At 51.8% G+C, this 144179-nt stretch overlaps 1 protein-coding gene across 1 annotated transcript; it reads left to right on the top strand.

The window, feature by feature from the left end:
* Nucleotides 1–41980: 41980 nt before the first annotated feature.
* RHOG (ras homolog family member G) lies at nucleotides 41981–112052 on the top strand. The gene is made up of 3 exons (XM_083170585.1): nucleotides 41981–42049; nucleotides 78449–78631; nucleotides 110468–112052. The coding sequence occupies exon 3, from the start codon at nucleotides 110493–110495 to the stop codon at nucleotides 111066–111068; it is 576 nt and encodes a 191-aa protein (XP_083026711.1). The 5' UTR covers nucleotides 41981–42049; nucleotides 78449–78631; nucleotides 110468–110492; the 3' UTR covers nucleotides 111069–112052.
* Nucleotides 112053–144179: the final 32127 nt, after the last annotated feature.

The following is a 144179-nucleotide window of genomic DNA, read 5'->3' as shown; positions in this document are numbered from 1 at the left end:
TCCAGGTTTACAGGATAGCACAGATTAAGAGCATGTACCAATCAATGAACCGCCCCGCTATCAGGAACAGAACACTATTGTTCATTCTAGCACCTGCCATCTATGAAAACCCATGCAGTTACTCTTCCCTGCCTGGGGTGTCGCTGTCTGCTGTAGTGCTTCTAGCACAGTGTGGTCTGTATATCAGCAATGATATGCAAACCAGACTTGTGCTAGAAACACCACAGCAGACAGCGACACCCCAGGCAGGGAAGAGGAACTGCAAGGGTTTTCAAAGATGGTGGGTGCTAGAATGAACACTACAAACTTCTGAGCGATACATCGCACAATTGTACTGCAAGATGGTAACACCACAACGCGGGCCCATGCACAACCTGGCACACTTATGTAGGGTACACACCAGATCGATTAGGGCTCAATACCATCAATCTGGATTTACTTCAGACCGATTGGATGTAGTTTGTATGTAGAATGGGCATGTTTAGATCAGATTCCAATCCAATGCGTTTGGCTATTTTACAGATCTTACCTGCTGCAGATAGGATCTGTAAAAGATCCATTCAACTAGATACAGACTCAGATCGGATTGGATCGGATGCTTCAACAGCGACCATCACACAATCTGGCCAACAATCTACTAACAATCATGATCGTTTTGGTGTGTACCAGGCATAAGGGTATGGAAAATATCTATACTTTACTGTCCCCGAACGGTTTTGTTTTTTTAAATAGCTCACACTGACCAATACACTGACTGTATATCGGTCCCTGCCAGCAGTAAACACACAGTATCCGTACCCATTTATCGTCTTGCCACTCGGCCAACGTCCAACCCTGAAAAGCTGGAGAAGTGCACCAACGTATATAGTAATGATGAGTACGACTATTACGGCCAACGGTGGCACTGGTATTCACTAAAAGTACAAATTATAGTTTCTTATGAGTACACTTATTAGGGCACAGAGTTTTGGACCTGTATTCCCCACAGGTGACAAAACCATGGGATGAGTTTGGGTGAAGGACAGTGTAGGGGCGAGGACAAGCATCAGCGTTCGCAGAGTGATTCCCAGGCATAAACACGTTAGACCCAGCAGCAGGTGGGAGCGTCCGACTGTACCCCCATCTACCCATACCTCTGACCGTACTGGTCTCAGCAGCAGCAGGTGGGAGCGTCCGACTGTACCTCCATCTACCCATACCTCTGACAGTACTGGTCTCAGCAGCAGCAATGGGGGGCTTCCGACTATACCCCCATCTACCCATAACTCTGACCATACTGATCTCAGCAGCAGCAGGTGGGAGCGTCCGACTGTACCTCCATCTACCCATAACTCTGACCGTACTGGTCTCAGCAGCAGGTGGGAGCGTCCGACTGTACCCCCATCTACCCATACCTCTGTCCGTACTGGTCTCAGCAGCAGCAGGTGGGAGCGCCCGACTGTACCCCCATCTAATCATACCTCTGTCCGTACTGGTCTCAGCAGCAGCAGGTGGGAGCGTCCGACTGTACTCCCATCTACCCATACCTCTGACAGTACTGGTCTCAGCAGCAGCAGGTGGGAGCGTCCGACTGTACCCCCATCTACCCATACCTCTGTCCGTACTGGTCTCAGCAGCAGCAGGTGGGAGCGCCCGACTGTACCCCCATCTAACCATACCTCTGTCCGTACTGGTCTCAGCAGCAGCAGGTGGGAGAGTCCGACTGTACCCCCATCTACCAATACCTCTGACAGTACTGATCTCAGCAGCAGCAGGTGGGAGCGTACGACTGTACCTCCATCTACCCATACCTCTGACAGTACTGGTCTCAGCAGCAGCAGGTGGGAGCGTCCGACTGTACCTCCATCTACCCATACCTCTGTCCGTACTGGACTCAGCAGCAGCAGGTGGGAGCTTCCGACTGTACCTCCATCTACCCATACCTCTGACCGTACTGGTCTCAGCAGCAGCAGGTGGGAGTGTCCGACTGTACCCCCTTCTACCCATACCTCTGACAGTACTGGTCTCAGCAGCAGCAGGTGGGAGCGTCCGACTGTACCTCCATCTACCCATAACTCTGACCGTACTGGTCTCAGCAGCAGCAGGTGGGAGCGTCCGACTGTACCCCCATCTACCCATACCTCTGACAGTACTGGTCTCAGCAGACGCAGGTGGGAACGTCCGACTGTACCCCCTTCTACCCATACCTCTGACAGTTCTGGTCTCAGCAGCAGCAGGTGGGAGCGTCCGACTGTACCTCCATCTACCCATAACTCTGACCGTACTGGTCTCGGCAGCAGCAGGTGGGAGCGTCCGACTGTACCTCCATCTACCCATAACTCTGACCGTACTGGTCTCAGCAGCAGCAGGTGGGAGCGTCCGACTGTACCCCCATCTACCCATACCTCTGACAGTACTGGTCTCAGCAGCAGCAGGTGGGAGCGTCCGACTGTACCTCCATCTACCCATACCTCTGACAGTACTGGTCTCAGCAGCAGCAGGTGGGAGCGTCCGACTGTACCTCCATCTACCCATACCTCTGTCCGTACTGGACTCAGCAGCAGCAGGTGGGAGCTTCCGACTGTACCTCCATCTACCCATACCTCTGACCGTACTGGTCTCAGCAGCAGCAGGTGGGAGTGTCCGACTGTACCCCCTTCTACCCATACCTCTGACAGTACTGGTCTCAGCAGCAGCAGGTGGGAGCGTCCGACTGTACCTCCATCTACCCATAACTCTGACAGTACTGGTCTCAGCAGCAGCAGGTGGGAGCGTCCGACTGTACCTCCATCTACCCATACCTCTGTCCGTACTGGACTCAGCAGCAGCAGGTGGGAGCTTCCGACTGTACCTCCATCTACCCATACCTCTGACCGTACTGGTCTCAGCAGCAGCAGGTGGGAGTGTCCGACTGTACCCCCTTCTACCCATACCTCTGACCGTACTGGTCTCAGCAGCAGCAGGTGGGAGCGTCCGACTGTACCCCCATCTACCCATACCTCTGACAGTACTGGTCTCAGCAGACGCAGGTGGGAACGTCCGACTGTACCCCCTTCTACCCATACCTCTGACAGTTCTGGTCTCAGCAGCAGCAGGTGGGAGCGTCCGACTGTACCTCCATCTACCCATAACTCTGACCGTACTGGTCTCGGCAGCAGCAGGTGGGAGCGTCCGACTGTACCCCCATCTACCCATACCTCTGACAGTACTGGTCTCAGCAGCAGCAGGTGGGAGCGTCCGACTGTACCTCCATCTACCCATAACTCTGACCGTACTGGTCTCAGCAGCAGCAGGTGGGAGCGTCCGACTGTACCCCCATCTACCCATACCTCTGACAGTACTGGTCTCAGCAGCAGCAGGTGGGAGTGTCCGACTGTACCCCCTTCTACCCATACCTCTGACAGTACTGGTCTCAGCAGCAGCAGGTGGGAGCGTCCGACTGTACCTCCATCTACCCATACCTCGGACCGTACTGGTCTCAGCAGCAGCAGGTGGGAGCGTCCAACTGTACCTCCATCTACCTATAACTCTGTCCGTACTGGTCTCAGCAGCAGCAGGTGGGAGCGTCCGACTGTACCCCCATCTACCCATACCTCTGACAGTACTGGTCTCAGCAGCAGGTGGGAGCGTCCGACTGTACCCCCATCTACCCATACCTCTGACAGTACTGGTCTCAGCAGCAGCAGGTGGGAGCGTCCGACTGTACCCCCATCTACCCATAACTCTGACCGTACTGGTCTCAGCAGCAGCAGGTGGGAGCGTCCGACTGTACCTCCATCTACCCATAACTCTGACAGTACTGGTCTCAGCAGCAGGTGGGAGCATCCGACTGTACCTCCATCTACCCATACCTCTGACCATACTGGTCTCAGCAGCAGCAGGTGGGAACGTCCGACTGTACCTCCATCTACCCATACCTCTGTCCGTACTGGTCTCAGCAGCAGGTGGGAGCGTCCGACTGTACCTCCATCTACCCATACCTCTGACAGTACTGGTCTCAGCAGACGCAGGTGGGAGCGTCCAACTGTACCTCCATCTACCCATAACTCTGACCGTACTGGTCTCAGCAGCAGCAGGAGGGAGCGTCCGACTGTACATCCATCTACCCATACTGATCTCAGCAGCAGCAGGTGGTAGCGTCCGACTGTACCTCCATCTACCCATACCTCTGACCGTACTGGTCTCAGCAGCAGCAGGTGGGAGCGTCCGACTGTACCTCCATCTACCCATAACTCTGACCGTACTGGTCTCAGCAGCAGCAGGTGGGAGCGTCCGACTGTACCTCCATCTACCCATACCTCTGACAGTACTGGTCTCAGCAGCAGATGGGAGCATCCGACTGTACCTCCATCTACCCATAACTCTGACCGTACTGGTCTCAGCAGCAGGTAGGAGCGTCCGACTGTACCTCCATCTACCCATAACTCTGACCGTACTGGTCTCAGCAGCAGCAGGTGGGAGCGTCCGACTGTACCTCCATCTACCCATAACTCTGACTGTACTGGTCTCAGCAGCAGGTGGGAGCGTCCGACTGTACCCCCATCTACCCATACCTCTGACAGTACTGGTCTCAGCAGACGCAGGTGGGAGCGTCCGACTGTACCTCCATCTACCCATACCTCTGTCCGTACTGGTCTCAGCAGCAGCAGGTGGGAGCGTCCGACTGTACCTCCATCTACCCATAACTCTGACCGTACTGGTCTCAGCAGCAGCAGGAGGGAGCGTCCGACTGTACCTCCATCTACCCATAACTCTGTCCGTACTGGACTCAGCAGCAGCAGGTGGGAGCGTCCGACTGTACCTCCATCTACCCATACCTCTGACAGTACTGGTCTCAGCAGCAGCAGGTGGGAGCGTCCGACTGTACCTCCATCTTCCCATACCTCTGACAGTACTGGTCTCAGCAGCAGCAGGTGGGAGTGTCCGACTGTACCTCCATCTACCCATACCTCTGACAGTACTGGTCTCAGCAGCAGCAGGTGGGAGTGTCCGACTGTACCTCCATCTACCCATAACTCTGACAGTACTGATCTCAGCAGCAGCAGGTGGGAGCGTCCGACTGTACCTCCATCTACCCATAGCTCTGACAGTACTGGTCTCAGCAGCAGCAGGTGGGAGCATCCGACTGTACCCCCATCTACCCATAACTCTGACCGTACTGGTCTCAGCAGCAGCAGGAGGGAGCGTCCGACTGTACCTCCATCTACCCATAACTCTGTCCGTACTGGACTCAGCAGCAGCAGGTGGGAGCGTCCGACTGTACCTCCATCTACCCATACCTCTGACCGTACTGGTCTCAGCAGCAGCAGGTGGGAGTGTCCGACTGTACCTCCATCTACCCATAACTCTGACAGTACTGATCTCAGCAGCAGCAGGTGGGAGCGTCCGACTGTACCTCCATCTACCCATAGCTCTGACAGTACTGGTCTCAGCAGCAGCAGGTGGGAGCATCCGACTGTACCTCCATCTACCTATAACTCTGACCGTACTGGTCTCAGCAGCAGCAGGTGGGAGCGTCCGACTGTACCTCCGTCTACCCATACCTCTGACCGTACTGATCTCAGCAGCAGCAGGTGGGAGCGTCCGACTGTTCCCCCATCTACCCATACCTCTGACAGGACTGGTCTCAGCAGCAGCAGGTGGGAGCGTCCGACTGTACCTCCATCTACCCATAACTCTGACCGTACTGGTCTCAGCAGCAGCAGGTGGGAGCGTCCCGACTGTACCTCCATCTACCCATAACTCTGACAGTACTGGTCTCAGCAGCAGCAGGTGGGAGCGTCCGACTGTGCAGCCATCTACTCATAACTCTGACCGTACTGGTCTCAGCAGCAGCAGGTGGGAGCGTCCAACTGTACCTCCATCTACCCATACCTCTGACCGTACTGGTCTCAGCAGCAGCAGGTGGGAGTGTCCGACTGTACCTCCATCTACCCATACCTCTGACCGTACTGGTCTCAGCAGCAAGCAGAGGTTTAACATACCAGGAGTAAGGGATTTCCTGCTCCAGGACAGAGGGGAGCGAGTTCCACACACTAACACAAATACTCTGCATGTCCTGCTGAGGGTCCAGGCTCTCAGAAGAGGCATAATAATACCCCTTTCACATCGCACTTTTAAAACGGTATATTGCCGTTTTGTTTCCATTTTTCAAACGTTTAAGGCTGCAATGTGAAAGTGCCAAAGTTGATTTACCGGTTAAAGATAACCGGTATTTCAACACGGTTAAAAAGCAGAGTCCTACACGTTTTAAAGCCGTTTTTTTGGCAGTTTGAACAGCTCTATTTCAATGGCTTGAAACGTGTCCCTTGGGGGTTGAATGTTTGAATGGTATTACATGATTTTTAAAACGGTTTTCACCTGCAATGTGAAAGGTCTCAAGGCTCTGACCCGTTTTAAAGTCCCATTTAAGAATACCGTGTCATTACCCATTTCTGCAATGTGAAAGCAGTATTAGGTACAGTATTTGTGAGGACACCCACATACTACACAATGTAATCCCCCCAAACGTCATACAGCATAGCCCAGCTTTAGGGCAGCGACACTTGGGCACCTCTTACCCGGTGTGCCACATTATACAGCATGAGAAGCACACCACCATCATCTTGTTGTGTGTGTTCCTGAGCACGGGCACATTACACACACAGCCGGCAATATGGGAGATAACAGACACACTAATAGCTGAGAGCACAGATATCCACCCTTCCTGTATTGCACTGAGGGAGCAGGGAGCATTTCCTTCCAGAATCATCTGATGAAGCGATAAGGGGGGGGGGGGGGGGGGGGGGGGTGTAACCACCTGAGGCAACGACACTGCTGGACTGCACTACAGTGGGGCTACAGTATTAATCAGCAGCAGCCTACCCGGATGTGACCACACCTGGGGTCAGCTCAGAGAGGTGTGGCTGGGTCCTGCGAGAAATTCTAAATCTGCATTGGTATTTCACAGGAAATTCTTGTGTGTGTGTGTACGTGTGTGTGTGTGCACACGTGTGTAATGGGGAGATAGACAGTCAAAAGGTCGATATGAGTTTTTAAAGTTTTTTTCCCCCGAATGTCGACATGGCCACCACCTAAGTGTATCGTGTCCCCCCGCCTAGCTCGCTGCACTCGGCACACTGTTATATTCTCCCACCACGCTGTAGTGCAGGGCTGGAGGCCAGGAGGTAACTGGGACATGTGCCTATAGCCCCTGGAGGACTCTGTGTAGGAGGAATACACCCATTGGGTCTATAGCAGGAAGCCCTGTGGCACAGTGACCAACCTGTGAGTACACATCCCTGCTCTGTGATTGTACTCTGCAGTGCTGGAGGTCAGGAGGTAACTGGGACATGTGCCTATAGCCCCTGGAGGACTCTGTGTAGGAGGAATACGACCATTGGGTCTATAGCCCTGTGGCACAGTGACCAACCTGTGAGTACACATCCCTGCTCTGCGATTGTACTCGGCAGTGCTGGAGGCCAGGAGGTAACTGGGACATGTGCCTATAGCCTTCACCTATCACCTACATCACAGAACATTGCTGGCCGCTGTCCTGTCCCAGCAGAGGGCTCCAGGCCTTGTGCCCCTGCACAGCTCCATTACAGCAGCAGATCATGTACACGTCTGTAGTGGGAGGAGTCTGGGTATGTAGCACGAGACGCCTGTACGTTACCAAGTTACACTGACATGTTCTAAGTGTTTATCGCAGCATTTTATACTCAGAAGAGACCTCATGGCTGCCAGGGAGAGGAACCAACGCTGCAAGCCACTGTATGGTGATGGAATGGGATCATTCGTCAGACTGCATTTAGGTCTACAAGCATAAGGTCGACTTGCATTTAGGTCGACCTGACTGAAGGTCGACAGGGTCATTAGGTCGACAGTGAAAAAGTAGACATGGTTTTTTTTTTACTTTTTTCAAGCGTCGACAGAGTCAACATAGCACCGCGTCCCCTCGGATGGCTCGCTGTGCTCGCCATGCTTCGGGCACGGTGCCTCGCTGTGCTCAGCACACTATTTTTTTCTCCCACCACGCCCTAGTGGATGGTGGGGCTTGAAATACCGCCTATCGGCACATGTCGACTCATAAAATAGTCAAATGACCCCATGTCAACCTTCCCCATGTCGACCTAAGGTGCAGGTCGACCTAGTGGTGTAGACCTAAATGCTGTAGACAATATGACCGTATCCCACTGTGATAGTCACTTCCCACAATTATTACTGTTATACAAACTAGGACAGGAACCCTGCACAGGCTCAGAGACTCTCACATACCGCTGGCGCTCCGACGGGGGGGGATCCCGACACTCAGTATCCTGACGCTGGCGCTCCGACGGGGGGGGGATCCCGACACTCAGTATCCTGACGCTGGCGCTCCGACGGGGGGGGGATCCCGACACTCAGTATCCTGACGCTTGTGCTCCGACGGGGGGGGATCCCGACACTCAGTATCCTGACGCTTGTGCTCCGACAGGGGGGGATCCCGACACTCAGTATCCTGACGCTTGTGCTCCGACAGGGGGGGATCCCGACACTCAGTATCCTGACGCTTGTGCTCCGACAGGGGGGGATCCCGACACTCAGTATCCTGACGCTTGTGCTCCGACAGGGGGGGATCCCGACACTCAGTATCCTGACGCTTGTGCTCCGACAGGGGGGGATCCCGACACTCAGTATCCTGACGCTTGTGCTCCGACAGGGGGGGATCCCGACACTCAGTATCCTGACGCTTGTGCTCCGACAGGGGGGGATCCCGACACTCAGTATCCTGACACTTGTGCTCCGACAGGGGGGGATCCCGACACTCAGTATCCTGACGCTGGCGCTCCGACAGGGGGGGGGGGGGGATCCCGACACTCAGTATCCTGACGCTCCGACAGGGGGGGGATCCCGACACTCAGTATCCTGACGCTCCGACAGGGGGGGATCCCGACACTCAGTATCCTGACGCTTGTGCTCCGACAGGGGGGATCCCGACACTCAGTATCCTGACGCTTGTGCTCCGACAGGGGGGATCCCGACACTCAGTATCCTGACGCTCCGACAGGGGGGGATCCCGACACTCAGTATCCTGACGCTCCGACAGGGGGGGGATCCCGACACTCAGTATCCTGACGCTTGTGCTCCGACAGGGGGGATCCCGACACTCAGTATCCTGACGCTCCGACAGGGGGGGATCCCGACACTCAGTATCCTGACGCTTGTGCTCCGACAGGGGGGATCCCGACACTCAGTATCCTGACGCTCCGACAGGGGGGGGGGATCCCGACACTCAGTATCCTGACGCTTGTGCTCCGACAGGGGGGATCCCGACACTCAGTATCCTGACGCTTGTGCTCCGACAGGGGGGGATCCCGACACTCAGTATCCTGACGCTTGTGCTCCGACAGGGGGGATCCCGACACTCAGTATCCTGACGCTCCGACAGGGGGGGATACCGACACTCAGTATCCTGACGCTTGTGCTCCGACAGGGGGGAATCCGACACTCAGTATCCTGACGCTTGTGCTCCGACAGGGGGGGATCCCGACACTCAGTATCCTGACGCTTGTGCTCCGACAGGGGGGGATCCCGACACTCAGTATCCTGACGCTTGTGCTCCGACAGGGGGGCTCCCGACACTCAGTATCCTGACGCTGGCGCTCCGACAGGGGGGGATCCCGACACTCAGTATCCTGACGCTGGCGCTCCGACAGGGGGGGATCCCGACACTCAGTATCCTGACGCTGGCGCTCCGACAGGGGGGGGATCCCGACACTCAGTATCCTGACGCTTGAACTCCGACTGCCGGTGCTCCGATAGGGGGGGATCCCGACTGACAGGGGCTATTCTCCCTTGTGGGGGTCCACAACCCCCATAGGAGGGACAATAGAACCTGTAGTGAGCGAAGCAAGTCATCGAGCCCGCAGCGTGGTGTGCGACGCGAGCCAGCAAGGGTCTTCTTTGCGCTCGCCCCCTGTCGGAGCACCGGCAGTCGGGATACTGACCGTCGAGACCCTCCCTGTCGGAGCCCCATACCACATTGTATATCGCTACTCTCTGCAAAGTAAAAGTGTCCCAACATCAGGAGAATGTATCACAGCGCAGTCATAGTACATTGCAGACCACACAAACCAGGCTGCGTGCTCAGCACTTCTACACCATGAGCAGGAAACCACTCCGAGACAGACGGACGGGCGACTCTCCAACCTTAACACTGAACATGCCTCAGCCAGAGAAGGACGAGGAGTATCGGACACAGCATCTGTATACATACTGTGCTGCAGCGTCAGAGCTGGATCCACACGGGTGACATGCCCAGATGCCAACAAGGCCGAGAGGATGCGCAAAACACACCAACATCTCCATGGTGCAATGGCCATGACCCTCCACGTAGGACTGGACGTTCCATTTTTTGAGTTTTGCATAAAAAAAAAAAAAAGAAATGAAGAGGGAAAGAACGGTACAGACAGTAATGTAACCCGCACCCTTACATACAGTGCAGACAGGAAGCGTATGACAAATCCCTGGTGTGTCACCATAACCGCCGGCCATGCTGTGCCCAGGCAGCCCACACACAGGTGTCCCAGTGGCCTCTGTTCTTCTGTACTCCCACCGCCCACAGTGCAATGAGAAACGTACACAATAACCCTGCTCTGATGCTGCCTTACCAGTCTTACTGACACCTGGGTGTAAGGAACCCAGGAACTAACTACTGACGACGTTTGCGAAATCCATTGCATGAATGATTTGTGACCCTGTGCCAGCAGCGTCAGCGGAGAGCCGGCAACGATGACGCAAGCAGCTGCACGAGAGCTGGTTAACAAAACCACAATCATAAAATGCTAATCCGCCCGGGTATTACAGTACCGGAACATGCGTTACTCCGGAAGAGGCCCTGCTCGCACAGCTGCGGGCAGCAAGCTGGTAAGGAGGCGCCCCAGCTTTCATGACTGTAAATAAGGAATTAGCAAGATGCCAGGCTCGGGTGGTTGCTGTGGGCGGCAGGAGAGCCTTCACCTGTGCCAGACATTAGATCACAATGGGTTATTATTGTGAATGACAATCTCTCACCCCGACAGTATGTAATAGTGTAGCGTCTGCGCGTTATATACACCGCCGATTCGGAGGAGGCTGTCATACGCTCTCTCTATATACACAGGTGTACAGCAATGCATGCCATCTGGGGGCTGCACGTTATATACACCGCCGTGTCAGAGGAGGCCGTCATACGCTCTCTCTATATACACAGGTGTACAGCAATGCATGCCATCTGGGGGCTGCACGTTATATACACCGCCGTGTCGGAGGAGGCCGTCATACGCTCTCTCTATATACACAGGTGTACAGCAATGCATGCCATCTGGGGGCTGCACGTTATATACACCGCCGTGTCGGAGGAGGCCGTCATACGCTCTCTCTATATACACAGGTGTACAGCAATGCATGCCATCTGGGGGCTGCACGTTATATACACCGCCGTGTCGGAGGAGGCCGTCATACGCTCTCTCTATATACACAGGTGTACAGCAATGCATGCCATCTGGGGGCTGCACGTTATATACACCGCCGTGTCGGAGGAGGCCGTCATACGCTCTCTCTATATACACAGGTGTACAGCAATGCATGCCATCTGGGGGCTGCACGTTATATACACCGCCGTGTCGGAGGAGGCCGTCATACGCTCTCTCTATATACACAGGTGTACAGCAATGCATGCCATCTGGGGGCTGCACGTTATATACACCGCCGTGTCGGAGGAGGCCGTCATACGCTCTCTCTATATACACAGGTGTACAGCAATGCATGCCATCTGGGGGCTGCACGTTATATACACCGCCGTGTCAGAGGAGGCCGTCATACGCTCTCTCTATATACACAGGTGTACAGCAATGCATGCCATCTGGGGGCTGCACGTTATATACACCGCCGTGTCGGAGGAGGCCGTCATACGCTCTCTCTATATACACAGGTGTACAGCAATGCATGCCATCTGGGGGCTGCACGTTATATACACCGCCGTGTCGGAGGAGGCCGTCATACGCTCTCTCTATATACACAGGTGTACAGCAATGCATGCCATCTGGGGGCTGCACGTTATATACACCGCCGATTCGGAGGAGGCCGTCATACGCTCTCTCTATATACACAGGTGTACAGCAATGCATGCCATCTGGGGGCTGCACGTTATATACACCGCCATGTCGGAGGAGGCCGTCATACGCTCTCTCTATATACACAGGTGTACAGCAATGCATGCCATCTGGGGGCTGCACGTTATATACACCGCCGTGTCGGAGGAGGCCGTCATACGCTCTCTCTATATACACAGGTGTACAGCAATGCATGCCATCTGGGGGCTGCACGTTATATACACCGCCGTGTCGGAGGAGGCCGTCATACGCTCTCTCTATATACACAGGTGTACAGCAATGCATGCCATCTGGGGGCTGCACGTTATATACACCGCCGTGTCGGAGGAGGCCGTCATACGCTCTCTCTATATACACAGGTGTACAGCAATGCATGCCATCTGGGGGCTGCACGTTATATACACCGCCGTGTCGGAGGAGGCCGTCATACGCTCTCTCTATATACACAGGTGTACAGCAATGCATGCCATCTGGGGGCTGCACGTTATATACACCGCCGTGTCGGAGGAGGCCGTCATACGCTCTCTCTATATACACAGGTGTACAGCAATGCATGCCATCTGGGGGCTGCACGTTATATACACCGCCGTGTCGGAGGAGGCCGTCATACGCTCTCTCTATATACACAGGTGTACAGCAATGCATGCCATCTGGGGGCTGCACGTTATATACACCGCCGTGTCGGAGGAGGCCGTCATACGCTCTCTCTATATACACAGGTGTACAGCAATGCATGCCATCTGGGGGCTGCACGTTATATACACCGCCGTGTCGGAGGAGGCCGTCATACGCTCTCTCTATATACACAGGTGTACAGCAATGCATGCCATCTGGGGGCTGCACGTTATATACACCGCCGTGTCGGAGGAGGCCGTCATACGCTCTCTCTATATACACAGGTGTACAGCAATGCATGCCATCTGGGGGCTGCACGTTATATACACCGCCGTGTCGGAGGAGGCCGTCATACGCTCTCTCTATATACACAGGTGTACAGCAATGCATGCCATCTGGGGGCTGCACGTTATATACACCGCCGATTCGGAGGAGGCCGTCATACGCTCTCTCTATATACACAGGTGTACAGCAATGCATGCCATCTGGGGGCTGCACGTTATATACACCGCCGTGTCGGAGGAGGCCGTCATACGCTCTCTCTATATACACAGGTGTACAGCAATGCATGCCATCTGGGGGCTGCACGTTATATACACCGCCGTGTCGGAGGAGGCCGTCATACGCTCTCTCTATATACACAGGTATACAGCAATGCATGCCATCTGGGGGCTGCACGTTATATACACCGCCGTGTCAGAGGAGGCCGTCATACGCTCTCTCTATATACACAGGTGTACAGCAATGCATGCCATCTGGGGGCTGCACGTTATATACACCGCCGTGTCAGAGGAGGCCGTCATACGCTCTCTCTATATACACAGGTGTACAGCAATGCATGCCATCTGGGGGCTGCACGTTATATACACCGCCGTGTCGGAGGAGGCCGTCATACGCTCTCTCTATATACACAGGTGTACAGCAATGCATGCCATCTGGGGGCTGCACGTTATATACACCGCCGTGTCGGAGGAGGCCGTCATACGCTCTCTCTATATACACAGGTATACAGCAATGCATGCCATCTGGGGGCTGCACGTTATATACACCGCCGTGTCGGAGGAGGCCGTCATACGCTCTCTCTATATACACAGGTATACAGCAATGCATGCCATCTGGGGGCTGCACGTTATATACACTGCCGTGTCGGAGGAGGCCGTCATACGCTCTCTCTATATACACAGGTATACAGCAATGCATGCCATCTGGGGGCTGCACGTTATATACACCGCCGTGTCAGAGGAGGCCGTCATACGCTCTCTCTATATACACAGGTGTACTGCAATGCATGCCATCTGGGGGTGAACTTCCACCTAGGTATACCCAACCCCTTTATAAGTGCCCCCTGCTGTATAACAGCGCTTCTCAGGTTCACCAGCAGGCCAGGTTTTCAGGATAGGTCACAGCGTGCTTACATCACTAGGGCCCTACATAGTGTGAGATAAAGTGATAACGGCTCAGGCCGCGTAGGCCAATAAGGCGCTCGGACAGCTGCGTACACACCGGAGCGATTGCTCGCCACCAGGGATTGCCCATACACACTGGCAGAATGTTAATGAAGGCTGGTACGTCGTGGTTGGTCTATTAGCATAAACAAGGTTGCCAGTGATAACCGTGGCTAGCGGAACCGCGCGACCAGCAATACGCACTATAAGCGATACATCGCTAAGAAAGAACATTGTGCCGACGTCGCTACAGTGCTCACTGCTCGGCTCCTGTGTGTCATACATGACAAATGCTCTATAAAACAGTGAAAACCGCATCACAGTCTGTCCAGTGGTTCTTGAGATTAACCCAGACACCTACCAGGGCCTTCACCCTGCACTATGTATAGGAGATAAGCAGGGAGCAGCAGCATTTAATCCTTCCTGAGGCCCCAGTCAGGTAGAGGTCCGGCATAAGGAGTCAGGCACTAGTGAAGGAGGGGGCGGCCCAGGAGCACAGTACGATGGATGATTACACACACAGCACTTGCTCCAGGCCCTATCACTACAAGCAGGCCCCTGTCAGGTAGAGGTCTGGGGTAAGGAGTCAGGCACTAGGGAAGGAGGGGGCGGCCCAGGAGCACAGTACGATGGATGATTACACACAGCACGTGCTCCAGGCCCTATCACTACAAGCAGGCCCCCTGTCAGGTAGAGGTCCGGCATAAGGAGTCAGGCACTAGTGAAGGAGGGGGCGGCCCAGGAGCACAGTACGATGGATGATTACACACACAGCACTTGCTCCAGGCCCTATCACTACAAGCAGGCCCCTGTCAGGTAGAGGTCCGGGGTAAGGAGTCAGGCACTAGTGAGGGAGGGGGCGGCCCAGGAGCACAGTACGATGGATGATCACACACACAGCACGTGCTCCAGGCCCTATCACTACAAGCAGGTCCCTGTCAGGTAGAGGTCCGGCATAAGGAGTCAGGCACTAGTGAAGGAGGGGGCGGCCCAGGAGCACAGTACGATGGATGACTACACACACAGCACGTGCTCCAGGCCCTATCACTACAAGCAGGCCCCTGTCAGGTAGAGGTCCGGCATAAGGAGTCAGGCACTAGTGAGGGAGGGGGCGGCCCAGCAGCACAGTACGATGGATGATTACACACACAGCACGTGCTCCAGGCCCTATCACTACAAGCAGGCCCCTGTCAGGTAGAGGTCCGGCATAAGGAGTCAGGCACTAGTGAGGGAGGGGGCGGCCCAGGAGCACAGTACGATGGATGATTACACACACAGCACTTGCTCCAGGCCCTATCACTACAAGCAGGCCCCTGTCAGGTAGAGGTCCGGCATAAGGAGTCAGGCACTAGTGAGGGAGGGGGCGGCCCAGGAGCACAGTACGATGGATGATTACACACACAGCACTTGCTCCAGGCCCTATCACTACAAGCAGGCCCCTGTCAGGTAGAGGTCCGGCATAAGGAGTCAGGCACTAGTGAAGGAGGGGGCGGCCCAGGAGCACAGTACGATGGATGATTACACACACAGCACGTGCTCCAGGCCCTATCACTACAAGCAGGCCCCTGTCAGCTAGAGGTCCGGCATAAGGAGTCAGGCACTAGGGAAGGAGGGGGCGGCCCAGCAGCACAGTACGATGGATGATTACACACACAGCACGTGCTCCAGGCCCTATCACTACAAGCAGGCCCCCTGTCAGGTAGAGGTCCGGCATAAGGAGTCAGGCACTAGTGAGGGAGGGGGCGGCCCAGGAGCACAGTACGATGGATGATTACACACACAGCACTTGCTCCAGGCCCTATCACTACAAGCAGGCCCCTGTCAGGTAGAGGTCCGGCATAAGGAGTCAGGCACTAGTGAGGGAGGGGGCGGCCCAGCAGCACAGTACGATGGATGATTACACACACAGCACGTGCTCCAGGCCCTATCACTACAAGCAGGCCCCTGTCAGGTAGAGGTCCGGCATAAGGAGTCAGGCACTAGTGAGGGAGGGGGCGGCCCAGGAGCACAGTACGATGGATGATTACACACACAGCACTTGCTCCAGGCCCTATCACTACAAGCAGGCCCCTGTCAGGTAGAGGTCCGGCATAAGGAGTCAGGCACTAGTGAGGGAGGGGGCGGCCCAGCAGCACAGTACGATGGATGATTACACACACAGCACGTGCTCCAGGCCCTATCACTACAAGCAGGCCCCTGTCAGGTAGAGGTCCGGCATAAGGAGTCAGGCACTAGTGAGGGAGGGGGCGGCCCAGCAGCACAGTACGATGGATGATTACACACAGAGCACTTGCTCCAGGCCCTATCACTACAAGCAGGCCCCTGTCAGGTAGAGGTCCGGCATAAGGAGTCAGGCACTAGTGAGGGAGGGGGCGGCCCAGCAGCACAGTACGATGGATGATTACACACACAGCACGTGCTCCAGGCCCTATCACTACAAGCAGGCCCCCTGTCAGGTAGAGGTCCGGCATAAGGAGTCAGGCACTAGTGAAGGAGGGGGCGGCCCAGGAGCACAGTACATGGATGATTACACACACAGCACGTGCTCCAGGCCCTATCACTACAAGCAGGCCCCTGTCAGGTAGAGGTCCGGGGTAAGGAGTCAGGCACTAGTGAAGGAGGGGGCGGCCCAGCAGCACAGTACGATGGATGATTACACACAGAGCACTTGCTCCAGGCCCTATCACTACAAGCAGGCCCCTGTCAGCTAGAGGTCCGGCATAAGGAGTCAGGCACTAGTGAAGGAGGGGGCGGCCCAGGAGCACAGTACGATGGATGATTACACACACAGCACGTGCTCCAGGCCCTATCACTACAAGCAGGCCCCTGTCAGGTAGAGGTCCGGGGTAAGGAGTCAGGCACTAGGGAAGGAGGGGGCGGCCCAGGAGCACAGTACGATGGATGATTACACACACAGCACTTACTCCAGGCCCTATCACTACAAGCAGGCCCCTGTCAGGTAGAGGTCCGGGGTAAGGAGTCAGGCACTAGTGAAGGAGGGGGCGGCCCAGCAGCACAGTACGATGGATGATTACACACACAGCACGTGCTCCAGGCCCTATCACTACAAGCAGGCCCCTGTCAGGTAGAGGTCCGGCATAAGGAGTCAGGCACTAGGGAGGGAGGGGGCGGCCCAGGAGCACAGTACGATGGATGATTACACACAGCACATGCTCCAGGCCCTATCACTACAAGCAGGCCCCTGTCAGGTAGAGGTCCGGCATAAGGAGTCAGGCACTAGTGAGGGAGGGGGCGGCCCAGCAGCACAGTACATGGATGATTACACACAGCACTTACTCCAGGCCCTATCACTACAAGCAGGCCCCTGTCAGGTAGAGGTCCGTCATAAGGAGTCAGGCACTAGGGAAGGAGAGGGCGGCCCAGGAGCACAGTACGATGGATGATTACACACACAGCACGTGCTCCAGGCCCTATCACTACAAGCAGGCCCCTGTCAGGTAGAGGTCTGGGGTAAGGAGTCAGGCACTAGGGAAGGAGGGGGCGGCCCAGGAGCACAGTACGATGGATGATTACACACAGCACGTGCTCCAGGCCCTATCACTACAAGCAGGCCCCCTGTCAGGTAGAGGTCCGGCATAAGGAGTCAGGCACTAGTGAAGGAGGGGGCGGCCCAGGAGCACAGTACGATGGATGATTACACACACAGCACTTGCTCCAGGCCCTATCACTACAAGCAGGCCCCTGTCAGGTAGAGGTCCGGGGTAAGGAGTCAGGCACTAGGGAAGGAGGGGGCGGCCCAGGAGCACAGTACGACGGATGATTACACACACAGCACTTGCTCCAGGCCCTATCACTACAAGCAGGCCCCTGTCAGGTAGAGGTCCGGGGTAAGGAGTCAGCACTAGTGAAGGAGGGGGCGGCCCAGGAGCACAGTACGATGGATGATTACACACACAGCACTTACTCCAGGCCCTATCACTACAAGCAGGCCCCTGTCAGGTAGAGGTCTGGGGTAAGGAGTCAGCACTAGTGAAGGAGGGGGCGGCCCAGGAGCACAGTACATGGATGATTACACACACAGCACTTGCTCCAGGCCCTATCACTACAAGCAGGTCCCTGTCAGGTAGAGGTCCGGGGTAAGGAGTCAGGCACTAGGGAAGGAGGGGGCGGCCCAGGAGCACAGTACGATGGATGATTACACACACAGCACTTACTCCAGGCCCTATCACTACAAGCAGGCCCCTGTCAGGTAGAGGTCCGGGGTAAGGAGTCAGCACTAGTGAAGGAGGGGGCGGCCCAGGAGCACAGTACGATGGATGATTACACACACAGCACTTACTCCAGGCCCTATCACTACAAGCAGGCCCCTGTCAGGTAGAGGTCCGGCATAAGGAGTCAGGCACTAGTGAAGGAGGGGGCGGCCCAGGAGCACAGTACGATGGATGATTACACACACAGCACTTGCTCCAGGCCCTATCACTACAAGCAGGCCCCTGTCAGGTAGAGGTCCGGGGTAAGGAGTCAGGCACTAGGGAAGGAGGGGGCGGCCCAGGAGCACAGTACGATGGATGATTACACACACAGCACTTACTCCAGGCCCTATCACTACAAGCAGGCCCCTGTCAGGTAGAGGTCCGGGGTAAGGAGTCAGCAGTAGTGAAGGAGGGGGCGGCCCAGGAGCACAGTACGATGGATGATTACACACACAGCACTTACTCCAGGCCCTATCACTACAAGCAGGCCCCTGTCAGGTAGAGGCCCGGCATAAGGAGTCAGGCACTAGTGAAGGAGGGGGCGGCCCAGGAGCACAGTACGATGGATGATTACACACACAGCACTTGCTCCAGGCCCTATCACTACAAACAGGCCCCTGTCAGGTAGAGGTCCGGCATAAGGAGTCAGGCGGCCCAGGAGCACAGTACGATGGATGATTACACACACAGCACGTGCTCCAGGCCCTATCACTACAAGCAGGCCCCTGTCAGGTAGAGGTCCGGCATAAGGAGTCAGGCACTAGTGAAGGAGGGGGCGGCCCAGGAGCACAGTACGATGGATGATTACACACACAGCACTTGCTCCAGGCCCTATCACTACAAGCAGGCCCCTGTCAGGTAGAGGTCCGGCATAAGGAGTCAGGCACTAGTGAGGGAGGGGGCGGCCCAGGAGCACAGTACGATGGATGATAACACACACAGCACTTGCTCCAGGCCCTATCACTACAAGCAGGCCCCTGTCAGGTAGAGGTCCGGCATAAGGAGTCAGGCACTAGTGAGGGAGGGGGCGGCCCAGGAGCACAGTACGATGGATGATAACACACACAGCACTTGCTCCAGGCCCTATCACTACAAGCAGGCCCCTGTCAGGTAGAGGTCCGGCATAAGGAGTCAGGCACTAGGGAAGGAGGGGGCGGCCCAGGAGCACAGTACGATGGATGATTACACACAGCACTTGCTCCAGGCCTTATCACTACAAGCAGGCCCCTGTCAGGTAGAGGTCCGGGGTAAGGAGTCAGGCACTAGTGAAGGAGGGGGCGGCCCAGCAGCACAGTACGATGGATGATCACACACAGCACTTACTCCAGGCCCTATCACTACAAGCAGGCCCCTGTCAGGTAGAGGTCCGGCATAAGGAGTCAGGCACTAGGGAAGGAGGGGGCGGCCCAGCAGCACAGTACGATGGATGATCACACACAGCACTTACTCCAGGCCCTATCACTACAAGCAGGCCCCTGTCAGGTAGAGGTCCGGCATAAGGAGTCAGGCACTAGGGAAGGAGGGGGCGGCCCAGCAGCACAGTACGATGGATGATCACACACACAGCACGTGCTCCAGGCCCTATCACTACAAGCAGGCCCCTGTCAGGTAGATGTCCGGGGTAAGGAGTCAGGCACTAGTGAGGGAGGGGGCGGCCCAGCAGCACAGTACGATGGATGATTACACACACAGCACGTGCTCCAGGCCCTATCACTACAAGCAGGCCCCTGTCAGGTAGAGGTCCGGGGTAAGGAGTCAGGCACTAGTGAGGGAGGGGGCGGCCCAGGAGCACAGTACGATGGATGATCACACACACAGCACGTGCTCCAGGCCCTATCACTACAAGCAGGCCCCTGTCAGGTAGATGTCCGGGGTAAGGAGTCAGGCACTAGTGAGGGAGGGGGCGGCCCAGCAGCACAGTACGATGGATGATTACACACACAGCACGTACTCCAGGCCCTATCACTACAAGCAGGCCCCTGTCAGGTAGAGGTCCGGGGTAAGGAGTCAGGCACTAGTGAGGGAGGGGGCGGCCCAGGAGCACAGTACGATGGATGATCACACACACAGCACGTGCTCCAGGCCCTATCACTACAAGCAGGTCCCTGTCAGGTAGAGGTCCGGCATAAGGAGTCAGGCACTAGTGAAGGAGGGGGCGGCCCAGGAGCACAGTACGATGGATGACTACACACACAGCACGTGCTCCAGGCCCTATCACTACAAGCAGGCCCCTGTCAGGTAGAGGTCCGGCATAAGGAGTCAGGCACTAGGGAAGGAGGGGGCGGCCCAGCAGCACAGTACGATGGATGATTACACACACAGCACTTGCTCCAGGCCCTATCACTACAAGCAGGCCCCTGTCAGGTAGAGGTCCGGCATAAGGAGTCAGGCACTAGTGAAGGAGGGGGCGGCCCAGGAGCACAGTGCGATGGATGATTACACACACAGCACTTGCTCCAGGCCCTATCACTACAAGCAGGCCCCTGTCAGGTAGAGGCCCGGCATAAGGAGTCAGGCACTAGGGAAGGAGGGGGCGGCCCAGCAGCACAGTACGATGGATGATCACACACAGCACTTACTCCAGGCCCTATCACTACAAGCAGGCCCCTGTCAGGTAGAGGTCCGGGGTAAGGAGTCAGGCACTAGTGAAGGAGGGGGCGGCCCAGGAGCACAGTACGATGGATGATTACACACAGCACTTGCTCCAGGCCCTATCACTACAAGCAGGCACTAGTCACGCATGTCATTCTCCCCTGAGCACAAGGCAGTAACACAGGAAATGCTGATAAACCTTTGGGGAGAGCCACAGAGAGACTATTTGCCAAATTCAGGAGCCCATACAGACTGACTCCTAGGGACTATTTGCAGCCGGCGCTACATGCAGAACACAATGGCATAACATGAGCGACTTATAATTGCAGCACATAACCTGTGCTGTTCCCGGAGTGCCTGCATTACCCTCATGGCCCCTGCTGGATGGGATAGGGCTCATTAGCAGCCCCCAGAAACACTCTGTGCTGTCACTGTCCCGCTCACGTCCCCCGGGGCTGTTCTCAGGCTGTGAGCCCAGGACAGCACCACACAAAGTTCCCTCTCTATACACAAGTTGTGCGATCTGGCAGATGCAGGACCCATGGGGAAAGAGCTGGACAAGTTGTGTAATGACATCCTGATCCGGCCCATGGTGTACTTGTGAGCAGCGGAGGTACAGGATATTGCAGCACATCGCAGTGAGATTAGGGGAAGCGTACATTGCAGCACACAGCTGGAGGAAGTGCCGCCTGTGCCCCCCCGATATGTGTAATATACACCGTCTGCCATCGCCAACACAACAGAGAAATGCAGGAGAATATATGCCAGATGTAGGGACCACGTCAGAGTCTGGACAAGGGTCGGTCCCCGCACAGGACATACCTCTACCACATACAGCGCAGGCCTACTGGCACCTTGGGCTCTATGTACTAAGGCACAAATTCTGAATCATGTGCAATGATTTACGCCCTGGGAAAAAATATATCTAGTCTTTATTCCCACACTACAATGTATCTCTGAGCTAGGGCACGCCCCTCCCACAGTAACTCTCTGCACCGGTTACATCTGCCCCCCTGCAGCACAGCATTGTTACCCAGGTGCGCAGATACTGGCCGCTTCTGCATGTAGCCCACACATGCTGGGCAGCTTTATTCCCACACTATAATGTAGCTCTAAACTAGGACACTCCCCTCCCACACCTAACTCTCTGCACATGTTACATCTGCCCCCTGCAGTGCAGCATGGTGTTACCCAGGTGTGCAGTTACTGGCTACTTCTGCATGTAGCCCACACATGCTGGGCAGCTTTATATAGTCATACTGCAATGTAGCTCTAAGCTAGGACACACCCCTCCCACACCTAACTCTCTGCACATGTTACATCTGCCCCCTGCAGCACAGCATGGTGTTACCCAGGCTGCTTCTGCATGTAATCCACAATGAAGCTCTGGGCTGGGGCACACCCCTCTCACTCTGCACGTTACACCTGAGGTAGGATATAGTCACTATCACTCCTGTTATACGTGATATCTAATATAACCTGCAGTAACGTTAGTAATCCCCCCATAGCCCTACTCGGAAGCAGTTATATGTGTACACATAAGTATATGGTATATATACATACAGGTGTGTCCTCATACATCTTTCCTCAATATGCCGTGCAGCCGGCGTGAGTCAGCTGACTTGTCCCATGCAAGTGTTAGCATAACGCAGATTTGTTATGGGCCGAATTTGCATCTTATTAAAATTATTATATGAGAATAAATCACACAAACAGATGGATACATTACCGTGTTCTCTAGGAAGACACAAACGTAGCCGTTCTGGATGCAGCAACAGCCGCAGTAACACAGTGTATATAGGCAGACCCATGTCATTTTAATCAGCAAATGCTGCTTGTGTGTCCTATTCATATTGTTTTGTGAATAAAGGTCCCCATACATTACGGCGACTTCTTCCCTCTGAGAAGTAGCACACAATGCCCCCTGGAGCCGCCCTGGACCTTCCTGGGCACAGGATTGCATGCCATCCCTGATTGCTTCTGCAGAGGGTACGACTCACAGGCTCCGGAGCAATGCACATGGAACCTCACATTGCTTTGGAGCTGCTGTCACTCACATGTAATCTGGCCTCTTCCTGGAATTGATCGCTGCCTTCAGACCCACTGGGCTCGATTCCATTTCAAACAATGTGAATAGCACCGGGAGCCAATCAGAGCGCTGCTACAGCTGACTGGTGGATTTAGGGAATGAAGTTACCCACGTCAGGGGCTCTGCGGCTCCGAATAACACAATGTAACTTACAGATAACTCAGATGATGCGCTAGGAATTCGTTAAATAAAAATATTTATTTCAGGATTGTGCTGAGAGGTGGCGCTAGAAATGTTCCATAGGCGCATACACTGTAATGTCCGACAGCCTGCACAGAAAGGGTTAACGCGCTTGCTCAATATGAATTCTTATGTTACACATGACAGCGCATCAGCTGGATTACCTGTAGGTTACACTGGGTCTCATTCGGAGCAGTAGATGCGCTCCGGAGATCTGACGTCAGGTGGGTGACTTATATAGCTGACCCTGTATATGTCTGTATGTGGGCGCGGATACCTGGGGCACACGCATGGGCGCGGGTACCTGGGGCACACGCATGGGCGCGGGTACCTGGGGCACACGCATGGGCGCGGGTACCTGGGGCACACGCATGGGCGCGGATACCTGGGGCACACGCATGGGCGCGGATACCAGGGGCACACGCATGGGCGCGGATACCAGGGGCACACGCATGGGCGCGGATACCAGGGGCACACGCATGGGCGCGGATACCTGGATACGGACACTTACTGCAAATAACTGCACCTATGTGCAGACACCTGGATACGGACACCTGGTGCATACATTTGTGGTGCGCACATACCTGCTGTATATGATGTGTGTTTGTGTATAGATACCTGGATACGGGTACCCGATGAACACTATATACAGGCACCTGGTATATATATGTGTGTGTATATATATACACGTGTACACACACACACGGGCACCTGGTATATAAAAGGTGTGTATACATACGGGCACTATAGATATATATATTCCGGTGTGTGGGCACTCGGGGGTCTCACCTGCCAGCACCGGCGGCTCCTCCGGCGGCGGGGCCCCTGTAGGCTTGTCTGCGTGTCCATGCTGGAGGAAGGAGGCGCACACGATCCACACCACCACCCGGGTGCACAGATCCATAGTGAGCGGGGACAGGACGGGGTCGCTCAGGAGCTAGCACTCAGGTCCATGGCAGCGGGTACAGTAACCCTGGGGTGGCCCATGCCAGGGACAGGGCGCTATGGAGGGCAGAGGCCCGGCAGGGACATGACACCGCACAGTCACCCGGCTCCCTGACTCCGCTTCTCCGGATCAGCCTCTGACGTTCCAGACCCCGGCTCTGACTGATCGAGCCTCTGACTCTGCTGCTGCGCTCCACGCCACGCCCCCGGCACACACGTAGTGACGTCACCGCGCTGCGGGCGCAGGAGGGGGCGGGGCGAGGACTGTGATTGACGGCGGCGTCCCAGGGCGGGAGAGAGAACTGCGCATGCTCTGCTACAGTATACGTGTGGGTATGTATATGTATATGTGTGTGGGTATGTATATGTATATGTGTGTGGGTATGTATATGCATATGTGCATATATATATATATATATATATATATATGAAACAGCAAATAAACCTGTGTAATACTACTCTGATACATACTTGCCTACTTTTTGAAACTGCTTTCAGGGAGATTCCATTCCCTCCCAACTTGTGCTTGGTTGAAATTGTGACCTGCCGCGCCGGAGGCGCGGCCGACCCAGAACGTAGGGGTGGGGCCACAAAAAGTGGGTGTGGTCTCCTGTAAAGTGGGAGTGGCCCAGTGTAGCAACACCCATTTTCATCATTTTGGGGGCATGCCTCCTCCCTGCACTGAAGAGATGCCATGCACACAGTGAATACCGGTAATCTCTGCCCCCCCTTAGGTACAGCGGGACAGTCTGCAATTAGCGAGACTGTCCAATTGTAATTGGGAGGTACGAGATTCTAGAGAGTTTGTATGGCCCGCAGATGAGGGACCGTGTCTTTCACAAAGGGGTCGGGGGCCAGCTTACACTAGCCAAAAAACAAGGGTCACCTGTACAAACACACACACACACACACACACACAAAAAGGGGATAAATGGAGTTGCTGAGGAAACACTAACCTGCAGCCCGGGCACTCCTGCTCCTCCCGTGGCCTCTCTTGTGGGCTCCCAGTTGTCAGCCTCCGCACCAGCTCCAGTCTCTTACCGTCCTGGATGTCTCCAAGGTGCAGCTCTCCATGCAGGGGTCAGGGCAAGAGGGGAGGATCCGTTGCTGCTGCTGCCACTCCCACTGGAGAGAGAAAGCTGTGATGTAAGGTCTCCCCGGTGGCTGGCCGCCAGCAGGCTTTGCTGGCCTGGGTGGCTCTCATGCTAACTACTGCCAGGGGTGCATGGCAGGCCTATTAGGCATGATCATGCCCCCATGGCGGACAGACTCGCACTGTGTGGTCTGGATTTTTAGATGGGAATTGAGCATTCAGGGGTATTGGGAGGGCTTTGCGGGGAATCAGGGGGACTGTCGCCTAAAATGGGAGCATCCTGCAAAATCCGGGAGTGTCGGCAACCTACTATCAGTCTACACAAACTAAGGGGTCACTGCCAGCCTAAACAAGCATGCACACAGGGGTCACTACCAGCCTAAACAAGCACGCACACAGGGGTCACTACCAGCCTAAACAAGTACGCACACAGGGGTCACTGCCAGCCTAAACAAGCACGCACACAGGGGTCACTGCCAGCCTACACAAACACGCACACAAGGGTCACTGCCAGCCTACACAAACACGCACACAGGGGTCACTACCAGCCTAAACAAGCATGCACACAGGGGTCACTGCCAGCCTAAACAAGCACGCACACAGGGGTCACTGCCAGCCTACACAAACACGCACACAAGGGTCACTGCCAGCCTACACAAACACGCACACAGGGGTCACTACCAGCCTAAACAAACACGCACACAGGGGTCACTACCAGCCTAAACAAACACACACACACACACACAGGGGTCACTACCAGCCTACACAAACACGCACACAGGGGTCACTACCAGCCTACACAAACACGCACACAAGGGTCACTGCCAGCCTACACAAACACGCACACAGGGGTCACTGCCAGCCTACACAAACACGCACACAGGGGTCACTGCCAGCCTACACAAACACGCACACAGGGGTCACTACCAGCCTAAACAAACACACACACACAGGGGTCACAACCAGCCTACACAAACATGCACACAGGGGTCACTACCAGTCTACACAAACACAGGGGTCACTACAAGTCTACACAAACACAGGGGTCACTACCAGTCCCTGCATATACACACACACAGGGGTCACTACCAGTCCCTGCATATACACACACAGGGGTCACTACCGTTCCCACAAACACACACACAGGGGTCACTAGAGTAGCGGCCCACAAACACACACAGGTCACTACCGGCCCACACACACACACAGGGGTCACTACCGTCCCACACACACACACAGGGGTCACTACCGTCACACACACACACACACACACACAAACAGGGATCCTACCTACACATATGAACAAATGCTCAGTGCCAGCCTAAAATTCACAGGGATCACTGCCAGTAAACACACACACACACACACACACACACACACACACACACACACAGATGGAACAGTGTTAGGCTATACACACACAGTGCCAGTGTATTCACACACAATGACATGGGTCAGTACCTACACACACACACACTGCCAGCTGTAATAGATACACCCATAGGTCACCTACATACACACATTACAGTCAGTGCCAAGCTAAGTAAACACAAACAGATCACATTACATACAGTAAGTAGCTGCCTACACACAGTTCCATCCAGTATGGAGCTTCTGTGGCAGAACAACATGCACTAACCTGGGTGTATCAATTACAGCTGGCAGCACTCCTGCTCCTCCCCAGCCTCTCCTCCGAGCTCCCAGCTGGCCTGGTCAGCCAGTCTCCACACAGCTGCTTTCTGTGCTGGTCCCCGTCTCTCCCCCTCCTCTGTGTCCGAAGCGTGCAGCTCCTAGTTGAGGCGGTGAGGGGGAAGAGGCCAGAGGGGCGGGCTTCACTGCTGCTGTAGTCTCTGCTTGCAATGCTGATGACTGCTAGGGCTCTCTCATATGCGGCTCTCACACTGATGTTGCAACTTGCACGCGTAGAAGTTCCAAGCCCCGCCCACATCGCGCCGGACTAGCGCATGCGCAGTCCGTTTTTTTAAGCTCGGCATTGAAATTCCGGGGGATTGGGGGGGCTTTGCGGGGGACCGGGAGAATGGTGGCTAAAGCGGGAGCCTCCCGCAAAATGCGGGAGAGTCGGCAAGTATGCTCTGATAACATGGTATCTCAGGCATAATACAGTTTGCCCACAATAGGGCCCGCCCCCATCCCTCGATGAAACGCGTCGGAATTGTCTGTAATCTCCTCCTATCAGATGCGCTTCCTCCTGATTCTTTTACATTTTTATCTACGATTTTTATAAAAAAGTTTCTCCTGTGATTATTTTTATTTATTTATCGACTTACTACATATGTTTTTCTGCTGTAAACCGGGTCTGCCTCCCGGCTAGGGTTACCACCCGTCCTGGATTACTCCGGAAAGCCCGGTAATTAAGCCCGGAGACCTGACGGGTGGCATTCCCGGATTAGAGAATGTCCTGGAACACCTCCAACACCCACCTGTGTGGTGCTCTTATTGCTGCTTCAGTCATTCTTTTATTTTGTCCACCTAATTTGACACCATGGTTCCATAGATGTGTCAGCACGCACCGTGACTAGTATTGTGCCAAACAGATCGGTATAGTGCCACAGACTGATGGGTGAAGGAGGGATGAAGGCTGCCACCATAGGGAGCCGGGTACAGGAGGACAGATCTGCTGAAACGGGCATCTCTGTGTGTGGCATATGTATAATGGGCATCACGGTGTGTGGCATATGTATAATGGGCATCTCTGTGTGTGGCATATGTATAATGGGCATCTCTATGTGTGGCATATGTATAATGGGCATCACGGTGTGTGGCATATGTATAATGGGCATCAAGGTGTGTGGCATATGTATAATGGGCATCATGGTGTGTGGCATATGTATAATGGGCATCACGTTGTGTGGCATATGTATAATGGACATCATGGTGTGTGGCATATGTATAATGGGCATCATGGTGTGTGGCATATGTATAATGGGCATCAAGGTGTGTGGCATATGTATAATGGGCATCATGGTGTGTGGCATATGTATAATGGGCATCACGTTGTGTGGCATATGTATAATGGGCATCACGGTGTGTGGCATATGTATAATGGACATCATGGTGTGTGGCATATGTATAATGGGCATCATGGTGTGTGGCATATGTATAATGGGCATCACGTTGTGTGGCATATGTATAATGGGCATCACGGTGTGTGGCATATGTATAATGGGCATCACCAGAGCCAGATTAAGGTCTAAATGGGCCTGGAGCTGAAAATGATCAAGGGCCTATTATGCGCAATAATAGGGGTTGCGGCCAGCACCTAATAATGTGGGTGGCGTGACCAGTGTTCTGGTTGGGTGGTCTGCTCATGGGTGTGTCTCTATTTGTGTAAATACTTTCAACTAATTATATATGCCTGGAAAATGCAGGGGGCTGGCATAAGAAAAATGCAGGGAGATATATTGGCGGGTGCCCTCCAAAGGTGCACCCGCATGACACCGATGTCCTAAGATACTTGCGGGGTCAGGCGGCACTCCAGTCATAAAAAAAATGCTGAAAGCCGAAACTTGGTAGACAACGTTTCAGCCCCTTTTATGTGGTCAACTAAGCTTACCACACCATATACCCCTTATACAAATCATGCAGTAACCCCATTATACTGTACTTGCCTCTTACACATTATGCCACATGGAATGAGCCAAAATTGACACCGATTGAGCCAAAATTCACACTATGGCACATGGATTAAGGCAAAATTCACATTTTGCCACATGGATTGAGCCAAAATACACACTATACCAGGCAAGTCCAAACAGTGGCCCTCCAGCTTCTGTGAAACTACATGCCCCAGCATGCCTTGACATAGTTTTAGCATTCCCTAATAGCAAAACTGTGGCAATGCATGATGGGACTTGTAGTTTCACAACAGCTGGAGGGCCATAGTTTGGGCATGTCTGCAGTATACCAAACAGATTGAGCAATAATGCACAATATACTTCATAAATAGGCGCGCATTAAAATTTTACACCATAATGCCCATTACATAATAAGCCACACACCATAATCTCCATTACGTATTATGCCAAACACCATAATGCCTATTACAAATTATGTTACATAAGTGTTGCTTACCTACATGTTCATTGCCAGGGGTTCCATGTTCAATGCCAGAGGTTCCATGCTCATTGCCAGGGGTTCCATGCTCATTGCCATGTGGGATTACATGCTCATTACCAAGGGGGAATACATGCTCGTGGTAACTGGTGGACAGCCGCCGCCGGGCAGAAATGACAGCGATTGACAGCCGGGCAGAGAGCAGGGGGCTGCCCGGCTGTATTCAGAGCACTGCATGTCCCAGCTATTTGAAATAATACCCCTTTCACACCAGAAAATGCAGGGACTTTCCCTGGAATATGGTTCCAGGATCATGCAGGGACATTCCCAGACTGGCCCCTTTTACACCAGCCTAGTCCCTGCATTTTCTGGTGTGAGGGGGAGAGAAAACCACCCCCGCCCCCCTTTAAACAACCAGCTATATCTTCGGAACCAACTGACCCATTTACATGTAGGCTTCAAATGATTTTGGTCCTGTGAAACTGGGCTGTTTGGTTCCAGAGAAATCTGTCCTCAAACAACATGAACAGCCATGAAATTACATTTCAGAAATGAAAAAAAAAAAAAAAAAGTTTTACCTGCAATATCTCTAGAACCAATGAACCCATATGGACCAGGTATCAGATTGAAAGCCCAGCGATTTGGGTTCGACTGAGATCAACCTCAAGCTTCTGTGATGCCGGAGGGGGAACTGGCAGCCGTTGGAACCGGGTGGAGGTCGGAATTAGTGGGTCCCATGTTATCCTATGGGGAAAACGTTCCAGGTTTGCCTGGCGGTATCTCCGGTTCCCGGGGGGCTAGCGACGCAGGACTGGGCTCTTTGGAAAGCCCTTGCCCTCAGCTACTTGGAGAGTGGGCCTGGAGCTATAGCTCCATCAGGCCCATTGTTAATCTGGCCCTGGACATCACGGTGTGTGGCATATGTATAATGGGCCAATTCTCGGCGTGCAGGTTGCAAAACTGCGGTATAAAGCAGTCTTTTCCTGCAATGCTGTGCCCCTTGCAGTTGAGGCTACACTCTTGCGTGCCTAAGGCGTGCACATATTCTCCACTTTGCTGTTGGGGATTGTTATGTTACTGCCACTGTTGGGAGGAATTATATGTTTTTCTTTCTTTTCTTTTTTTTATGTAATGCCCGCCCCTTTTGTAGCTCCTCCCATATCACCGCCCACTTTTCTGCCCCGCCCACAGTTCCTGAACCTATTTCCCTACAAAAATAGCACTGCTTATAGCCATCTGTAGTTTTGTGATAGGCAGACTCGGTGGCGCGCGCCCCCCCCCCCCCCCCCCCCCCCCCCCCCCCCCAAGATCCCCGGCACCCTAGGCAGCTGCTTAAAGCTGCCTAATGGTAGAGTGGGCCCTGGAGCAAGCACTTACTGACTCTCCACGGCCTGGTACTGTGCTTCAGTGTCCTGCAGTACTGGAATGCGTACTGTCTCCATAGACACGAGTCCCGCTCCCCGCTTGTATCCATGTACTCCAGTCTCCGCCTGGCTGTCTCCATATAGATGCTCCGCCGCCCCCCCCCCCCCCCCTCCCTTGTGTCCATGGGGAATGCAGTCTCCACCTGGCACGGCCATATTGGTATAGAACAGAGCGGGGACTGGCCCCACCCTTTAGCTACTATCATCACTTATCAAACCCGGGGCCCCATGTTCTGAGCATGTTCCAAGTTCTTGGCCCCCAACATGCAACCCCACCTCCCTGGCAGAGCACATACCTCCCAACTTCTGCAGTTGGGAGGTCGGGACTCTCGCACGGCAAAGCCGCGCGCGCTCCCGAAAAGGGGGCGCGGCCTCGCAGAAAGGAGGCGTGGCCACGCGGGATGACGCGTCCTCCAGCCGCGCCCCCGTTTTCCACCGCTCGTCGGCGTTGAATAGATGCTGTGCGCATGCACACAGCATCTATTCTTGGCAGGCTGGGGGGGCTCCCAACTGGTCACTCCGAGAAGGTAGGTAAGAATGTCAATTGGACCATATACATACCTCTGCTCCCTCGGTGTCCTGCCATCCATACCTCTGCTCTCTCTGTGTCCCGCCATCCATACCTCTGCTCCCTCGGTGTCCCGCCATCCATACCTCTGCTCCCTCGGTGTCCCGCCATCCATACCTCTGCTCCCTCGGTGTCCCGCCATCCATACCTCTGCTCCCTCGGTGTCCCGCCATCCATACCTCTGCTCCCTCGGTGTCCCGCCATCCATACCTCTGCTCCCTCGGTGTCCCGCCATCCACACCTCTGCTCCCTCGGTGTACCGCCATCCACACCTCTGCTCCCTCGGTGTACCGCCATCCACACCTCTGCTCCCTCGGTGTACCGCCATCCACACCTCTGCTCCCTCGGTGTCCCGCCATCCATACCTCTGCTCCCTCGGTGTCCCGCCATCCATACCTCTGCTCCCTCGGTGTCCCGCCATCCATACCTCTGCTCCCTCGGTGTCCCGCCATCCATACCTCTGCTCCCTCTGTGTACCGCCATACATACCTCTGCTCCCTCGGTGTCCCGCCATCCATACCTCTGCTCCCTCGGTGTCCCGCCATCCATACCTCTGCTCCCTCGGTGTCCCGCCATCCATACCTCTGCTCCCTCGGTGTCCCGCCATCCATACCTCTGCTCCCTCGGTGTACCGCCATCCATACCTCTGCTCCCTCGGTGTCCCGCCATCCATACCTCTGCTCCCTCGGTGTCCCGCCATCCATACCTCTGCTCCCTCGGTGTACCGCCATACATACCTCTGCTCCCTCGGTGTCCCGCCATCCATACCTCTGCTCCCTCGGTGTCCCGCCATCCATACCTCTGCTCCCTCTGTGTACCGCCATACATACCTCTGCTCCCTCGGTGTCCCGCCATCCATACCTCTGCTCCCTCGGTGTCCCGCCATCCATACCTCTGCTCCCTCTGTGTACCGCCATACATACCTCTGCTCCCTCGGTGTCCCGCCATACATACCTCTGCTCCCTCGGTGTCCCACCATCCATACCTCTGCTCCCTCGGTGTCCCGCCATCCATACCTCTGCTCCCTCGGTGTCCCGCCATCCATACCTCTGCTCCCTCGGTGTCCCGCCATACATACCTCTGCTCCCTCGGTGTCCCACCATCCATACCTCTGCTCCCTCGGTGTCCCGCCATACATACCTCTGCTCCCTCGGTGTCCCGCCATCCATACCTCTGCTCCCTCGGTGTCCCGCCATCCATACCTCTGCTCCCTCGGTGTCCCACCATCCATACCTCTGCTCCCTCGGTGTCCCGCCATACATACCTTTAACGTTTTTTAAAGTCCCTGCCCACCTGGCACAAGGATAAAGCCATGCCGAGTGCAGCCACAGTCATGATTGGCAGCTCTTGCATGTCAGCAGCAGGACGAGGCAGACGAGGCAGGATAAGCTCTGTCTGCATCAGCGGCAGTCGTGGTGGTGATGGGGGGGTGTCGAGGCGCAGTGACCTGCGGGAGGCAAGATGAACGCTGGCGGCTGTTCCCCTGGCGGGAGCACATTGTGCCTGTAAACCCCAGGCAACCGGCATGTAACCCCCTCACTGGGCAATGAGCGTATCAACTCCCCCCCCCCCCCACGAGCAATGAACTTGTTAACACCCCCCCCCACTGGGCAACAAGCATGTAATCCCTCCCTGGGCAATGAGCAAGTAACCCCAGGCAACCGGCTGGTAAACCAGCCTGCCCCAGGCAACTAGCATGTATCCCCCACCCCCCTGGGCAATGAGCATGTCAAACCCCCCAGGCACTGAACATGTAATTACATGCTCACTTGGCAATGAGCATGTAATCCCTCCCTGGGCAACGAGCATGTAGCCTCCTGGCAACGAGCATGTAATCCATCCTGGGCAACAAGAATGAAACCACTATGGTAATGGGCATGTAACTCCTGGCAACGGGTCATGTAGTTCCACACCTGCTGGTATTGGTGAAATGCCTAGCAATTCATGTCACAGGTTCAAATTGGTCAGGCCCCAAACATATTTGTAATTCTGCACGAACGCCTCCATATTTCAGGCATTTTTTTTTTTTTTAGACAAATTTTTGTATTTTTTTAAATTCTTTTGTACAACAAATAATTGGTGAACATGACCCATGTGTGGCCCCAGGGGGGGAAAGGAATCCAGGGCCCTTATTCTGATTGACGCGGACTTTACCGCGTACTTTCGGATCGCGTCTTTACGGCGTCTGCGCATGCGTGGAGAACGCTACGCGCATGTGCCACGCCTTGACTCGGTACCAGTTCGGCCAAATCCCGTCCAAAACTGTTCACCGCTATCAGTCGGGAAATAGGGGCGTATTATGGGCGTCATGCGGAATGACACATGGGCGTAGTTTCAAAGTGGGCAAAACGGGGCGGAAACATGGGCGGACACGGGGGAGTACACTTATGTTGGGGGGCGTACATTCGGAAACCACTCCGAATGCACGCGATCAAAAAGGCCAGAAATGTGCGGTGTCCACAAGTGTACTATTGCTTTGCGGACACCACTCGTTCATGCGGTAGGCGAACGTACGCCTAATGACTACAACCATTAACACCTGAACCCAATAGAATCTACTCCTTTACTCATTACTCACTAATAGGACGCTTGTCAGTGCTTTAATTGAAACCATTGCTGCTTCAAGGAAACCTTACTAATCCCCCACATATGCTGTACTTGTCACACACTTTAAAACTGCTAACAATGGACATGACTGAATATTAATACTAGCAATACACATGTGTATTTGACATGTACTCATGAAACCACACATTTTGGGTAAAGTAAACACATTTATTTATATTCATGTCACAGTCAATGCCACTGTGATGCAATGACCATAAAATAATACATACAAACAATAAACAAGATGGCAGGAATGCAGCAAAATAAATAATAATACAAAACAAATATAATTGCACACAGATGGACTCCAGCACCTCCTATGTGCCACTGCACATGCAGCCAGTGGGAAATGAGGAGGCTGCTGGCCCTTCTACAGCAGGGCAAGCTGCACCTGACCATTCAACAGCAGGGCACCCTACACCTGGCCCTTCTGCAGCAGGCCAACCTGCAGCTGGCTCATATGCACCATCAGCAGAATCATTTGGAACACAACCGGGGACTTCACAAGATAGTACCATGGCCATCACTTCAAGTACAGCTGACAGTAATGGCAGGCAAAAGAGGGCAACAGGGGAACCACAAAGGACATATGAAGCAAGGGCTCATCTGGTTACCCTCAGCACGTGATTGGACACAAGAAGCTGACACACACAGCACAATGGAAGATTTGGGAACACATAACGGTGGAGATTAATGCAGCCACAAGTTCATTTCCGACCACGTTTGGCCTTGGTAGGCTCCTTGGCCTGTGCAGCAGCTCTTCGGGGACGGCCAGATGCTGGGGCAGGTGGAGCAGATGATGTGGAGGGGTTGGCTGGTCTACCCCTCCTGCCAGCAGGGAGTGTTGCGGGTGGTAATGCACCAGAAACGGATGACATTAGGACCCTGTTGCTGGTAACCAGCTCCACCATAAGCTCATTATGGTGGAGGAGGAGATCATTTTGGCGGGTGGCTTGCTCGGCCAGCACCTGAGCACTTGCAGCCATGGCCTGATGTGACTCAGCCATGGCCTGCATGCTCGCAGCCATGGACTGCTGGGTGCTGACCAAGCTCGCCAGGATCTCCTCGGTCCTACGCACCCGTTCTGATGCCAAGTCTCCCTGCTGGTTGATGTCCCCAAGCATCTGGGCCAAGGCGGCCAAATCGGCTTGGGCCGATGCCTGCTGCTGCACAGGCCTACCTCTGGGGCCAGGTGGCACGGACTCCTCCACCTCCTGAGCAGAGTTGTCACCAAGCGGTGGGGTGTCTGTGGGAAAAGATATACACAATTAGGAGACATTCTACGATAATTACTTGCACAAGTTTATGGCATGACCAATATTTACCTTCCAGAAAAGACGCAAACACTTCAGCTGGGGCCTCGCTATCCATCGTGCTCACCCCCCTGATCTCCTCAACTGATATACAGCTCTCGGCCATCACCTCCAGGGGGGTGAGCTCTAGCCCTGATGGCATGGGCCCGGCCCCAGATGTCTGGCTGTGTTCCCACCGCTTGGTCATCTTCCTCTTCAGGTTGGTTTTGAAGTCCTGCCACCTGCAATGTAAGTTGACATATTAATACATGTCACTCCCAATGTTAGCTGTTGCAGCCATTGCTCTGTGCTACATATTACAACATGTGATTAATGTCCCATATATAATATTACATGCAACTATGATATCAACCGTTACAATACACATTCACAATCACCCTACTCTAACTCTCAACGAAATAACATGGCAATAATGTATGTGTATCGTAACAACCTCACGGGCCATTTGCAAAATGCATCTAAGCATCAATTCAATCATTACTTGGCTATTACTGGCCACATGTATCACAAAACAACTTGCCTCTTCTTCACATGGTCCGTCTCACGAACTTGTGGCGCTACTTCATTAATCTCTGCCGTTATCTGTTCCCAAATCTTCCATCTGCGTGTGTGTGTCAGCTTTTTGGATGGACACTCTATCCAATCACGTGCTCGGGGAACCAGGATGGCCAGCTCCTGTGCTTCATATGCCTTATTTTTTTTGGATGGTTCCGCTGTAGCACTGGCTCGCCCCTTGCCACGTCCCTGGCCACGCCCCCTGGCACCAGTCGCTGCACTTGAAGTGCTGGCCATGGTACTACCTTGTGAAGTCCCCTGTTGTGTTCCAACCAATTCTGCTGATGGTGCATATGAGCCAGCTGCAGGTTGGCCTGCTGCAGAAGGGCCAGGTGTAGGTTGCCCTGCTGTAGAATGGTCAGGTGCAGGTTGCCCTGCTGTAGAAGGTCCAGCAGCCTCCTCATTACCCACTGGCCGCATGTGCAGTGGCACATAGGTGGTGCTGGAGTCCATCTTGTCAAATAGTTGCTGCAGATCTGGGTCCACCTCTGGTTGTGATCCAGACATGTTAGCAACAACATGGTCACCTTCTAATACACCTTTATATACTGTTTGTGTAGCCTGTTTGGCGGACATCAGCGGCAGCTGCGTTCCGTGCGTGAGCGTACGTCGCTGTTTTTTCGCGCCGCATACGGTGGCTGAAATTCCATTGTGTAAAACCTGGCGAAAGTTCTACATGAAATACTGGGCACCAATGCTAACATTGCATAGAATCTTCTGATACACCTGTGACTATTGCACAATACACATGCTATTTGCTAGCATGACATGACATTTGATTCATGACTACTGTGGTATTGTGGCGTTTGTTTGCAAGCTAAAAGTAGCCCAATCCCTTAGATAATCCAGGCCACAAGTCATGCAATACTCATCTCTACTGTTATAGACCACACATGTGAGAGCCCTATAAATAGTGACTTGCTGCTAGAATCATTTGTCTCCAGATCTGGACTTGTCAGGGTCTAAGGTAAGCTCTTCCATGCTCCTTGTAGATATGATATCCATTAACAATGTAAGTGTATGAATGTATGCACAATTGCCTCACTGACTACAGATTGTTGGGCCAGCAAAGTGCGTGTATCATTATTGCAACATGTCACATGTTCACTATTTCACTCACAGGTCTTAAACCTGTGTGGGTTCATCTATTGCAGGACAACATGTCCCAGCAATAGATGAAATGTCTCATAGTACATGATGTCGGCAAAAAATGCTGACACCTTTATCTGTGTGTTTTTGACGGTGTGTATTGAGTTCATATTATTGTGTCATCATTAGAGAGTCAAATGGATCTGCGGGATTTCACGGGGCGGCCATCTATTGTACGTATTGAAGGCTACAAATCTATTTGTAGTGGGATATGGCCATTATGTGCATAGGTGCATCAGTATTTATGTTCATTTCTTTATAGGTTGCTGAAGCAATGATGCGCTACATGGAGAGGAGGCTAAGGGCACTTGCGGCTCTCCCCACTCGTCGCCCAAGGAGGCCAGGACGTGCTAGAATCTATCGCACACGGGTGACTCTGTTTGCTATGCCCGATGATGAGGTACTTACTAGGTACCGGTTACCGCCACATGTCATTCTGGATCTGCTCACCTTAATTCAGAGCGATCTGGAACCTCTACACGGGATCACGACAGCAATTCCGCCTCACACACAGCTGCTGGCGGTGTTGCATTTCTGCGCCTCAGGATCATTCCAACAAGTAGTGGCAGTACTTGCTGGAATATCTCAGCCGGCCTTCTGCCGAATCCTGAGGCGTGTGACGTCGGCCATGTTCAGGCGCAAGGGGCACTTCATGGCCATGACATTTGCCACCGAGACCCTGCGCAGAAGCCAGCAGGCCTTCCATCAAATTGCTGGCTTCCCTAATGTGATAGGGGCTGTGGATGGCACCCATGTACCATTTGTGCCTCCATCTCGAAGTGAGAAGATATATAGGAACCGCAAATTGTTCCACTCACTGAACGTGATGGTGGTATGTGGCCCATCCATGGAGATTCTCGCCTTCAACTCGAAGTTTCCCGGAAGTGCCCATGACTCTCATGTCATCCGACAAACCGGGATATGGCAAAGACTACAAGAGCTGGAAGGCCGTGATGCGTGGGTTCTGGGTGACTCCGGTTACCCATGTACGCCCTGGCTACTTACGCCGTACAGCTACCCAGCACCGGGCCCACAGGAGGCATTCAATCGGGCGCATGTTGCCACCAGGCAAGTGGTGGAGCGCTCAATTGGCCTTTTAAAAGGTCGATTTAGAGTGCTCCACCGCACTGGTGGTGACTTACAATATGCGCCTGAAATGGTGTCGAGGATCGTGGGCCTGTGTATATTTTTCCACAACATTGCTGTGCGGCGTGAGATACCCTTTGATGAGTGGGAGGTACCATCTGAGCCGCAAGATCCGCCCATGCGCCCATCCCGCGCCCCTGAATGCCGGAGGGGATACCAGCTGCGGGACTCTGTGGCGCAAAGATACTTCAGGTACATGTTATCGAGTTGACAGAACACACCAATTATTGTAAAAATCACCCCTTCAAATAAGTACAGTGTGTTAGTTGTCAGTGTTACAACACGAAAATTAGCCAGCCTGCCCTCCTAATGGCAAAGAAATAGTAGATATTTATCATATGTGCTTAGTTTTGGGGGAAGTTAAATATAGGTGCTAATTATTATACCTTGTTCAAGGGATCTTATGTGTTTGTTATATCTTCATTATTGTAGTTGATACTATCCCTGATGACTGGTGAGTACATTGATTTATTCTGTAATGTGTTGGGGATTTTTTCATGTGTTGATGTCTGATTTGTTTGCAGATATATATATATATATATATATATATATATATATATATATATCTCTATATATATGATATTTTAATTTATTCACATGTTTCAACATTTCAAGGAGCAGGCAGCCAGGCAGGCAGGCAGGCAGGCAGGGCTGGTGTATAATGCTGGTCTCAGGATACCTGCAAGTGTGTGTATGTGTCTTTTACACATAAATGTACGCATACACATAGATGCATAGAGTAAGTAATGCTAACTACAGCTATGCGTTGCTAAGCTATAGCACGCGTTGCTTGGCGGAGCGAGGCGTCATTGGATTTGCTAAGTGCATACACACTGTGTTTTATATATATCAGATTTGTTCATTGCCATACATCAACACTACTGTTTTGAAGGCATGCGAATTTGTCACCATTTGTGTTGGCGCAGAGACGCTGTTCATGTAAAGATGAACAATAAAGTTATTAACACAAATAACTGTGATCAACCAATGCCACCACCTGATTGGTTGATAGATGCCATTGTCAACATGGCGGAGACACGAAGGGCAGAACCCTTCACACATGCGGAGCTGAGGGTTCTTGTCTCCGTCATGGAGACAAGGCTGGGCCGTGCGGGGCCCTTCATCACAAACCGCCATAAGCGGAGGGCGTATGCTGCGGCAGGGCGCCGTATTTACGCCCGCACTCGGGTGCGGAGGTCCCTCGGGCAGCTGGAGAGGCGGTGGTCGGACCTCCGCAGGCGCCAGCCCCAGCTGCTCCAGCAAATCAGGGGCGAAATTGCTGAGTGTGAGTATTTTAGCTATGAAATTTCGCACTTACAACATAGCATCTAGAAACAATAAAATGTGTCTCATGATAAGTGGGTGTCCATGGGTTTAAAAGTCCATAGACTGTTATGTGTGCTTCTTCCTGGTTAACATGCAGTCATGTGGCTTTTATATGTAATGACATAGCATTGAGGATTCTGATGCATACAATGTGCCAGATCTAATATGTGGTACACATTGATAAATGCCTGGGTTGTAATGTGTGAACAAATTACTAACAATCACATAATAATTTAAATGTCACAATTTGGAATCCATTAACAGTAAGGAGCTACTTTCCTGCATCGTTTGCCATCATTATCACCCTTCCATGTATGTCTTGTTATGGATTAATACATGTGCCCCAATGACCCGACATTGACCATGATGTTTTTTTCTACCACACAGCACGAGCCCGAGCCCGACAGGCCCGTGAAGACGCGGAGGCAGACCTGGGCCAGGAGGAGGCCCAAGACCCGGAGGAGGAGGTGGCGGCAAGGGTGGAGGAGGAGGAAGTGGAGGAGGAGCAAATGGTGGAGGAGGTGGTGGAGGAGGAGGAGGAGGTGCGTGAGGAGGTGGTGGAGGAGGATGTGGAAGCGGAGTTGGTGGCGGAGGAGGAGGTGTTGGTGGCGGAGGAGGAGGTGGTGGAGGAGGAGGAGGAGGAGGAGGTGGAGGAGGAGGTGGAGGAGGAGGTGGAGGAGGAGGTTCTTGTGGCAGAGGAGCTGGCGGAGGAGGGGGCTGAGGAGGCCACGGTTGCCCCGGAGAATTCGGATGACGAGGGGGAGGAGGCGTGCCAGGCCCCGGAGTACCAGCAGATCGGTATGTTAACATAATGCATCATTCATGAAGTAGTTGTACTGGTATTTCTTATGTAGCACTGGTGATAATAAATTTTGGGCCCATCCTATTCATATAGACCCCAAAGTGGGTAGCTACAGATACAGGTACGGGTTAGATGGGGTGTCCAAGGCATCCCTTTCATCCAGGACACCTCTCAATTACACAGGTTTGTGGGATGGGTTGGAGGTCCATTTTGACTGCCACATAACCGTTGTAGTTAAACAGGATCCAGGAGTAAAGGGATGAGTGGATCATTTGTGGATTAAAATCACCTGCTGCAAGCGTAGATTATGACCCATCAAATAGTGGAATCTATATGGTTGCTGAATGTTATTTATAAACTCTAGGATGTATGCTATAAATGGAGTAGGGGCCGGCCTACCTTGGAATGGAGTCACAAGTTGCCAGTGTCCCAGGAGCCTCCTCTACCTAAACACCCCCTGTAGTTCAGATTGTTTTTTTGACCTCACAGAATTGTAGGTTGGTTTAGACAGAATTAAGATTTTGAGGATGTGTACTGTGCATTCCTGACATTTGCATAACTCCCATGCCACGAACCATCACTGAACTTAGACTGAGCAGATTGTGACAAGTTCTTATTGACGGAGGCCATGACATGCTTGTCATTGGTTAGTCATGGGTGGGTTGTGACTGAGAAGAAACACTATGACTGTTATGTCTTCTGCAGAGTAAAGGGTAGAGGCCAAAAAAGACAGTATGTAGTAAATAAGTTTGCATGTATGTATATATGTATGTGTCATATCTATTTATCTATGTGTGTCTATATCTCTCTACATAGATAGATATATATATATATATATATATATATACACACATGTCACCTAGCATTTGTGCCATTTATGTCGCAGTATGTGAAATGTATGCATGAATAACATGACTAATTTTTGCCCCTTTGACATGCCCACAGATGACACCACACCAGCAGATGAGGGGGTGCGTGGGGCCGTCCTGCGAGCGGAGCACCACTTGCGGCTCCTTCTAGCAGACCTGCAGGACATCCGCGATCTGCTGCTTTAATTTATTATTTTATAATTTTTTTTTTCTATGTTAATGCTGTTTTTTAATAAATTCTTTATGCAAGTTCACAGTTGTTGGTTTTATTTGCACTTGAAACAGTATATGTGTAGATTGTTTATAATCTTTTACACAGGGTGTAATACAAACCATTGCACTTACATTGCTGTAAGGGTTAATGTGTGCAATGCATGTGTTAGGCATGCTTGTAAGGATATATTGGCATCTAATTGATTCCAATTCCAAATAAGCTGTTTTTTATGAGGATAGGTAATTGAATAAGTGGGTCATGTGATGTATTGCAGAAGATACTTCATAGTGGGTTGTTTGGCGTAAATACTCCGCTTACGGGCGGTAGCACCGCTTGGCTCCCGGTCGGATGCGGTATTTCCGAGCATACTCTGTAATACTCTGTAATACCGTGCAGAATCGGAGTGTTTCTCCCGCACACGCATGGTTTGTATGTCGTCCGTAAACACGCCCTGTTCTTAAAGAGTGAGTCCGTCCGAATACGGAGGACACGTGGGCGTTTCTACGGACGATGGCCGCATGCGGCAAAACACCGTGGCGTGCGGACCGCTCCGTAAGAATGCGGGAATATCCGCACCGATCTGAATAAGGGCCCATGTTATGCTGCATGCTGGTAAGAAACGCTGTCCCTGCAATATTTGTAACGGCTGTCCACCATTTTGTTTGCAGATCCACGTACCCGAAGTGCTCACGCGCCCCACACAGGGCGAGGCATATGTCCGGATTCAGAGGCTGCAGGTAAGCAAAACCATTACACATACAGTACACACACCCATGTAACAATAGCCTATACTACAATGTACTCCAGCGCCCTACTGTAAACCGAATATAGGTACAATGTCACCTACAGTGTTCCAATAACTGTATGCAGCATGTTTAACTGTGAATACAGCTCATTGCACCAATGTAATATCAGGTAATGGCGGCCAAAATAGCCCGTTACAGTGCTGCCAGATATGCCGCCATGCCATGGACTCACTGATACCCACTACAGAGCAACGGATTTTATATAATGTGAAAAAGCCATCAGACAAATGTAACATCATAGCATTAAAGTACAGTACCCATTGTTATGTGGCATAACCCACAAGACACCTGTAATGCAATATGACGCATGGTGGAATTCTTACCCATTTGTAGTTTTCCACAGGATCATCACAACTAGTGGTGCAACCATCAGACACAACACAAATGATGGAAGAAGACACCATGGGGTGAGATTCTATGCTATGCGCTAATGCGCATGTTTTATTTGCGCACCACATCGCCGCAAATCGCCAATTTTAAAATCGCATTTTTCAGTCAAAATGCGCATATTTAATGTGATGCGCATTGGAGGCTGAAAAGTGCGAAGTGGTGCGCTGTATTTAGTCCTGAAAATGTGCGATTTTCATGTCTGAAAATCGCACATCTGCAGGACAGCGCAAAGTTGTAAAAACAAAAACGAGCGCGGGGTCCCCCGCCCGAGTGTAACCAGCCCCGGGCTCACTGAGCCGGTGCTGGTGACATAAAATCAGGGTCCCCGACAAATAGGGGTCCCCTTGATTTTATGAAACCAGCACCAGACTCAAGGTCCGGCGCTGGTTCCCAAAATACGGGGGACAAAGTGACTAGGGGTCCCCCGTATTTTAAGAACCAGCACCGGACACAACCAGCCAGCAGGGTAATGCCACAGCCGGGGGAAACTTATTATATAAGCTCCCGCGGCCAAAGCATTAACCCCCTGGCTGGTCAGCATGGGCAGGGGTCCTGGGGAAGTGGGGACCCCCCCAATGAAGGGGTCCCCCCCCTCCAGGACTTACCAGCCCATGCTGATAGTCCGGGGCTGTCCCCGATGCCCCTGGCCGGTGGGCATCGGGCTGATGATTTGTGTAAAAAAAAGAATTAAAACTATTGTTTTACACTGGCGAACTATGAGTCCCAGCAAGCCTACCCCGCATGCTGGGACTTGGGGAACCACAAGTCCCAGCATGCGGGGCATTAAAGGGCCTGCTGGCACTTGTAGTTCTGCAGTGAAAAAAATAGTGCACAAAATCACACTGACACCCTGTAAAATAAAACTTTAATACATTCAAAACACACACACACTGATACTTACCTACCTTGAGCCCCTCGGTCGTTCCCTGGGTCCGTCCTCCGAGGCTCCAGGGCAGAAGAGTCCGGTTCCGGGGCCTTGGTCCCTGGGGTTCCGGGGCTCCTGGCCTGCAGAATCCGGGGTCCGGGATCCGAGGTAGTTCAGAGGGGTACCTAAGGAAGCAAATCCAACTTACCTGGTCCCCGGCGGCGACCTCGGACTCCTCACCGGTGACTGCGCTTCTCCCATCTGCTACCCGGCTTGCAGGACTTTGACCGGCGCTGGTAAGTCCTGGAGGGGGGGGACCCCTTCATTGGGGGGGTCCCCACTTCCCCAGGACCCCTGCCCATGCTGACCAGCCAGGGGGTTAATGCTTTGGCCGCGGGAGCTTATATAATAAGTTTCCCCCGGCTGTGGCATTACCCTGCTGGCTGGTTGTGTCCGGTGCTGGTTCTTAAAATACGGGGGACCCCTAGTCACTTTGTCCCCCGTATTTTGGGAACCAGCGCCGGACCTTGAGTCTGGTGCTGGTTTCATAAAATCAAGGGGACCCCTATTTGTCGGGGACCCTGATTTTATGTCACCAGCACCGGCTCAGTGAGCCCGGGGCTGGTTATACTCGGGCGGGGGACCCCGCGCTCGTTTTTTTTGTTTTTTAACCCTTTCTTTTATTTTTGACAGCAGAACCCTGCACAGAACATTGCGATCTGTGCAGGGTTCTGGCTAATTCGCCTAACAGACCTAGGTCTGAAATTAGTGCGATAATTAGTCACCTAAAAAATGCGATGTGCAAATGCGCATAGCATTAAATATGCGACTTGTATACTTTTGTATTGGAAAACATCTGGATGCGATAAAAATGCGAATTAATCTCGCATTTTTATTCAGCATACCTTAACGCACATAATATGCGATTTCAGTCCCTGAGCGCATTCCATTAAATAAACGATTTAATGGGAAAATGCGATATCGCCATTTTGTGGTCTAATTACCGCAAAAAAACGATAATCGCATCCCATAGAATGTCACCCCATATCATTCATGCATTCACACCTAAGGAAGAAAACACATCGACAACTGTCACTCAAAGGCCGTAAATGTGGTGACACCCCAGCAAACCACACCCACCCAAGCACCCCACACACCATCTACAGCAGATGACACAGCACGCTCAGTACATACATTTACACACAAACAAATACAGTTCATGGAGATACAAAGCCATCTAATGGGCAATATGCAAGGAGACCTGAGAAATATCTATCAGCAACTAAAGAAAATGGGCAACGGTGTCCGTGTAAGTGTGGGCACACAAGTAAGAATGGCTGCCACCCTGGACCAACGTCTGGGCGAGATCAGCCAAGCCCTATGGGTCCAAAACAGTAATGTAGCCATCCTAAATGAGAGAGTACATGGTCAAACACAAGCTACATCAGCACAGACTGGTGCATTGGTCGCCCTGCAGACACAATTACCAAGAGATCAATGTATTAGGTGCAGCTACTTACACAATTAGCAGTGTGTCAAGTACACCACTGTGTGGCTCCCCAACTTCACCCCCACGTAGGAGTGTGCGAACCAGGGGGTCAGGGGCAAAGGGGGGCTGTGCGCGTGCTCAGGTTCCCAAAAAATGATTTTTGTTGTACACTTTTTGATTGCATAATGTGTTCATGACAATGTATGGAGCATTGCTGACATTAGTAAGGACGTTCCTTTACCTGTGTCTGTGGTTTTATCCATCGTAATGATTTGGGGGCGCATTTATCATTAATGGCGTGGGCATCGCATTGCGGTTCCTTGTAATACCGCAGGGATTTATCATTATGGGGGCGCAGCTCTGACCCGGAAGCCGGGGGGTCTGCGCATGCGCGGTTATGCGCTGACCCCCGCCGACCCCTGTGACTGCACTGCCCGCTCGGCTACAATGGGCTTTCACCAGGGCTGCGATGCCGGGCTGCCCGATGTTGATACATCGGGCAGCTTCGCATCCCCCATAGAAACCTATGGGGGATGCGGCCGGTGGCGGTGCAGGGGGGATCGCAGCAGGGATCGGAGATTCCTGCTGCGGTCCCCCTTTGATACATTTGGGGGATACTAAATATTTGCGGCTAACCCCCGAAAACTGGTGTTTTGGGGGATTTAGCCGCAAATATGGTTTGATAAATGGGCCCCTCGGTGTTAAACTACAATGGTGTAATCCACAATGGTAATGTGCAGTGTTTTAGGTCATTTTGTAATTGCCATGTACTATTGTGAGAAGTCACCAGCAGGGGGCACCTCAGGTGAAGCCGCTTCTTTCATTGGGTCTCACTACTCCCCTAAATATGTATGATAATGTATGGCAGATGGTTTATGTATGATAATGTATGGCAGATGGTTTATGTACGATAATGTATGGCAGATGGTTTATGTATGATAATGTATGGCAGATGGTTTATGTACGATAATGTATGGCAGATGGTTTATGTATGATTTATGTAGGATAATGTATGGCAGATGGTTTATGTATGATAATGTATGGCAGATGGTTTATGTATGATAATGTATGGCAGATGGTTTATGTATGATTTATGTAGGATAATGTATGGCAGATGGTTTATGTATGATAATGTATGGCAGATGGTTTATGTATGATAATGTATGGCAGATGGTTTATGTATGATAATGTATGGCAGATGGTTTATGTATGATTTATGTAGGATAATGTATGGCAGATGGTTTATGTATGATAATGTATGGCAGATGGTTTATGTATGATAATGTATGGCAGATGGTTTATGTATGATAATGTATGGCAGATGGTTTATGTATGATAATGTATGGCAGATGGTTTATGTATGATAATGTATGGCAGATGGTTTATGTATGATTTATGTAGGATAATGTATGGCAGATGGTTTATGTATGATAATGTATGGCAGATGGTTTATGTATGATAATGTATGGCAGATGGTTTATGTATGATAATGTATGGCAGATGGTTTATGTATGATAATGTATGGCAGATGGTTTATGTATGATAATGTATGGCAGATGGTTTATGTATGATAATGTATGGCAGATGGTTTATGTATGATAATGTATGGCAGATGGTTTATGGTATGTAACACACTTACACAAAAGGTACATGGTAGCACCATATGTCCCATTGTTGACTGAATGCTTGTGTCGACCTTTCAATCTTAGCCATGTTGACTTATTTCATGTGCCGACCTTCATCAGCTGCTCTTAGGCCCTGCCAGTCGGCTGCAGCACAGGTTGCTGGTAGAATTGTGGGGCCATAGGGCAGCTGCCCAGTGCACCCATGCATACGGGTGGCCCTGCCTGATGTGATGGTCACATCTAACGCTACAAAGGGCACATCAACCGTAGTACCCCTGTGTAACACTGACTGTGTACACAAGACACACCGCACCCACAACACAACACACACACACCAAGATAAACACACAGTACAAACAGTCATTTATCTTCTGTTTGGTCAATCAGACTTGTGAAACGCTACTGTATTACCACAGTGTGACTGGCGGGAGACTGGGCGTATGTACCCTCTGTGCCCAGTCTGTATAATAACTAGTCACTGGGGCGTATGTACCACCTGTGCCCGGTCTGTATAATAACTAGTCACTGGGGCGTATGTACCCTCTGTGCCCAGTCTGTATAATAACTAGTCACTGGGGCGTATGTACCCTCTGTGCCCGGTCTGTATAATAACTATATAAGTATTATACAGATATCTTACAATTGGGACAGAACAGATCACAGAGGTAACCCTGCGCCCTTGTTACTGCCCTAGTGGCATCCGCTATGTTGTGCTATGCCAGTAAAAGTCCTTTTCTGATTGTGTAAGGGCCACTGCTTCCTCTTTGTGTGTCTTATTGTGTAAGGGCCACTGCTCCCGCTTTGTGTGCCTGATTGTGTAAGGGCTCCGGCTCTCGCGTTGTGTGTCTGATTGTGTAAGGGCCACTGCTTCCTCTTTGTGTGTCTTATTCTGTAAGGGCCACTGCTCCCGCTTTGTGTGCCTGATTGTGTGAGGGCCGCGGCTCCCGCGTTGTGTGTCTGATTGTGTAAGGGCCGCGGCTCCCGCGTTGTGTGTCTGATTGTGTAAGGGCTGCGGCTCCTGCATTGTGTGTCTGATTGTGTAAGGGCTGCGGCTCCCGCGTTGTGTGTCTGATTGTGTAAGGGCCGCGGCTCCCACGTTGTGTGTCTGATTGTATAAGGGCCGCGGCTCCTGCGTTGTGTGCCTGATTGTGTAAGGGCTGCGGCTCCCGCGTTGTGTGACTGATTGTATAAGGGATGCGGCTCCCGCGTTGTGTGTCTGATTGTGTAAGGGCTGCGGCTCCCGCATTGTGTGTCTGATTGTGTAAGGGCCGCGGCTCCCGCATTGTGTGTCTGATTGTGTAAGGGCTGCGGCTCCCGCATTGTGTGTCTGATTGTGTAAGGGCTGCGGCTCCCGCGTTGTGTGACTGATTGTATAAGGGCCGCGGCTCCTGCGTTGTGTGCCTGATTGTGTAAGGGCTGCGGCTCCCGCGTTGTGTGACTGATTGTATAAGGGCCACGGCTCCCGCGTTGTGTGTCTGATTGTGTAAGGGCCGCGGCTCCCGCATTGTGTGTCTGATTGTGTAAGGGCCGCGGCTCCCGCATTGTGTGTCTGATTGTGTAAGGGCCGCGGCTCCCGCGTTGTGTGTCTGATTGTGTAAGGGCTGCGGCTCCCGCGTTGTGTGACTGATTGTATAAGGGCCGCGGCTCCCGCGTTGTGTGTCTGATTGTGTAAGGGCCGCGGCTCCCGCATTGTGTGTCTGATTGTGTAAGGGCCGCGGCTCCCGCATTGTGTGTCTGATTGTGTAAGGGCTGCGGCTCCCGCATTGTGTGTCTGATTGTGTAAGGGCCGCGGCTCCCACTTTGTGTGTCCGATTGTGTATCATCACAGTCCTGCTTGGGGATTCAGTATGAAATCCCGGTGGTCGGGATCCCGGCGTTCAAAATGCCGACACCGGAATCCCGACCGCCGAAATCCCGACAAGGGGGGACGTGGATCGCCCCCCCTTGCGGGCTCGCTGCGCTCGCCACGCAGCGGGCCTGGTGCCTCGCTACGCTCGGCATGCTAATTTATTCTCCCTCCAGGGGTGTCGTGGACACCCACGGAGGGATAAACTGTCGGGATTTCGGCGGTCGGGATTCCGGCGTCGGGATTCTGAACGCCGGGATCCCGACCGCCGGGATTTAAACTGCATCCCCTGCTTGGAACCTTTTTCCATGAAAACTTGCAACAGTCCCATGCGAGGTGTCAGAGTGCAGCCTTCAATGTGAGAGACCCGCTATGTGACACTGCTCAGACAGTATACCTCTGTGTGTCTGATTGTGTAAGGGCCGCGAGGTGTCAGAGTGCAGCCTCCAATGTGAGAGACCCGCTATGTGACACTCCCCAGACAGTATACCTCTGTGTGTCTGGATAAACCCCTAAGCAGGGACGCCATTAGGGGGGTGCTGTGGGTACAGGTGTCCTGGGCCCGGCCTCTCTGAGAGAGAAGGGAAGGGCCCAAGCAAATCATTTAGACTGTGGTGGGTATCAGAGAGGGTCTCCAGCTGACAGTGACTTCCCTCTGCAGAGACAGCTGGATGCTGGAGGACTCGACAACAGTCACGATCCCGTCAATCAAAATGCCAATGCCAAAATCCCATCAGATCAAACGTCCAACAGTCACGATATCCACCACCAGGGGCTATTCTCACCTGAGAATAGAACCTGAAGAGTCTTTTTTGCGCTCCCCCTCCCGGTGGCCAGGATTCCGATGTCGGTATACTGACCGTCTATAAGCAATATACCAAGCTGAGGCAGCCGTGTGTCACAGCTAGATTAGGAGGCTGTCACAGGCTGAGGAAGCGCAGCGCAGGAAGTAGATAAGATGCAGCGCTATACATGAGACCCAGCCGCATACCGTGTATACAGTGATAATGTTCCGTATCCCAATATAACGCTGCAAAACCTCTGCTATGTTAGCAGCTATTTCATTCTAGGAAGCATCATACAGTATTACATAATACCGATTACTTCTGTAGCACCCCATATCATGCACTGCACAGAAGGCTAGGTACTTGTGTAGTTTGGCGGCGCCCATCGCATCGCATACCATAAGGCATGCGATGGTATGCGATGCGACGTGATATCGCGCGATGTTGTACAATGTCATACAATTTTAAAATTGTATGACATTGTATATGGCATACAATGCCATACAATGCGAGGCGATGCGATTAAACATTGTATAAGCACCCTAATGCAGTGATTTTCAACCACTGTGCCGTGGCACACTAGTGTGCCTTGATCTGTTCTCAAGTGTGCCCCCAGATCTAGAGATGCCCAAACCAGTTTACAGCCCCCACCAGTTCAACTGTTATTTACTGGTCTCTTCTTTTCATGTAAATGGATAATGTATTTTATTTTTGTTCCCTGTGCGGACTAGTGTGATTGTTTTTTATATGGGGGCCAATAGGTTGTTTTTTTTTTCCTGTGGGGGCCAATGTGTTTTGCCCTGTGGGGATCTCATGGTGTGCCTTGGCAATTTAAAAATTTAATTTAGTGTGCCGCAAGGGAAAAAGGTTGAAAATCACTGCCCTAATGGGTGCTTACAATGTTAAATGCACCCCCCCGCCACCCCCCCACTATAAACGTGACCCCTAAGCGTGGCGAGCGCAGCGAGCCCGCGAGGGGCGGCGGTACGCGTCCTCCGACCTTTTCATACCCCCACTATCCACGTCGGCGTGGAGTTGAGAATAGAAAGTGTGGCGAGCGCAGCGAGCCACCAAGCCCGAAGCGTGGCGAGCCCCGCGAGGGGACGCGGATACCTGTGAAGGCCGCGAGGGGACTCCGATACCTGTGAAGGTATCCGCGTCCGCTCGCCACGCTTCGGGCTCAACTCCACGCCGACGTGGATAGTGGGGGTATGAAAAGGTCGGAGGACCAGTGATCGCGAAAACCCAAAAAAATAGTGGGTCCCAGGGACCCCTCACGTACAGAAATTGGGGTCCTACCAGACCTTTTCTGGGTCCCAATGAAATAAAGCCTCCTCTACCCTTCCTCCCAACATGGAACATACAGAGACCTCCTCCTCTCCCCCACATGGCATATACCCTGAGCCGAGGGCCGTCCCAAGCCTTTTTTTGGGGGCATAAACATAGCTTTGAGTGCCTCTCACTGTCACTTTTATGGGTCGGGGGAATCAATAAATTGACCCACTTGCATAAAGTATGATACACATATACTAGAAAATACCCAAACACAAAATAGGGACAGTTCGTGCCAAAGGCGCGCATCAAAAATTTAGCGCATGTCTTAGTGGGGAAGGGGCGTAGCCACATACAGTATTAGTACCAATTCACATTATGCGAAACAATAGTGCCACTTGGACACACTGCGCCAGGATTACACACACCATAATGTCTATTACACCTTATGCCACATACCGTAATGCCCAATATATATTATACCACACATATATATATGCCACATACGCCAGCTGCCTCCTCTCGCTGTCCGCTTCCTCTCCCCCCCCCCCCCCCCCCCAAATAAGTGTTTACAAAAGATACAGTATTCAAACACTATTCACTGCTGAATGGGTGTAACTATGGAGCAGGGTATTTGCATATAGGACAATTTGAATAAAATCATGTAATTTAGTGTTCATTCTAGCACGCGCTATCTTTGAAAACCCAGGCAGTTCCTCTTCCCTGCCTGGGGTGTCGCTGTCTGCTGTAGTGCTTCTAGCACAGTGTGGTCTGTATATCAGAATGAACAATAATTGAATTTGCAGGTAATGCTAAATTGAGTGTATGACATAACCCATCTGATTCCAGATTAATCTCTTGAACTAGGTATAGCACTGGGGCAAGTTCAAGCTAAAATGTATAACTGTTATTTGCAGAGGTTATTTTAACATGCAGATTCATGAGCAGTGCAGCCATATGCCCCCTCCAGCAGTCAGCGTGTTAATGTCCCCCCCCCCCCACCCCCCCCCCCCCACCCCACCCCATCTCTGCACACAGCCACTGCTGTGTCTTACCGGTCCGGCGGTAAAGTATTTGGGTGCAGCGGGAGGACGTGCGGCGAGAAGTGCTCACAACATCCTACTCCTCTGCGCAATCTTCAGTCCACCCCCGGCGCCTGGCTGATGTGACGCGGCCAGCACGTTCTCACCTCTGCGGCCGCATCACAACAGGGGGGGGAAATACATATCCCTCCGCCTCTCCGGCATTTTTAGCTTTCCCCCTCCGCATGCTGATCTGGCCACAGCGCGTCCCGGGGGATGCAGCCATAAGCAGAAACTGAGTCCCTGGTGATCAAAAAGGGGTAAAATACTCGCTATAGCGAGTATTTGCGAACCCTGAGGACGCGTACCGCCGCCGCTCGCCACGCTTCGGGTTCACGTTTATAGTGGGTGGGTAGCGGGGGGGTGCATTTAACATTGTAAGCACCCATTAGGGTGCTTAAAAGCACCCTTTAGGGTGCTTATACAATCTTTCATCGCATAGGGGGCAAAAATCGCGTCGCATCGCATGCCATCGGGTGCATGGCATGCGATGCGATTAAAACATTGTGCGATGGAGATCGGGGGCGCCGCCAAAATACACAAGTACCAAAGGCTATATAAACAACCCCCCCCCCCCCCCCCCCGTGCAGGCGCCATGTAGAAATGGAGAAAATGCAAGTCTCTGAAGGCGCCAGCAGAGAAGCCCTGCACATCAACATCGGTCCCCTGTGCGAACACGTGGGGGACTGATCAGATTAGAATTAGGCCCAGAGATTATTCCAGCAATCCTGCAGTTAGGCTGCATTGGTCTGGCCCTAATCACCTCTCTATCACCCTACTATCTGCCACTCTCCGCTCACCATGTGCTCATCTCTATCACCCTGCCGTCCTCCCTCCGCCTGGGAGCACTAATGTGGCTACAGAGACATTGGGAACAGCAGGATTTGGAATGTTGCTGGGTGAGGCGTAGTTAATGAAAGCATTATGGGCTGGTGTCAAACACAGAGCAATTTATCACCTTTGAATAGTTAAACATTGGCCTCACTGGTAGCCTGTGTTAACTAGCCGTAATATATCTTAGTAGTAGGGTCAGCTGTACTGGGCAGCAGGTGCTGAAATACACAAGGTGGGAATCCTATTCTCTGCAGGTTACACACAGCACAACCAGGCTCTTTACCCTCTATTGGCCGATCCAATTACTGTCCGTTTTTATTGTGCAGTAAATGAACCATTCTCAAGCATTGGGGCAGATGTATTAAGCCTTAACAAAAGATAAATGCAGGTGTGATAAGGAGAGATAAACAGCCAGCCAATCAGCTCCTTACTGACTGTTTTCAAACACAGCCTGTAACATGGCAGTTAGGAGGTGATTGGCTGGACGTTTATCTCTTAATGGGGCAGATGTATTAAGCCTGGTGAAGAGATAAACTGGAGATAAAGTGGAAGGAGATAACGCACCAGCCAATCAGATCCCAACTGTCATATTTCAAACACAGCTGATTGGCTGCTGCGTTATCTCTTCCAAGTTATCTCCACTTTATCTCCAGTTTATCTCTTCTCCAGGCTTAATACATCTACCCCATTATCACCCTTGAATTTATCTCTTGTTAAGGCTTTGTATACATCTGCCCCATAGATGTGGGGAAGTTCCCAGAATCGGGTCTCCACACGAAGCACAATCCTCGATAGGTGCCAGCTTACAGAACTAATTGGATAACCCCGGGGGGAAACGGTAAAGCACCACTGCTAATAGGATATCACTTAAAAGGGGAATTTGTGGGACAGTGTGTTTGAATTAAAACTAAAGATAATTAGGTTTAGACCATTGTGAAGTTACATCTGTAAAGGTTGCGAATACTGTACCTGTCTGTTAATGTTGTGAATACTGTACCTGTCTGTTAATGTTGTGCAATGTTTCACTGTTCATTTCCCAGCACTTAGCGATTGGAACACTTTGGGGTAAATGTACTAAGATGGGATTTCTATTTCACATGGGATGTTGCTATTGGCAACCAATCCGCTTCTATCTATTATTTTCTAGAAGGTGCTAAATAATGAATAAGTAGCTTCTGATTTGTTGCCCATAGCAACATCCCATCTGAAATAGAATTCCCATCTAGTGTTCCAATCGCTAAGTGTTAGAACATTAATAGTTAGGAGAAAAAAAAACTGTGAAACATTGCACAACAATAACAAACAGGTACAGTATTCGCAACATTAACAGACAGGTACAGTATTCGCAACATTAACAGACAGGTACAGTATTCGCAACATTAACAGACAGGTACAGTATTCGCAACATTAACAGACAGGTACAGTATTCGCAACATTAACAGACAGGTACAGTATTCGCAACATTAACAGACAGGTACAGTATTCACAACATTCACAAACAGGTACAGTATTCGCAACATTAACAGACAGGTACAGTATTCGCAACATTAACAGACAGGTACAGTATTCGCAACATTAACAGACAGGTACAGTATTCACAACATTAACAAACAGGTACAGTATTCGCAACATTAACAGACAGGTACAGTATTCGCAACATTAACAGACAGGTACAGTATTCGCAACATTAACAAACAGGTACAGTATTCGCAACATTAACAGACAGGTACAGTATGCACAACATTCACAGACAGGTACAGTATTCGCAACATTAACAAACAGGTACAGTATTCGCAACATTAACAGACAGGTACAGTATTCGCAACATTAACAGACAGGTACAGTATTCGCAACATTAACAAACAGGTACAGTATTCGCAACATTAACAGACAGGTACAGTATGCACAACATTCACAGACAGGTACAGTATGCACAACATTCACAGACAGGTGCAGTATTCGCAACATTAACAAACAGGTACAGTATTCGCAACATAAACAAACAGGTACAGTATTCGCAACATTAACAGACAGGTACAGTATTCGCAACATTAACAAACAGGTACAGTATTCACAACATTAACAAACAGGTACAGTATTCGCAACATTAACAAACAGGTACAATATTCGCAACATTAACAAACAGGTACAGTATTCGCAACATTAACAGACAGGTACAGTATTCGCAACATTAACAGACAGGTACAGTATTCGCAACATTAACAAACAGGTGCAGTATTCGCAACATTAACAAACAGGTACAGTATTCACAACATTAACAAACAGGTACAGTATTCACAACATTAACAAACAGGTACAGTATTCGCAACATTAACAAACAGGTACAGTATTCCCAACATTAACAAACAGGTACAGTATTCGCAACATTAACAAACAGGTACAGTATTTACAACATTAACAAACAGGTACAGTATTCGCAACATTAACAAACAGGTACAGTATTTGCAACATTAACAAAACGGTACAGTATTCGCAACATTAACAAACAGGTACAGTATTCGCAACATTAACAAACAGGTACAGTATTCGCAACATTAACAAACAAGTACAGTATTCGCAACATTAACAAACAGGTACAGTATTCGCAACATTAACAGACAGGTACAGTATTCGCAACATTAACAAACAGGTGCAGTATTCGCAACATTAACAAACAGGTACAGTATTCACAACATTAACAAACAGGTACAGTATTCACAACATTAACAAACAGGTACAGTATTCGCAACATTAACAGACAGGTACAGTATTCGCAACATTAACAGACAGGTACAGTATTCGCAACATTAACAAACAGGTGCAGTATTCGCAACATTAACAAACAGGTACAGTATTCACAACATTAACAAACAGGTACAGTATTCACAACATTAACAAACAGGTACAGTATTCGCAACATTAACAAACAGGTACAGTATTCACAACATTAACAAACAGGTACAGTATTCGCAACATTAACAAACAGGTACAGTATTTACAACATTAACAAACAGGTACAGTATTCGCAACATTAACAAACAGGTACAGTATTTGCAACATTAACAAAACGGTACAGTATTCGCAACATTAACAAACAGGTACAGTATTCGCAACATTAACAGACAGGTACAGTATTCGCAACATTAACAGACAGGTACAGTATTCGCAACATTAACAGACAGGTACAGTATTCGCAACATTAACAGACAGGTACAGTATTCGCAACATTAACAAACAGGTACAGTATTCGCAACATTAACAGACAGGTACAGTATGCACAACATTCACAGACAGGTACAGTATTCACAACATTAACAAACAGGTACAGTATTCGCAACATTAACAGACAGGTACAGTATTCGCAACATTAACAGACAGGTACAGTATTCGCAACATTAACAAACAGGTACAGTATTCGCAACATTAACAGACAGGTACAGTATGCACAACATTCACAGACAGGTACAGTATGCACAACATTCACAGACAGGTGCAGTATTCGCAACATTAACAAACAGGTACAGTATTCGCAACATTAACAAACAGGTACAGTATTCGCAACATTAACAGACAGGTACAGTATTCGCAACATTAACAAACAGGTACAGTATTCACAACATTAACAAACAGGTACAGTATTCGCAACATTAACAAACAGGTACAATATTCGCAACATTAACAAACAGGTACAGTATTCGCAACATTAACAGACAGGTACAGTATTCGCAACATTAACAGACAGGTACAGTATTCGCAACATTAACAAACAGGTGCAGTATTCGCAACATTAACAAACAGGTACAGTATTCACAACATTAACAAACAGGTACAGTATTCGCAACATTAACAAACAGGTACAGTATTCACAACATTAACAAACAGGTACAGTATTCACAACATTAACAAACAGGTACAGTATTCGCAACATTAACAAACAGGTACAGTATTCACAACATTAACAAACAGGTACAGTATTCGCAACATTAAAAAACAGGTACAGTATTTACAACATTAACAAACAGGTACAGTATTCGCAACATTAACAAACAGGTACAGTATTTGCAACATTAACAAAACGGTACAGTATTCGCAACATTAACAAACAGGTACAGTATTCGCAACATTAACAAACAGGTACAGTATTCGCAACATTAACAAACAAGTACAGTATTCGCAACATTAACAAACAGGTACAGTATTCGCAACATTAACAGACAGGTACAGTATTCGCAACATTAACAAACAGGTGCAGTATTCGCAACATTAACAAACAGGTACAGTATTCACAACATTAACAAACAGGTACAGTATTCACAACATTAACAAACAGGTACAGTATTCGCAACATTAACAGACAGGTACAGTATTCGCAACATTAACAAACAGGTACAGTATTCACAACATTAACAAACAGGTACAGTATTCACAACATTAATAGACAGGTACAGTATTCACAACATTAACAAACAGGTACAGTATTCGCAACATTAACAGACAGGTACAGTATTCGCAACATTAACAAACAGGTACAGTATTCACAACATTAACAAACAGGTACAGTATTCGCAACATTAACAAACAGGTACAGTATTCACAACATTAACAGACAGGTACAGTATTCACAACATTAACAAACAGGTACAGTATTCGCAACATTAACAAACAGGTGCAGTATTCGCAACATTAACAAACAGGTGCAGTATTCGCAACATTAACAAACAGGTACAGTATTCGCAACATTAACAAACAGGTACAGTATTCGCAACTTCATAGTGGTCTAAACCTAATTATCTTTAGATTTAATTCAGTCACAACGTCCCACAAACTGCTTTCCTTCATGTTACTCCGTGGTATTTCCTCCAAAGCAGTTACATCCGTCACTCACCCGTATTTCATACCTCCCAACATGACCCATTGCATTCGGTACACAATGCTCTGCTGCTGGGCTTCCCTGGTAATGTATGATTGCCATCACCTGTGTGGAACTAGGTAATTGACGAGAAGGGTGTTTCACCACAGGTGCTGGCAATCATACATTACCAGGGAAGACAAGGAACAGAGCATTGTGTACCGAATGCAATGGGTCATTTAGGAGGGTATGGTATTTACACATTAGCACCTCAGTTATCTATTCCATTTTTCCACTAAAGTCCCAGTTCCAACCCTGGTTTTTGTACACAATTCCAAACCAGGTCTGACCATGTTTGTACTGCACTCTGGACCCGGGTTATTTTTGGGGCAGCCCCACTTATATTAATCCCTAGTTTAGCCGGCCTGTACCTCAGTCAGAACACTCCCTGAGACAGCTTTAAAGCATAACAGGCACTATAACACCCATAACCTCTCTCCATACAATACATCACAAACCTCAGACGACAACATTTCTCTCTCTCCTCGGCTTTTATTATTTGGTGATAGATCACCAAATGCAGACGTTAGGCACAGTGCCAGATTAAGCCTTCGGGGGGCACGGGGCACTTTAGACAGGGGGCCCACTTGCCATTACTTGCCGCTAACTGCATGGGAGAATATTACACTGTCAAAACACAGAGTAAAGGCAGTATAAACTTGGTCAATGGGTAACGGCTTACTCTGTAGAACTGTAGGAAACCTCACAGTCCCAGTATTGCCTCTGATTAAAAACCCTCCCATGACTTGGCTGCTGCTGCTGTCCTCCATGGGCCTGAGAAGCATGTAATGAGCTCCACCAATCAGAGCTCAGCATAAACCTCTCAGACTCTGCCCTCTTGTGCAAAGTGTCATGGGACTGATTAGTCAACTCCCAGTAATGTCAGTGTGCCTTGGCACCCCATGCTCAGCACCATTAATCATTGTCACATTGGCAGATAGGTGAAGCTACAGCACTACCCATGCACATTTAGAAAATACATGCCAACCACAGGGGGCCCCTAGCTAGAGGGGGGCCCAGGGATACTGACCCCTTTTGCCCCTGCTTTAATCTGGCCCTGGCTAGGCACATGTCCCACTCACATTTAGCTGATTTTGATTCATATACACCTTTTGCTGTCCTCCATTCATATACACCTTCTGCTGTCCACCATTCATATACACCTTCTACTGTTCCCCATTCATATACACCTTCTACTGTTCCCCATTCATATACATCTTCTGCTGTCCTCCATTCATATACACCTTCTACTGTTCCCCATTCATATACATCTTCTGCTGTCCTCCATTCATATACACCTTCTGCTGTCCTCCATTCATATACACCTTCTGCTGTCCACCATTCATATACACCTTCTACTGTCCTCCATTCATATACACCTTCTGCTGTCCTCTATTCATATATGCCTTCTACTGTCCCCCATTCATATACATCTTCTGCTGTCCTCCATTCATATACATCTTCTGCTGTCCTCCATTCATATACACCTTCTACTGTCCTCCATTCATATACACCTTCTGCTGTCCTCTATTCATATATGCCTTCTACTGTCCCCCCTTCATATACACCTTCTGCTGTCCTCCATTCATATACACCTTATACTGTCCTCCATTCATATACACCTTCTACTGTTCCCCATTCATATACACCTTCTGCTGTCCTCCATTCATATACACCTTCTGCTGTCCTCCATTCATATACACCTTCTGCTGTCCTCCATTCATATACACCTTCTGCTGTCCTCCATTCCTATACACCTTCTACTGTCCCTCCTTCATATACATCTTCTGCTGTCCTCCATTCATATACACATTCTCCTATCCTCCATTCATATACACCTTCTGCTGTCCTCCATTCATATACACCTTCTACTGTCCCCCATTCATATACACCTTCTACTATCCTACATTCATATACACCTTCTACTGTTCCCCATTCATATACACCTTCTGCTGTCCTCCATTCATATACACCTACTGCTGTCCTCTATTCATACACGCCGACTGCTGTCCTCCATTCATATACATCTTCTACTGTTCCCCATTCACATACCTCTTCTGCTGTCCTCCATTCATATACATCTTCTAATGTCCTCCATTCATACAAACCTGCTGCTGTCCTCCATTCATACACACCTTCTACTGTTCCCCATTCATATACACCTTCTACTGTTCCCCATTCATATACACCTTCTGCTGTCCTCCATTAATATACACCCTCTACTGTTCCCCATTCATATACACCTTCTACTATCCTCCATTCATATACACCTTCTACTGTTCCTTATTCATATACACCTTCTGCTGTCCTCCATTCATATACACCTTCTGCTGTCCTCCATTCATATACACCTTCTGCTGTCCTCCATTCATATACATCTTCTGCTGTCCTCCATTCATACACACCTTCTGCTGTCATCCATTCTTATACATCTTCTACTGTTCCCCATTCATATACCTCTTCTGCTGTCCCCCATTCATATACATCTTCTGCTGTCCTCCATTCATACACACCTTCTACTGTTCTCCATTCATACACGCCTACTGCTGTCCTCCATTCCTATACACCTACTGCTGTCCTCCATTCATATACACCTTCTCCTATCCTCCATTCATATACACCTACTGCTGTCCTCCATTCATATACACCTTCTCCTATCCACCATTCATATACACCTACTGCTGTCCTCCATTCATATACACCTTCTGCTGTCCTCCATTCATATACACCTTCTACTGTTCCCCATTCATATACACCTTCTACTGTTCCCTACTCATATACACCTTCTGCTGTCCTCCATTCATATACACCTTCTGCTGTCCTCCATTCATATACACCTTCTACTGTTCCCCATTCATATACACCTTCTGCTGTCCTCCATTCATATACACCTTCTGCTGTCCTCCATTCATATACCTCTTCTGCTGTCCCCCATTCATATACATCTTCTACTGTTCCCCATTCATATACCTCTTCTGCTGTCCCCCATTTATATACATCTTCTACTGTTCCCCATTCATATACCTCTTCTGCTGTCCCCCATTCATATACATCTTCTACTGTTCCCCATTCATATACCTCTTCTGCTGTCCCCCATTCATATACATCTTCTGCTGTCCTCCATTCATACACGCCTACTGCTGTCCTCCATTCCTATACACCTACTGCTGTCCTCCATTCATATACACCTTCTCCTATCCTCCATTCATATACACTTACTGCTGTCCTCCATTCATATACACCTTCTCCTATCCTCCATTCATATACACCTACTGCTGTCCTCCATTCATATACACCTTCTCCTATCCTCCATTCATATACACCTACTGCTGTCCTCCATTCATATACACCTTCTGCTGTCCTCCATTCATATACACCTTCTGCTGTCCTCCATTCATATACATCTTCTGCTGTTCCCCATTCACATACCTCTTCTGCTGTCCTCCATTCATATACACCTTCTGCTGACCTCCATTCATATACACCTTCTACTGTTCCCCATTCATATACACCTTCTACTGTCCTCCATTCATACACACCTTCTGCTGTTCTCCATTCATATACACCTTCTACTGTTCTCTATTCATATACACCTTCTACTGTTCCCCATTCATATACACCTTCTGCTGTCCTCCATTCATATACATCTTCTAATGTCCTCCATTCATATAAACCTTCTCCTATCCTCCATTCATATACACCTTCTGCTGTCCACCATTCATACACACCTTCTGCTGTCCTCCATTCATACACACCTTCTGCTGTTCTCCATTCATATACACCTTCTACTGTTCCCCATTCATATACACCTTCTGCTGTCCTCCATTCATATACACCTTCTGCTGTCCTCCATTCATATACACCTTCTGCTGTCCTCCATTCATATACACCTTCTGCTGTCCTCCATTCATATACACCTTCTACTGTCCCCATTCATATACACCTTCTGCTGTCCTCCATTCATATACACCTACTCCTGTCCTCTATTCATATACACCTTCTACTGTTCCCCATTCATATACACCTTCTGCTGTCCTCCATTCATATACCTCTTCTGCTGTCCCCCATTCATATACACCTTCTGCTGTCCTCCATTCATATACCTCTTCTGCTGTCCCCATTCATATACATCTTCTGCTGTCCTCCATTCATACACGCCTACTGCTGTCCTCCATTCCTATACGCCTACTGCTGTCCTCCATTCCTATACGCCTACTGCTGTCCTCCATTCATATACGCCTTCTCCTATCCTCCATTCATATACACCTACTCCTATCCACCATTCATATACACCTTCTCCTATCCTCCATTCATATACACCTTCTCCTATCCTCCATTCATATACACCTTCTCCTATCCTCCATTCATATACACCTACTGCTGTCCTCCATTCATATACACCTTCTCCTATCCTCCATTCATATACACCTACTGCTGTCCTCCATTCATATACACCTTCTCCTATCCCCATTTATACACACCTTCTCCTATCCTCCATTCATACACACCTTCTGCTGTCCACCATTCATACACACCTTCTCCTATCCTCCATTCATATACACCTTCTACTGTTCCCCATTCATATACACCTTCTGCTGTCCTCCATTCATATACCTCTTCTGCTGTCCCCCATTCATATACATCTTCTGCTGTCCTCCATTCATACACGCCTACTGCTGTCCTCCATTCCTATACGCCTACTGCTGTTCTCCATTCCTATACGCCTACTGCTGTCCTCCATTCATATACGCCTTCTCCTATCCTCCATTCATATACACCTTCTGCTGTCCTCCATTCATATACACCTTTTACTATCCTCCATTCATATACACCTTCTCCTATCCTCCATTCATATACACCTTCTCCTATCCTCCATTCATATACACCTACTGCTGTCCTCCATTCATATACACCTTCTCCTATCCTCCATTCATATACACCTTCTCCTATCCTCCATTCATATACACCTTCTCCTATCCTCCATTCATATACGCCTTCTGCTGTCCTCCATTCATATACACCTACTGCTGTCCTCTATTCATATACACCTTCTCCTATCCTCCATTCATATACACCTACTCCTGTCCTCTATTTATATACATCTTCTCCTATCCTCCATTCATATACACCTACTGCTGTCCGCCATTCATATACACCTTCTCCTATCCTCCATTCATATACACCTACTGCTGTCCTCCATTCATATACACCTTCTCCTATCCCCATTTATATACACCTTCTCCTATCCTCCATTCATACACACCTTCTGCTGTCCTCCATTCATACACACCTTCTCCTATCCTCCATTCATACACACCTTCTGCTGTCCTCCATTCATATACAGCTTCTGCTGTCCTCCATTCATACACACCTTCTGCTGTCCTCCATTCATATACACCTTCTCCTATCCTCCATTCATATACACCTTCTCCTATCCTCCATTCATATACACCTACTGCTGTCCTCCATTCATATACACCTTCTGCTGTCCTCCATTCATACGCACCTTCTGCTGTCCCCAATTCATACTCACCTACAGGTTTAGCCACCCCTGCTCTAAACACTATAGCACTAATAGGACCTTCCACATCACAGTGGGAGCATGTCACAGTAAGGACACAGCCATGCCTCCCAGTCCCATCCAGGTGTGCAATCCATATCTCCCAACAGAAATACATCTGGAATTACAAAAGAGAAGTTTTGGTAAATACCACTAGAGGGCAGCACAGGTTTATGTGATAAAGTTACTGCATGTGGAGACTTCTTATGGCAAGACTCCTTAGCTCTGCCTTATCTATACTACAGAGAGATACACACATCACATTCTCACAGTGACACACTCCTATACCACTAATACACCCAGCACCACATCATTCACACAGTGACACACTACCTCCCTGCCAGATGCATAACTCTGGGACGCTATGGAGTCATCTGCCACCGGGCTCCTGCTCCTAAGGGGGCACCTCCCCTCTCCTGTGAGTTTGAACCAGTTAAATTAAAGCTATTCATATCTCTTCTGTGGCTGATTCCACCTCCTAAGAGGACTATAGACATCACACCATTTCTATAACATGCATATAGTACATACATGCATACATATATTTATATAAGGTAGTGTATGTTATGTGTGTGCGTGGGGGGACGACCAATATTTATCTTGGCTCCGGGCAACTGGAACAAACTTACGTCACTGCTCCCTGCTACACCACTATTACCCCAGCACCACCTCATTCACACAGTGACACACTACCTCTCTGCTACACCGCTAATACCCCCAGCACCACCTCATTCACACAGTGACACACTACCACTCTGCTACACCACTAATACACCCAGCACCACCTCATTCACACAGTGACACACTACCTCCCTGCTACACCACTATTACCCCAGCACCACCTCATTCACACAGTGACACACTACCTCTCTGCTACACCGCTAATACCCCCAGCACCACCTCATTCACACAGTGACACACTACCACTCTGCTACACCACTAATACACCCAGCACCACCTCATTAACACAGTGACACACTACCACTCTGCTACACCGCTAATACCCCCAGCACCACCTCATTAACACAGTGACACACTACCACTCTGCTACACCACTAATACACCCAGCACCACCTCATTAACACAGTGACACACTACCACTCTGCTACAGCACTAATACCCCAGCACCACCTCATTCACACAGTGACACACTACCTCCCTGCTACACCGCTAATACCCCCAGCACCACCTCATTTACACAGTGACACACTACCACTCTGATACACCGCTAATACACCCAGCACCACCTCATTAACACAGTGACACACTACCTCCCTGCTACGCCGCTAATACACCCAGCACCACCTCATTCACACAGTGACACACTACCACTCTGCTACACCACTAATACACCCAGCACCACCTCATTAACACAGTGACACACTACCACTCTGCTACACCGCTAATACCCCCAGCACCACCTCATTAACACAGTGACACACTACCACTCTGCTACACCACTAATACACCCAGCACCACCTCATTAACACAGTGACACACTACCACTCTGCTACAGCACTAATACCCCAGCACCACCTCATTCACACAGTGACACACTACCTCCCTGCTACACCGCTAATACCCCCAGCACCACCTCATTTACACAGTGACACACTACCACTCTGATACACCGCTAATACACCCAGCACCACCTCATTAACACAGTGACACACTACCTCCCTTCTACGCCGCTAATACACCCAGCACCACCTCATTCACACAGTGACACACTACCACTTTGATACACCGCTAATACACCCAGCACCACCTCATTCACACAGTGACACACTTCCTCCCTGCTACACTGCTAATACATCCAGCACCACATCAATCACACAGTGACACACTACCTCCCTGCCAGAGGCATAACTCTGGGACGCTATGGAGTCATCTGCCACCGGGCTCCTGCTCCTAAGGGGGCACCTCCCCTCTCCTGTGAGTTTGAACCAGTTAAATTAAAGCTATTTATATCTCTTCTGTGGCTGATTCCACCTCCTAAGAGGACTATAGACATCACACCATTTCTATAACATGCATATAGTACATACATGCATACATATATTTATATAAGGTAGTGTATGTTATGTGTGTGCGTGGGGGGACGACCAATATTTATCTTGGCTCCGGCAACTGGAACAAACTTACGCCACTGCTCCCTGCTACACCACTATTACCCCAGCACCACCTCATTCACACAGTGACACACTACCTCTCTGCTACACCGCTAATACCCCCAGCACCACCTCATTCACACAGTGACACACTACCACTCTGCTACACCACTAATACACCCAGCACCACCTCATTCACACAGTGACACACTACCTCCCTGCTACACCACTATTACCCCAGCACCACCTCATTCACACAGTGACACACTACCACACTACTACACCGCTAATACACCCAGCACCACCTCATTAACACAGTGACACACTACCACGCTGCTACACTGCTAATACACCCAGCACCACCTCATTAACACAGTGACACACTACCACTCTGCTACACCGCTAATACACCCAGCACCACCTCATTAACACAGTGACACACTACCACCCTGCTACACCGCTAATACACCCAGCACCACCTCATTACCACAGTGACACACTACCTCCCTAATACACCGCTAATACACCCAGCACCACCTCATTCACACAGTGACACACTACCACTCTGCTACACCGCTAATACACCCAGCAACACCTCATTCACACAGTGACACACTACATCTCTGCTACACCACTAATACCCCCAGCAGCACCTCATTCACACAGTGACACACTCGCTCCCTAATACACCGCTAATACACCCAGCTCCACCTCAATCACACAGTGACACACTACCACTCAGCTACACCACTAATACACCCAGCTTCACCACATTCACACAGTGACACACTACCTCCCTGCTACGCCGCTAATACACACAGCACCACCTCATTCACACAGTGACACACTACATCTCTGCTACACCACTAATACCCCCAGCAGCACCTCATTCACACAGTGACACACTACCACCCTACTACACCACTAATACCCCCAGCACCACCTCATTCACACAGTGACACACCGCTACACCGCTAATACACCCAGCACCACCTCATTCACACAGTGACACACTACCACCCTACTACACCACTAATACCCCCAGCACCACCACATTCACACAGTGACACACTACCACCCTACTACACCACTAATACCCACAGCACCACCTCATTCACACAGTGACACACTACCACCCTAATACACCGCTAATACCCTCAGCACTACCTCATTCACACAGTGACACACCGCTACACTGCTAATACACCCAGCACCACCTCATTCACACAGTGACACACTACCACCCTGCTACACCACTAATACCCCCAGCACCACCTCATTCACACAGTGACACACTACCACCCTGCTACACCACTAATACCCCCAGCAGCACCTCATTCACACAGTGACACACTACCACCCTACTACCCCACTAATACCCCCAGCACCACCTCATTCACACAGTGACACACCGCTACACCGCTAATACACCCAGCACCACCTCATTTACACAGTGACACACTACCACTCTGGTACACCACTAATACCCCCAGCACCACCTCATTCACACAGTGACACATTACCACCCTACTACACCACTAATACCCTCAGCACCACCTCATTCACACAGTGACACACCGCTAATACACCCAGCACCACCTTATTCACAGTGACACACCGCTACACCGCTAATACACCCAGCACCACCTCATTCACACAGTGACACACTACCACCCTGCTACACCACTAATATCCCCAGCACCACCACATTCACACAGTGACACACTACCACCCTACTACACCACTAATACCCACAGAACCACCTCATTCACACAGTGACACACTACCACCCTACTACACCACTAATACCCTCAGCACCACCTCATTCACACAGTGACACACCGCTAATACACCCAGCACCACCTCATTCACACAGTGACACACCGCTACACCGCTAATACACTCAGCACCACCTCATTCACACAGTGACGCACTACCACCCTGCTACACCACTAATACCCCCAGCACCACCACATTCACACAGTGACACACTACCACCCTGCTACACCACTAATACCCCCAGCACCACCTCATCCACACAGTGACACACTACCACCCTGCTATACCACTAATACACCCAGCTCCACCACATTCACACAGTGACACACTACCTCCCTACTACACCACTAATACCATCAGCACCACCTCATTCACACAGTGACACACTACCACCCTGCTACACCACTAATACACCCAGCACCACCTCATTCACACAGTGACACACTACCACCCTGCTACACCGCTAATACCCCCAGCACCACCACATTCACACAGTGACACACTACCACCCTACTACACCACTAATACCCACAGCACCACCTCATTCGCACAGTGACACACTACCACCCTAATACACCGCTAATACCCTCAGCACTACCTCATTCACACAGTGACACACCGCTAATACACCCAGCACCACCTCATTCACACAGTGACACACCGCTACACCGCTAATACACCCAGCACCACCTCATTCACATAGTGACACACTACCATTCTGCTACACCACTAATACCCCCAGCACCACCTCATTCACACAGTGACACACTACCACCCTGCTATACCACTAATACACCCAGCTCCACCACATTTACACAGTGACACACTACCTCCCTGCTACACCACTAATACCCCCAGCAGCACCTCATTCACACAGTGACACACTACCACCCTACTACCCCACTAATACCCCCAGCACCACCTCATTCACACAGTGACACACCACTAATACACCCAGCACCACCTCATTCACACAGTGACACACTACCACCCTGCTACACCACTAATACCCCCAGCACCACCACATTCACACAGTGACACACTACCACCCTACTACACCACTAATACCCTCAGCACCACCTCATTCACACAGTGACACACCGCTAATACACCCAGCACCACCTCATTCACACAGTGACACACTACCACTCTGCTACACCACTAATACCCCCAGCACCACCTCATTCACACAGTGACACACCGCTAATACACCCAGCACCACCTCATTCACACAGTGACACACCGCTACACCGCTAATACACTCAGCACCACCTCATTCACACAGTGACGCACTACCACCCTGCTACACCACTAATACCCCCAGCACCACCACATTCACACAGTGACACACTACCACCCTGCTACACCACTAATACCCCCAGCACCACCTCATCCACACAGTGACACACTACCACCCTGCTACACCACTAATACACCCAGCTCCACCACATTCACACAGTGACACACTACCTCCCTACTACACCACTAATACCATCAGCACCACCTCATTCACACAGTGACACACTACCACCCTGCTACACCACTAATACACCCAGCACCACCTCATTCACACAGTGACACACTACCACCCTGCTACACCGCTAATACCCCCAGCACCACCACATTCACACAGTGACACACTACCACCCTACTACACCACTAATACCCACAGCACCACCTCATTCGCACAGTGACACACTACCACCCTAATACACCGCTAATACCCTCAGCACTACCTCATTCACACAGTGACACACCGCTAATACACCCAGCACCACCTCATTCACACAGTGACACACCGCTACACCGCTAATACACCCAGCACCACCTCATTCACATAGTGACACACTACCATTCTGCTACACCACTAATACCCCCAGCACCACCTCATTCACACAGTGACACACTACCACCCTGCTATACCACTAATACACCCAGCTCCACCACATTCACACAGTGACACACTACCTCCCTGCTACACCACTAATACCCCCAGCAGCACCTCATTCACACAGTGACACACTACCACCCTACTACCCCACTAATACCCCCAGCACCACCTCATTCACACAGTGACACACCACTAATACACCCAGCACCACCTCATTCACACAGTGACACACTACCACCCTGCTACACCACTAATACCCCCAGCACCACCACATTCACACAGTGACACACTACCACCCTACTACACCACTAATACCCTCAGCACCACCTCATTCACACAGTGACACACCGCTAATACACCCAGCACCACCTCATTCACACAGTGACACACTACCACTCTGCTACACCACTAATACCCCCAGCACCACCTCATTCACACAGTGACACACTACCACCCTACTACACCACTAATACCCTCATCACCACCTCATTCACACAGTTGCACACTGCTACACCGCTAATACACCCAGCACCACCTCATTCACACAGTGACACACTACCATCCTGCTACGCCACTAATACCCCCAGCACCACCTCATTCACACAGTGACACACTACCACCACGCTACACCTCTAATACACCCAGCACCACCTCATGCACACAGTGACACACTACCTCTCTGCTACACCACTAATACTCCCAGCACCACCTCATTCACACAGTGACACACTACCACCATGTACACCTCTAATACAACCAGCACCACCTCATTAACACAGTGACACACTACCACCACGCTACACCGCTAATACACCCAGCACCACCTCATTCACACAGTTACACACTGATACACTGCTAATGCACAGCATCACCTCATTCACACAGTGAGACACCACTACACCACTAATACACGCAGCGCCACCTTATTCGCTGTATATGCAGCAGAACAGAACTTGTATACTGCATGTGACTGAGTCTGTATACGGAGCAGAATAGAACTTGTATACTGCCTGTGACTGTGTCTGTATACGGAGCAGAATAGAACTTGTATACTGCATGTGACTGTGTCTGTTTACAGAGCACAACAGAACTTGTATACTGCATGTGACTTTCTGTATATGGAGCACAACGGAACTTGTATACTGAGTGTGACTGAGTCTATATACGCAGCAGAACAGAACTTGTATACTGCATGTGACTGTCTGTATATGGAGCACAACAGAACTTGTATACTGCGTGAATGAGTCTGTATATGGAACAGAACTTGTATACTGCATGTGACTGTCTGTATATGGAGCACAATAGAACTTGTATACTGCATGTGACTGTCTGTATATGGAGCACAACAGAACTTGTATACTGCATGTGACTGTCTGTATATGGAGCAGAACAGAATTTGTATACTGCGTGTGACTGTGTCTGTATATGGAGCAGAACAGAACTTGTATACTGCGTGACTGAGGCTGTATATGGTGCAGAACAGAACTTGTATACTGCGTGTGACTGTGTCTGTAAATGGAGCAGACAGAACTTGTATACCGCGTGTGACTGTGTCTGTATACAGAGCAGAACAGAACTTGTATACTGCGTGTGACTGTGTCTGTATACAGAACAGAACTTGTATACTGCGTGTGACTATGTCTGTATACAGAACAGAACTTGTATACTGCGTGTGACTGTGTCTGTAAATGGAGCAGACAGAACTTGTATACTGCGTGTGACTGTGTCTGTATACAGAGCAGAACAGAACTTGTATACTGCGTGTGACTGTGTCTGTATACAGAGCAGAACAGAACTTGTATACTGCGTGTGACTGTGTCTGTATACAGAACAGAACTTGTATACTGAGTGTGACTGTGTCTGTATATGGAGCAGAACAGAACTTATATACTGTGTGTGACTGAGTCTGTATATGGAACAGAACATAACTTGTATACTGCATGTGACTGAATCTGTATAGAGAGCAGAACAGGACTTGTATACTGCCTGTTACTGTGTCTGTATACAGAGCAGAAACGACCTTGTATACTGTGTGGCTGAGTCTGTATATGGTGCAGAACAGACCTTGTATACTGTGTGTGACTGAGTCTGTATACGGAGCAGAACAGAACTTGTATACTGTGTGTGACTGAGTCTGTATATGGAGCAGAACAGAACCTGTATACTGTATGTGACTGTGTCTGTATACAGAGCAGAACAGAACTTGTATACTGTGTGTGACTAAGTCTGTATATGGAGCAGAACAGAACTTGTATACTGAGTGTGACTGTGTCTGTATATGGAGCAGAACAGAACTTGTATACTGTGTGTGACTGAGTCTGTATATGGAACAGAACATAACTTGTATACTGCATGTGACTGTCTGTATATGGAGCACAACAGAACTTGTATACTGCGTGACTGAGGCTGTATATGGAGCGGAACAGAACTTGTATACTGAGTGTGACTGTGTCTGTATATGGAGCAGAACAGAACTTGTATACTGTGTGTGACTGAGTCTGTATATGGAACAGAACATAACTTGTATACTGCATGTGACTGTCTGTATATGGAGCACAACAGAACTTGTATACTGCGTGACTGAGGCTGTATATGGAGCGGAACAGAACTTGTATACTGTGTGTGACTGTGTCTGTATACGGAGCAGAACAGAACTTGTATACTGCGTGTGACTGTGTATGTATATGGAGCAGAACAGAACTTGTATACTCTATGTGACTGTGTCTGTATACAGAGCAGAACAGAACTTGTATACTGAGTGTGACTGTTTCTGTATACGGAACATAACAGAACTTGTATACTGCGTGTGACTGTCTGTATATGGAGCACAACAAAACTTGTATACTGCGTGACTGAGGCTATATATGGAGCAGAACAGAACTTGTATACTGCATGTGACTGTGTCTGTATATGGAGCAGAACAGAACTTGTATACTGAGTGTGACTGTCTGTATACGCAGCAGAACAGAACTTGTATACTGCATGTGACTGCTTCTGTATACGGAGCAGAACAGAACTTGTAAGCTGCGTGTGACTGCTTCTGTATACGGAGCAGAACAGAACTTGTAAGCTGCGTGTGACTGTGTCTGTATACGGAGCAGAACAGAACTTGTATACTGTGTGTGACTGTGTCTGTATGTGGAACAGAACATGTATACTGCTTGTGACTGTGTCTGTATATGGAGCAGAACAGAACTTGTATACTGCGTGTGACTGTGTCTGTATATGGAACAGAACAGAACTTGTATACTGCATGACTGAGGCTGTATATGGAGCAGAACAGAACTTGTATACTGCGTGTGACTGTGTCTATATATGGAGCAGAACAGAACTTGTATACTGATTGTGACTGTGTCTGTATACGGAGCAGAACAGAACTTGTATACTGCATGTGACTGTGTCTGTATACGGAGCAGAACAGAACTTGTATACTGTGTGTGACTGTGTCTGTATACGGAGCAGAACAGAACTTGTATACTGCATGTGACTGTGTCTGTATACGGAGCAGAACAGAACTTGTATACTGCATGTGACTGTGTCTGTATACGGAGCAGAACAGAACTTGTATACTGTGTGTGACTGTGTCTGTATACGGAGCAGAACAGAACTTGTATACTGTGTGTGACTGTGTCTGTATACGGAGCAGAACAGAACTTGTATACTGCGTGTGACTTTGTCTGTATATGGAACAGAACAGAACTTGTATACTGCGTGACTGAGGCTGTATATGGAGCAGAACAGAACTTGTATACTGCGTGTGACTGTGTCTGTATACGGAGCAGAACAGAACTTGTATACTGCATGTGACTGTCTGTATACGGAGCAGAACAGAACTTGTATACTGTGTGTGACTGTGTCTGTATACGGAGCAGAACAGAACTTGTATACTGTGTGTGACTGTGTCTGTATACGGAGCAGAACAGAACTTGTATACTGCGTGTGACTTTGTCTGTATATGGAACAGAACAGAACTTGTATACTGCGTGACTGAGGCTGTATATGGAGCAGAACAGAACTTGTATACTGCGTGTGACTGTGTCTGTATACGGAGCAGAACAGAACTTGTATACTGCATGTGACTGTCTGTATACGGAGCAGAACAGAACTTGTATACTGTGTGTGACTGTGTCTGTATAAGGAGCAGAACAGAACTTGTATACTGCGTGTGACTGTGTCTGTATACGGAGCAGAACAGAACTTGTATACTGTGTGTGACTGAGGCTGTATACGGAGCAGAACAGAACTTGTATACTGTGTGTGACTGTGTCTGTATAAGGAGCAGAACAGAACTTGTATACTGCGTGTGACTGTGTCTGTATACGGAGCAGAACAGAACTTGTATACTGTGTGTGACTGAGGCTGTATACGGAGCAGAACAGAACTTGTATACTGTGTGTGACTGTGTCTGTATAAGGAGCAGAACAGAACTTGTATACTGTGTGTGACTGTGTCTGTATAAGGAGCAGAACAGAACTTGTATACTGCGTGTGACTGTGTCTGTATACGGAGCAGAACAGAACTTGTATACTGTGTGTGACTGAGGCTGTATACGGAGCAGAACAGAACTTGTATACTGCATGTGACTGTGTCTGTATACGGAGCAGAACAGAACTTGTATACTGTGTGTGACTGTGTCTGTATACGGAGCAGAACAGAACTTGTATACTGTGTGTGACTGTGTCTGTATACGGAGCAGAACAGAACTTGTATACTGCGTGTGACTTTGTCTGTATATGGAACAGAACAGAACTTGTATACTGCGTGACTGAGGCTGTATATGGAGCAGAACAGAACTTGTATACTGCGTGTGACTGTGTCTGTATACGGAGCAGAACAGAACTTGTATACTGCATGTGACTGTCTGTATACGGAGCAGAACAGAACTTGTATACTGTGTGTGACTGTGTCTGTATACGGAGCAGAACAGAACTTGTATACTGTGTGTGACTGTGTCTGTATACGGAGCAGAACAGAACTTGTATACTGCGTGTGACTTTGTCTGTATATGGAACAGAACAGAACTTGTATACTGCGTGACTGAGGCTGTATATGGAGCAGAACAGAACTTGTATACTGCGTGTGACTGTGTCTGTATACGGAGCAGAACAGAACTTGTATACTGCATGTGACTGTCTGTATACGGAGCAGAACAGAACTTGTATACTGTGTGTGACTGTGTCTGTATAAGGAGCAGAACAGAACTTGTATACTGCGTGTGACTGTGTCTGTATACGGAGCAGAACAGAACTTGTATACTGTGTGTGACTGAGGCTGTATACGGAGCAGAACAGAACTTGTATACTGTGTGTGACTGTGTCTGTATAAGGAGCAGAACAGAACTTGTATACTGCGTGTGACTGTGTCTGTATATGGAGCAGAACAGAACTTGTATACTGTATGTGACTGCGGGCCTTATTCCTGTTCACTCTTCCTGACAAAATCCTTCCTAGATGGACAAAACCATGGCCCTTATTCTAGTTGAATTGGACAGATGCGTATTTTCGGACAGGAAATGAGTGTTCTTAGCCCCGCCTTCCGTACGGATCGCTCACATCGTCCGAATGCGGTAAGATGCCGAATGAACGGAGTGGATTTTTCATGTGAACACCTCCATCTGCGGGAACTTTAACCATCATTCGATGGTCGCCGACCATCGAATGCTGGACCCAGCGGTCAGACAGCATAGAGTGCTCCAGACCACTCGGGCATTTCTCTGTGCAAAATCAGGGATATGGGCGGGCAGCTGGCATCCGGCTATGTCATATGTCCGCCCCCCACACGTGCGTCACGGCCGGATTACCATACGTACGCCCCAGTTTTCATGGGAATGCCCATGAAACCCGGGGCGTACGCATATGGTAATGAGCCCAAACAGCCCTTCACGCCCCTCTCCACCCCCTGTTCGGATTGCTACAACCGATCATTTTCTGTACAGAATTCACGCAGTATTCGGATGTGCGCGGCGTTCGCACATTCGCAGATACACCTCTGCACATGCGCAAACACCAACCATCGGCCGTCCGTCAGCATTCGGAACCATCCGACTCAACCGGGGGGGGGGGGGGGGGGCAGATGTAAAATGTGCAGAGAGAATTAGATTTGGGTGAGGTGTTTTGTTTCTGTGCAGGGTAAATAGTGGCTGCTTTATTTTACACTGCAATATAGATCTTTGAAGTAAAACCTCACCCAAATCGAATTCTCTCTGCACAAATAACATCTGCCCCACCTGCAGTGCACATGGTTTTATCCGTCTAAGAAGGATTTTGTCAGAAAGCGTGAACTAGAATAAGGCCCTTTGTCTGTATACGGAGCAGAACAGAACTTATATACTGCGTGTGACTGTGTCTGTGGGCCTGATCACTGAAGTTGGAGCATGCACGATTATCGAACTACCATGTGTGCATAGTGTGCATGCGTGAGCTGTGCTTGAGAACACAGCCAACAATGGTAAGCTATCGCTGGCCGTTCACAAGATGATTGACAGGTGCCGGGCAGAATGTCAGTGTTTTGTGGGAGTGCCCCGGAAACTGCAGTCGCTGCCCGGGCGCTGGGAGGGAGGGACGCTGACGTCACGGCTAGACCGGTGGCGGCTGCAAACAGGTGGAAAACCAGTGGTGGGTGGATGTCGCGTGTGCCAGGCGGCGTGGGCAGCGTTTACATGATCGCTGGTCTCCCAACACTCACAGCCCAGTGACTGGGTCTGAATCAGGCGCATACTCTGTGCGCTGCTTTGTCCTGGACACTGCGCCTTTCTTCCTACGTGCAGACAGGGACCGCACCAGAATGTCAGCAGTTCCCTAATCACTGTCATTTAGAAAGAGCTTACACAAGGACGCACAGCGGCAGCCAGCGCTATACCGGGAAAGGGGCTTATCGGCAATTGTCGCAATTCTCCAACAACAAAATGCAGAAGTGAACGAGCGTCCGGTTAGGTAGAGGCAATGCTGAAATCTCCTCCAGAGATCTTACTGACATGTGCAATGTCATTTCTTAGGCCGGTTTCACACACTCCGGCTCCTGCCGGACGGTGAAATCCCGCATGGCCAGGGAGCCGTGCCGCACACATTAGTTGTAAATGGACACTATCGCTCCATGATAAACTACTGTGTGCGGCACGGCTCCCTGGCCATGCGGGATTTCACCGTCCGGCAGGAGCCGGAATGTGTGAAACCGGCCTCACTGACATGTGCAATCTCGTTGTACAGCCCACATACTGTGTGCAACTCCAGGGCCCTGACACACACACACCCCGCGCCTTGGTTGTGTTATAGACCTATTCTGCACCCGAGAGGGCGGAGCAGGCGCGCAGGACGTCACCCCAGACTGCCCCCGCCACCACACCCCTTATGTGGGCAGCTCCCCTTCCCCCCGACCCATTAAAGGAGGACACTTTCCGAGGGAGGACAGAATGGGCACCTTAATAGAACTCCCATCTTAGTAGTCTCCCTATTGATGTAAAGTGACCATGGGGGGTGAAAACACCATGCTGCACTGAAGGTGGGGCAGATGTAACATGTGCAGAGAGAGTTCGTTTTTGGTGAGTTATTTTGTTTCTGTGCAGGGTAAATACCGGCTGCATTATTCTTACACTGCAATATAGTAATCAGTTTGAAAACACCCCTCCCAAATGTAACTCTCTCTGCACCTGTTACATCTGCCCCACCTGCAGTGCAGCATGGTTTTGTCCATTAAAGAAGGAGTTTGCTTTTGCAAACCAACCTGAATTTGGCCCAATGATAGTTGTCTTATGGCTAACACCTGCTCCCAGCATTCCCTGCAGTCAGAACCTTGGCCTTTATTCTGATCTGTGCGGAAATTCCCGCATTCTTACGGAGCGGTCCGCACGCCACGGTGTTTTGCCGCATGCGGCCATCGTCCGTAGAAACGCCCACGTGTCCTCCGCATTCGGACGGACTCACTCTTTAAGAACAGGGCGTGTTTACGGACGACATACAAATCATGCGTGTGCGGGAGAAACACTCCGATTCGGCACGGTATTACAGAGTATTACAGAGTATGCTCGGGAATACCGCATCCGAACGGGAGCCAAGCGGTGCTACCGCACGTAAGCGGAGTATTTACGCCAAACAACCCACTATTATATATCTTCTGTATTGCTAGTATTAATATTCAGTCATGTCCATTGTTAGCAGTTTTTAAGTGTGGGACAAGTACAGCATATGTGGGGGATTACTAAGGTTTCCTTGAAGCAGCAATGGTTTCAATTAAAGCACTGACAAGCGTCCTATTAGTGAGTAATGAGTAAAGGAGTAGATTCTATTGGGTTCAGGTGTTAATGGTTGTAGTCATTAGGCGTACGTTCGCCTACCGCATGAACGAGTGGTGTCCGCAAAGCAATAGTACACTTGTGGACACCGCACATTTCTGCCCTTTTTTCATCGCGTGCATTCGGAGTGGTTTCCGAATGTACGCCCCCCAACATAAGTGTACTCCCCCGTGTCCGCCCATGTTTCCGCCCCGTTTTGCCCACTTTGAAACTACGCCCATGTGTCATTCCGCATGACGCCCATAATACGCCCCTATTTCCCGACTGATAGCGGTGAACAGTTTTGGACGGGATTTGGCCGAACTGGTACCGAGTCAAGGCGTGGCACATGCGCGTAGCGTTCTCCACGCATGCGCAGACGTCATAAAGACGCGATCCGTAAGTACGCGGTAAAGTCCGCATCAATCAGAATAAGGGCCCTTGTGCTTGCCAAAAAGAGGGCATGGCCTTGTGAATATGGGGCGTGGCCTCATTGCATCACTCTGGGAGTGTCCTGCACTCCAGGAGATGTTGGGCTACCCTAGAGACTGTCCCTGCATGGCATCTAATCACCCGATGCTCTGTTATGCAGGGAAATGGTGTGTGCTTCCCGCGTGGGCAGGACAGCGGGTCAGTCCCAGTCCCATCTGCGGGGTCATGTATGTATCCTTGGTCTGGATTGGGCAGGTTCCGTCTGGGTCATGTGACTGCGTATCGCAGAGGCCCCAGGTAATCACCAGCAGCAGGAACATTCTGATTGGCTGTCTGTGTATACCAGCTGTATGGGACCAGTATAGTATGTCGACAGTGACCGTGGTGAAACGTGAATGTCGACATCCATTTGTAAAGTAACTAAGACAACTCTAACCCCTGAGCAGGACATAACCCTCTCCACCATGTTGACATATGCTGTCTAGATGTCGACATCTTTACAGTGCCGACGTCATAACATTTGGGTGTTGACATTAATGTCAGAACAGAGGTGGCACAGCTGCGGTACCGTATGTAGCCCAGCGGTGAAGGGGTTAATCAGAATGGCGTGGCTGTAGTGTGAGCAGAGATGGGGGGGGGGGGGGGCGGTGTCAGGGGTACTGCCGCTAACCCCTGACCTCGGCTGATCTACCCCAGATGTGACCTGACTGCAGAGGTCCCTGCACACGTTACATCCCCGGGCTGGTGTGTGTGTAGATATATATATGTATAAATACATCCGCGGAAAGCGAGTCTTTTGGGAGGTATCTATATATTATGTATGTACAGTATATAGTATATAGTGCTCTGGGGTTAGGGCAGGGACTGGTGTACATATATATCTATCTATATATATATGTGTGTGTGTGTGTGTGTGTGCGTATATGTATGTATATAGAATATACTGGGGGTAGGGCAGGAACTGGTGTATGAATGTATATAGTATATACTGGGGGGAGTGCAGGGGCTGGTGTGTGTATTCTGCGTATGTATGTATGTATGTATATATATATATATGTATGTATGTATATATATATATATATATATATATATATATATATATATATACTGGGGTTAGTGCAGGGACCGGCTGTGTTACTGTAACTAGTTCTGCTTCCTAACTTCCTCCTCTCTCTCACTTCCTTCTGCTCTCAGACTGTTACTCTCCCAGCATTAGACGCCCTGGACTATTACTGCCAACATCTCTCCAGCCTCTCGCAGCACACACACAGCCCGCAGCTGCCCAGAGGACACCCCAGCACACCCCCAGAGGACACCCCAGCACACGCCACACACCCAGCTTCAGGCACCCCAAGGAACCACACAGAGATATGAGCGGTGAGTGATAATGTTGGGAGGACCCTATAGAAGTTTGTGGGGGGGGGGGGGTGCTGAGGGTCTCTGATCCCAGGGAGAATGTTACAGTAGCCTCAGTGTCTGGATGGACTTACAGCAATGGGAATTGGGACAGTGTCTCTGACATGATGCTGAAGATGTGGGTGCAGTAATCCCCCCCTGACCTGGGGACCCAGACAGTAACCCTCACTGTGAGCAGGACAGCTGGGAACCTCGTCAACATTGGAATCTGCAGGTCTGCTAATGTTCTTCCGCTCCGTATACTCTGTGTATACAGATACTCTGGATTCTAGTCCTGATACAGATGTATAAGGCAGGTTCCCAGCAGTGGTTGGATTCTATGTGGAAGTATATACGTAGCCGGTAACAGGGCAGCTGCAGTACAGGTGCAGTCAGTGACTGGTGTAAGGGGCTGGGCTTACAGATATATGGCAGTGCTAAGTGAGAAACCAGCCTGATATTCCAGGGTACAGAGCATGACATGTACGGGTAGGTGAGGGTCTCGCATGTCCCTTCCAATCCAACTATTGTCATCTTGTTGGAGATCTCCCAGCATGCAAATAGTTACTGGGGTGTACTGGTGTGTGCTGTGGAGTGCTGTGGGCACGCACAGGATGAGGACCCAGCCGGCTGTGCATTCTCATGTCCCCGACTGACAACAGAGAGGAAGTCACACAGCCTGGCGGGGTAATTCTGCCCGAGGGGTTACACACCGGTGCTTATACATGGTCGGGGCCAAATTATACCACCAGGCTCTAGCCATCACCAGCGTCTTACCCACCTCTGCCACCATACCCCCACCAACCATTGCCATCTCACACACCCAGCCACCTCTGCCACCATACCCCCACCAACCGTCACCGCCGTCTCACCCACCCCAGCCATCACCGCCGTCTCACCCACCCCAGCCATCACCCCCATCTCACCCCCACCAACCGTCACCGCCGTCTCACCCACCCCAGCCATCACCGCCGTCTCACCCACCCCAGCCATCACCGCCGTCTCACCCACCCCAGCCACCATACCCATCTCACCCACCCCAGCCATCACCGCTGTCTCACCCACCCCAGCCATCACCGCCGTCTCACCCACCCCAGCCATCACCGCCGTCTCACCCACCCCAGCCATCACCCCCATCTCACCCACCCCAGCCATCACCGCCATCTCACCCACCCCAGCCATCACCGCTGTCTCACCCACCCCAGCCATCACCCCCATCTCACCCACCCCAGCCATCACCCCCATCTCACCCACCCCAGCCATCACCACCATCTCACCCACCCCAGCCATCACCGCCATGTCACCCACCCCAGCCATCACCGCCGTCTCACCCACCCCAGCCATCACTGCCATCTCACCCACCCCAGCCATCACCGCCGTCTCACCCACCCCAGCCATCACCCCCATCTCACCCACCCCAGCCATCACCCCCATCTCACCCACCCCAGCCATCACCACCATCTCACCCACCCCAGCCATCACCGCCATCTCACCCACCCCAGCCATCACCGCCGTCTCACCCACCCCAGCCACCATACCCATCTCACCCACCCCAGCCATCACCGCTGTCTCACCCACCCCAGCCATCACCGCCGTCTCACCCACCCCAGCCATCACTGCCATCTCACCCACCCCAGCCATCACCGCCGTCTCACCCACCCCAGCCATCACCCCCATCTCACCCACCCCAGCCATCACCGCCATCTCACCCACCCCAGCCATCACCGCTGTCTCACCCACCCCAGCCATCACCCCCATCTCACCCACCCCAGCCATCACCCCCATCTCACCCACCCCAGCCATCACCACCATCTCACCCACCCCAGCCATCACCGCCATGTCACCCACCCCAGCCATCACCGCCGTCTCACCCACCCCAGCCATCACTGCCATCTCACCCACCCCAGCCATCACCGCCGTCTCACCCACCCCAGCCATCACCCCCATCTCACCCACCCCAGCCATCACCCCCATCTCACCCACCCCAGCCATCACCACCATCTCACCCACCCCAGCCATCACCGCCATCTCACCCACCCCAGCCATCACCGCCGTCTCACCCACCCCAGCCATCACCCCCATCTCACCCACCCCAGCCATCACCGCCATCTCACCCACCCCAGCCATCACCGCCGTCTCACCCACCCCAGCCATCACCCCCATCTCACCCACCCCAGCCATCACCGCCATCTCACCCACCCCAGCCATCACCGCGGTCTCACCCACCCCAGCCATCACCCCCATCTCACCCACCCCAGCCATCACCCCCATCTCACCCACCCCAGCCATCACCACCATCTCACCCACCCCAGCCATCACCACCATCTCACCCACCCCAGCCATCACCCCCATCTCACCCACCCCAGCCATCACCCCCATCTCACCCACCCCAGCCATCACCACCATCTCACCCACCCCAGCCATCACCGCCATCTCACCCACCCCAGCCATCACCGCCGTCTCACCCACCCCAGCCATCACCCCCATCTCACCCACCCCAGCCATCACCGCCATCTCACCCACCCCAGCCATCACCGCCGTCTCACCCACCCCAGCCATCACCCCCATCTCACCCACCCCAGCCATCACCGCCATCTCACCCACCCCAGCCATCACCGCGGTCTCACCCACCCCAGCCATCACCCCCATCTCACCCACCCCAGCCATCACCCCCATCTCACCCACCCCAGCCATCACCACCATCTCACCCACCCCAGCCATCACCGCCATATCACCCACCCCAGCCATCACCGCCGTCTCACCCACCCCAGCCATCACCCCCATCTCACCCACCCCAGCCATCACCACCATCTCACCCACCCCAGCCATCACCGCCGTCTCACCCACCCCAGCCATCACCCCCATCTCACCCACCCCAGCCATCACCGCCGTCTCACCCACCCCAGCCATCACCCCCATCTCACCCACCCCAGCCATCACCACCATCTCACCCACCCCAGCCATCACCGCCATGTCACCCACCCCAGCCATCACCGCCGTCTCACCCACCCCAGCCATCACCGCCGCCTCACCCACCCCAGCCATCACCGCCATCTCACCCACCCCAGCCACCATACCCACCCCAGCCACCATACCCACCCCAGGCATAGCTGCCATCTCACCCACCTCTGCCACCGCCGCTATATAATTATGGATCCGTGCATGGTCATTGCCTGGAGTTACGGGGTGCATATCTGCAGCTGGCAGACCATGGTAACGTACCAGTGGGATATGGGTCATTGGGTCGACCACTAAAGGTCGACACAAGCATTAGGTCAACAGTCAAAAGGTCGACATGGGGATTTCACTTTTTTTTGTCCCGAATGTTAACATTTTCGTCATGGACACCATATTGGTGCATTGTGTCTCCTCGCATGGCCGCCATGCTTCGGGCACGGTGCCTCGCTACGCTCAGACACGATTATGTTCTCCCACCACGTCCTAGTGGATGGCAGGAGATGAAATACCGCCTGTCGGCACATGTCAGCTAAAAAAGAAATGAAAAACCCCATGTCGACCATTTGCCTGTTGACCTAATGCTTGTCTCGACATTCCAACCCTTTCAACCTTAAGCATGTTGAACTATTTGAGGTGTTGATCTAAGCTGTGTCGACCTTTAGTGGCGCACATTCACCATGCCGCCTGCTGCATATACCGCTGGGTGCGTCAGGTGGTCACACGTGGACTGCTCCATAGGCCGTATATTCATGGTGCCGGGAAGCGGGGAATGTGGGCGTGGCGGAGCGCGTACGGAATAGACGTTTTATCGCAGACATTGCCGGGGTCCCAGGAAGCTTCGTCCCTTTACTACTGACCGGAACCTTGGCCAGGGCAGGCGACAGGGGGGGTCAAGGGGGACAAGTGTGACGGGCCCCAGAGAACTAAAGGGCCCCAGAGCTTCCATGCCCCGGCTGGAAGCAGGAGCAGCGAAAGTTTAAATGAGGCTCATGCAGAAGAGCATTGTGCGGATTTGGGATTGGGGGGGGGGGGGCAGAAATATCATTGTACGGGGCCCCAAGATTTCTGTTGCCGGCCCTGACCTTGGCTGAGATGTATCAAAGTTTGGAGAGATATAAAATGACAGAAGCTGATTGGTTGGTTATCCGGTATCTGCGGTGTTTGATACACCTCCCCCTGTGTCTGAGGATATGCCTATGAGCAGTGTGTACAGGAAGGAGGGCAGAGGGTACCGGTCCGGATATAGAAGGGGGAAGTGATAACTGGGGCGGCAGCTTCAGCTTCTTCCCACCACTTCGGGTAAATGAAGGGTTAAAGCATCTTGTGGAAGCAGCTGAGGTTCATTAGCTGGAGGTTCCCTCCCTGCCGTGTAATGGAGCAGCCAGGGTGGTGCAAGCGTCGTGTGAGGGGGGATCACGCACACACAGTGACCTGCCACATGCGGGCATCGTGCCATAAGGGCTGGTGGCACCAGCTCATGGAATCCCAGCATTGTGGCTCTTTCTGCATCACCCTGTAGAGATTGATCTGCAGAGCTGACACTCTAACCAGTGTGCTGATCCATGCTGAGGAGGAATACAATATTTATATAGTCCTCCGCTCCCCCAGGATGTAATATCCTGACGCCTGACGTTACAGTGACGGTAACGGCAATCACAAGTGACCCTTTTACGGAGATGACTCTTCGCCGCCAGTTCTGTCACATATTATTTGATTGCAACATCTGGGTCGGGATTAAACTGATAATAAAAGTGTTTTTATTCCCCGTTAATTCAGGCCAGATGACTGTAATGGAGCAATGTATGTAGGGATCAGGAGCCCGGCCGGCAGTTATGTTAGATCAGCTTTCACACATGTGGATCAGGACGCTGTGAGACGAGGTCTCGGAATGTGATCTGCGCATTCAGCTGTAGAGATCCGGAGGCCTCGTCTTAGGAGTATTAGGTGCTAGGAGTATCAGGGGATAATGCTGGGAGTGTCCAGGGATATCCCTGGAAGTGTCCGGGGAAACGCTGGGAGTATCAGGGGGAAACGCTGGGAGTGTCCGGGGAAAACGCTGGGAGTGTCCGGGGGAAACGCTGGGAGTGTCCGGGGATAACGCTGGGAGTGTCCGGGGGTAACGCTGGTAGTGTCCGGGGGAAACGCTGGGAGTGTCCGGGGGAAACGCTGGGAGTGTCCGGGGGTAACGCTGGGAGTGTCCGGGGGAAAGGCTGGGAGTGTCCGGGGGAAAGGCTGGGAGTGTCCGGGGGAAAGGCTGGGAGTGTCCAGGGGGAAACGCTGGGAGTGTCCGGGGGAAACGCTGGGAGTGTCCGGGGAAACACTGGGAGTGTCCGGGGGTAACCCTGGGAGTGTCCGGGGTTAACGCTGAGACTGAGAGTGTCCGGGGTAAACGCTGAGAGTGTCCGGGGATTACGCTGGGAGTGCCCGGGGGAAATGCTGGGAGTGTCCGGGGAAAACGCTGGGAGTGTCCGGGGTAAACGCTGGGAGTGTCCGGGGATAACGCTGGGAGTGTCCGGGGATAACGCTGGGAGTGTCCGGGGGTAACGCTGGGAGTGTCCGGGGGAAACGCTGGGAGTGTCCGGGGGAACGCTGAAAGTGTCCGGGGGAAACGCTGGGAGTGTCCGGGGGAAACGCTGGGAGTGTCCGGGGGAAACGCTGGGAGTGTCCGGGGGAAACGCTGGGAGTGTCCGGGGAAACGCTGGGAGTGTCCGGGGGTAACCCTGGAAGTGTCCGTGGAAACGCTGGGAGTGTCCGGGGGTAACGCTGGGAGTGTCCGGGGGAAACGCTGGGAGTGTCCGGGGGTAACCCTGGAAGTGACCGGGGTAACGCTGGGAGTGTCCGGGGGTAACGCTGAGAGTGTCCGGGGGAAACGCTGGGAGTGTCCGGGGATAACGCTGGGAGTGTCCGGGGGAAACGCTAGGAGTGTCCGGGGAAAACGCTGGGAGTGTCCGGGGGAAACGCTGGGAGTGTCCGGGGGAAACGCTGGGAGTGTCCGGGGAAACGCTGGGAGTGTCCGGGGGAAACGCTGGGAGTGTCCGGGGGTAACGCTGGGAGTGTCCGGGGGAAACGCTGGGAGTGTCTGGGGATAACGCTGGGAGTGTCCGGGGATAACGCTGGGAGTGTCCGGGGATAACGCTGGGAGTGTCCGGGGGTAACGCTGGGAGTGTCCGGGGGAAAGGCTGGGAGTGTCTGGGGGAAACGCTGGGAGTGTCTGGGGGAAACGCTGGGAGTGTCCGGGGGAAACGCTGGGAGTGTCCGGGGGAAACGCTGGGAGTGTCCGGGGGAAACGCTGGGAGTGTCCGGGGGAAACGCTGGGAGTGTCCGGGGGAAACGCTGGGAGTGTCCGGGGGAAACGCTGGGAGTGTCCGGGGAAACGCTGGGAGTGTCCGACTGGTACCAGCCAATAATCGGCCGCTGTATGATTAATAAGCCCCTATGCCGTGTATGGTTTCCTGGAAACTAACGTAGACCTTTTCATGTGTCGAGCTTTTGCTTGTGTCGAGCTGGCGATGGGGTAGATGTATTAAGCCTGGTGAAGAGAGAGAGTGGAGAGAAAGGGCCTAATTCTGTTTGGCTCAGTAAGCAGTGACATTCGCCGCCCCAGGAGCTGACCATCGTATGAGTTCTGCCTTTAGAAATAACGGTCTGTCCCAAACAACTTTTGTTTCCTTCAGTGTCCGCTACAATGGGGGCAGGCGCTGCTGTCCTTTGACGTCAGGCATTGGGCCACCTGCGTTCCCATGGTCCAGCCCCGTTTCTGCGCCTGTCCTCCCCCGGCCCTCCCTGCCCGCGATCATCGACCTGGCTCATGTGAAAATCCCCCGACCATCGGAACGGCCTGAATTCTTCCCCATCTCATCGTGGTAGAATCACGCCATAAGTGGAATGTGATAACGCACCAGCCAATCAACTCCTAACTGCCATTTCTCAAACATAGCTGATTGGCTGGTGCCTTATCACTTTCTACTGTATCTCCACCTTCACCTGGGTTAGTACATCTGTCCTAATATATGAAGGAATCCAGGCCCGGAGCCTCCTGTATATGGTGAGACTGCAGAGCAGGGATGTTCCGTACCTACCGCCGCACCACGTATGTGCACAGAGGAACGTGGCGCCCATCATGGCGGGATCTGAAGATCCTGGAGCGTTTCCAGCGGGGTTTGTGGTACCGTTGGTGTTGTAGCAGTAATATAACGCTGTTTAAATCCCTTACTCCTGCGAGAAGGTCATTCCTGGGAGAATTACCGGAAACCCAGGTGCTTGTAGTGTGGGATGAAGCTGTCCCCCACGCCTGCACCACGCTGAGGATGATGATGGTGGCGCTGACCCCCACTTGTAGCTAATCTAGAAAACAAGAAGTGCGGCTCTGTTCCTGTTTTACACGTACGGGGCGGCTGGGGGTAACGTGCTCATTAACCCGTGCCTCTCCTTTAGCACATACCGTAGTATAGTGCAGATCTGCTGGGAGATGAGATATAGGTTCATATCGGAGTAGGGAATCTATAGATCGGGAGGGATCGTGTCTGAGGGCCTAATTCAGCCAGGAACCCTTCTGTGATCTGCAGAGCAGTTCCCGATGGTGGGGGGGGTGCATTGTAAAGCTGCCTGTTTGATAGGCCGGGGGGCATTATGACCCCACACCACAGGACGTCAGCCACCCTGTCTTCCTCTAGACGCATCCAAACAAGTCCGTTATCACACACACAGAAGGACATTCAGTGGTCGGCGGCCATCACATGATCTCTCCTGCAGCGGAGGCATGGGGGGGGGGGGGTGCTTTCATTACCGAGGGGAATCGGGGGCGGGCCTCCGGATGGGCAGCAGGCTGCGTCTCTGGTGCTTGGCAAGCAGAGATATTCACAGCGTACCGAGCCGAACTGAATGTGAAATGGTTCTGACAGTGGGAGTGTTACTGACAGGTTACTCCCCAACCGCGCTGAGACCATCATATTAGTGGCAGCAGATTGTTGCGTTATTTCTGGGGTACATTCCCCCCAATAATGGATATTCCATGGTCCCCCCCATATAATGTATTAGACCAGAATGGGGACTTTTACCTCTGTGGAATGTGAGGCAGTCATAGCGGAGAGACCTCAAAGGACAGTTCAAGGCCCACATATACTGTAGTCATGTCATATATTAAAGGTTGGTACCGGTCTCCGGGGTCCATGTCACAACAATCGGTCCACATCTTGGCTTGTGGCACATGAAGCATATAACAATGTCGCCTGTGTACAGCCCTGGACCTCCGGATAACACATTATAATACATACAGGATATTCCAAAACACGGGAAAACCCAAAATCCTTCTGTTCCCAAGCATTTCTGTAGAGAGGGGGAGCTGCACCCAATTCGTACATTATAATTCTAGGCCTAAATCCTGTTTAGCTATTTGGGAGGTGACCCCAATCAATCTTTGTATTTTATTTGATGTTTATGTCTGTTTTTGTGGCGGGATCGGGCACCACAGAAGCATTGTGGTTCAGTGTCGGTACATTCTGTGGTTTCTACACCCTACTATCCCGCTGCTTACTACATACCCCCAGACTCTGCGGCTGTCCCTGCAGGATGTGTTTTGTTGCTGGATAAATGTAATTATAAGTTATGGCCCAGTGTGTGTGACATGAGTGTGTAAGTGTCACCGCAGTGTGTACATTGTATCCCAGCTGTGTCAGGGTGCTGGAGCCTGTATCTGTTCTATGTCCAGGCTGAGGTGTGCGGGGAGCCGCAGGCTGGCGCTGGGGTGATAGTGGGCCGCATGTTTCCTTTATTTGGCGTTCTGTGGGAATGTATGTAGGAAGGAATGTATTATATATACAGAGGACGGACACACAGCGGGGGGTTAGGAGATTCCTGTGCATTGGGCTTAATTCATATTAGTATGCCAATGCCATTGGGGGTTTCTCTGGGGCTGCTGATGTGAGTGAGGCTGCGGTGTAAATCCGTACAAGATCGCAGGATATACGCAATAACGGGGAACAGGCTGCTGCAGTCCTATGGCTGCGTGTGGTAATAGTGGCACTGGCCACTCCCTGTCAATCACTTTCCCATGAAATCTGTGTGAGCGGGATCGCAGCGCGGCCTGATGGTAATTGCTACAGAACATCTGCCTATAGTACATAGTAACCTGCATAGAGAGGGGATAACACCAAGGTCCGCTATATGCCCCGTGTGCGTGGGATCCGCTATATCCCCCGTGTGCGCAAGATCCGCTATTTCCCCATGTGCGTGGGATCCGCTATATCCCCCGTGTGCGTGAGATCCGCTTTATCCCCCGTGTGCGCAGGATCCGCTATATCCCCCGTGTGCGTGGGATCCGCTATATCCCCCATGTGCGCGGGATCCGCTATATCCCCCATGTGCATGAGATCCGCTATATCCCCCGTGTGCATGAGATCCGCTATATCCCCCATGTGCATGAGATCCGCTATATCCCCCGTGTGCGCGGGATCCGCTATATCCCCCGTGTGCGCAAGATCCGCTATTTCCCCATGTGCATGAGATCCGCTATATCCCCCGTGTGCGCGGGATCCGCTATATCCCCCATGTGCGCAAGATCCGCTATTTCCCCATGTGCATGAGATCCGCTATATCCCCCATGTGCGTGGGATCCGCTATATCCCCCATGTGCCTGATATTCCGCTATATCCCCCATGTGCGCGGGATCCGCTATACCCCCCGTGTGCGTGAGATCCGCTATATCCCCATGTGCGTGGGATCCGCTATATCCCCCATGTGCGTGGGATCCGCTATAACCCCATGTGGGTGGGATCCGCTATACCCCCGTGTGCGTGGGATCCGCTATAACCCCCGGGTGCGTGGGATCCGCTATAACCCCCGTGTGCGTGGGATCCGCTATATCCCCCATGTGCGTGGGATCCGCTATATCCCCCATGTGCCTGATATTCCGCTATATCCCCCGTGTGCGTGGGATCCGCTATATCCCCCGTGTGCGTGGGATCCGCTATATCCCCCATGTGCGCGAGATCCGCTATATCCCCCATGTGCGCGAGATCCGCTATATCCCCCATGTGCGTGGGATCCGCTATATCCCCAGTGTGTGCGGGATCCGCTATATCCCCCGTGTGCGTGGGATCTGCAATATCCCCCGTGTGCGTGAGATCCGCTATATCCCCCGTGTGCGTGGGATCCGCTATATCCCCCGTGTGCCTGATATCCTGCTATATCCCCCATGTGTGTGTGGGATCCGCTATATCCCCCATGTGCTTGATATTCCGCTATATCCCCCGTGTGCATGGGATCCGCTATATCCCCATGTGGGTGGTATCTGCTATATCCCCCATGTGCGTGGGATCCGCTATATCCCCCGTGGGCGTGGGATCCGCTATATCCCCCATGTGCATGAGATCCACTATATTCCCCGTGGGCGTGGGATCCGCTATATCCCCCATGTGCATGAGATCCACTATATTCCCCGTGGGCGTGGGATCCGCTATATCCCCCATGAGATGCCCAAAGTGATTGTGCTGATCTCACCTATGGAACTGACACACAGAATATGGGTAAGAGACAACTAATAATGGAACTGTACTTTGCAAACAGTCCTGTCAGTTCCATCACAGAATAGAGGTAGTGCTATAACAACAATAGTCACCATTAGTATCTGTGTACAAAATAAACGGGGAAATCGTTAGAGTCCTTCTAAGTCTTTTGTTTTCCATGTACGTAGTAGGTGTGGGATGCCACGTGTGGGATGCCACGTGTGGGATGCCACGTGTGGGATGCTAAGTGTGGGATGCCACCAGCCAGTGTTAATTTTGTTGAGAAGGTTTATTCTGTGACTAAAATGTAACGATAAGGAAAATAGGATTTTGCAAATATATTGGTCGCAAAAATCTCCTGGTGTGTATCTCTATTATGCACACTTGCAGTTAAGCTAGTCTTTGAGAGATTTTTCTTCGACAATTTGCATATTACCCAAATCTCATAGTGTGTATGATGTTATATTCAAACACTGTTGCTATGTTTGCAATAAGTGATTGAGTTATAAGTATCACTTATTTGGGCAGCTTTATAACTTACATATATCTATGGAGACAATGATATTTTGTAACATCCACCTACACTGTCCCATGATGCTATCATTTTTATATCTGTAATAGGTGGCAGATCTATGTTAAGGTGCCCACACACGCACCGATCCCGGCGGTGCGATGCTATACGATGGGGTGCGCGCTCCCGCGGCACCTCATCGCACAGTACAAAAAGTATGTGCTGCATATACTTTTTGTACTAGCTTTTTCTAGCATAGCATCGCATCGCATGCACATCGTATGCACAAGGCATACGATGCGATGCTATGTGTGCTAGTAAAGCCCACAACGCACGCCGGGATCGGTGCGTGTGTGGGCACCTTAATGCTGTCCACCAGATCAGAAACGAGTGGGCATTGTGGGGAAGGCTGGCAGATTTTATTACAAAGTGATTTGGGGGTTATTCAGGTTGATTCGCAAGGCTGCCTTGCGAATCCACCAAACCCCGCCCGGCGAACGCACCCCCCCCCGCCGCCCCAGCAAAGTGCGGCTTCGCCCGCACAGCAGCGAATGGATGTTTTGCATAAACATCCATTCGCTTTGCTGGGGTGTCCGCCCACATCATTCGATGGTCGGTGACCATCGAATGATGTTTAGCGTGCACGCATATATAAGTGACTTTTGAGTTACTTAGTTTAGCGTGCACGCTGGCGTGATATGGGCGGACAGCTGTCATCCGGTGATGTCAGCTACTCGGCCCACACACCCGCGTCACTGCCTCATTACCATGAGAACGCCCAGCGTTCTCATGGAAACGCCTATGGAACGCTGGGCGTTCCCATATGGTAATGGGGCAGCCCGGCACTCCCCGCCCATCTCCGCCCCCCCCCCCTCGCTGCCATGGGTGCCAAATGGTCACCGTGGGTTCACACACCATGCGCCTGCACATGCGCAGAAACACGCCTGTGCATGCGCAGACGCACAACATCGGTACTGCGTGCGAATGCGTGCAGTACCGATGAAATCTGAATAAGGCCCTTGGTCAGTTACCAAGATTTCTATTAGTTAGGTTATAGTGCGCGTGCTGATAGGTGATTACCAGAGAATCCCGGAGAATCCCGGAGTCACTACCCCGCCGCACTGAAGGTGCTCGCAGGAGTCCTCCTGTCTGTATTATTTGAACAACGATATACCACATACAATAACACAGTTTAATGGAACATTAGAGTCCTAAAAAGGACTAATGAGTAAGGACACAATTCCAGACCATCTAGTACAAGCAGAGCTACCGCACCGCTGGTATAGCCGGCGTACGCTTCGCAGATCTTCCTCAGGGTTGCCGGAATCAGGCACACTAAGTATTCCAGTATACTAGATTGTAAGCTCCTCCGAGTAGGGCCCTCTTCCCTCCTGTTGTCAAAGCCCACTTCTCTTCACATGTCACTCACAGCTCTCCTATACTCCAACACTCAGTGACCATCTTCGTCTGCATACTCATCTCCATCATTGACCTCAAGCCTCTAGTTGTATGTTGATTGGGTCCTCACTACTTACATTTAAGCTGTAATGTGTATTGACTTGTGGTGCTCTTTTATTTGTACTGTATTTTTGTTATTTATTCAATGTTATGCCAAGTTTTGTCACCCTGTATTGTTCCTTTGTACGGCGCTGCGAAACACTTGTGGCGCCTTATAAATAAAATTATAATAATAATAATAATAATGATAGAGAATTAGACAAAAATGTTCTTCAAGATCCACTGTCATCAAATATTAGGAAAGGGACTAAGACTAAAACTCATTTGAAAATCCCTGACAAAATGGAGAGTTGCCAGGAGCGACGCGTTTTGCAGCTGTGGCCTCTGCTTCCTCTGTGGCAGTCTGTTTCCTACTGATTCTTGCCATTGACCTCTGTATAAGAACGTTGCTGCCACTTGTGGCCTGCTCTGGGACCATGTCATTACTTTATAAACAGAGGGTGACAGCTATACGTCAGACATACAACAGTCTATGACAGGCAAAGTCACCGTGGCAAGATATCTGGTTACAGAGTATGACTATGCAAGATAGTTCTACAAAACCAGCACAAATACAATCCCGTAACACAATGTGCGGAATTACCGTATCGTGTCAAATTCTGTGTCACCATCAAAATATCTCCTACGGTATTGGCTTTATCTATATATAATGTAATAGGGTGTGAGAATCAGACAGTGAGAGATTCTGAGAGATTCTTCTAAACCACCAAACAGGGCAAAATCCACCTGGTTTATCAGTATAAATGATTGTCCGAAAATGGGAAAACTCTCCCACCATAATGTTAGAATCTGATTAAACAGAAATGTTATTTTACATATTCTAGTTATAAATCATTGTAAGAGTAGCATTCGGTTATAGGGAAGGTTATAGGAGGACCATCGGCCATTGTCCATCCACAGTTACTCACTGATGGTAGATGGTTTAGCCATCAATGACAGAGATCCAATAATCCCTTCCCTTTTTTTGTCTTTGTCGGTACATGAAGCCTACCAGTGTGAGACATAGCAGCGTACACTAGGTAATGTTGGAATAGCAGGTGCTGTTGGCCTGGTTGGACATAGCAGCGTACACTAGGTAATGTTGGAATAGCAGGTGCTGTATGCCTGATTGGACATAGTAGCATACACTAGGTAATGTTGGAATAGCAGGTGCTGTATGCCTGGTTGGACATAGTAGCATACACTAGGTAATGTTGGAATAGCAGGTGCTGTATGCCTGGTTGGACATAGTAGCATACACTAGGTAATGTTGGAATAGCAGGTGCTGTATGCCTGGTTGGACATAGTAGCATACACTAGGTAATGTTGGAATAGCAGGTGCTGTTGGCCTGATTGGACATAGTAGCATACACTAGGTAATGTTGGAATAGCAGGTGCTGTATGCCTGGTTGGACATAGTAGCATAAACTAGATAATGTTGGAATAGCAGGTGCTGTATGCCTGGTTGGACATAGTAGCATACACTAGGTAATGTTGGAATAGCAGGTGCTGTTGGCCTGATTGGACATAGTAGCATACACTAGGTAATGTTGGAATAGCCGGTGCTGTATGCCTGGTTGGACATAGTAGCATACACTAGGTAATGTTGGAATAGCAGGTGCTGTTGGCCTGGTTGGACATAGTAGCATACACTAGGTAATGTTGGAATAGCAGGTGCTGTTGGCCTGGTTGGACATAGTAGCATACACTAGGTAATGTTGGAATAGCAGGTGCTGTAGGCCTAGTTGGACATAGTAACATACACTAGGTAATGTTGAAATAGCAGGTACTGAAGTTCAGATTGGACATAGTAAGATAGAGTGAGTGGGTAATGTTGGGAAAAGCGGATGGCAGGATAGGGTGGTGGGGTATAGTTGGGGAAAGAAGGTAGGTCTGGTTGGACATAGTAGAGTAGAGTGGTTGGGTGACTGGGAATAGCGGGTGGTAGGATAGGGTGGTTGGGTATAGTTGGGGATAGAAGGTAGGTCTGGTTGGACATAGTAGGATAGGGTGGTTGGGTGATGCTGGGAATAGCGGGTGGTAGGATAGGGTGGTTAGGTATAATTGGGGATAGAAGGTAGGTCTGGTTGGACATAGTAGGATAGAGTGGTTGGGTGATGCTGGGAATAGCGGGTGGTAGGATAGGGTGGTTGGGTATAGAGGGTAGGACTGGTTTGACATAGTAATATAGTGAGTGGATAATGCTGGGAATAGCGGGTGGTAGGATAGGGTGGTTGGGTATAGTTGGGGATAGAGGGTAGGACTTGTTGGACATAGTAGGATAGAGAGGTTGGGTGATGCTGGGAATAGCGGGTGGTAGGATAGGGTGGTTGGGTATAGTGTGGGATAGAAGGTAGGACTGGTTGGACATAGTAGGATATGGTGGTTGAGTAATGCTGGGAATAGCAGGTAGTAGGATAGGGTGGTGGGGTATAGGTGGGATAGAAGGTAGGACTGGTTGGACATAGTAGGATATGGTGGTTGGGTAATGTTGGGAATAGAGGGTGGTAGGATAGGGTGGTTGGGTATAGTGTGGGATAGAAGGTACTGTAGGTCTGGTTGGACATAGTAGGATATAGTGGTTGGGTAATGCTGGGAATAGCAGGTGGTAGCATTGAGTGGTGGGGTATAGTTGGGGATAAAAGGTAGGTCTGGTTGGACATAGTAGGATAGGGTTGATGGGTGATGCTGGGAATAGCGGGTGGTAGGATAGAGTGGTTGGGTATAGGTGGGGATAGAGGGTAGGTCTCGTTGGATATAGTAGGATAGAGTGGTTGGGTAATGTTGGGAATAGCGGGTGGTAGAATAGGGTGGTTAGGTATAGTTGGGGGTAGAAGGTAGGTCTGGTTGAACATAGTAGGATAGAGTGGTTGGGTATAGTGTGGGATAGAAGGTAGGTCTGGTTGGACATAGTAGGATAGGGTGGTTGGGTAATGATGGAAATAGCAGGTGGTAGGATAGAGTGGTTGGGTGATGCTGGTAATAGCGGGTGGTAGGATAGGGTGGTTGGGTATAGTGTGGGATAGAAGGTAGGTCTGGTTGGACATAGTAGGATATGGTGGTTGGGTGATGCTGGTAATAGCGGGTGGTAGGATAGGGTGGTTGGGTATAGGTGGGGATAGAAGGTAGGTCTCTTTGAACATAGTAGGATATGGTGGTTGGGTAATGTTGGGAATAGTGGGTGGTAGGATAGGGTGGTTGGGTATAGTTGGGGGTAGAAGGTAGGTCTGGTTGGACATAGTAGGATATAGTGGTTGGGTAATGCTGGGAATAGCAGGTGGTAGCATTGGGTGGTGGGGTATAGTTGGGGGTAGAAGGTAGGTTTGGTTGGACATAGTAGGATAGGGGGGTTGGGTGATGCTGGGAATAGCGGGTGGTAGGATAGGGTGGTTGAGCATAGAAGGTAGGTCTGGTTGGACATAGTAGGATAGGGTGGTTGGGTAATGATGGAAATAGCAGGTGGTAGGATAGGGTGGTTGAGTATAGTGTGGGATAGTAGGTAGGACTGGTTGGACATAGTAGGATATGGTGGTTGAGTAATGCTGGGAATAGCAGGTAGTAGGATAGGGTGGTGGGGTATAGGTGGGATAGAAGGTAGGACTGGTTGGACATAGTAGGATATGGTGGTTGGATAATGTTGGGAATAGAGGGTGGTAGGATAGGGTGGTTGGGTATAGTGTGGGATAGAAGGTACTGTAGGTCTGGTTGGACATAGTAGGATATAGTGGTTGGGTAATGCTGGGAATAGCAGGTGGTAGCATTGAGTGGTGGGGTATAGTTGGGGATAAAAGGTAGGTCTGGTTGGACATAGTAGGATAGGGTGGTTGGGTGACTGGGAATAGCGGTTGGTAGGATAGGGTGGTTGGGTATAGTTGGGGATAGAAGGTAGGTCTGATTGGACATAGTAGGATAGGGTGGTTGGATGATGCTGGGAATAGCGGGTGGTAGGATAGGGTGGTTGGGTATAGTGTGGGATAGAAGGTAGGACTGGTTCGACATAGTAGGATAGAGTGGTTGGGTGATGCTGGGAATAGCGGGTGGTAGGATAGGGTGGTTGGGTATAGTTGGGGATAGAAGGTAGGTCTGGTTGGACATAGTAGGATAGAGTGGTTGGGTGATGCTGGTAATAGCGGGTGGTAGGATAGGGTGGTTAGGTATAATTGGGGATAGAAGGTAGGTCTGGTTGGACATAGTAGGATAGGGTGGTTGGGTGATGCTGGGAATAGCGGGTGGTAGGATAGGGTGGTTAGGTATAATTGGGGATAGAAGGTAGGTCTGGTTGGACATAGTAGGATAGAGTGGTTGGGTGATGCTGGGAATAGCGGGTGGTAGGATAGGGTGGTTGGGTATAGAGGGTAGGACTGGTTTGACATAGTAATATAGTGAGTGGATAATGCTGGGAATAGCGGGTGGTAGGATAGGGTGGTTGGGTATAGTTGGGGATAGAGGGTAGGACTTGTTGGACATAGTAGGATATGGTGGTTGAGTAATGCTGGGAATAGCAGGTAGTAGGATAGGGTGGTGGGGTATAGGTGGGATAGAAGGTAGGACTGGTTGGACATAGTAGGATATGGTGGTTGGGTAATGTTGGGAATAGAGGGTGGTAGGATAGGGTGGTTGGGTATAGTGTGGGATAGAAGGTACTGTAGGTCTGGTTGGACATAGTAGGATATAGTGGTTGGGTAATGCTGGGAATAGCAGGTGGTAGCATTGAGTGGTGGGGTATAGTTGGGGATAAAAGGTAGGTCTGGTTGGACATAGTAGGATAGGGTTGATGGGTGATGCTGGGAATAGCGGGTGGTAGGATAGAGTGGTTGGGTATAGGTGGGGATAGAGGGTAGGTCTCGTTGGATATAGTAGGATAGAGTGGTTGGGTGATGCTGGTAATAGCGGGTGGTAGGATAGGGTGGTTGGGTATAGGTGGGGATAGAAGGTAGGTCTCTTTGAACATAGTAGGATATGGTGGTTGGGTAATGTTGGGAATAGTGGGTGGTAGGATAGGGTGGTTGGGTATAGTTGGGGGTAGAAGGTAGGTCTGGTTGGACATAGTAGGATATAGTGGTTGGGTAATGCTGGGAATAGCAGGTGGTAGCATTGGGTGGTGGGGTATAGTTGGGGGTAGAAGGTAGGTTTGGTTGGACATAGTAGGATAGGGGGGTTGGGTGATGCTGGGAATAGCGGGTGGTAGGATAGGGTGGTTGAGCATAGAAGGTAGGTCTGGTTGGACATAGTAGGATAGGGTGGTTGGGTAATGATGGAAATAGCAGGTGGTAGGATAGGGTGGTTGGGTATAGTGTGGGATAGAAGGTAGGACTGGTTGGACATAGTAGGATATGGTGGTTGAGTAATGCTGGGAATAGCAGGTAGTAGGATAGGGTGGTGGGGTATAGGTGGGATAGAAGGTAGGACTGGTTGGACATAGTAGGATATGGTGGTTGGGTAATGTTGGGAATAGAGGGTGGTAGGATAGGGTGGTTGGGTATAGTGTGGGATAGAAGGTACTGTAGGTCTGGTTGGACATAGTAGGATATAGTGGTTGGGTAATGCTGGGAATAGCAGGTGGTAGCATTGAGTGGTGGGGTATAGTTGGGGATAAAAGGTAGGTCTGGTTGGACATAGTAGGATAGGGTTGATGGGTGATGCTGGGAATAGCGGGTGGTAGGATAGAGTGGTTGGGTATAGGTGGGGATAGAGGGTAGGTCTCGTTGGATATAGTAGGATAGAGTGGTTGGGTAATGTTGGGAATAGCGGGTGGTAGAATAGGGTGGTTAGGTATAGTTGGGGGTAGAAGGTAGGTCTGGTTGAACATAGTAGGATAGAGTGGTTGGGTATAGTGTGGGATAGAAGGTAGGTCTGGTTGGACATAGTAGGATAGGGTGGTTGGGTAATGATGGAAATAGCAGGTGGTAGGATAGAGTGGTTGGGTGATGCTGGTAATAGCGGGTGGTAGGATAGGGTGGTTGGGTATAGTGTGGGATAGAAGGTAGGTCTGGTTGGACATAGTAGGATATGGTGGTTGGGTGATGCTGGTAATAGCGGGTGGTAGGATAGGGTGGTTGGGTATAGGTGGGGATAGAAGGTAGGTCTCTTTGAACATAGTAGGATATGGTGGTTGGGTAATGTTGGGAATAGTGGGTGGTAGGATAGGGTGGTTGGGTATAGTTGGGGGTAGAAGGTAGGTCTGGTTGGACATAGTAGGATATAGTGGTTGGGTAATGCTGGGAATAGCAGGTGGTAGCATTGGGTGGTGGGGTATAGTTGGGGGTAGAAGGTAGGTTTGGTTGGACATAGTAGGATAGGGGGGTTGGGTGATGCTGGGAATAGCGGGTGGTAGGATAGGGTGGTTGAGCATGGAAGGTAGGTCTGGTTGGACATAGTAGGATAGGGTGGTTGGGTAATGATGGAAATAGCAGGTGGTAGGATAGGGTGGTTGAGTATAGTGTGGGATAGTAGGTAGGACTGGTTGGACATAGTAGGATATGGTGGTTGAGTAATGCTGGGAATAGCAGGTAGTAGGATAGGGTGGTGGGGTATAGGTGGGATAGAAGGTAGGACTGGTTGGACATAGTAGGATATGGTGGTTGGATAATGTTGGGAATAGAGGGTGGTAGGATAGGGTGGTTGGGTATAGTGTGGGATAGAAGGTACTGTAGGTCTGGTTGGACATAGTAGGATATAGTGGTTGGGTAATGCTGGGAATAGCAGGTGGTAGCATTGAGTGGTGGGGTATAGTTGGGGATAAAAGGTAGGTCTGGTTGGACATAGTAGGATAGGGTGGTTGGGTGACTGGGAATAGCGGTTGGTAGGATAGGGTGGTTGGGTATAGTTGGGGATAGAAGGTAGGTCTGATTGGACATAGTAGGATAGGGTGGTTGGATGATGCTGGGAATAGCGGGTGGTAGGATAGGGTGGTTGGGTATAGTGTGGGATAGAAGGTAGGACTGGTTCGACATAGTAGGATAGAGTGGTTGGGTGATGCTGGGAATAGCGGGTGGTAGGATAGGGTGGTTGGGTATAGTTGGGGATAGAAGGTAGGTCTGGTTGGACATAGTAGGATAGAGTGGTTGGGTGATGCTGGTAATAGCGGGTGGTAGGATAGGGTGGTTAGGTATAATTGGGGATAGAAGGTAGGTCTGGTTGGACATAGTAGGATAGGGTGGTTGGGTGATGCTGGGAATAGCGGGTGGTAGGATAGGGTGGTTAGGTATAATTGGGGATAGAAGGTAGGTCTGGTTGGACATAGTAGGATAGAGTGGTTGGGTGATGCTGGGAATAGCGGGTGGTAGGATAGGGTGGTTGGGTATAGAGGGTAGGACTGGTTTGACATAGTAATATAGTGAGTGGATAATGCTGGGAATAGCGGGTGGTAGGATAGGGTGGTTGGGTATAGTTGGGGATAGAGGGTAGGACTTGTTGGACATAGTAGGATAGAGAGGTTGGGTGATGCTGGGAATAGCGGGTGGTAGGATGGGGTGGTTGGGTATAGTGTGGGATAGAAGGTAGGACTGGTTGGACATAGTAGGATATGGTGGTTGAGTAATGCTGGGAATAGCAGGTAGTAGGATAGGGTGGTGGGGTATAGGTGGGATAGAAGGTAGGACTGGTTGGACATAGTAGGATATGGTGGTTGGGTAATGTTGGGAATAGAGGGTGGTAGGATAGGGTGGTTGGGTATAGTGTGGGATAGAAGGTACTGTAGGTCTGGTTGGACATAGTAGGATATAGTGGTTGGGTAATGCTGGGAATAGCAGGTGGTAGCATTGAGTGGTGGGGTATAGTTGGGGATAAAAGGTAGGTCTGGTTGGACATAGTAGGATAGGGTTGATGGGTGATGCTGGGAATAGCAGGTGGTAGGATAGAGTGGTTGGGTATAGGTGGGGATAGAGGGTAGGTCTCGTTGGATATAGTAGGATAGAGTGGTTGGGTGATGCTGGTAATAGCGGGTGGTAGGATAGGGTGGTTGGGTATAGGTGGGGATAGAAGGTAGGTCTCTTTGAACATAGTAGGATATGGTGGTTGGGTAATGTTGGGAATAGTGGGTGGTAGGATAGGGTGGTTGGGTATAGTTGGGGGTAGAAGGTAGGTCTGGTTGGACATAGTAGGATATAGTGGTTGGGTAATGCTGGGAATAGCAGGTGGTAGCATTGGGTGGTGGGGTATAGTTGGGGGTAGAAGGTAGGTTTGGTTGGACATAGTAGGATAGGGGGGTTGGGTGATGCTGGGAATAGCGGGTGGTAGGATAGGGTGGTTGAGCATAGAAGGTAGGTCTGGTTGGACATAGTAGGATAGGGTGGTTAAGTAATGATGGAAATAGCAGGTGGTAGGATAGGGTGGTTGGGTATAGTGTGGGATAGAAGGTAGGACTGGTTGGACATAGTAGGATATGGTGGTTGAGTAATGCTGGGAATAGCAGGTAGTAGGATAGGGTGGTGGGGTATAGGTGGGATAGAAGGTAGGTCTGATTGGACATAGTAGGATAGGGTGGTTGGATGATGCTGGGAATAGCGGGTGATAGGATAGGGTGGTTGGGTATAGTGTGGGATAGAAGGTAGGACTGGTTCGACATAGTAGGATAGAGTGGTTGGGTGATGCTGGGAATAGCGGGTGGTAGGATAGGGTGGTTGGGTATAGTGTGGGATAGAAGGTAGGTCTGGTTGGACATAGTAGGATAGGGTGGTTGGGTGATGCTGGGAATAGCGGGTGGTAGGATAGGGTGGTTGGGTATAGTTGGGGATAGAAGGTAGGTCTGATTGGACATAGTAGGATAGGGTGGTTGGGTGATGCTGGGAATAGCGGGTGGTAGGATAGGGTGGTTAGGTATAATTGGGGATAGAAGGTAGGTCTGGTTGGACATAGTAGGATAGAGTGGTTGGGTGATGCTGGGAATAGCGGGTGGTAGGATAGGGTGGTTGGGTATAGAGGGTAGGACTGGTTTGACATAGTAATATAGTGAGTGGATAATGCTGGGAATAGCGGGTGGTAGGATAGGGTGGTTGGGTATAGTTGGGGATAGAGGGTAGGACTTGTTGGACATAGTAGGATAGAGAGGTTGGGTGATGCTGGGAAAAGCGGGTGGTAGGATAGGGTGGTTGGGTATAGTGTGGGATAGAAGGTAGGTCTGGTTGGACATAGTAGGATATGGTGGTTGAGTAATGCTGGGAATAGCAGGTAGTAGGATAGGGTGGTGGGGTATAGGTGGGATAGAAGGTAGGACTGGTTGGACATAGTAGGATATGGTGGTTGGGTAATGTTGGGAATAGAGGGTGGTAGGATAGGGTGGTTGGGTATAGTATGGGATAGAAGGTACTGTAGGTCTGGTTGGACATAGTAGGATATAGTGGTTGGGTAATGCTGGGAATAGCAGGTGGTAGCATTGAGTGGTGGGGTATAGTTGGGGATAAAAGGTAGGTCTGGTTGGACATAGTAGGATAGGGTTGATGGGTGATGCTGGGAATAGCGGGTGGTAGGATAGAGTGGTTGGGTATAGTTGGGGGTAGAAGGTAGGTCTGGTTGAACATAGTAGGATAGAGTGGTTGGGTATAGTGTGGGATAGAAGGTAGGTCTGGTTGGACATAGTAGGATAGGGTGGTTGGGTAATGATGGAAATAGCAGGTGGTAGGATAGAGTGGTTGGGTGATGCTGGTAATAGCGGGTGGTAGGATAGGGTGGTTGGGTATAGTGTGGGATAGAAGGTAGGTCTGGTTGGACATAGTAGGATATGGTGGTTGGGTGATGCTGGTAATAGCGGGTGGTAGGATAGGGTGGTTGGGTATAGGTGGGGATAGAAGGTAGGTCTCTTTGAACATAGTAGGATATGGTGGTTGGGTAATGTTGGGAATAGTGGGTGGTAGGATAGGGTGGTTGGGTATAGTTGAGGGTAGAAGGTAGGTCTGGTTGGACATAGTAGGATATAGTGGTTGGGTAATGCTGGGAATAGCAGGTGGTAGCATTGGGTGGTGGGGTATAGTTGGGGGTAGAAGGTAGGTTTGGTTGGACATAGTAGGATAGGGGGGTTGGGTGATGCTGGGAATAGCGGGTGGTAGGATAGGGTGGTTGAGCATAGAAGGTAGGTCTGGTTGGACATAGTAGGATAGGGTGGTTGGGTAATGATGGAAATAGCAGGTGGTAGGATAGGGTGGTTGGGTATAGTGTGGGATAGAAGGTAGGACTGGTTGTACATAGTAGGATATGGTGGTTGAGTAATGCTGGGAATAGCAGGTAGTAGGATAGGGTGGTGGGGTATAGGTGGGATAGAAGGTAGGACTGGTTGGACATAGTAGGATATGGTGGTTGGATAATGTTGGGAATAGAGGGTGGTAGGATAGGGTGGTTGGGTATAGTGTGGGATAGAAGGTACTGTAGGTCTGGTTGGACATAGTAGGATATAGTGGTTGGGTAATGCTGGGAATAGCAGGTGGTAGCATTGAGTGGTGGGGTATAGTTGGGGATAAAAGGTAGGTCTGGTTGGACATAGTAGGATAGGGTGGTTGGGTGACTGGGAATAGCGGGTGGTAGGATAGGGTGGTTGGGTATAGTTGAGGATAGAAGGTAGGTCTGATTGGACATAGTAGGATAGGGTGGTTGGATGATGCTGGGAATAGCGGGTGGTAGGATAGGGTGGTTGGGTATAGTGTGGGATAGAAGGTAGGACTGGTTCGACATAGTAGGATAGAGTGGTTGGGTGATGCTGGGAATAGCGGGTGGTAGGATAGGGTGGATGGGTATAGTGTGGGATAGAAGGTAGGTCTGGTTGGACATAGTAGGATATGGTGGTTGGGTGATGCTGGTAATAGCAGGTGGTAGGATAGGGTGGTTGGGTATAGTGTGGGATAGAAGGTAGGTCTGGTTGGACATAGTAGGATAGAGTGGTTGGGTGATGCTGGGAATAGTGGGTGGTAGGATAGGGTGGTTGGGTATAGTTGGGGATAGAAGGTAGGTCTGGTTGGACATAGTAGGATAGAGTGGTTGGGTAATGATGGGACTAGCGGGTGGTAGGATGGGGTGGTTGGGTATAGTGTGGGATAGAGGGTAGGACTGGTTCGACATAGTAGGATAGAGTGGTTGTGTAATGCTGGGAATAGCAGGTGGTAGGATAGGGTGATTGGGTATAGTGTGGGATAGAAGGTAGGTCTGGTTGGACATAGTAGGATAGGGTGGTTGGGTAATGATGGGACTAGCGGGTGGTAGGATGGGGTGGTTGGGTATAGTGTGGGATAGAAGGTAGGTCTGGTTGGACATAGTAGGATAGAGTGGTTGGGTGATGCTGGTAATAGCGGGTGGTAGGATAGGGTGGTTGGGTATAGTTGGGGATAGAGGGTAGGTCTGGTTGGACATAGTAGGATAGAGTGGTTGGGTGATGTTGGGAATAGCGGGTGGTAGGATAGGGTGGTTGGGTATAGTTGGGGATAGAAGGTAGGTCTGGTTGGACATAGTAGGATAGGGTGGTTGGGTAATGATGGGACTAGCGGGTGGTAGGATGGGGTGGTTGGGTATAGTGTGGGATAGAAGGTAGGTCTGGTTGGACATAGTAGGATAGAGAGGTTGGGTAATGCTGGAATAGCGGGTGGTAGGATAGGGTGGTTGGGTATAGTTGGGGATAGAGGGTAGGTCTGGTTGGACATAGTAGGATAGAGTGGTTGGGTGATGTTGGGAATAGCGGGTGGTAGGATAGGGTGGTTGGGTATAGTTGGGGATAGAAGGTAGGTCTGGTTGGACATAGTAGGATAGGGTGGTTGGGTAATGATGGGACTAGCAGGTGGTAGGATAGGGTGGTTGGGTATAGTGTGGGATAGAAGGTAGGTCTGGTTGGACATAGTAGGATAGAGTGGTTGGGTGATGCTGGTAATAGCCGGTGGTAGGATAGGGTGGTTGGGTATAGTTGGGGATAGAAGGTAGGTCTGGTTGGACATAGTAGGATAGGGTGGTTGGGTAATGATGGGACTAGCAGGTGGTAGGATAGGGTGGTTGGGTATAGTGTGGGATAGAAGGTAGGTCTGGTTGGACATAGTAGGATAGGGTGGTTGGGTAATGATGGGACTAACGGGTGGTAGGATGGGGTGGTTGGGTATAGTGTGGGATAGAAGGTAGGTCTTGTTGGACATAGTAGGATAGGGTGATTGGGTAATGTTGGGAATAGTGGGTGGTAGGATAGGGTGATTGGGTATAGTGTGGGATAGAAGGTAGGTCTGGTTGGACATAGTAGGATAGGGTGGTTGGGTGATGCTGGGAATAGCAGGTGGTAGGATAGGGTGATTGGCTATAGTGTGGGATAGAAGGTAGGTCTGGTTGGACATAGTAGGAAAGGGTGGTTGGGTAATGATGGGACTAACGGGTGGTAGGATGGGGTGGTTGGGTATAGTGTGGGATAGAAGGTAGGTCTGGTTGGACATAGTAGGAAAGGGTGGTTGGGTAATGATGGGACTAACGGGTGGTAGGATAGGGTGGTTGGGTATAGTGTGGGATAGAGGGTAGGTCTGGTTGGACATAGTAGGATATGGTGGTTGGGTGATGCTGGGAATAGCGGGTGGTAGGATAGGGTGGTTGGGTATAGTGTGGGATAGAAGGTAGCTCTGGTTGGACATAGTAGGATAGGGTGATTGGGTAATGTTGGGAATAGTGGGTGGTAGGATAGGGTGATTGGGTATAGTGTGGGATAGAAGGTAGGTCTGGTTGGACATAGTAGGATAGGGTGGTTGGGTGATGCTGGGAATAGCAGGTGGTAGGATAGGGTGATTGGCTATAGTGTGGGATAGAAGGTAGGTCTGGTTGGACATAGTAGGATAGGGTGGTTGGGTGATGCTGGGAATAGCGGGTGGTAGGATAGGGTGGTTGGGTATAGTTGGGGATAGAAGGTAGGTCTGGTTGGACATAGTAGGAAAGGGTGGTTGGGTAATGATGGGACTAACGGGTGGTAGGATGGGGTGGTTGGGTATAGTGTGGGATAGAGGGTAGGTCTGGTTGGACATAGTAGGATATGGTGGTTGGGTGATGCTGGGAATAGCGGGTGGTAGGATAGGGTGGTTGGGTATAGTGTGGGATAGAAGGTAGGTCTGGTTGGACATAGTAGGATAGGGTGATTGGGTAATGTTGGGAATAGTGGGTGGTAGGATAGGGTGATTGGGTATAGTGTGGGATAGAAGGTAGGTCTGGTTGGACATAGTAGGATAGGGTGGTTGGGTGATGCTGGGAATAGCAGGTGGTAGGATAGGGTGATTGGCTATAGTGTGGGATAGAAGGTAGGTCTGGTTGGACATAGTAGGATAGGGTGGTTGGGTGATGCTGGGAATAGCGGGTGGTAGGATAGGGTGGTTGGGTATAGTTGGGGATAGAAGGTAGGTCTGGTTGGACATAGTAGGATAGGGTGGTTGGGTAATGATGGGACTAACGGGTGGTAGGATATGGTGGTTGGGTATAGTGTGGGATAGAAGGTAGGTCTGGTTGGACATAGTAGGATATAGTGGTTGGGTGATGCTGGGAATAACGGGTGGTAGGATAGGGTGGTTGGGTATAGTGTGGGATAGAAGGTAGGTCTGGTTGGACATAGTAGGATATAGTGGTTGGGTGATGCTGGGAATAACGGGTGGTAGGATAGGGTGATTGGGTATAGTGTGGGATAGAAGGTAGGTCTGGTTGGACATAGTAGGATAGGGTGGTTGGGTAATGATGGGACTAGCGGGTGGTAGGATGGGGTGGTTGGGTATAGTGTGGGATAGAGGGTAGGTCTGGTTGGACATAGTAGGATAGAGTGGTTGGGTGATGCTGGGAATAGCAGGTGGTAGGATAGGGTGGTGGGGTATAGTTGGGGATAGAAGGTAGGTCTGGTTGGACATAGTAGGATAGGGTGGTTGGGTGATGCTGGGAATAGCGGGTGGTAGGATAGAGTGGTGAGGTATAGGTGAGGATAGAAGGTAGGTCTGGTTGGACATAGTAGGATAGAGTGGATGGGTGATGCTGGGAATAGCGGGTGGTAGGATGGGGTGGTTGGGTATAGTGTGGGATAAAGGGTAGGACTGGTTGGACATAGTAGGATAGAGTGGTTGGATGATGCTGGGAATAGCGGGTGGTAGGATAGGGTGGTTGGGTATAGTTGGGGATAGAAGGTAGGTCTGGTTGGACATATTAGGATAGTGTGGTTGGGCAATGCTGGGAATATCAGGTGGTAGGATAGAGTGGTTGGGTATAGTGTGGGATAGAAGGTAGGTCTCGTTGGACATAGTAGGATATAGTGGTTGGGTGATGCTGGGAATAGCAAGTGGTAGGATAGGGTGGTTGGGTATAGTGTGGGATAGAAGGTAGGTCTGGTTGGACATAGTAGGATAGGGTGGTTGTGTAATGCTGGGAATAGCAGGTGGTAGGATAGGGTGAAGGCAGGTCTGGTCCCTAACCACTCTGCCTGGTTATGGCTCCTGTCTCCTATAGGACTGCGGCAGTGACAAGGTTAATATAAAGCGTACTTGCAGTGAGTGAGGTTAATGAGCGGAAGTTGTACCAGAGGAGACAGGGTGGGGACTGCAGAAAATAGCTTGTGAAATGGGCTTCTGTTACTAACATTGTTTCCCGCCTTGTTCTCTGCCAGCTTCTCTCCATGTGATGCAGGGCCCCTGAGGAGTCCTAAAACCAGGGGCCCCACACAGATATCCACACCTCCGAGTTTCAGCACCCCAATTTCCCTGTGACCCATTCATTGTAGATAGGGGCATTCAATGTCTAGAAGACCCCCACAAACAACCTTCCTATGTCTCGATACATCCAGGGTACGGGATCGTCATGACCCCGCCTCCCGCAGCACATTCAATTGCAGTATTTTGCAGCAGGGGTGGGGCTTCATTCACTGCGCCATTCTCCCCTGCCATTTCCGCAACGCCACTTAAGTACCAGTTACTTGTTACGTTGATAAATCTTCCCCATTGTGCATCACATCCTGGACAGGTTGTATTATCTGTTACTCCTAGGTAAGCTGTCCGTCTGTCTCACCGGAGAGGCATTGGCTCGTATTTACTAAGATGGCTGAACCTTAGCACCGATCAGACGCCTGCTGTTAGTGTGGCCCAGACACAGTTGTTATTGTCACTGTGCTTCCCCCAGACACAGAAGTTGTCATTGTCACTGTGCTCCCCCCAGACACAGAAGTTGTCATTGTCACTGTGCTTCCATTACACCCCAGGCTGCAGCTGCCCTGCACAATGGCTATGTGGGAGGTATTCGGAGCAGGATGAGGCACTTCCTATGGCTTCCATACCAGACTTATTCATATAGGACCCAGCGCTTCCTATATTGTGCAGACACAACTTCCTAACCTTCCTCCCGGACACAAGCCTCCCAGACATCCCTCACCGGGAATCAGGGACACAAGGCCTCCCCAACATGGGGCCGCAGAAATAACCCCACATCTGCGGGGAGAGAGAGATAAGGTAGACAGAAATGAACATGGCAGCTCCTAAGGACTGGAGCTGGTTGGCTGATACCTTATCTCTCTCCAGGTCTCGCATTATCACATCATAGAGCTGATATTGGCGCTGTGAATGGGCGCAGACGGAAGGCCCTGATATAGGACTATCACAGAACAGCGTTACAAGTGTTATTTTATGTCACAGATAAAGAACGTGGTTGGGGCCCAGGGGCCGACAGGCTAAGGGGAAGTAGTATATTACTCGGTACTAGGTGAAAAGAGGAAGGATGAGGTATGAGGTACAGGATTTCACATGGAACTTCCTCTTGTGCTGGAGGGGAAGCTGACATCTCGCTTTCTTCAGCCTCATTACCGTAAAACACTGCTGGAAACTAAAGGTAATGAAGCCGGTGGTACCTGATGTAGAGTCTACCCTCACGTTACGTCGGCACTTTGCTGCCGCCACATCACGGCCCAGTTAACCCACATCAGAAGATGCTGTTGGCACTCCGGCAAAGCCAAGGCAATGTCCCTCCATTTTGTGCGATGGTGCCCATCTCTCCCCCCCAAATGGCACAACCTGTCTGGTACACTGCGACCGGGGCACACAGGCAACCAGAGCACAGTGGCCACAACATCCGGATCCCCACTTACGCGTGGGTCTGAATCTGAGGCGGGATGTTATAACACGAAAATGCAGTAAAAACCCCGTTATTGGGGTACCGCATGTGGGGGGGTATCACAGCTTTTACAGGGGTTCTGTTCTCAACCCGTACCGCCCCACTCCTGTATGCAGGTGGTTACAGAGGGTGGCAGGAAAAAAATGCAGGCGTGTGACGATGATGTCTCAGCCGTTATCTGCGATCTTGTGCTCAGAAAAGATGGCGCCGGCGCCTCAGTACCCGCGGCCATTCTCTGTAACTTATGGATGCTCAGATGGTCATTTATCAAAGCATCTATGGCCCCCGCTGCGTGTACATGGATCCTGAGATGTAAGAGGCCGGCGGTGGGCACCTCAGTACATTTCCAGGCGTGTCATGGGCGTATTTGCGCACATTAGCTGCATACAGGAGACCATCCGCGAATGCAGTAGCGCGCTTGCACAGTTAGAACGGATAATGAAAAGTGATTCCATTTATGAACACAGAGTATTCCTTCTAGAGGTGGTACTGTGCTGGGGGGGGGGTCCAATAGTCACACATAGACATGTAAGCAGTGCTGCAAGCCGGCATGGTATGGCGTACCATTAACTTTAAGACACTTATTCACGATACGCCTTACTATGAAGTGTTCCCTACTCTGAATTTTTTTAATTAATGCCACCACGCCCCCCACCTGCTGACTGGCTCCCGCACACCTGTAACAGCAGGCCGTATAAGCCATGCTGACTGGAGCATATAACCCCATGGCAACGAACAAGAAACCCCCGGACAGCGAGCCGCTGGGGCGGTAAGTCCTACTAGAGGCATTATGTTTAAGCAACACTAGTAGGGGCATTAAACTCCTTCTTTAATGGACAAAACCATGCTGAACTGCAGGTGGGGCAGATGTAACATGTGCAGAGAGAGTTACATTAGGGGTGAGTTATTTTGTTTCTGTGCAGGGTGAATACTGACTGCTTTATTCTTACACTGCAATTTAGATTTCTGTTTGAACACACCCCACCCAGATCTAACTTTGGTACTTCTTTACTTTCACGGCGCCAGCATGGCGCCGTGCTACTTCCGGGTTGGCGCCGTTGGGAGAAGATGCAGAAAGCTGCATATATTGCCATGAAACACCTGGCAACAAGTTATTATCAGCCTTACTGTGGGTCAACGTGTGTGGGACACAAAATGGTGTCAGCGGCTTAAGGTGTAATGGGAACTACGATGTGTGGTATAATATACAATGGGCATTATGGTGTGTGGGACATACTGTAAAATGGTGTCAGTGGCATAACTGTGTAATGAGTATTACGGTGTGTGGCATAATGTGTCATGGGTATTACGGTGTGTGGCATAATGTGTAATGTGTATTACGGTGTGGCATAATGTGTCATGAGTATTACGGTGTGTGGCATAATGTGTCATGGGTATTACGGTGTGTGGCATAATGTGTCATGAGTAAAACAGTGTGTGGCATACTGTGTAATGAGTATTATGGTGTGTGGCATAATGTGTCATGGGTATTACAGTGTGTGGCATAATGTGTCATGAGTATTACAGTGTGTGGCATACTGTGTAATGAGTATTATGGTGTGTGGCATAATGTAGCTCAGTACCACTAAGAAAATAAATTCTACTTGCACCACTGCGTGTAAGATTAAGCAGCGTGATACGTGTAGAGTTTATATGTCCTCTCCATGTCAGCACAGGTTTGCTCCCACAGGCCTAAGTCATTGGTTTGTATATGTGTCTGCAGACCAGGGTTGCAGCACTTACTGTAATGTGCTGCGGTATAATCCCACTCTCCGCAATATGAATTATTTCCTCAAAAATGTTTTCGTTTTGTTATTGTGACACAAGAAATTCCTCTCTGTGAACCCCGGCCGTTTCCTGTGACGGGGGAGGGTAATCCGGCGTTTGCATTACAGCCCTGTGTGCTATGATTGGGACTCATTATACTTCCCACAGCCCCCCCTTTCCTGTGACAGGGCCGCCGAGGCGTCTGCGGGGTTCACAGCTAGTTGTGGGGTCACGTTCATGGTGTATGCCGTGTGATTATTCCTGGGGAGATTATAGGGGATATAGTAATGTACCCCATGTCGGGAGAGCTACGTGTACATCACTGCAGTTATATATAGATATTGCCAGTAACCCAACCGTAATAAGAAGGGACGGATCAGCGGATGCTATCTATGATGAAGTACAAAGGGTTTATTAGCAGAACCGGCTGCCATTGTTTGTCAGCGCCCAATCACTGAATAAACCCGGATGGCGGGTACAGACTGGGCGATATATATTTCTAATGCTATGGACGATATCGTGATTGTTGGCGATATCACGTGCATCTCTGCCACTGGGGGTCATTCTGGTTCACTCGCAATACTGAGTTCGGCCCCGTCCCGATGTTTTTTGGGACTGCGCATGGTCTTTTATTATGCGCTCCTGGTGCTCGCAAATTTTAAAAAAAAGATTTGCGAAGCCAGGTGAAATCATTCGATGTTCTGCGACCATCGATCCATTTCTCCCGCAGCGGAGGCATACGAGGAGATGTGTTTTCCTGACACATCAAAGAGGGGAACGGGTGGCTGTTGAGGGGGGGGGGGGGCATTCGGGCGGCAGATGCAGCTCAGACAATATAATCAACAACTGGATGTATGGAGGAGGGGCGAGTGACATCACTGACCGATATTCTTACCGATATCAGTCAGGGTTTATGCACTATATTGTGACTCCTGAGGCACCACTGATATAGTTACTGATATCAGCGGTGTCGGGAATCGCCTATTGTGAACCCAGCATTAGGGCGGGATGTTCTAAGCATTCGCATTACATCCCGCCACATGGCGCATTGTTACTAGTCACATATAATTAGTAACACGATCAGCGCCGGCCCCTGGGCATCCGGGTTTGTGACCCAAGAGGCTGTCTGCGCATGTGGGTGGTCACAGGGTGTGCTGGGAGGCATCCGATTGGATCCCCACCCAGATGATTCAGAGAGCAGCCCATGGGCTTCTATAGGGTAATGCCAGCAAAAGATGCCATTACCCTCCGCGCCAAAGCTCCGTCGCCCAGGGCTTGGTACATATGGAAACGCGGTAAGCTGGGGACAGAACACTAGGGACAGTTATGTTGCAGTTTTGCACCAGGTATTGGGATGTTGCAGAAAACCTGGTCTGCAGGAGAGTTATGTCACCTATAGCAACCATTGAGATACTGTCGGTCCTGGTATTTCCTAATCTGCAGCAGGAGTAACTACTGAGTATATTGCTGGTAGCAACATCCATGTCTGACCTTGTCCGTCTCTTTCTTCTCCAGGTTGCTGAGACGCAGCACATATACGATGCAGAGCATTAAGTGCGTGGTGGTGGGCGATGGCGCTGTGGGGAAGACCTGCCTTCTCATCTGCTACACCACCAACGCCTTCCCCAAGGAGTACATCCCCACCGTGTTCGACAATTACAGCGCTCAGAGTACAGTGGAAGGGAGAACTGTTAGCTTAAACCTGTGGGACACGGCGGGCCAGGAGGAGTACGACCGGCTACGGACGCTCTCTTACCCCCAGACTAACGTCTTTATCATCTGCTTCTCCATCTCTAGTCCTCCGTCCTATGAAAATGTAAAGCACAAGTGGTACCCAGAGGTGAGCCACCACTGTCCTAATGTGCCCATCCTCCTGGTGGGGACTAAGAAGGACCTCCGGAACAACCCTGAGATCATCAAAAAGCTGAAGGAGCAGAACCTGTCCCTGATCAGCCACCAGCAGGGCGTCAGCCTGTCCAAGCACATCCACGCCGTCAAGTACATGGAGTGCTCAGCTTTGAACCATGACGGCATCAAGGAGGTCTTTATGGAGTCAGTGAAGGCCGTTCTCGACCCAACTCCGGTCAAGAAGAAGAGTCCATGCTTCATTTTGTGAGTGGAGAAGGCCTCCAGGAGAACGTCCTCAAAATGTCCATTCGAGGCCCAATACTCCTCTTTCTAAATGCTGAAGACTGTTTGGAATATGCAGCCCCCTTAAGCAATAAATAAAGTACATCTGTATTCTGTAATATCGACCCAAGATTCAGGACAGGTGACCTTGGTTCAGTGGAAAAACCTTGGACAGCTGCATGGTCACCTTGTCTTGGATCGGTTTGCATGTGCCAGTCACCGGCTGTCACAACACAAGCCATAGGTCAGAACCAGGGCTGGGGCAAGGTTTTCCACCCCCCTATGCAAGACTTACTGCTTCCATCACCACCACCCACACACCAATACCGACTTTCCAGAACCTCAGGCGAACGCGTGGAGGTGGCCTCTTCGAAGTTCAAAACCTGCTGTTTGTTCAACAGTGATGCCTCTCTCAGGGTCATAATTAATTGTGTAATAGTCAGACTCATCTTACAGCCCCTGTCCCTATGTGCCTCAAATAATGGTACAAAGACATGATCATTTTCCAGTCCCAATAATTAATAAATATGTCCCATAAATGTTAAAAGTGGAAATATTGTAACCAAGAAATTACCAAGGATTCAATATTACAGAATATGGGTGGGAATATATGGAGACACAGAGGCATTATCCAGAGCTGGGATTCAGTCTGCGCACATGTGGATCTTCACTGCGTTGTGCTTCTCTTTCCACACGCAATGCGGACTTACGCCTCTGGCCAACAAGGGTCCGGGGCGCGTAGGTGAGGACAAAGCACAGTGAGGGCGTGTGGCTGGACAAAAACATTGGAAACCCATTTATACGGATACAGTGAGGGTGCTGTATGTCAGATTACTCTGTGCTGACGGGGCGGCTGCCCAAACGTTTATGGTGTCATTCAGAGAAAATAATTATGTTTGCTTCCATTTCCTTAGCGCTTGGGTGCTTATTATCTGAACTGTACAGTCATTAAATGTAATGTATATGCAAAGACCTGCACCATTTCTAGTATTTTGTGTATCTCTCTTCTATGCCCCATATATAGATCACAACATAATGCTCATCTCAGGTCTGGATTAAGGTTTGTGGGGTGCCGGACAGGGTCCCAACAGTCGGGATCCCGACAGGCATTTACCCGACGTCGGGATCCCGACTGTCAAAACACTGACAGCCTGGTTCCTGACGGCCACCTGCTATTTTCCCTTGCGCACACAGGGGGGTTTCTGAGTACCCAGAAAACCCCCCATGAGTCTAAGGGTCCTGAAAGCTGAGGGTCCCCTCTTTCCATGGGTACAAGAATTTTAAAAATTGGCCCTTGAGAACCGGAGATATCTGACTTCAAAGCAGTGGTCCCCATCCAAGCCTGTTAATTGCTCTTCCCAGTCAGATATTTCAGGTTCTGTCTGACTAAAGGCCCCCTTACACTTGTCAACTTATTGTCTCAACAAATTGAACCTGATTGACTCGAGATTTATCCTATGTGCAGGAGGTTCAATCTCTTCCAATCTCTTGGTTATACCCAATGGCACAGGATTGTGGATTGTGTCCTACACATCAGGCACATAAGATTTTGTCAGACGGCACATCAGATCTTGTCAGATAAATTGACTCAAATTGGATGAAATCTCACAAAATCTCACAAGTGTAAGGGGCCCTTTAGAGCTTTTCTGAGGATATATTCCAAAAGCTGGGACTCTCCCCCTTTGATGGACACTAGCAGCTTGTCTCTACTGTTCCCAGAACCAGAGATATCAGCCTTCCAGCAGCTGGTTACTGCTCCAGCTCCAGACACCTGGTATGTAGTATTATATACTCGTGGGCAGATTGCTCTGCCTCCTGAACTCTGATCCCCTAGTCCCCAATAGCATTTGGTAGGTGGGATTCTCTAGTTTTTAATTCCATTAAAATCTATTTCCGGGAACTGGAGATATCCGCAGTCAAGCAAGTGTCCTCCCACCAAAAAATTATGAATAATAAGCCCACTCCACTATACACCCCTCCTCTGCGTATTAAACATCCTCTACCACCCTGGAAGTTATGTATCAGGGCCCCTTCATTCAGCCCAATGCCCCCTTCTCCCACCCCGTCTCCCACCATCTGTGCAGTAAAGGGGTAATTAGTGGAAATTACTGATCCAGGCCCTACATGCTGAGCGGTTGATATAATACCCCCTACCACCCGCGGGACATCAAATCTTCCCCCACCCCTACCGCTGGATGGAACGGTAGGGGCCCCAATACATTGCTACGCCCAGGGGTCTACACTGCTGTTGATGCCCCTGTATGTATATATATGTATGTATATATGTGTGTGTGATATATATTTATATATATTTTATTACTTATATACATTTGGTCTATCTATAATACTTTAACTGACCCGGCATATACTGGGTCACCTAAGTGTCCATCTCCGTGCTTTGCTCCGCCCCTCTGGAAACCCCCTTCTGAAAATCCTGCGTTTGCCCCTGCCTCGTGGGGGTCCACGAGCCCCATAGAGGGAGAATAGAATAGGTTGCGAGCGTAGCGAACCACCGTGCCCGCAAGGGGCTTTGTTACGCTCACCATGCTGTCTGGGTCCGGCCAGTCAGGATCCCGACGTCGGCCTAATGACTGTCGGGATCCCGACTGTAGGACCCCTGTACCACACCCGGTTTGTGGGGGCCCCAGTGTTACTAACTTGAGGAGGCTTCTGCAAATAAAATGGTCAGTATACATGGTGGTGATATAATTAACAAGATTCATGTTTAAACACTTCCAGTCTCACCAGTGTGCTAAAGATTCTATAGTGCCTCCAGCTTATATTATACCACACAGTGCCCACAGCTTATATTATTCCACACAGTGCCCACAGCTTATATTATTCCACACAGTGCCCACAGCATATATTATTCCACACAGTGCCCACAGCTTATATTACACCACATAGTGCCACCAGCTCACATTATACCACACAGTGCCCCCAGCTTATATTATACCACACAGTGCCCCCAGCTTATATTATACCACACAGTGCCTCCAGTTTATATTATACCACACAGTGCCTCCAGTTTATATTATACCACACAGTGCCTCCAGCTTATATTATACCACACAGTGCCCACAGCTTATATTATACCACACAGTGCCCACAGCTTATATTATACCACACAGTGCCCACAGCTTATATTATTCCACACAGTGCCCACAGCTTATATTATTCCACACAGTGCCCACAGCTTATATTACACCACATAGTGCCACCAGCTCACATTATACCACACAGTGCCCCCAGCTTATATTATACCACACAGTGCCCCCAGCTTATATTATACCACACAGTGCCTCCAGTTTATATTATACCACACAGTGCCTCCAGTTTATATTATACCACACAGTGCCTCCAGCTTATATTATACCACACAGTGCCCACAGCTTATATTATACCACACAGTGCCCACAGCTTATATTATTCCACACAGTGCCCACAGCTTATATTATTCCACACAGTGCCCACAGTTTATATTACACCACATGGTGCCACCAGCTCACATTATACCACACAGTGCCCCCAGCTTATATTATACCACACAGTGCCTCCATCTTATATTATACCACACAGTTCCCCCAGCTTATATTATACCACACAGTGCCCCCAGCTTATTACACCACATAGTGCCACCAGCTCACATTATACCACACAGTGCCCCCAGCTTATATTATAACACACAGTGCCTCCAGCTTATATTATACCACACAGTGCCTCCAGCTTATATTATACCACACAGTGCCACCAGCTCACATTATACCACATAGTGCCACCAGCTCACAATATACCACATAGTGCCACCAGCTTATATTATACCACATAGTGCCACCAGCTTATATTAAACCACATAGTGCTACCAGCTCACATTATACCACACAGGCTGTAGAAGTGGAGGCTTAGGCACTAGGGGTAGGTTTGGGGTTAGGCTGTGGAAAAGAAGGGTAATGTACTAATGCAGTGATGGAGATACTTGGCACTTCAGCTGTTGTTGAACTACACGTCCCAGCATGCCCTGCAACAGTTTTAGCATGGCCAAATGTGCAGGACATGCTGGGACGTGTAGTTCAACAGCTGGAATGCCAAAGTTCTCCATCACTGCACTAGGACAGTGGTTCCCAACCCTGGTCCTCAAGTACCCCCAACAGTACACGTTTTCCAGGTCACCCGGCAGGTGCACAGATTATTCAGGCACATTTTAAAAGATCCACAGGTGGAGCTAATTATATCACTTGTGATTCTGTGTGGAGACCTGCAAAACGTGCACTGTTGGGGGTACTTGAGGACCAGGGTTGGGAACCACTGCACTAGGAGATGGGTGAGGTGTGGTAGAGGAGGATTGGGCACTGGGGGGGGGGGGGGTAGGGTTAGGCACTAGGGCAGTGGTTCCCAACCCTGTACCCCCAACATTGCTCATTTTCAAGGTCTCCACATAGATGAAATAATTTGGTCCACCTGTGGATCTTTTAAAATGTGAGTAATGAGTGCACCTGTGCACCTGGCAGGTGACCTGAAAATCGTGCACTGTTGGGGGTACTAGAGGACCACGGTTAGGAACCACTGCACTAGGGGAAGGGTTATGCTGTTTGAGAGGAGGGTTTGGCACTGGGGGAGGGGGAAGTTGTGGGAGAGAAGGGTTAGGCACTAGATCAGGATTGGGCAATAAGCAGCCCTCCAGCTGTTGATGAACTACACATCCCAGCATGCCTTGCCTTAGTTTTGATATATGGCCTTGCTGAAACTAATGCAAGGCATGCTGGGATGTGTAGTTCATCAACAGCTGGAGGGCTGCTTATTGCCCACCCCTGCACTAGATGAACGGTTAGGCTATGAAAGAGGAGGGTTAGGCACTGGGGGGGGGGGGGGAGTTGTGGGAGAGGATGGTTAGGCACTAGATGAATGGTTAGGCTGTGGGAGAGGAGGGTTAGGCACTACATGAGGGGTTAGGCTATGAAAGAGGAGGGTTAGGCACTGGGGGGGGGAGTTGTGGGAGAGGAGGGCTAGGCACTAGATGAATGGTTAGGCTGTGGGAGAGGAGGGTTAGGCACTAGATGAATGGTTAGGCTGTGGGAGAGGAGGGTTAGGCACTGGATGAATGGTTAGGCTGTGGGAGAGGAGGGTTAGGCACTAGATGAATGGTTAGGCTGTGGGAGAGGAAGGTTAGGCCCTAGATGAATGGTTAGGCTGTGGGAGAGGAGGGTTAGGCCCTAGATGAATGGTTAGGCTGTGGGAGAGGAAGGTTAGGCCCTGGATGAATGGTTAGGCTGTGGGAGAGGAGGGTTAGGCACTGGATGAATGGTTAGGCTGTGGGAGAGGAGGGTTAGGCACTGGATGAATGGTTAGGCTGTGGGAGAGGAGAGTTAGGCACTGGATAAATGGTTAGGCTGTGGGAGAGGAGGGTTAGGCACTGGATGAATGGTTAGGCTGTGGGAGAGGAGGGTTAGGCATTAGATGAATGGTTAGGCTGTGGGAGAGGAGGGTTAGGCACTGGATGAATGGTTAGGCTGTGGGAGAGGAGGGTTAGGCACTGGATGAATCATTAGGCTGTGGGAGAGGAGGGTTAGGCACTAGATGAATGGCTAGGCTGTGGGAGAGGAGGGCTAGGCACTAGATGAATGGTTAGGCTGTGGGAGAGGAGGGTTAGGCACTGGATGAATGGTTAGGCTGTGGGAGAGGAGAGTTAGGCATTAGATGAATGGTTAGGCTGTGGAAGAGAAGGGCTACGCACTGGATGAATGTTAAGCTGTGGGAGAGGAGGGTTAGGCACTGGATGAATCATTAGGCTGTGGGAGAGGAGGGTTAGGCACTAGATGAATGGTTAAGCTGTGGGAGAGGAGGGCTAAGCACTGGATGAATGGTTAAGCTGTGGGAGAGGAGGGTTAGGCACTGGATGAATGGTTAGGCTGTGAGAGGAGGGTTAGGCACTGGATGAATGGTTAGGCTGGGGGAGAGGAGGGTTAGGCACTGGATGAATGGTTAGGCTGTGGGAGAGGAGGGTTAGGCACTAGATGAATGGTTAGGCTGTGGGAGAGGAAGGTTAGGCCCTAGATGAATGGTTAGGCTGTGGGAGAGGAGGGTTAGGCCCTAGATGAATGGTTAGGCTGTGGGAGAGGAAGGTTAGGCCCTGGATGAATGGTTAGGCTGTGGGAGAGGAGGGTTAGGCACTGGATGAATGGTTAGGCTGTGGTAGAGGAGGGTTAGGCACTGGATGAATGGTTAGGCACTGGATGAATGGTTAGGCTGTGGGAGAGGAGGGTTAGGCACTGGATGAATGGTTAGGCTGTGGGAGAGGAGGGTTAGGCACTGGATGAATGGTTAGGCTGTGGGAGAGGACGGTTTGGCATTGGATGAATCGTTAGGCTGTGGGAGAAGAGGGTTAGGCACTGGATGAATGGTTAGGCTGTGGGAGAGGAGGGTTAGGCACTAGATGAATGGTTAGGCTGTGGGAGAGGAGGGTTAGGCACTGGATGAATGGTTAGGCTGTGGGAGAGGAGGGTTAGGCACTGGATGAATGGTTAGGCTGTGGGAGAGGAGGGTTTGGCATTGGATGAATCGTTAGGCTGTGGGAGAAGAGGGTTAGGCACTGGATGAATGGTTAGGCTGTGGGAGAGGACGGTTAGACACTGCATGAATGGTTAGGCTGTGGGAGAGGAGGGCTAGGCACTGGATGAATCTTTAGGCTGTGGGAGAGGAGGGTTAGGCACTGGATGAATGGTATGGCTGTGGGAGAGGAGGGTTTGGTACTGGATGAATGGTTAGGCTGTGGGAGTGGAGGGTTAGGCACTGGATGAATGGTTAGGCTGTGGGAGAGGAGGGTTAGGCACTGGATGAATGGTTAGGCTGTGGGAGAGGAAGGTTAGGCACTTGATAAATGGTTAGGCTGTGGGAGAGGAGGGTTAGGCACTGGATGAATGGTTAGGCTGTGGGAGAGGAGGGTTAGGCACTGGATGAATGGTTAGGCTGTGGGAGAGGAAGGTTAGGCACTGGATAAATGGTTAGGCTGTGGGAGAGGAGGGTTAGGCACTGGATGAATGGTTAGGCTGTGGGAGAGAAGGGCTAGGCACTGGGTGAATGGTTAGGCTGTGGGAGAGGAGGGTTAGGCACTGGATGAATGGTTAGGCACTAGATGAATGGTTAGGCTGTGGGAGAGGAGGGCTAGGTACTAGATGAATGGTTAGGCTGTGGGAGAGGAGGGTTAGGCACTAGATGAATGGTTAGGCTGTGGGAGAGGAGGGTTAGGCACTAGATGAATGGTTAGGCTGTGGGAGAGGAGGGTTAGGCACTGGATGAATGGTTAGGCTGTGGGAGAGGAGGGCTAGGCACTAGATGAATGGTTAGGCTGTGGGAGAGGAGGGTTAGTGACTAGGGGGATATTTAGAATTTGGCTGTGGGAGAGCAGGGTTAGGCACTGGGGGGGGGGTATAGCGTGCCAACAGTCAGGATTCCGACAGTCATTAGTCCAACTTCCGAATCGTGATTGCGGGGACTCAGTTAGAGGGGTGATCGCAATGAGCCACCTATTCTATTCTCCCTCAATGAGGGTCATGTACCCACACGTGGGAGGATTGCCCGTCGGGATCCCTACTGTCCCAGGGGAGGGTTAGGGTAAGTATTTGGTAGAGGAGGGTTCGGGGCTAGAGGGAGGGATAGAGTTAGGCTGTGGGACAGTTGGAAGTAGCAAGGTATGGCCAGCTGTTACATATACATACAGTTCACACTGCTGTGTGTTACATTGTGTGATACATTGTGCTGTGTGTTACATTGTTCTGTGTGTGTTACATTGTGCGATACATTGTGCTGTGTGTTACATTGTTCTGTGTGTGTTACATTGTGCGATACATTGTGCTGTGTGTTACATTGTTCTGTGTGTGTTACATTGTGCGATACATTGTGCTGTGTGTTACATTGTTCTGTGTGTGTTACATTGTGCCATACATTGTGCTGTGTGTTACATTGTTCTGTGTGTGTTACATTGTGCCATACATTGTGCTGTGTGTTACATTGTTCTGTGTGTGTTACATTGTGCGATACATTGTGCTGTGTGTTACATTGTTCTGTGTGTGTTACATTGTGCGATACATTGTGCTGTGTTTTACATTGTTCTGTGTGTGTTACATTGTGCGATACATTGTGCTGTGTGTTACATTGCTCTGTGTGTGTTACATTGTGCGATACATTGTGCTGTGTGTGTGACATTGTGCAATACATTGTGCTGTGTGTTACATTGTTCTGTGTGTGTTACATTGTGCGATACATTGTTCTGTGTGTGTTACATTGTGCAATACATTGTGCTGTGTGTTACATTGTTCTGTGTGTGTTACATTGTGTGATACATTGAGCTGTGTGTTACATTGTTCTGTGTGTGTTACATTGTGCGATACATTGTGCTGTGTGTTACATTGTTCTGTGTGTGTTACATTGTGCTGTGTGTTACATTGTTCTGTGTGTGTTACATTGTGTGATACATTGAGCTGTGTGTTACATTGTTCTGTGTGTGTGTTACATTGTGCGATACATTGTGCTGTGTGTGTTACATTGTGCGACAGCAGGTTTATTACTTCTCCAGCAGTCAGTCAGGTCACTCACATGGATAACAGGTTCCATGGTCTGACAAATAATAATGGTAAGTATTCCAAAGGCTCCTAATGTGACTCCAGCCTATAGCCTGGCCAGCTTGTCCAGCATCAGCAGCATTAGCCCCGTGTACAGATAACATTCTCAAATGCAGCTAATCAGCCTGTCTGCAGATCAGTCCGGACCTCAACCAAAACCAACTGCTGTTATAGGCTTAAACAGGGAAATCCTGCTGTCCCTGCCACAATTGTCACATACATGTCACACTACTGGGTCACGCTGTTGCACATAGAATAAATCATACAATCCGTGTTACAATGTTACAGCGACAAACGTTTTGTACTGCTGTTGTATTGTGTTACACATATGATACACAGGTTTGTCAGCCCGCAAGTTCCCTGTTCTGTGTTACTGGAATGATGAGGACATCTACAGGTTACTGTGTAAAGAGGAAGTTACACGTATGTGAGGCCGACATTACATGGGACAGAACTTCAGCAGCCACATGTCTGGACAGTCAGACCTGATCACAGGACAAACTTGTTCTCAAAATGAGCAAAAACGTGCTGCACTGCAGGGGGGCAGATGTAACATATAGCGAGAGAGATTTGGGTGAGGTGTGTTCATAATGAAATCTAAATTGCAGTGTAATAATAAAGCAGCCAGTATTAACCCTGCACAGAAACAATATAACTCTCCAAAATCTAAATCTCCCTTGTACGTTACATCTGCCCCACCTGCAGTGCAGCATGGTTTTGCCCATTTTGAGAAAAAAGTTTTGCGATCAGGCCTGAATTAGGCCCATCAGGCACATGAGATGTGCGTAACCGAAAATAGAGAGTATCCATTACCAACGCTCCAGCCTCTGTAGCCGCTATCTGGCACTGCGCATCAATGAGCAGATGCAGGGTAAGCAGGGAATATATACAACATTACAGGCTATAAGATTCTGAGCTGTTATTGGTCTCTGTGCTGGGGGGCCCCTGCGGCATGTGCTGAGATTCTGAGCTGTTATTGGTCTCTGTGCTGGGGGGGCCCCTGCGGCATGTGCTGAGATTCTGAGCTGTTATTGGTCTCTGTGCTGGGGGGCCCCTGCGGCATGTGCTGAGATTCTGAGCTGTTATTGGTCTCTGTGCTGGGGGGCCCCTGCGGCATGTGCTGAGATTCTGAGCTGTTATTGGTCTCTGTGCTGGGGGGCCCCTGCGGCATGTGCTGAGATTCTGAGCTGTTATTGGTCTCTGTGCTGGGGGGCCCCTGCGGCATGTGCTGAGATTCTGAGCTGTTATTGGTCTCTGTGCTGGGGGGCCCCTGCGGCATGTGCTGAGATTCTGAGCTGTTATTGGTCTCTGTGCTGGGGGCCCCTGCGGCATGTGCTGAGATTCTGAGCTGTTATTGGTCTCTGTGCTGGGGGGCGCCTGCGGCATGTGCTGAGATTCTGAGCTGTTATTGGTCTCTGTGCTGGGGGGCGCCTGCGGCATGTGCTGAGATTCTGAGCTGTTATTGGTCTCTGTGCTGGGGGGCCCCTGCGGCATGTGCTGAGATTCTGAGCTGTTATTGGTCTCTGTGCTGGGGGGCCCCTGCGGCATGTGCTAAGATTCTGAGCTGTTATTGGTCTCTGTGCTGGGGGGCGCCTGCGGCATGTGCTGAGATTCTGAGCTGTTATTGGTCTCTGTGCTGGGGGCCCCTGCGGCATGTGCTGAGATTCTGAGCTGTTATTGGTCTCTGTGCTGGGGGCCCCTGCGGCATGTGCTGAGATTCTGAGCTGTTATTGGTCTCTGTGCTGGGGGGCCCCTGCGGCATGTGCTGAGATTCTGAGCTGTTATTGGTCTCTGTGCTGGGGGGCCCCTGCGGCATGTGCTGAGATTCTGAGCTGTTATTGGTCTCTGTGCTGGGGGGCCCCTGCGGCATGTGCTGAGATTCTGAGCTGTTATTGGTCTCTGTGCTGGGGGCCCCTGCGGCATGTGCTGAGATTCTGAGCTGTTATTGGTCTCTGTGCTGGGGGGCCCCTGCGGCATGTGCTGAGATTCTGAGCGTTATTGGTCTCTGTGCTGGGGGGCGCCTGCGGCATGTGCTGAGATTCTGAGCTGTTATTGGTCTCTGTGCTGGGGGGCCCCTGCGGCATGTGCTGAGATTCTGAGCTGTTATTGGTCTCTGTGCTGGGGGGCGCCTGCGGCATGTGCTGAGATTCTGAGCTGTTATTGGTCTCTGTGCTGGGGGCCCCTGCGGCATGTGCTGAGATTCTGAGCTGTTATTGGTCTCTGTGCTGGGGGGCCCCTGCGGCATGTGCTGAGATTCTGAGCTGTTATTGGTCTCTGTGCTGGGGGCCCCTGCGGCATGTGCTGAGATTCTGAGCTGTTATTGGTCTCTGTGCTGGGGGGCGCCAGCGGCATGTGCTGAGATTCTGAGCTGTTATTGGTCTCTGTGCTGGGGGGGGCCCTGCGGCATGTGCTGAGATTCTGAGCTGTTATTGGTCTCTGTGCTGGGGGGCCCCTGCGGCATGTGCTGAGATTCTGAGTTGTTATTGGTCTCTGTGCTGGGGGGCCCCTGCGGCATGTGCTGAGATTCTGAGCTGTAATTGGTCTCTGTGCTGGGGGGCCCCTGCGGCATGTACTGAGATTCTGAGCTGTTATTGGTCTCTGTGCTGGGGGGGGCCCCTGCGGCATGTGCCGAGATTCTGAGCTGTTATTGGTCTCTGTGCTGGGGGGGCCCCTGCGGCATGTGCCGAGATTCTGAGCTGTTATTGGTCTCTGTGCTGGGGGGGCCCCTGCAGCATGTGCCGAGATTCTGAGCTGTTATTGGTCTCTGTGCTGGGGGGGGGGCCCTGCGGCATGTGCTGAGATTCTGAGCTGTTATTGGTCCCTGTGCTGGGGGGGCCCTGCGGCATGTGCTGAGATTCTGAGCTGTTATTGGTCTCTGTGCTGGGGGGCCCCTGCGGCATGTGCTGAGATTCTGAGCTGTTATTGGTCTCTGTGCTGGGGGGCCCCTGCGGCATGTGCTGAGATTCTGAGCTGTTATTGGTCTCTGTGCTGGGGGCCCCTGCGGCATGTGCTGAGATTCTGAGCTGTTATTGGTCTCTGTGCTGGGGGGCCCTGCGGCATGTGCTGAGATTCTGAGCTGTTATTGGTCTCTGTGCTGGGGGGCCCCTGCGGCATGTGCCGAGATTCTGAGCTGTTATTGGTCTCTGTGCTGGGGGGGCCCCTGCGGCATGTGCTGAGATTCTGAGCTGTTATTGGTCCCTGTGCTGGGGGGGCCCTGCGGCATGTGCTGAGATTCTGAGCTGTTATTGGTCTCTGTGCTGGGGGGCCCCTGCGGCATGAGCTGAGATTCTGAGCTGTTATTGGTCTCTGTGCTGGGGGGCCCCTGCGGCATGTGCTGAGATTCTGAGCTGTTATTGGTCTCTGTGCTGGGGGCCCCTGCGGCATGTGCAGAGATTCTGAGCTGTTATTGGTCTCTGTGCTGGGGGCCCCTGCGGCATGTGCTGAGATTCTGAGCTGTTATTGGTCTCTGTGCTGGGGGGCCCCTGCGGCATGTGCTGAGAGTCTGAGCTGTTATTGGTCTCTGTGCTGGGGGGCCCCTGCGGCATGTGCCGAGATTCTGAGCTGTTATTGGTCTCTGTGCTGGGGGGCCCCTGCGGCATGTGCTGAGAGTCTGAGCTGTTATTGGTCTCTGTGCTGGGGGGCCCCTGCGGCATGTGCTGAGATTCTGAGCTGTTATTGGTCTCTGTGCTGGGGGGCCCCTGCGGCATGTGCCGGTCTCTGTGCTGGGGGCCCCTGCGGCATGTGTGTTGGCAAATAGGCGTTTCTGTAGATTGAGAGTAACCGGGATTGTGGCTTTTACCAGAACGCTGAATACCAGCAGCTGCTTCATTTATGTTCAATTTACAAACATATAGAAACCAGTCCACCTGTGACAGTATATAGCTACTGTGTGTATATACAGGGAAACAGGAACGCCCTATTGTGTCATTTACTGAATGATTGCCAACATCGTCAGCCACTATGCGTAGCAGCGAGTGCAGTGCATCGCCCCCCCCCCCCCACCCTCAGCTGCTGACACAGGACCCCTTTGTCCTAGACACCCCTCATCTGATGTTACCAACAAGTGTGGTATTGATGTGGTTGGGAGCGATGGGATCAGATCTGTCAGCATATAATTACCCTCCGGGTCACCACAGGAAGCGAAGACATGTCATTATCATACTGGCAGCCAGGCTCATCTACAGTCAGGAGACAAACGTTCCCCCTGGCACACCACGCCATGACACCAGAAGAGCTGGGCGCAAGCACCCACTGCCCGTACCCCATCAGTCACATACTGGAAGTCCCATATGGATACCAGGACCCCTGAGCGCACGCACCCACTGCCCGTACCCCATCTGTCACATACTGGAAGCCCCCTATGGATACCAGGACCCCTGGGCGCACGCACCCACTGCCCGTCCCCATCTGTCACATACTGGAAGCCCACTATGGATACCAGGACCCCTGGGCGCACGCACCCACTTCCCGTACCCCATCTGTCACATACTGGGAGGCCCCTATGGATACCATGAGCGCTGGGCGCACGCACCCACTGCCCGTACCCCATCTGTCACATACTGGAAGCCCCCTATGGATACCATGAGCGCTGGGCACACGCACCCACTGCCCGTACCCCATCTGTCACATACTGGGAGCCCCCTATGGATACCAGGACCCCTGGGCGCACGCACCCACTGCCCGTACCCCATCTGTCACATACTGGAAGCCCCTATGCATACCAGGACCCCTGGGCGCATGCACCCACTGCCCGTACCCCATCTGTCACATACTGGGAGCCCCTATGGATACCAGGACCGCTGGGCGCACGCACCCACTGCCCGTACCCCATCTGTCACATACTGGGAGCCCCTATGGATACCAGGACCGCTGGGCGCACGCACCCACTGCCCATACCCCATCTGTCACATACTGGAAGCCCCCTATGGATACCAGGACCCCTGGGCGCACGCACCCACTGCCCGTACCCCATCTGTCACATACTGGGAGCCCCCTATGGATACCAGGACCCCTGGGCGCATGCACCCACTGCCCATACCCCATCTGTCACATACTGGAAGCCCCCTATGGATACCAGGACCGCTGGGCACATGCACCCACTGCCCGTACCCCATCTGTCACATACTGGAAGCCCCTATGGATACCAGGACCCCATGGCACATGCACCCACTGCCCATACCCCATCTGTCACATGCTGGAAGTCCCCTATGGATTCCAGGACCCCTGGGCGCACGCACCCACTGCCCGTACCCCATCTGTCACATACTGGGAGGCCCCTATGGATACCAGGACCCCTGGGCGCACGCACCCACTGCCCGTACCCCATCTGTCACATACTGGAAGCCCCCTATGGATACCAGGACCCCTGGGCGCACGCACCCACTGCCCGTACCCCATCTGTCACATACTGGGAGCCCCCTATGGATACCAGGACCCCTGGGCGCACGCATCCACTGCCCGTACCCCATCTGTCACATACTGGAAGTCCCCTATGGATACCAGGACCCCTGGGCGCACGCACCCACTGCCCGTACCCCGTCTGTCACATACTGGGAGCCCCCTATGGATACCAGGACCCCTGGGCATACCCACCCACTGCCCATACCCCATCTGTCACATACTGGAAGCCCCCTATGGATACCAGGACCCCTGGGCGCACGCACCCACTGCCCATACCCCATCTGTCACATACTGGAAGCCCCCTATGGATACCAGGACCCCTGGGCGCACGCACCCACTGCCCGTACCCCATCTGTCACATACTGGGAGCCCCCTATGGATACCAGGACCCCTGGGCGCACGCACCCACTGCCCGTACCCCATCTGTCACATACTGGGAGCCCCCTATGGATACCAGGACCCCTGGGCGCACGCACCCACTGCCCATACCCCATCTGTCACATACTGGGAGCCCCCTGTGGATACCAGGACCCCTGGGCGCACGCACCCACTGCCCGTACCCCATCTGTCACATACTGGGAGCCCCCTATGGATACCAGGAGGGCTGGGTGCACGCACCCACTGCCCGTACCCCATCTGTCACATACGGGAAGCCCCCTATGGATACCAGGACCGCTGGGCGCACGCACCCACTGCCCGTACCCCATCTGTCACATACTGGGAGCCCCCTATGGATACCAGGACCCCTGGGCGCACGCACCCACTGCCCGTACCCCATCTGTCACATACTGGAAGCCCCCTATGGATACCAGGACCCCTGGGCGCACGCACCCACTGCCCGTACCCCATCTGTCACATACTGGAAGCCCCTATGGATACCAGGACCCCTGGGCGCACGCACCCACTGCCCGTACCCCATCTGTCACATACTGGGAGCCCCCTATGGATACCAGGAGGGCTGGGCGCACGTACCCACTGCCCGTACCCCATCTGTCACATACTGGAAGCCCCCTATGGATACCAGGACCCCTGGGCGCACGCACCCACTGCCCATACCCCATCTGTAACATACTGGGAGCCCCCTATGGATACCAGGAGGGCTGGGCGCACGTACCCACTGCCCGTACCCCATCTGTCACATACTGGAAGCCCCCTATGGATACCAGGACCCCTGGGCGCACGCACCCACTGCCCATACCCCATCTGTCACATACTGGGAGCCCCCTATGGATACCAGGACCCCTGGGCGCACGCACCCATTGCCCATACCCCATCTGTCACATACTGGGAGCCCCTATGGATACCAGGACCGCTGGGCGCACGCACCCACTGCCCGTACCCCATCTGTCACATACTGGAAGCCCCCTATGGATACCAGGAGGGCTGGGCGCATGCACCCACTGCCCGTACCCCATCTGTCACATACTGGGAGCCCACTATGGATACCAGGACCCCTGGGCATACCCACCCACTGCCCATACCCCATCTGTCACATACTGGAATTCCCCTATGGATACCAGGACCCCTGGGCATACCCACCCACTGCCCATACCCCATCTGTCACATACTGGGAGCCCCCTATGGATACCAGGACCCCTGGGCGCACGCACCCACTGCCCGTACCCCATCTGTCACATACTGGGAGCCCCCTATGGATACCAGGAGGGCTGGGCGCATGCACCCACTGCCCGTACCCCATCTGTCACATACTGGGAGCCCACTATGGATACCAGGACCCCTGGGCATACCCACCCACTGCCCATACCCCATCTGTCACATACTGGAATTCCCCTATGGATACCAGGACCCCTGGGCATACCCACCCACTGCCCATACCCCATCTGTCACATACTGGAAGCCCCCTATGGATACCAGGACCCCTGGGCGCACGCACCCACTGCCCATACCCCATCTGTCACATACTGGGAGCCCCCTATGGATACCAGGACCCCTGGGCGCACGCACCCACTGCCCATACCCCATCTGTCACATACTGGGAGCCCCCTATGGATACCAGGACCCCTGGGTGCACGCACCCACTGCCCATACCCCATCTGTCACATACTGGGAGCCCCTATGGATACCAGGACCGCTGGGCGCACGCACCCACTGCCCGTACCCCATCTGTCACATACTGGAAGCCCCCTATGGATACCAGGAGGGCTGGGCGCATGCACCCACTGCCCGTACCCCATCTGTCACATACTGGGAGCCCACTATGGATACCAGGACCCCTGGGCATACCCACCCACTTCCCATACCCCATCTGTCACATACTGGAATTCCCCTATGGATACCAGGACCCCTGGGCATACCCACCCACTGCCCATACCCCATCTGTCACATACTGGGAGCCCCCTATGGATACCAGGACCCCTGGGCGCACGCACCCACTGCCCGTACCCCATCTGTCACATACTGGGAGCCCCCTATGGATACCAGGAGGGCTGGGCGCATGCACCCACTGCCCGTACCCCATCTGTCACATACTGGGAGCCCACTATGGATACCAGGACCCCTGGGCATACCCACCCACTGCCCATACCCCATCTGTCACATACTGGGAGCCCCCTATGGATACCAGGACCCCTGGGCGCACGTACCCACTGCCCGTACCCCATCTGTCACATACTGGAATTCCCCTATGGATACCAGGACCCCTGGGCATACCCACCCACTGCCCATACCCCATCTGTCACATACTGGGAGCCCCCTATGGATACCAGGACCCCTGGGCGCACGTACCCACTGCCCGTACCCCATCTGTCACATACTGGAAGCCCCCTATGGATACCATGAGCGGTGGGCACACGCACCCACTGCCCGTACCCCATCTGTCACATACTGTGAGCCCCCTATGGATACCAGGACCCCTGGGCATACCCACCCACTGCCCATACCCCATCTGTCACATGCTGGAAGCCCACTATGGATACCAGGAGGGCTGGGTGCACGCACCCACTGCCCATACCCCATCTGTCACATACTGGGAGCCCCTTATGGTTACCAGGAGGGCTGGGCGCACGCACCCACTGCCCGTACCCCATCTGTCACATACTGGAAGCCCCCTATGGATACCAGGACCACTGGGCGCACGCACCCACTGCCCGTACCCCATCTGTCACATGCTGGGAGCCCCCTATGGATACCAGGACCCCTGGGCGCACGCACCCACTGCCCATACCCCATCTGTCACATACTGGAAGCCCCCTATGGATACCAGGACCACTGGGCGCACGCACCCACTGCCCATACCCCATCTGTCACATACTGGAAGCCCCCTATGGATACCAGGACCCCTGGGCACACGCACCCACTGCCCATGCCCCATCTGTCACATACTGGAAGCCCCCTATGGATACCAGGACCCCTGGGCGCACGCACCCACTGCCCGTACCCCATCTGTCACATACTGGAAGCCCCCTATGGATACCAGGACCCCTGGGCACACGCACCCACTGCCCATACCCCATCTGTCACATACTGGGAGCCCCCTATGGATACCAGGACCCCTGGGCGCACGCACCCACTGCCCATACCCCATCTGTCACATACTGGGAGCCCCTTATGGTTAACAGGAGGGCTGGGTGCACGCTCCCACTGCCCGTACCCCATCGGTCACATACTGGGAGCCCCTATGGATACCAGGACCGCTGGGCGCACGCACCCACTGCCCGTACCCCATCTGTCACATACTGGAAGCCCCCTATGGATACCAGGAGGGCTGGGCGCACGCACCCACTGCCCGTACCCCATCTGTCACATACTGGGAGCCCCCTATGGATAACAGGACCCCTGGGCATACCCACCTACTGCCCATACCCCATCTGTCACATACTGGAATTCCCCTATGGATACCAGGACCCCTGGGCATACCCACCCACTGCCCATACCCCATCTGTCACATACTGGGAGCCCCCTATGGATACCAGGACCCCTGGGCGCACGCACCCACTGCCCGTACCCCATCTGTCACATGCTGGAAGCCCACTATGGATACCAGGAGGGCTGGGCGCACGCACCCACTGCCCGTACCCCATCTGTCACATACTGGGAGCCCCCTATGGATACCAGGACCCCTGGGCGCACGCACCCACTGCCCGTACCCCATCTGTCACATACTGGAAGCCCCCTATGGATACCAGGACCCCTGGGCGCACGCACCCACTGCCCGTACCCCATCTGTCACATACTGGGAGCCCCCTATGGATACCAGGACCCCTGGGCATACCCACCCACTGCCCATACCCCATCTGTCACATACTGGAATTCCCCTATGGATACCAGGACCCCTGGGCATACCCACCCACTGCCCATACCCCATCTGTCACATACTGGGAGCCCCCTATGGATACCAGGACCCCTGGGCGCACGCACCCACTGCCCGTACCCCATCTGTCACATACTGGGAGCCCCTATGGATACCAGGACCGCTGGGCGCACGCACCCACTGCCCGTACCCCATCTGTCACATACTGGAAGCCCCCTATGGATACCAGGAGGGCTGGGCGCACGCACCCACTGCCCGTACCCCATCTGTCACATACTGGGAGCCCCCTATGGATACCAGGACCCCTGGGCATACCCACCCACTGCCCATACCCCATCTGTCACATACTGGAATTCCCCTATGGACACCAGGACCCCTGGGCATACCCACCCACTGCCCGTACCCCATCTGTCACATACTGGGAGCCCCCTATGGATACCAGGACCACTGGGCGCACCCACCCACTGCCCGTACCCCATCTGTCACATGCTGGAAGCCCACTATGGATACCAGGAGGGCTGGGCGCACGCACCCACTGCCCGTACCCCATCTGTCACATACTGGAAGTCCCCTATGGATACCAGGACCCCTGGGCGCACGCACCCACTGCCCGTACCCCATCTGTCACATACTGGGAGCCCCTATGGATACCAGGACCCCTGGGCGCACGCACCCACTGCCCGTACCCCATCTGTCACATACTGGGAGCCCCCTATGGATACCAGGACCCCTGGGCGCACGCACCCACTGCCCGTACCCCATCTGTCACATACTGGGAGCCCCCTATGGATACCAGGACCCCTGGGCGCACGCACCCACTGCCCGTACCCCATCTGTCACATGCTGGGAGCCCCTATGGATACCAGGACCCCTGGGCGCACGCACCCACTGCCCGTACCCCATCTGTCACATGCTGGGAGCCCCCTATGGATACCAGGACCCCTGGGCGCACGCACCCACTGCCCGTACCCCATCTGTTACATACTGGGAGCCCCCTATGGATACCAGGACCCCTGGGCGCACGCAAACACTGCCCGTACCCCATCTGTCACATACTGGGAGCCCCCTATGGATACCAGGACCCCTGGGCTCACGCACCCACTGCCCGTACCCCATCTGTCACATACTGGGAGCCCCCTATGGATACCAGGACCCCTGGGCGTACGCACCCACTGCCCGTACCCCATCTGTCACATACTGGGAGCCCCCTATGGATACCAGGACCCCTGGGCGCACGCACCCACTGCCCGTACCCCATCTGTCACATACTGGGAGCCCCCTATGGATACCAGGACCCCTGGGCGCACGCACCCACTGCCCGTACCCCCATCTGTCACATACTGGGAGCCCCCTATGGATACCAGGACCCCTGGGCGCACGCACCCACTGCCCGTACCCCATCTGTCACATACTGGAAGTCCCCTATGGATACCAGGACCCCTGGGCGCACGCACCCACTGCCCGTACCCCATCTGTCACATGCTGGGAGCCCCCTATGGATACCAGGACCCCTGGGCGCACGCACCCACTGCCCGTACCCCATCTGTCACATACTGGGAGCCCCCTATGGATACCAGGACCCCTGGGCGCACGCACCCACTGCCCGTACCCCATCTGTCACATACTGGAAGTCCCCTATGGATACCATGAGCGCTGGGCGCACGCACCCACTGCCCGTACCCCATCAGTCACATACTGGAAGTCCCCTATGGATACCAGGACCCCTGGGCGCACGCACCCACTGCCCGTACCCCATCTGTCACATACTGGAAGTCCCCTATGGATACCAGGACCCCTGGGCGCACGCACCCACTGCCCGTACCCCATCTGTCACATACTGGGAGCCCCCTATGGATACCAGGACCCCTGGGCGCACGCACCCACTGCCCGTACCCCATCTGTCACATACTGGGAGCCCCTATGGATACCAGGACCCCTGGGCGCACGCACCCACTGCCCGTACCCCATCTGTCACATACTGGGAGCCCCCTATGGATACCAGGACCCCTGGGCGCACGCACCCACTGCCCGTACCCCATCTGTCACATACTGGGAGCCCCCTATGGATACCAGGACCCCTGGGCGCACGCACCCACTGCCGTACCCCATCTGTCACATACTGGGAGCCCCTATGGATACCAGGACCCCTGGGCGCACGCACCCACTGCCCGTACCCCATCTGTCACATGCTGGGAGCCCCCTATGGATACCAGGACCCCTGGGCACACGCACCCACTGCCCGTACCCCGTCTGTCACATACTGGGAGCCCCCTATGGATACCAGGACCCCTGGGCGCACGCACCCACTGCCCGTACCCCATCTGTCACATACTGGGAGCCCCCTATGGATACCAGGACCCCTGGGCGCACGCACCCACTGCCCGTACCCCATCTGTCACATACTGGGAGCCCCCTTTGGATACCAGGACCCCTGGGCGCACGCACCCACTGCCCGTACCCCATCTGTCACATACTGGGAGCCCCCTATGGATACCAGGACCCCTGGGCGCACGCACCCACTGCCCGTACCCCATCTGTCACATACTGGAAGTCCCCTATGGATACCATGAGCGCTGGGCGCACGCACCCACTGCCCGTACCCCATCAGTCACATACTGGAAGTCCCCTATGGATACCATGAGCGCTGGGCGCACGCACCCACTGCCCGTACCCCATCAGTCACATACTGGAAGTCCCCTATGGATACCAGGACCCCTGGGCGCACGCACCCACTGCCCGTACCCCATCTGTCACATACTGGGAGCCCCCTATGGATACCAGGACCCCTGGGCGCACGCACCCACTGCCCGTACCCCATCTGTCACATACTGGGAGCCCCTATGGATACCAGGACCCCTGGGCGCACGCACCCACTGCCCGTACCCCATCTGTCACATGCTGGGAGCCCCCTATGGATACCAGGACCCCTGGGCGCACGCACCCACTGCCCGTACCCCATCTGTCACATACTGGGAGCCCCCTATGGATACCAGGACCCCTGGGCGCACGCACCCACTGCCCGTACCCCATCTGTCACATACTGGGAGCCCCCTATGGATACCAGGACCCCTGGGCGCACGCACCCACTGCCCGTACCCCATCTGTCACATACTGGGAGCCCCTATGGATACCAGGACCCCTGGGCGCACGCACCCACTGCCCGTACCCCATCTGTCACATGCTGGGAGCCCCCTATGGATACCAGGACCCCTGGGCGCACGCACCCACTGCCCGTACCCCATCTGTCACATACTGGGAGCCCCTATGGATACCAGGACCCCTGGGCGCACGCACCCACTGCCCGTACCCCATCTGTCACATGCTGGGAGCCCCCTATGGATATCAGGACCCCTGGGCGCACGCACCCACTGCCCGTACCCCATCTGTCACATACTGGGAGCCCCCTATGGATACCAGGACCCCTGGGCGCACGCACCCACTGCCCGTACCCCATCTGTCACATACTGGGAGCCCCCTATGGATACCAGGACCCCTGGGCGCACGCACCCACTGCCCGTACCCCATCTGTCACATACTGGGAGCCCCTATGGATACCAGGACCCCTGGGCGCACGCACCCACTGCCCGTACCCCATCTGTCACATGCTGGGAGCCCCCTATGGATACCAGGACCCCTGGGCGCACGCACCCACTGCCCATGCCCCATCTGTCACATACTGGAAGCACCCTATGGATACCAGGAGGGCTGGGCGCACGCACCCACTGCCCGTACCCCATCTGTCACATACTGGAAGCCCCCTATGGATACCAGGACCCCTGGGCGCACGCACCCACTGCCCGTACCCCATCTGTCACATACTGGAAGCCTCCTATGGATACCAGGACCCCTGGTCGCACGCACCCACTGCCCGTACCCCATCTGTCACATACTGGGAGCCCCCTATGGATACCAGGACCCCTGGGCGCACGCACCCACTGCCCGTACCCCATCTGTCACATACTGGGAGCCCCCTATGGATACCAGGACCCCTGGGCGCACGCACCCACTGCCCATACCCCATCTGTCACATACTGGGAGCCCCCTATGGATACCAGGACCCCTGGGCGCACGCACCCACTGCCCATACCCCATCTGTCACATACTGGAAGTCCCCTATGGATACCAGGACCCCTGGGCATACCCACCCACTGCCCGTACCCCATCTGTCACATGCTGGGAGCCCCCTATGGATACCAGGACCCCTGGGCGCACACACCCACTGCCCGTACCCCATCTGTCACATACTGGGAGCCCCCTATGGATACCAGGACCCCTGGGCGCACGCACCCACTGCCCATACCCCATCTGTCACATACTGGAAGCCCCTATGGATACCAGGAGGGCTGGGTGCACGCACCCACTGCCCGTACCCCATCTGTCACATACTGGGAGCCCCCTATGGATACCAGGACCCCTGGGCGCACGCACCCACTGCCCGTACCCCATCTGTCACATACTGGAAGTCCCCTATGGATACCATGAGCGCTGGGCGCACGCACCCACTGCCCGTACCCCATCAGTCACATACTGGAAGTCCCCTATGGATACCAGGACCCCTGGGCGCACGCACCCACTGCCCGTACCCCATCTGTCACATACTGGAAGTCCACTATGGATACCAGGACCCCTGGGCACACGCACCCACTGCCCGTACCCCATCTGTCACATGCTGGAAGCCCCCTATGGATACCAGGACCCCTGGGCGCACGCACCCACTGCCCGTACCCCATCTGTCACATGCTGGGAGGCCCCTATGGATGTGTCCTGTCAGTACTCCGGGTCCCCCGCTGACATGGGTTGGGATCGTTTAGTCGACCATAACTAGGTCGACATGCAGCAAGGTTGACATGGGTCAAGGTCGACATGGATCTAGGTGGACATGACATTAGGTCGGCACTAGCGTTAGGTCAACATGGGCAAGGTCCACAGTCAAGAGGTCGACATGGGGTTTTTCACTGTTTCTTGACCCGAATGTCGACATGGACACAGTTTGAAGTGCAATGCATCCCCTCGCATCCCTCGGGCACACTATTTTATTCTCCCACCATGCCCTAGTGGATGGTAGGGCATGAAATATCGCCTGTCGGCTCATGTCGGCTCAGAAAACAGTGAAAAAGCCCATGTCGACATTTTGACTGTCGACCTAGCCCATGTCGAGCTAATGCTAGTGTCGACCTAATGTCATGTTGACCTAGATCCATGTTGACCAAGACCCATGTCGACCTTGCTGCATTTCGACCTAGTGGTGTCGACCCAATGCTTGTCGACCTAGGTACTGTAGACCTAATGACCGTATCCCGCTGACATACAGCCGGTGTGTGATTCCGATTTGTCCTGTCAGTACTCCTTGCCCCTCTGCTAGCAGACAGCCCCTGTGTGTGTGATTCCAAAGTGTCCTGTCAGTACCCCCCCCCCCCCCCCCCCAGCCCCTGTGTTTTGCAGTCTGCACTTTGTTCTTGTGCCAGGGTGGCAGCATCCTGCAGAGAACATAGAGTGTCCTATTCATGGGCCGCCTCATTTATACAGCAAACAAGCCAGAGGGCACCGGGGTGAGGGTCTGGCCGAGGCTCGCTGACTGCGGGTGGAATGTTACATACCCAACAATTGGCCCTGTGTGGGCAGGAAGTGGGGCACAGGGCCATGTGATATACCGGGACCATGAGATACGTAACACAGCGACAGTGGTGACAGCCCCACACTAAGGCCCAGATTGGAGCACATACCACAGACTAAGCACCAGGTTGGAGGACATATCACACACTAAGGACCAGGTTGGAGGACATACCACAGACTAAGCACCAGGTTGGAGGACATACCACACACTAAGGACCAGGTTGGAGGACATACCACACACTAAGGACCAGGTTGGAGGACATACCACACACTAAGCACCAGGTTGGAGGACATACCACACACTAAGCACCAGATTGGAGGACATACCACACACTAAGCACCAGGTTGGAGGACATACCACACACTAAGCACCAGATTGGAGCACATACCACACACTAAGCATCACGTTGGAGGACATACCACAGACTAAGCACCAGATTGGAGCACATACCACACACTAAGCACCAGATTGGAGCACATACCACACAATAAGCACCAGATTGGAGGATATACCACACACTAAGCACCAATTGGAGGAAATACCACACACTAAGCACCAGATTGGAGGACATACCACACACTAAGCACCAGATTGGAGGACATACCACACACTAAGGACCAGATTGGAGCACATACCACACACTAAGCACCAGCTTGAAGGACATACCACAGACTAAGCACCAGATTGGAGCACATACCACACACTAAGCACCACGTTGCAGCACATACCACAGACTAAGCACCAGGTTGGAGCACATACCACACACTAAGCACCAGATTGGAGGACATACCACACACTAAGCACCAGATTGGAGGACATACCACACACTAAGCACCAGATTGGAGGACATACCACACACGAAGGACCAGGTTGGAGCACATACCACACACTAAGCACCAGGTTGGAGGACATACCACACACTAAGCACCAGGTTGGAGGACAGACCACACACTAAGGACCAGGTTGGAGGACATACCACACACTAGCTGTCAGATTGGAGGCCATACCACACACTAAGCACCAGATTGGAGGACATACCACACACTAAGGCCCAGATTGGAGGACATACCACACACTAAGCACCACATACCACAGACTAAGCACCAGGTTGGAGGACATACCACACACTAAGGACCAGGTTGGAGGACAAACCACACACTAAGCACCAGATTGGAGGCCATACCACACACTAAGCACCAGATTGGAGACCATCCCACACACTAAGCACCAGATTGGAGGACATCCAACACACTAAGCACCAGGTTGGAGGACATACCACACACTAAGGACCAGGTTGGAGCACATACCACACACTAAGCACCGGCCTCACAGACGTACACAGATAACCCGGCCTCACAGACGTACACAGATAACCCGGCCTCACAGACGTACACAGATAACCCGGCCTCACAGACGTACACAGATAACCCGGCCTCACAGACGTATACAGATAACACAGCCTCACAGACGTATACAGATAACACAGCCTCACAGACGTACACAGATAACACGGCCTCACAGACGTACACAGATAACACAGCCTCACAGACGTACACAGATAACACAGCCTCACAGACGTACACAGATAACCCGGCCTCACAGACGTACACAGATAACCCGGCCTCACAGACGTACACAGATAACCCGGCCTCACAGACATATACAGATAACCCGACCTCACAGACGTACACAGATAACCCGGCCTCACAGACGTATACAGATAACACAGCCTCACAGACGTACACAGATAACCCGGCCTCACAGACGTACACAGATAACCCGGCCTCACAGACGTACACAGATAACCCAGCCTCACAGACGTACACAGATAACCCGGCCTCACATACGTACACAGATAACCCGACCTCACAGACGTACACAGATAACCCGGCCTCACAGACGTACACAGATAACCCGACCTCACAGACGTATACAGATAACCCGGCCTCACAGACGTATACAGATAACCCGGCCTCACATACGTACACAGATAACCCGACCTCACAGACGTACACAGATAACCCGGCCTCACAGACGTATACGGATAACCCAGCCTCACAGACGTATACAGATAACCCAGCCTCACAGACGTACACAGATAACCCGGCCTCACAGACGTATACAGATAACCCGGCCTCACAGACGTATACAGATAACCCGACCTCACAGGCGTACACAGATAACCCGGCCTTACATACGTACACAGATAACCCGGCCTCACAGACGTACACAGATAACCCGGCCTCACAGACGTACACAGATAACCCGGCCTCACAGACGTACACAGATAACCCGGCCTCACAGACGTACACAGATAACCCGGCCTCACAGACGTACACAGATAACCCGGCCTCACAGACGTATACAGATAACCCGGCCTCACAGACGTATACAGATAACACAGCCTCACAGACGTATACAGATAACCCGACCTCACAGACGTATACAGATAACCCGACCTCACAGACGTATACAGATAACCCGGCCTCGCAGACGTACACAGATAACACAGCCTCACAGACGTATACAGATAACACAGCCTCACGGACGTACACAGATAACCCGGCCTCACAGACGTACACAGATAACACAGCCTCACGGACGTACACAGATAACCCGGCCTCACGGACGTACACAGATAACCCGGCCTCACAGACGTATACAGATATCCCGGCCTCACAGACGTATACAGATAACCCGGCCTCACAGACGTATACAGATAACCCGACCTCACAGACGTACACAGATAACCCGGCCTCACAGACGTACACAGATAACCCGGCCTCACAGACGTACACAGATAACCCGGCCTCACAGACGTACACAGATAACACGGCCTCACAGACGTACACAGATAACCCGGCCTCACAGACGTACACAGATAACCCGGCCTCACAGACGTACACAGATAACCCGGCCTCACAGACGTACACAGATAACCCGGCCTCACAGACGTACACAGATAAACCGGCCTCACAGACGTACACAGATAACCCGGCCTCACAGACGTACACAGATAACCCGACCTCACAGACGTACACAGATAACCCGGCCTCACAGACGTACACAGATAACCCGGCCTCACAGACGTACACAGATAACCCGGCCTCACAGACGTACACAGATAACCCGGCCTCACAGACGTACACAGATAACCCGGCCTCACAGACGTACACAGATAACCCGGCCTCACAGACGTACACAGATAACCCGGTCTCACAGACGTACACAGATAACCCGACCTCACAGACGTACACAGATAACCCGGCCTCACAGACGTACACAGATAACCCGGCCTCACAGACGTATACAGATAACCCGGCCTCACAGACGTACACAGATAACACAGCCTCACAGACGTATACAGATAACACAGACTCACAGACGTACACAGATAACCCGGCCTCACATACGTACACAGATAACCCGGCCTCACAGACGTACACAGATAACCCGACATCACAGACGTATACAGATAACCCGACCTCACATACGTACACAGATAACCCGGCCTCACAGACGTACACAGATAACCCGGCCTCACAGACGTATACAGATAACCCGGCCTCACAGACGTACACAGATAACCCGGCCTCACAGACGTACACAGATAACACAGCCTCACAGACGTATACAGATAACACAGCCTCACAGACGTATAGATAACACAGACTCACAGACGTACACAGATAACCCGGCCTCACAGACGTACACAGATAACCCGACATCACAGACGTACACAGATAACCCGGCCTCACATACGTACACAGATAACCCGGCCTCACAGACGTACCCAGATAACCCGGCCTCACAGACGTATACAGATAACCCGACCTCACAGACGTATACAGATAACCCGGCCTCACAGACGTATACAGATAACCCGGCCTCACAGACGTATACAGATAACCCGACCTCACAGACGTACACAGATAACCCGGCCTCACAGACGTACACAGATAACCCGGCCTCACAGACGTACACAGATAACCCGGCCTCACAGACGTACACAGATAACCCGGCCTCACAGACGTACACAGATAACCCGGCCTCACAGACGTACACAGATAACCCGGCCTCACAGACGTACACAGATAACACGGCCTCACAGACGTACACAGATAACCCGACCTCACAGACGTATACAGATAACCCGGCCTCACAGATGTATACAGATAACCCGGCCTCACAGACGTATACAGATAACCCGGCCTCACAGACGTACACAGATAACCCGGCCTCACAGACGTACACAGATAACCCGGCCTCACAGACGTACCCAGATAACCCGGCCTCACAGTCGTACACAGATAACCCGGCCTCACAGACGTATACAGATAACCCGGCCTCACAGACGTATACAGATAACCCGGCCTCACAGACGTACACAGATAACACAGCCTCACAGACGTACACAGATAACCCGGCCTCACAGACGTATACAGATAACACAGCCTCACAGACGTATACAGATAACCCGGCCTCACAGACATATACAGATATCCCGGCCTCACAGACGTACACAGATAACCCGGCCTCACAGACGTACACAGATAACCCGGCCTCACAGACGTACACAGATAACCCGGCCTCACAGACGTACACAGATAACACGGCCTCACAGACGTACACAGATAACCCGACCTCACAGACGTATACAGATAACCCGGCCTCACAGATGTATACAGATAACCCGGCCTCACAGACGTACACAGATAACCCGGCCTCACAGACGTACACAGATAACCCGGCCTCACAGACGTATACAGATAACCCGGCCTCACAGACGTATACAGATAACACAGCCTCACAGACGTATACAGATAACACAGTTAGTGGCGTATTCCTGTTATGTCGCAGTGTTTGTGTAAGTGACACAATGCAGTCATTGTTACAACATCCTGTGTATTACTGTGCACTGCTCCTTATAAGTCACCAAGAGAAATACTGATCCCCGGATGGCAGAGTGCGGTGACTGCGGCCTGTGGTGTAACTAGACGTTTGTGCCGTCCTGCCAAATAACTTACTAGCATTCCCCTCGCCATACTTGTATTACAATTATTTTACCAATGCTCGAGGTCAGTATTTTAATTCTCATTGACAGGAGTAACACACGGTGCAAGAAACTCGGGGATACAGCAGCGGTGCCACACACTCGGGAGATACAGCAGCGGTGCCACACACTCGGGGGATACAGCAGCGGTGCCACACACTCGGGAGATACAGCAGCGGTGCCACACACTCGGGGGATACAGCAGCGGTGCCACACACTCGGGGGATACAGCAGCGGTGCCACACACTCGGGGGATACAGCAGCGGTGCCACACACTCGGGGGATACAGCAGCGGTGCCACACACTCGGGGGATACAGCAGCGGTGCCACACACTCGGGGGATACAGCAGCGGTGCCACACACTCGGGGGATACAGCAGCGGTGCCACACACTCGGGGGATACAGCAGCGGTGCCACACACTCGGGGGATACAGCAGCGGTGCCACACACTCGGGAGATACAGCAGCGGTGCCACACACTCGGGGGATACAGCAGCGGTGCCACACACTCGGGGGATACAGCAGCGGTGCCACACACTCGGGGGATACAGCAGCGGTGCCACACACTCGGGGGATACAGCAGCGGTGCCACACACTCGGGGGATACAGCAGCGGTGCCACACACTCGGGGGATACAGCAGCGGTGCCACACACTCGGGGGATACAGCAGCGGTGCCACACACTCGGGGGATACAGCAGCGGTGCCACACACTCGGGGGATACAGCAGCGGTGCCACACACTCGGGGGATACAGCAGCGTTGCCACACACTCGGGGGATACAGCAGCGGTGCCACACATTTGGGGGATACAGCAGCGGTGCCACACACTCAGGGGATACAGCAACGTTGCCACACACTCGGGGGATACAGCAGCGGTGCCACACACTCGGGGATACAGCAGCGGTGCCACACACTCGGGAGATACAGCAGCGGTGCCACACACTCGGGGGATGCAGCAGCGGTGCCACACACTCGGGAGATACAGCAGCGGTGCCACACACTCGGGGGATACAGCAGCGGTGCCACACACTCGGGGGATACAGCAGCGGTGCCACACACTCGGGGGAAACAGCAGCGGTGCCACACACTCGGGGATACAGCAGCGGTGCCACACACTCGGGAGATACAGCAGCGGTGCCACACACTCGGGGGATACAGCAGCGGTGCCGCACACTCGGGGATACAGCAGCGGTGCCACACACTCGGGGGATACAGCACCGGTGCCACACACTCGGGGGATACAGCAGCGGTGCCACACACTCGGGAGATACAGCAGCGGTGCCACACACGGGGATACAGCACCGGTGTCACACACACGGGGATACAGCACCGGTGTCACACACACACGGGGATACAGCACCGGTGTCACACACACGGGGATACAGCACCGGTGCCACACACTCGGGGGATACAGCACCGGTGCCACACACTCGGGGGATACAGCACCGGTGCCACACACTCGGGGGATACAGCACCGGTGTCACACACTCGGGGATACAGCAGCAGTGCCACACACTCGGGAGATACAGCAGCGGTGCCACACACTCGGGGGATACAGCAGCGTTGCCACACACTCGGGGGATACAGCAGCGGTGCCACACACTCGGGGGATACAGCAGCGGTGCCACACACTCGGGGGATACAGCAGCGGTGCCACACACTCAGGGGATACAGCAACGTTGCCACACACTCGGGGGATACAGCAGCGGTGCCACACACTCGGGGATACAGCAGCGGTGCCACACACTCGGGAGATACAGCAGCGGTGCCACACACTCGGGGGATACAGCAGCGGTGCCACACACTCGGGGGATACAGCAGCGGTGCCACACACTCGGGGGATACAGCAGCGGTGCCACACACTTAGACAATATAAATGTAACTTCCTGCATGACCGCCCTTGCCAGCTGCCTATTGTTTATGTAGCTCAGACAATATTAAGGAGCGGCAGTGACACAGGCCAATGGGCTACAGGTGGCAGAATGTACCGTGAGAGTAATATGTGTACCACCCATATAATGCACAAAGAGATCCGTCTCATGTTAGTGTCACACTGCGGTGGCTGCACCCAGCACCCACTTCCTGCTACACAGCTGACTCTGCCCCCAGTATAGGGCAGGGCTGGGGTGAGGGCACGGAGACGGCCCTGCACTACTGTATTGTATATAGAGGACGCGCCTGCGGATCCAGCACCAGGGAGAAACCATCCTACATACAAGCGTCATTGATGTCATTGATAAGTAGGAGCCTTGGAGGGGTTTGGAAGTTCCATTCAGTGGTGGCATTGAGATCCAGTAGTGACACGATGGTCTGACAACAAGGTGCCGGCTCAGCAGTCAGCAGAGTCATTGTCATCAGCAGTACACCTGCAGTCTCTGGTGAATAATGAGGGAGAGAGGGAGATTGCTGCTATGTCATGGAGTCTCCTGCAGAATGCAGGAGGGGAGGTAACTATGATGTAACAGTGTAATGTGGGCTAGGTACATCATTGACTCCTCCCTCTCTTTCACCCCCCACATTCGTGCTCTCTCACAGTCTTGCCGCTTTCACCTACGCAACATCTCACGCATCAGACCATTCCTCTCCACTGACGCGACCAAAATTCTCATTCACTCTCTTGTCATCTCCCGCCTTGACTACTGCAACATCCTTCTCTCCGGGCTACCTCTCACCCGCCTCGCACCTCTCCAATCCATTCTTAACGCTGCTGCTAGGCTCATCTTCCTCTCCCGCCGCTCTACCTCCGCCTCCCCCCTCTGTCTATCTCTTCACTGGCTCCCCATTCCTTTCCGAGTTCTCTTTAAACTCCTCACCACCACCTACAAAGCTCTCTCCTCCTCCACCGCTCCTTACCTCTCTTCACTGATCTCTATCCACACTCCCTCCCGTCCTCTTCGCTCCATCACTGACCGCCGACTGACCTCTCACCTAATCACCTCCTCCCACTCCCGTGTCCAAGACTTCTCTCGCGCTGCCCCCCTGCACTGGAACAACCTCCCGCCACCCATCAGGCTTTCTGATTCCCTTACCTCCTTCAAGCGCTCCCTCAAAACCCACTTTTTTCGACTAGCCTATCCCTCCTCCTAACCTCTTTTGATCCTCTTATCCTGCCTCCGTTCCCCTCCGTTCCTACTTATCCTATTGTTTTTCGTTCGTCCACCCACCTATTTTTAGTATGTTAACTCTTATGAGTAGGGCCCTCCTTCCTCACGTACTCACCCTACCTCTTTACCTCACCTGTGCTCCTGTCCTGTTCTTCCCTTCCTCTACTTCATCTTTAGTCTCCTTGACAATTTTGACACCTACTTCTGAACTGATGCTGATTTTAGTTCTACCAGCTATACCCCCATTTATACTGTATTTTTCAACACACCCTGTACGTTACCTCGTCATTTTTTTTTTGTTTGCTATGTACGGCGCTGCGGACACTTTGCGGCGCCATATAAATAAACGTACTACTACTACTACTAGGTGACATGAGGGAGATTGCTAGACTAATGAGGGAGAAAGGGAGATTGCTGCTATGTCATGGAGTCTCCTGCAGAATGCAGGAGGGGAGGTAACTATGATGTAACAGTGTAATGTGGGCTAGGTGACATGAGGGAGATTGCTAGACTAATGAGGGAGAGAGGGAGATTGCTGCTATGTCAGGGAGTCTCCTGCAGAATGCAGAAGGAGAGGGAACTATGATGTAACAGTGTAATGTGGGCTAGGTGACATAAGGGAGATTGCTAGACTAATGAGGGAGAGAGGGAGATTGCTGCTATGTCATGGAGTCTCCTGCAGAATGCAGGGGTGGGAGGTAACTATGATGTAACAGTGTAATGTCGGATAGGTGACATGAGGGAGATTGCCAGACTAATGAGGGAGACAGGGAGATTGCTGCTATGTCAGGGAGTCTCCTGCAGAATGCAGGAGGGGAGGTAACTATGATGTAACAGTGTAATGTGGGCTAGGTGACATGAGGGAGATTGCTAGACTAATGAGGGAGAGAGGGAGATTGCTGCTATGTCATGGAGTCTCCTGCAGAATGCAGGAGGGGAGGTAACTATGATGTAACAGTGTAATGTGGGCTAGGTGACATGAGGGAGATTGCTAGACTAATGAGGGAGAGAGGGAGATTGCTGCTATGTCATGGAGTCTCCT

This window comes from Crinia signifera, chromosome 2 (assembly GCF_055691185.1).
Source record: "Crinia signifera chromosome 2, ASM5569118v1, whole genome shotgun sequence".
Taxonomy (NCBI): domain Eukaryota; kingdom Metazoa; phylum Chordata; class Amphibia; order Anura; family Myobatrachidae; genus Crinia; species Crinia signifera.
Note: the sequence above shows the minus strand (reverse complement) of the source record. Positions and strands in the feature narration are given on the sequence as shown.

Coding starts and splice junctions, on each gene's coding strand:
- RHOG (XM_083170585.1), top strand. CDS start 110,493: ATGCAGAGCATTAAGTGCGTGGTGGTGGGCGATGGCGCTGTGGGGAAG.